At 45.4% G+C, this 143,543-nt stretch overlaps 2 protein-coding genes, 1 non-coding gene and 1 pseudogene across 17 annotated transcripts in view; 3 read left to right on the top strand and 1 right to left on the bottom strand.

Annotated features, from left to right (window-relative positions):
- Positions 1–32,370: 32,370 nt before the first annotated feature.
- Positions 32,371–32,723, top strand: LOC118591957 (annotated as a pseudogene).
- Positions 32,724–37,028: 4,305 nt separating this feature from the next.
- On the top strand, positions 37,029–112,746 carry Ogdh (oxoglutarate dehydrogenase). Of its 6 annotated transcripts, none has more exons than XM_036200454.1 (24): positions 37,029–37,110; positions 45,617–45,864; positions 65,252–65,443; positions 68,175–68,277; positions 76,088–76,132; positions 83,815–83,930; positions 88,757–88,911; positions 89,101–89,247; positions 89,750–89,840; positions 90,400–90,579; positions 98,041–98,169; positions 102,383–102,562; positions 103,384–103,536; positions 104,219–104,321; positions 104,596–104,724; positions 105,284–105,434; positions 105,711–105,838; positions 105,927–106,105; positions 106,450–106,521; positions 107,037–107,165; positions 108,039–108,111; positions 111,003–111,166; positions 111,379–111,533; positions 111,679–112,746. In XM_036200454.1, exons 2-24 carry the CDS (start codon positions 45,643–45,645, stop codon positions 111,797–111,799), a joined length of 3,117 nt encoding a protein of 1,038 aa, XP_036056347.1. In that variant the 5' UTR covers positions 37,029–37,110; positions 45,617–45,642; the 3' UTR covers positions 111,800–112,746. The 6 variants fall into 6 exon arrangements, with proteins under 6 accessions (XP_036056347.1, XP_036056342.1, XP_036056346.1 ...); XM_036200449.1 differs by lacking the exon at positions 68,175–68,277 and adding an exon at positions 67,963–68,053; XM_036200451.1 differs by lacking the exons at positions 37,029–37,110; positions 68,175–68,277 and adding exons at positions 37,125–37,186; positions 67,963–68,053.
- Positions 112,747–125,768: 13,022 nt separating this feature from the next.
- Positions 125,769–125,844, bottom strand: Trnaa-agc. Its single transcript has one exon. It is a non-coding gene; the product is annotated as a tRNA-Ala (tRNA).
- Positions 125,845–134,765: 8,921 nt separating this feature from the next.
- Zmiz2 (zinc finger MIZ-type containing 2) overlaps positions 134,766–143,543 on the top strand; it is a 17,909-nt gene continuing 9,131 nt past the window's right edge. For 2 of the 10 annotated variants that reach the window (XM_036200650.1, XM_036200642.1), the window contains exons 1-7: positions 134,847–135,188; positions 141,510–141,674; positions 141,994–142,107; positions 142,187–142,301; positions 142,647–142,852; positions 143,032–143,215; positions 143,416–143,543. The exon at positions 143,416–143,543 is cut by the window's right edge and continues 133 nt beyond it. In XM_036200650.1, the coding sequence (XP_036056543.1) occupies positions 142,058–142,107; positions 142,187–142,301; positions 142,647–142,852; positions 143,032–143,215; positions 143,416–143,543 (683 nt within the window). In that variant the 5' untranslated portion in view covers positions 134,847–135,188; positions 141,510–141,674; positions 141,994–142,057. The other 8 variants (XM_036200644.1, XM_036200651.1, XM_036200647.1 and 5 more) reach the window with 8 other exon arrangements.

Below are 143,543 nucleotides of genomic sequence, written 5' to 3'. Positions count from 1 at the left end.
TCTTGGTATCATCCTCCTAACTAACTTTGTTTTCTCTTACACCTTATATATCCCAGCAAAATCTTTCAAGCAGTATAAAAACTATAATGCGGTTACATTCTATTTTAAGTGAATGATTACAATAAATACAGCCAAAAAGCATGTTTCCCATTTCCCTTACATAACTGAACACCCCACATACCATAGGTGAAAAAAAAATCATCCCAAGAACCCACATACATTCACACCTGAGTAACTTGTTATGGATTAACAGAGTATACACAAGCAGGGTATTTCTGTCAGCCAGTTCTTTTACTGGCAGGCTGTGTGTTTTGGTTACAAGGAAAGGATCAATCACTTTATAACTTATCTCAAAAGGTAATCTTATAAGGAATCTTAGAAGAATCACTCACCTCAACAATCAGTCACCTGTACTTTAAATCCTTGGGGTGCATACCCATTTGTCAACAGTTTTTTTATACCAGGAAGTTGAGGGCAGAAATGGGTACAAGGAATTAATCATCATCTTTGAGCACCAACCAATCCTTGCAAGAAAGGCACGTCAGCTAGTGATAATTGGGCTGCTTTGTTCTTGTTCCCTGACCTCACCAAGTTCCTCACTCAGCTACGTGCCTTTCTAAACTTTAGATGGTTTCCTTGGGTTTTTCACCTCAAAGCTATTCACAAAAACATCTTCATCTTAATCTAACCTTAAGTTATTTTTTAAAGCTTTGTTTTTAGCTAGGATGCACACTGAAACCTGTGAACATATCTTTCAATATTAAGATTAAAAGAACTTGAACTAGCTGGGCTTCTGGGACTCAGTTGTTTTTCTTAATCATTAACCTAAACCACAGTCTATGTGGCTCCTCAAGAGAAACTAGCTGTGTGACATTTCCTTGTTCTTATTTTCTGTCCTCTGCAAGCCCTGCTTTATCAGGGGCGGGAGCAATACCATATCTTGCTTTGACCTATATTAGTTTTTCTACTGAGCTAACCTCTATTATAATCTCTTACTATGTTTATTTAAAGACCCTCAATCATCAAAATCCTATTTAAACTAACACTATTATTGTGTTAAACAGTACAGCTTAGGAGGAAATAATCTTCATAATAATCCACAGGTAAAAATGCCCAGTAAAACAGGATATTTCCATGAGGTAATCACACTACATTACGGGCAGTAGGGATCTCCCCTCACCCATTCACACCATGCCAGATACCAGAGAAAAATGGCAGCGGCAAATAAGAAAAGACACATCAGTAGCAAGAGACATTCTGGGGCCGAAGAAGCCCTCCATGCCTTGCCTATCATCAGTGCCTTGCATGCTGGTGGGCAGATCCCCTGAAGTCAGTTACCACCCGCTGCTCCTCAGCAGAGAGGTGGAACTGGAGGCACTCATCAGTAAGATACACCCTGATGTGAGATCTCAATACAGGCACCCAAGACCTGGTGATATCTGGGCCCCTGGGGCTGCAGCTGAGGGCCATGTCTGGGATTGTTCTGATGAAGCTGGGGTCTGTGTTGATGTCAGTAGCCTGTACTATCACTGAAGACTATGAGGGATGTCTAGGGTCTGAACTGCAACCAAAAACCATGTTGATGTCTAAAGGGCCCCCTGAGCTGGCTCCACTCCCACTACCTCACCAGCCACCACACAGTACCAGTGGTGAAGTGGACTTGGGAGAACCAGCCCTGCCCCTTGCCTGCTGACACACTTGGGAGAGTGGCCCCGCCCCTCGCCTGGGCAGAGTAGGAGAGCTGGCCCTGGAAGCATGAGTACAGAAGAGCCAGACCTGATGGCATGGCCCCATCCCTTGCCCAGGTGGTGCAGGAGGGCTGGCTCCAGAGGTGTGGACATGGGAGAGTGGGATAGCTGGCCCTACCTCTCACCTGGCCCTAGGGGGGACCAGCTATGGTGGCCTGGATGCAGGAAAGCTGGCAGACTGAACAACTCAACCATCACCCAGGCCCTGATCCAGGCCTTTGTGTTGTCCCACCATAACATCTTCCCCGTCTAGGACTAGCTGGAGGGTGTGAAGGGGCTGGCCCATTACTACAGGATCTGCCCAATCCCCTCCACCACACACACACCTTCAGGAAAAGAGCAGGATATCTAAGAGTCTGTGTGAGGGCCCAGTATTGATGCTGGAGCAGACGCCAGAGGCCTTGAACTGCCCTAAGGACTCATTACAATGAACATTCACAAGTAAAGCTGTTTGGACTGATGGAGCAAAGGGTATATTGCATGACACACCAAAACTTCCAGTGCCACTACAACAAACGCATATATGATAGAGATGTGGGAAGACAGAAGAATGGAATGCACAGAGTACTGCAGTTGACAGAGCAGCAAATTGTTGACCAGAGGGGTCAATGAGATTTGTTTGTTTGTTTGTTAACTTTTGAGGGGGAGGCTACAAGGGTGGAGAGCACATATTGAAGGACCAGGAAATGAGTGGGGTTGTGATACAGGATGTGAAATATTCAAAAATTCAATTTAAAAAGTTATGTTAGCTGGGTGGTGGTGGCCCATGCCTTTAATCCCAGCACTCGGGAGGCAGAGGCAGGTGGATCTCTGTGAGTTCGAGGCCAGCCTGGTCTCCAAATCAAGTTCCAGGAAAGGCACAAAGCTACACAGAGAAACCCTGTCTTGAAAAACCAAAAAAAAAAAAAACAAAACCCAAAAAACCAAAAAAACCAAACCAAACCAAACCAAACAAAACAAAAAACAAAACAAATAAATGAACAAAAGAAAAAGAGGGGAAAGAAGAGACTAGCAATTTGGATTTTGGCTTAAAATCTTTTGACTTTTAGATCTAAGTAACTCAATTTGTCTGCTGGACTGAACACAATAAAAAAACAATGTAGGGGGTTGGGGATTTAGCTCAGTGGTAGAATGCTTGCCTAGCAAGCGCAAGGCCCTGGGTTCGGTCCTAAGCTCTGGCAAAAAAAAAAAAAAAATGTAGCCAATATTAAAAGCAATCTGGTAGACTAAGTATGGTGGCATATATAGTAAATTCCAGTACTTGTGGGGCAGAAGCAGGCAGGCTTCTGTGATTTTGAGGCCAGCCTGATCTACATAAGCAGTTCCAGGACAACATAGACCTTGTCTACCTCCCCATGAAAGGCCATTGTAAGGGAAACAAGGCCCCCCCCACTAGCTCTGCTAATTGCAGATTCAGTGGGAAATACTGCACTCTGCCCCCACGCCCCATATCAGAAAAGTTAGCCCACCATGCTGTGCTAACAGGATGCTTGCCAAATAACCCCTGGGGTTGTGTTTGCAAGATAAATTGCTTAAGAAGAATGCTTGCCAAATAACCCCTTGCTAGATAAGCTTGGAATTCGTTTACCTACCCAGACTCTGAGAAAAGACCATGGAGACATCTGGCGTCTAGATGTCTACACTCTGGGTGACCCCACTCCCCTGCCCTGGTAGAACTGCCTCATAAAAGGCCTGTGAGCCTTAAACTCGGGGTCACCAGCTACTCCTTGCACTGTTGACCCACGAGCTCGTGCTAAAAATAAAGCTTCATTTGTGACCTGATATCGGAGTGAAGCTCTCTGTTTTGTACACCGACCCTAACATCTGGAGGTCCCACCGAGATTGATAAGGACGGTGGTGAGTCGGCAGGGAAGCAGCTGTTCAAGCGGCCCGTGAGGACCCTTGGACGGTGGGGGACAGATGTGTCCTGAACCCACAGGCTGCAGCTCTGGAGGACGCTCTGGAGTGTGGGGACCCTGAGACAGGGGCCCCGTCTGATTCCCTTTTGTCTAGGAGATTTTTCAGACGGCCTGGGCCAATAGACAATCTTTTGGCTTCGTTTTCCCTACCATTTTGCCGGCTTGTCTTGTTTGTATGTTATGTCTCTATCTTTGTGTCCTTCTGTGTCGGTTTCTACTTGTCTGGAATGGGACAGTCGGCCGCCAAGTCTGCCTCCACCCCTTTGTCCCTAACCCTCTCTCATTGGTCGGCAGTGACGGACCGCGCATTGAACCTGGCGTTTCGGATGAGGAAAGGAAAGTGACAGACTTTCTGTTCATCTGAATGGCCCATCTTCGGAGTCGGGTGGCCAGTAGATGGTACTTTTGATCTTAATATAATCAGAACAGTCAAACAAAAAATCTTCATTCCAGGTTCACATGGGCATCTGGACCAACAAGCCTACATCTGGGTCTGGGAAGATTTAATGATAAACCCGCCTAAGTGGGTCCGGTCATTTCAGGTTGGCCCATCTGCACCACCTACTGATTATACCTCTCTCCTTCTAACCAAAACCTCTGATTCGCCTAAATCTTCCCCTCCCCCATTGATCCCGACACCTGCACCCCTGTCAGAGTCTCAGGCTGATCTCATTTCTCTTGACCTAGACCCCCCACTGCCTTACAGATCGCCGCCGCCGCCGCCGCCACCGCCGCCGCCGCCAGCGGGGGCAGGATCCGGACCGGCCCCGGTCTCCCCTTCGGGGCCTGCACAGGGCACCCGCCAGAGAAGGGCACGCCCTCATGATGAGGCGCCCAACGTGGAATCCGAATACTCCGGAAGCAGTTCCGGCTCGGGAAAAGAACCCCTTTGTCTGGCAAGAGAAACACCAGACAGCATTCGAGACGCTAAAGAAGACACTCCTGTCGGCACCTGCCCTTGCCCTTCCTGATGTGAGTAAGCCCTTCACCCTATACCTCCACGAGAAAAAGGGGGTGGTGGTTGGTGTACTAGCGCAAGCTCTCGGACCCTGAAAAAGGCCCGTCGCCTTCTTATCCAAACGACTCCACCCAGTGGCTAGAGGGTGGCCCACTTGCCTCCGGGCAATGACAACAGTGGCTACTTTGATGAGAGATGCGGACAAATTGACTTTGGGACAGCATCTGACTGTTATAGCTCCCCATGCATTGGAGAGCATTGTCCGCCAGCCGCCTGACCGATGGCTTAGCAATGCTCGGGCCACATATTATCAGACGACTCTTCTGGACCGGGACTGCATCACCTTCGGGCCCCCAGCTGTCTTAAACCCGGCCACCCTCCTCCCAATTGCTGAACAAGGAGAGGAGGGGGTGCCAGTTCACGACTGTGGTGCCATTCTGGCAGAAGAAACTGGGGTCCGGACAGATTTAACGGACCAACCGCTGGCCAACCCTGACCTGATATGGTATACAGATGGCAGCAGTTTCCTAAATGAGGGCCAGCGGAGAGCAGGAGCGGCAGTAGTGGACAAAAATAAGGTCATCTGGTCTAGCAGCCTCCCAGAGGAAACCTCGGCTCAAAAAGCCGAATTGATTGCGCTCACCCAAGCACTTACCATGGCAGCCGGTAAACCGGCTACCATCTACACAGAGAGCCCGTATGCATTTGCAACCGCTCATGTGCATGGGGCCATATACAGGGAGAGGAGACTGTTAACTTCAGCCAAAAAAAATTAAAAATAAAAAAATTAAGGCCCTATTAGAGGCTGTAATGTTACCCCGAGAGCTGGCCATCGTACATTGCCCTGTGCACCAAAAAGGAGACTCCCTAGTGGCCGAGGGAAACAGGAAGGCCGATCAAGAGGCAAAGGAGGCTGCCCTCCGGGATCCAAGGAGCCTGGCCTTTCACGCCTCGACTCCGGAGGATTCAGCTCCTGAAGGGGCTCCACCCCCGGAACTTCTGAAAGACACTCTGGAAAGGATCCACAAATTAACCCACCTGGGCAGCAGAAAATCGATCCAGCTGACTACAAAAGATAAGACCCTCTCCCCATCTGAAAAGAAACAAATGGCAGAGAAGGTGGTAGCTGCTTGCCGGGCCGGCCAGCAGGTAAATACATATCCTGAAAAACTGGCCCCCGGAAAAAGGCTACGAGGAACCCACCCTGGCCAGCATTGAGAAGCAGACTTCACCGAGGTAAAGCCAGCTAAATATGGCCTAAAGTACCTGCTAATGTTTGTAGATACCTTTACAGGATGGGTAAAAGCCTACCCCACCAAAAAGGAGACTGCAGCAATAGTTGCTAAGAAAATCCTGAAAGAAATCTTCCCAAGATTTGGACTGCCTCAGGTAATTGGGTCAGATAATGGACCAGCGTTCATGGCCCAGGTAAGTTAGGGACTGACAAAAATACTGGGGATTGATTAAAAATTACATTATATCTATAGACCCCAGAGCTCAGGACAGGAGAACAATTAAGGAGACCTTAACCAAATTGACAATGGAGAATGGCTCTAGAGATTGGACGATGCTCCTACCGTATGCCCTCTTTAGAGCTAGAAATACCCCTTCCTTCATGGGTCTTACCCCCTTTGAACTGCTCCTTGGGTGTGCACCCCCAGTTAAGAACCTAACCCTCCAGCAAAGAGAAATCATGCCTTCCCCTCTGTCTGACAGGCTACAAGCCTTAGCATCTGTCCAGCATACACTGTGAAAGCAACTGTCCGCTGCGTACCAACCCGGTGGGGACAGCGCTGCCCATCAGTTCCACATGGGGGACTTCGTATACGTCCGCAGACACCAGCATCAGACTTTGGAACCCTGGTGAAAGAGACCATACCAAGTCCTGCTGACCACTCCAACGGTGGTCAAGGTGGACGGGATCGCCGCCTGGATCCATGCCTCCCACCTCAAGCCAGCCAAAGTGCCAGAAGACTCCTGGACTGCGGAACGGACTGATAATCCTCTTAAGCTTCGGATTCGTTGCCAGTGCGACCGCAAGTAGCCCACATCAACCAGTGTCCCAGATTTGGCAGGTTATATCAGGCCAAGGAAAAATTGTATAAAAATTACCTCTAATCAGCACCCACTATGGGGCTGATGGCCTGACTTGCACCTGGACCTCTGCCAACTACATTATTGTCAGCCCTCACAGGACCACTTATTATATTAATTCTTATCCTCATGATTGGACCATGTATCCTCAATCAAATCTCGGCTCTTATACGATCCCAGGTAAATGGGGTTAAGATGATGGTCCTAAGGCAATGGTACCAGCCGGTATCTGGCAGTGACCTTTAGGATTAAAGGCCGGCACAAGAGAAAGGGAGGAATGAAAGGCCATTGTAAGGGAAACAAGCCCCCCCCCCACTAGCTCTGCTAATTGCAGATTCAGTGGGAAATACTGCACTCTGGCCCCACGTCCCATATCAGAAAAGTTAGCCCACCATGCTGTGCTAGCAGGATGCTTGCCAAATAACCCCTGGGGTTGTGTTTGCAAGATAAATTGCTTAAGAAGAATGCTTGCCAAATAACCCCTTGCTAGATAAGCTTGGAATTCGTTTACCTACCCAGACTCTGAGAAAAGACCATGGAGACATCTGGCGTCTAGATGTCTACACTCTGGGTGACCCCACTCCCCTGCCCTGGTAGAACTGCCTCATAAAAGGCCTGTGAGCCTTAAACTCGGGGTCACCAGCTACTCCTCGCTCTTTTGACCCACGAGCTCGTGCTAAAAATAAAGCTTAATTTGTGACCCGATATCGGAGTGAAGCTCTCTGTTTTGTACGCCGACCCTAACACCCAGAATCTATGGTGAAGAGAGAGACCCAACCTCTTCTTGTGGGCTGCAAGAATATAATAGAGATTCAGCTGTATATTAAAGCTATACCTAGAAATTTCTAGGCATTTTTCTAGAGGAAGCCATTTATCATGGAATATTTAGTGTTATTTAGCTTTTAATATTTCAGCTGTCTTCTGCTATGAAATTCTTGTAGGCCCAAATAATACCAGGCCACTTTGGCAAACAGCTAAGCTTCTCAGATGCGGATCCACTAGGTACTAACACCCCTACGGGGCTTTGGAGACAAGAAGGTGGTAGATGCATAGCTTTGCTTCCTATGCAAATGAAGCTCAGTCCATCCCTTGCCTTCAGGCCTAGTGGCATTCTAGAGCAATTGACTCAGAACAAAGGAGGTTTTTACATATCCAGGTGGAGTGAAAGGTGGGGCAGGATTCCTGGCAAGACAGAACCTGGTGGCCAGAGAGAAAAGAAGACAGAGATTCTGTAGAGGGTAAGGCAGATCTCTTGTAGAGTTTTCTCAGAGCCAGGCTTAAGGAGCTAGGAAGGAGAGGTGGAAGACAAAGGACCAGAGGACAAAGACAAGGTGAAAAGCACAGGAGTTTATGCTGTGGGATGTTCTGTATGTTAAATGTGTTGCTATGATTAGTTAATAAATAAAACACTGATTGGCCAGTAGCCAGGCAGGAAGTATAGGTGGGACAAGGAGAGAGGGGAATTCTGGGAAGTGGAAGGCCGAGTCAGAGAGATACTGCCAGCCACCACCATGACAAGTAAGATGTAAGGTACTGGTAAGCCATGAGCTATGTGGCAAAGTATAGAGTAATAGAAATGGGTTAATTTAAGATAGAAGAACTAGATAGCAAGAAGCCTGCCACGGCCATACAGTTTATAAGTAATGTAAGTCTCTGTGTGTTTACTTGGTTGGGTTTGAGCAGCTGCAGGACTGGCAGGTGAGAGAGATTTGTCCTGACCCCAGGCCAGGCAGGGCCAGAAAAACTCTAACTACAGCTTAGTTAGGACAATGAGAGAACAGGAAAAGTAGGTATAGAGAGAGGATCTGAAAGTCAGGATGCAACCAAAGCTGTGTAGATAGAATTTTGTCATCCAGAAATAAAGTAAACAGACAAAGAGCATGGTGTACACAGATTCTTTTCCCTCAGATAACTCAGATAACTGGATGTAGCATATTCTCCAGGACTCTGGGAGGGATTTTCTTAGGGCTGGCCCAAGGGAAAATTCCATTAACCTCAAAAAGTTGTCTCCTGACCTCCTCATGTATCCTGTAGTACCCATGCCATGTACACATACTCCAGCAATAATGATAATAGCAATGATGATGATGATAATAACATTTAAATAAAATAAAGCAATCCGGTAGACCACCTGTGATCTCTGTCAAAATCCAGTGGAGAACAGTTCCAAGAGGATCTGACATTTTCTTCTGCCCTTCTTAAATGCCACATGTATGTGGTGCACAAACATACGTGCAGGTAAAACACCTATATAACAAAATAAAAATAAATCTCAAAAAAAATGTAAGCCCAGCAGAGGTGGCATATGCCTGTAATCCCAGCACTCAGGAGGCAGATGCAAGTGCATCTCTGTGAGTTCCAGGCCAGCCTCCAAAGCTACAGAGAAACCCTGTCTTGAAGAAAAAAAAAATTAAGTAAAGTCATACATGTTGGTGTATGCCTTCACTACCCTCACTTAAGTGGCAGAGACAGTTAAGTGTGGTGGCAAGTGACTGTAATCCTATTTCTGTAGAGGCAGAAACAGGAAGATCTCTAGGGCTCCAACCAGCCAGTCTAGACTAATTTGCAAACCTAGATCTCAGTTAGAGATCCCGTCTTAGAAAGCAAGGTGGAGACTGTCAAGAGTTCAGCAGGTTAATGCACTTTTTGCCAAGCCAGAGGATCTGGGTTCAGTCTCCAGTACCCATATGAGAGGAGGGAACCAACTTCTGAGTATTGTTCTGGAACTTATGAGCCATGGCACATCCATAGATTCACATGAGCTTTTGAGAGAGTATACACACACACACACACACACACACACACACACACACACACACTAAGTGGATAAAATGTAATTTAAAAATTAAAAGATGAACAAATCAGCCAGGCAGTGGTGGCACACGCCTTTAATCCCAGCACTTGGGAGGGAGAGCCAGGTTGATCTCTGTGAGTTCGAGGCCAGCCTGGTCTACTGAATGAGATCCAGGACAGGCACCAAAACTACACAGAGAAACCCTGTCTTGAACCCCCCCGCCCAAAAAAAAAAGATGCAAAAAGCTGGGCATTGCTGGCACACAACTTTAACCTTAGCACTCAAGAGGCAGAGGCAGTTGGGTCTTTGATTTCGAGGTCAGCCTGATGTACAGAGAGAGCTCCAAGACAGGGCTATACAGAGAAACCCTGTCTTGAAAGAGCAAAAACAGCTGGGCAGTGGTGGTGCATTCTAGTAATCCCAGCACTCAAGAGGCAGAGGCAGGTGGATCTCTGTGAGTTTGAGGCTAGCCTGGTCTACAGAGCTAGTCCAGGACAGGCTCCAAAGCTACAGAGAAACCCTGTCTCGAAAAAACAAAAACAAAAACAAACAAACAACAAAAAAAAAAAAAAAAGGAAAGAAAGAAAGAGCAAAAACAAAAACAAAATTAAAAGGTGAAACAAAGTGGATACTAGTCCTAAGGAAGAGCATTTGGTATTTGACTTCCACATATGTGTGCACACACATGTACATAGACATATACCCATACACACAAATAAGAAAATTTACCTTAGGCAATCTAATTATTACCTTTGGGGGGTTTGAGACAGGGTTTCTCTATGTAACATCCCTGGCTGTCCTGGAACTGGTTTTGTAGATTGGGCTGACCCCTAACTCACAGAGATCTGGCTGCCTCTGCCTCCCAAGTGCTGGGATTAAAGGTCTGAGCCACCACTGCCCAGATTTCTTTTCTTTTCTTTTCTTTTCTTTTCTTTTCTTTTCTTTTCTTTTCTTTTCTTTTCTTTCTTCTTCTTTTTTTTTTTAACAAGAAAATGGTTTTATTCTACTATTCAGTTCCAGTCAGCTCACAAATACACTGCCTCTGACCATACATGGAGTGTATGCAGATATACTGATGACGTCAGCTAAGAAAGCAGCTGACACTCACGACACAGGTGGGGAGGTGATGACCTCTGAGGTTTCCCTACATGAACTATTCGGTTAATGTCACTTACAAAATTGCAGATTACATATGTGTGGGCAGAAAGGCAGCTGAGTGCATCTCCTGACTCTAATGTGCAGTAAACAGCAAATAGCCAACATTTACATGATTCACACCAAAATGATGACACCCAAAAACATGTTCCTTTTAAAGGACAGATTTATCAATAAAATAGTACATTTCTTTAATATTCTGCCTGATGCTTCATATGCTGTGGGGAAGTTAAATGTGAGTCTAGTCATCAGTCTCAGGGAAGGGCCTTTCCCATTAGCTTTTATTAATAAAAGAGTCATAATTAGGTCATAAATAAACAGGCAAATTATTAACCCCATGACTGAGGTTTAAGAGGAACACTTGTTGGGCTGGAGAGATGACTCAGAGGTTAAGAGCACCAACTGCTCTTCCAGAGGTCCTGAGTTCAATTTCCAGCAGCCACATGGTGGCTCACCACCATCTGTAGTGAGATCTGGCACCCTCTTCTGGCCTGCAGTCATACATGCTGTATACATAATAAATAAATAAATCTAAAAAAAAAAAAAAAGAGGAACACTTGTTAAAACTCAGTTGGATGCACAGCCAAGTTCCACAGCACCCACACAACTGCTCTCTGCTCTCACCTGTGTCCTGCCCACCCGAAAAAGAGGCAGGCAGCTAGGGATGGTAGATGCAATGAACTCTACGCAGGAGCTTATCTTTCCATGAAGCGGGGAGAAGACTCAACAAAATGGCAGACTAGCACAGAGCCTAAGAAAGGCTTCTGAAACCAGGGTGACTGTGTGCTATAAAATGTCCCCGACAACGGACAGGGGCAAAGCCTGCTCTGGGCTTGCACTTGTGCCTGTGGTCTGTTTCCCTAAGGATCACGAATCTACAGAACTCCACGAGTGCACCTGCCTCAGTCCTGGCACAGGAAACCAGTGCTTATGTTCATGAACCCCCAGGAAACACCCTAGAAATAATGCTGACCACTTCTGAGTCAGAACACAGCTGATGACAGCTGACAACATTTTCTCACCCCAGTTTTGCCATAGGAGAGGCGCCGACGGCAATGGCAGAGGCTACCCAGGGCATCACTCGGGCTGCCCATCAGAGTGGCAAGCCTTCTTACTAGGTAAGACTCTTAAGTGTGGCTTTCCAGAAACCCCAATCCCATGTGCTAGACAATTTTCCCCCAAATATAAAATCCTATGTTTCTAATTTAAAAGGCTCAGCAGTGAGGGGACCATGTGTCCAGTCTGCTCATGCCGTCTCTCTGTGCCTGGGAAGGCCATGTCCACACACTGGCTACTCTGGCCCTGTGCCCTCTGACTTGCTCATGAACCAACTCTGCAATTTTCAAATCCCACTATTTCAAATCCACACCTCCAACACCACACCTTTCCAGACACTGCACCTGCCTCCAACACACAAAGTGCCCTCTCCTGAGACCCTGCATCCGCCCACCACACTTGACAGATCCAGGAGACCTGGGGACTCATAGGGATCTGTTTCCTAGGGTGTGACAACGGGCTGGCTTCTAGGAGGGGAATCCGGAGGAAACCACTCGCTGTACTGAACACAGTGGGCTAAAAACGGGTCTTCTGCTCCGGGATCTTGAGCTGCAGGCAGAGACGACGTTAACTCAGTAGATCAGCTGGACAGCCAATCTCTGTGTTCTGGTGAGAGACATTGTCCCCAATGTCCAGAGTCTAGATATTACCACCCTCCCCAACACGTTCATTGTGACAATGTGCTAAAGAGAATAGGGTTTGGGATCCTGGCTGTGAATGCTGAACTGATCTCCCGTCACAGGTTTGTGAGAAGACTGCAGCCTCCACGTTCCCCTGATGAGGGAGCACGGCGTCCAGTGGAGAAGGGCAAGGATCAACACACGTGCTCTGAGAAAATGGTGGCCTCTCTGCTCCCCAACTACCTCGGGCTGTCAGGGAATGCGAGGCCTCAGAAAAGAGCGATCGATCGCAGGCCAGGGGTCCAGTCCTTTCAGGAACCGAAGCCAAAAGAATGTGAGGGGAGGCTGTGCCACCGTTTGGTCGTGAGCGTCAATCTGGATGCTTTCGTGAAACACGCTCTCAAAGATTGCAATACAGGCAGAGGAGGTGTCTCTGGAGAAGGCACTTACGGCAGCACATGAGCAAACCCTGCTGCTTGGTTAGAGCACAAGTGGCTGACTGGAGCTGATGGGAGGCTGGCCAGGACTGCGGCTCTTCGTGCTCAGCCAAGGCCCGATGAAGCATCATCACCTTCGCCCGTCTGTGGCGCTTCAGGAACGAGCTTCCATCGGTCCCCAAACACACCCACCTTACCACACCAGGTCTTCAGGTGAGGATGGTGCAAAACGGGTGTGGTGCCAGAACAATTGGCTCAGAAGCTTCTAAACCGCGCACTGGACATTTCTCATCTGTCCCACGGTTTACACCAGCCGCTGCTGTAAGCAGCCTGGGCTCTTGCCGACTATGACCGCTTGCTTCCATGGCATGGGCGGGGCCGTCAGACAGACTGGTGGCCCCAGAGATGGCACCTCCACTACACCTCAAGCTCAGTGCGACTCCCTCACAGGCAGCCACAGAAGAAGTCACGGTCATTCCAGGCCGGAATCTGAGGAAGGCCTGGCCACTTCTGCCGTTGAGCCCTGGGGGGCACAGAAAGGCCCAGCCACCCTGCTAGTGAGGCTACAGGACACCCAGGAGAAGCAACCTGGAAGACACATTGAGACAGAAGCTCAGTGTCTCTGCCTTTCAACTTCCCAAGTGCAAGCCCACACAGGACAGTGGGGGTCATGCCAGCCCAGACAGGACCGAAGAAAGGGGGCGGGGAGGGTCAGTCAGGAACAAGTGAGAACCAAATGCCACTCATTCACTCATCCAGGGGTCTTACTAACACAAGATGATGATTCCAGTGCAAAGACAACATGGTCACTTTTCCCAGAACAGCTTCTCTGTCCACACCTGAAGCCAAGGGGTCGTCTTCAGAGGAAAGACTTCTCATGGCCAATTCCCATGGCCTTTCAGCCATGACCTTTTTTTTTTTTGAGCTGGGGATCGAGGCCTTGAGCTTGCTAGCAAGCGATCTACCACTGAGCTAAATCCCCAACCCTCAGCCATGACTTTTTATCCCGGCTCTCATCGCTGGCTGAATGATCATTTCCCTGCCAAAGTGAACTGTCCTTTACTGGGTCAGTCAGCGTTGAATGTGCCCCAACATATCATCATCTGCAGGGAGCACTGCCGTGGTGCTGACAGGTGGGACGCTAGGGAACGGTTGGGTCTTAAGGGTGGACTCATGTGGTCATCATCCATTTGCTGTAAAATCGAGGCCAGCCCTCACGCTCTCCCACTGGGTGTGGCACAGCCAGAGGCCCTCACCAGCGGGACCCTACAGCCTGGCCTCCCAGTCCCTGGAACGAAACCGTGAGTCTCTGTGATGATGAGCGACCCTAAGCAACCCCTGGCCGGTATAAGATGAGCACTGGTTTACAGACTGCTGGCTTCTTGGGGGAAGCTGTTCCTGAATTTCCCCAAATCCTTTCTTCTTACAAAGGGCCCATGATTCCCCAAAGAGAGAGGGGGGTAAAAATCAGATCAGTTAAGGTCATAAAAAGAAACAAAATCCTGCCCATAACTAGAATTTGAGTCCCATAATGTGTAAAACGAAGAGCACAATTTAGCTGTTCCACAATTCAAAACCAATTCTATGAAAACAGCACTGTGGACAACGCAGAGCGGTTTCCCCTTATCCGAGGAAGGGAGGTACCGATTAGACTCGAGACTCATGCTCTTCAAACGGTTCCAAACTTCGCTTCTTAAAAAGCAGTCAACCCGGGCAGGCGAGCTTCTGAACACAAGGGTCCTAGAAACTTTCTCGTCTATTCTTGACATTTTTAGGGAAGGGGTGAAAGCTCGCATCTGCGTGCGGCCACCAGTGGGGCTCATCTGAAGCTGCTCTGCTGCTGCATGAGGCCCACGTTCTCATAGACCCGAGCGCTGTCCTCCCTCATTTCTGCACAGGGTGATGTTGGGGTGCAAGGTGGCAGGGGGCTCTGATCACCGCTTGTCTGGTCCACCAGGGAATACTTAATATTGGTATATTCATGTACTTTCCTTTTGCTTTTCTGCTCCTCCTCAATCCTGCACTGCAGCGTCTCGATGTAATGCTGGACAGCCATGTAGATTGAGGAAAACAAATTAGAGATACATTTTACAATTGCAAATTGCTGACTTTGCTTCTGTAAACTTGCTTGCATTAGACACTGACCCATTCTCTCCCTGGAAATAAGTAAAAAGTTTCAGAGTCCAGCCGTCGGCCTTGGGACAAGGTCTGCAATTATAGATTAAAATAATAATAAGTCTCTGTTTAAAAATTCCCCAAATGGGACCCGAGATAAGGACCATCTGGCAAGTCCAGCAAACTAGGTCAAATGTCAGCCAATCACAAGCATGTAACTATGCGAACTCCCCTCCAGAGTAACAGCTCCCCCTAGATCTCCCCTGAGCCAACCAGTTTACGACTAATATTACAAAATTTCCCGCGTAACAAAATGATTGTTGAAATAAATGACTATTTTTAAATTGGGCCAAACCCGGGGCACCTGGTATCTTATGCTAATTTTGTAGTTTCTGCCTTTAAAAATGCTTGTAACCGCTGCTCTGGGCTCTCTGACTGACCAGGGCAGAGAGCCCACTTGCGCCAGTGCTGAATACATTCCTCATGCATGTTGCATCTGCTGGTTTGGAATCTTGGTTTCTGGGGGGACCCTCTCGCAGACGAAAGTATCCCAGGGGTCTGGGGTCTTTCAGTAGTAGTCCCCAGTGTTCTGAATCTTGATATGGGTGACGGCTCCATTTCTTCTTAATGGACAGAGAGAAGTCTCCAGGGTTACTCTTACCGGGCCTTGCCAAAAAACTGCCATCGACTCCTCTGGTCAGCAGGAGATTCTCTGCCTCCACACCAGTGATGTTGGGGTGAAACCATCTCCGCGATGTCTGTCGTGTTCCTCCTGCCTCTGGCTCCGCAGGGCGCTGTCACATGGTGGGGGGGGGATACGACACCCGAGCGAGGCTCCACTGGGGAGCCCACACGGGTGCAGGCAGAGCCCGCCAGCCACGCAAACAAACCCCGCCAGGCCTGGATCCCCAGATTTCTAATTATGTTTTACTACAAAGACTAGAGCAATTATGGTCAATGTTTATCGAGGTTCTTTGTCTAGGCTGGCCCTTTCCTTTCCTCATCCAGCCAATTCGAGACAAAGCCATGTGTAGTACTTAACTGTTCAAGGGAAACAATGGTGACCAAGACACAAATATCCTCCTGCCTATGCCTTTATCTCAATTCTTATCTGTTGGTATATAAGAAGAATAAGTAAATATATAGCAGATAACTGTCAAGAAACAGAATAAGGCACAGGGAAGGAAACAGAGTACATTAGATTCTGTAGTGACTCACAGAATATACACCCACGTATGAGTCCCTCAAATGTGTGTGTGTGTGTGTGTGTGTGTGTGTGCGTGCGCGCGCGCGCACTCGCTCATATACACTTGTGCACACAGAGGTCAGATGACAACTTTTGAGAATCAGTTCTTGCCTGCCATGTGGGATTCAGGAACAAAACTCAGGCCATCAGGCTTAGAGTCAAATGCCAAGATGATCCATCTCCCCTGCCCAAATACTTATTACTTTTTAAAAATTATTATTTTATTTATTTATTTGCCTACACAGTGAGATTCTGTCAAAAGAAATACAATGTTGGAGAGGGGCCCACAGGAGAGATGGCCCAGTTAACAGTACAGTCTGCTCTTCCATACCGCTCACAACCATATGTAACTCCAAGTCCAGGGGACCTGATGCCCTCTTCTGGCTTCCACATGCAATCAAAACACCCATATACATAAAATAAATTCACATCAATCCTTCCACCACAGACTCTAAGATGCTTGGATTACAGACTTGAACCATCACAATTAGCAAATGTCTAGATTTAAAAGGGTGAAGGAGGGGCTGGAGAGATGCATAGTGGTTAAGAGTACTTGCTATTCAGCAGGCAGTGGTCACACACAGTTTTAATCCTAGCCCTTGGGAGTCAGAAGTAGGTGGATCTCTGAGTTTGAGGCCAGCCTGGTCTACAGAGCTGGTTCCAGAACAGCCAGGGCTACACAGAGAAAACCTGTCTCAAAACAAAACAACAAAAAAGAAAGATTATATCTCAAAGCAGAAAGAGGGACTGAGCATTGGCTTCACTCTTAACTGAATCCCCCACTAAGCTCTATTTCGCTTCATTTTGTTTGAGACAGGATCTCACATAGTTCAGGCTAGTCTGGAACTCACTACATGTAAGAGGATGACCTTGAACTGAGATCTTCCTGACTTCACCTCACAAATGCTGGAATTACAGGCATGTCCTGCCACACCCAGCAAAACGTATTCTTAAAGTCCCACTTGCTAACATAGCTTTATATTAGGATGGATACATGGAGGACACATAGAGGATCAACCTTCCAACACACAAAAAAAAACACTGGAAGACAAACCACATTCATGCACAGCAACTTCCCCAGTTTATCAAACATTTATCAAAGAAACAACATCAATATTTCTCAAATTCTTCACATTGGGACGAGAAGACACTGAGGGGAACCCTGCAGGTGGTCATGGCAGGCAGGGAAGCAAACCGAGAAGAGGTGAGAATGAAAAGTCGGTTCAGATTGATTTGCCAACATGGATCAAACTTGGGGGAGTCTGATGCCAAGCAGTTTATTACCAACAAATTTAAACACAGTACAATATTGGGGAAAAATGTCCTGGTGTAATACAGTCCCTGGTGCACAGGAAAGCATAATTACATCAAAAGTCAACTCACGGTGTAGTTGGAGATCTTCTCTCCAGGTCCCACCAAGCCCTGTCAGTCTGACAGCCCATTTATAAAATAAACACACAGACGCTTATATTATTTAAACTGTTTGGCCATTAGCTGAGGCCTACCGTTGTCTAGCTCTTACTCTTATATTTAGCCCATTTTTATTAATCTATACTTTGCCATGGGGCTCATGGCTTACTGGTACCTTACATCTTTCTTGTCTTGGCGGCAGCTGGCGGTGTCTCTCCACCCAGCTTTCCACTTCCCACAATTCTCCTCCTCCTTGTCCTGGCTACTGGCCAATCAGCACTTTATTTTAACCAATCAGAGCAACACATTTGACATACAGAACACCCCACAGCACTTCCCCTTTACTTTTTTTCAAAAGCAAGGTTTTAACTTTTATATAGTTAAATTTCAGATAACAAAACAATTATCAAGCAAGAATTACAGATACAATATTAAAGAAGATATCCTATCTATCTTATATTTGTGAGTCTAATGTTTTATATCTAACTTATCTTTTATCATAACTGAGAAAATTATAACTATCTAGTCTTCAACCACATCAAAGACCTCAGAAGGATATAATATTACCTGAGAACCAGGAGAAGGATGCAAGCAACTTTTGGGAGTCTTGCAGGGTAGACAGAGACAGCTGGCAGCCTGGACGGTCATCTAATGTTTCTAATATTGAACATGGCCAGAGCTTTCACATCATCATTTTACTGGAACTAGCCATCCTGGTCGGCCTTGTGTACTACAAATTCTTTTGACACCACTGAACTTCCTGGAAGGAAGGGATTGTGAACCAGTGGGATGGTGAAATGAGATGAGGCTCCGCAATGGAACTGTGGCCACGGTGCTAGCTTTTGTCACCTCCTTATAACCATTTCCCTGTGTTATAAGCAGGTGCTGTAGACAGCAACCTTCTCACTTATGTCCTGAAGGAGTGAACACACTTTTTTTTTTTTTTTACTATTTATACAAAACCAATGTATTTAACTCCATACAAACTATAAATGGTGCCCAACGTGTTGGCAAGAGTTTCCACCTAAAACTGAAAAAAAAAAGATTCTAAAACAGAGCTTAATACAGCTTCCTAATTGTCTCTCTCAAGTTAGCGGCAGCCTGCTGGTTTGAGCTACTATGGGGGGTTCCTGGTATGCGCCTTTGACCAGCAGTATGGCGGGAATGGGGCGTCTACAAATGGCACTTTACTCTGCTGCATGGTGGATTTAGCCTTTGCTAGTTTAAAAAAAAAAAAAGGTTTCTGGGCTATGCGCTGCTTTGATAGAACTGCTTCTAATAGTTGATGATACACATGGCTCCAGACCCAGAGCTGGCAGTAAACTGTACCACCGCCACTTTTGGAAGCTGAGGGGGGCGGAGCCAGCAGCCACAGCAGTGTTTCAGTCTTACAAAGATGGATATTACACAGAGAATCTGGCTTATGTTGTCTTTGGGATTTTTAACTACAGAAAGTAAGAAGGAAAAAGAAGCCTGTGGGTGTCAAGAAGCTGAAGAAGCCTGCAGGAAAAAAGGCTGCAGCAACCAAGAAACCAGCAGCTGAGAAGTAGCCAGGCAGGAAGGATAGGGTAGGCAGGACAAGGAGGAGAAGAATTGTGGGAAGTGGAAGGCTGGGTAGGGAGATACTGCCAGCCACTGCCATGACAAGGAAGATAAGGTACTGATAAGCCACAAGCCATGTGGCAAAGTATAGATTAATAGAAATGGGTTAATTTAAGATAAAAGAAATAGATAACAAGAAGCCTGCCACAGCCATACAGTTTATAAGTAATATAGGAGTCTGAGTGACTATTTTATATGTGGGTAGTGGGACCACGGGGGCTTGGTGGCACCTGGAGAGAAGCTCTCCAGCTACATTAGGGTCCATGTCATTTCTTCCAAGACGTGGGTTCTAAAGATAGGCTACCTGTATGGCTTAGTGGCCTAGGGAATCCTAGACTGCACAGTTGCTACTTGCCTGAACTCAGCAAGGCCCAAACACTAGCACAAAGAAATTATATGAAGCAGCAGAAGACAAGAGAAGGTATGGGTTGAGGGCAAGTGTGGGAGCCCAGCTGGGCAACTAGCTCCCACATTTTATGACAAGGTATTCTTGAGGAGAGAGGAATAAGAGATATTAGATAGAAGGATAGAGGGATAGAAACACAAGACAGCCTCGGGAGGGTCTGGATCATTATCCACCAGCCCCTTCTGTCTCTTCTAAAGGGCTATTTATAGGAATGCCAAGGGGTAGAGCAAAAGACCTCCCCCTAGCTCAGCCAAGTGTAGCCCTTCTAGTCACCTTGTAACCTTGAACATGGTCAAGCAATCCTGCTGGGTGAAGCAAGCTCAGATCTCACTAGAAAACATTTGTGGGCCTCCACAACTTCCCCTTCTTGACATAATAAAGGTCCCCTCAGGCCCCTCAGATAGACTGTGCCTGTCCTAGGTTGTTCTTCTTGATTAGTTTTACATACATACATTCAGGAAATTATCAAGAAGAAAATTGCCTGTTTTAGGTTACCAGCTCTGGCAAGAGGGGGTACAGAGCTTAACTCAGCTCTGGTCCAGGTCCCTACTAAGAGGTTGCAAACATCCACAGTGATCTCCATAGCTGCCACACCTCCCAGTAAAGGAGTAGAGGATAATAAAGATGGGATTTTTTTTGGGGGGGGGGAAATGGGTCTAAGATGACTACAGCAGTCTTAGCTGCACTAAGCCCTTTTCAAAACTCTCTCCTAATAGATGTTCAATAAAATTTTCAAGAGATCATTTTGATTCCCAGGAGAAAACATTTCAAACACTTCAAAGTATCCACTCAAGTAAACAAAAACCCATGCTAATTATAAAGACACTTTTAGCTGTTTAAGTAGCTCATCTGTACAAACTAACTTGATTGTGTGAGGCCTACCCCTTTCTAAACAGAAACTTTTAGGAAGAAGACACAAAAGCTTCCCTAATTATGACACCTTCACTTAAGTATCTGAAGGTAAAAGAGTTATAAAAACAATTCTAGTATGAATATCACTATACACTTTTTACAAACTTACATTCAACAGTTACACTTTTTACATTCAATATTTACATTTTTACATTCAATATTTACACTTTTTACAAACTTATATTCAAAAGGAAACTCCATTTACACTTTTTACATATTGACAAGTAGCATGATTATCACTATACATAGTTACACTTTTTACAAACATTCAGAAGGAAACTCTATAGAACTATTTTACAAATTTTAACAAATATCTAGAAGAATCTTTAACAAAGCTAACTTTTATTTAAAAGCCAATTCTATAGGACTACTTTACAAACTTTAACAAACAACTAGAAGAGATTTCTTAAATGAATTACTATATTTTCTTTCAACAAGACAGGAAGTACACAAATCATTTCTAAAGTTTAGAGTTCATAGTCAGCTTTAATATCATTCTAAAAGTTTTCTTGACAGTTTGAAGTCAAAGCCTAATTCATCAGTGGCTCTAAGCTTGACTGAGGGTAAAATTCCCTCTTCTTAAATTTTTTTTTTTTTTTGAGATAGGGTTTCTGTGTGTAGCTTTGCGCCTTTCCAGGAACTTACTCTGTAGCTCAGGCTGGCCTCGAACTCACAGAGATCCACCTGCCTCTGCCTCCTGAGTGCTGGGATTATAGGCGTGCACCACCACTGCCCAGCTTCCTTAATTTTTATAGATAAAAATTAAGAGAGAGAAAAAATAAAGAAACCTAGATAGAAAGAGATATATGCTTCAGCCTCACTTTTTCAACTTTCATTCAGCCTCCTTACTTTCACTCCTGACAATAAAATACCTTTATTTTTAATTCATTATCGGGCATGCCCCCCTTACACCTGCAATGACTCCTCTCTCCTTTCACCAAGTACCTCATCTTTGTTCCTGGAGTCATTTGTGGGAGCCCAAGTGGGAGACCTGTATTGGTGAAATTAAGGCCACTCCACATAGTTAAAAGGGAGGTTTATTTTGTGGGGTAACTTACAAATGAAGGGGTAGGTTGCAGGGTCTGGCAAAGGTATAGCGCAGTCCAACAGTGTTCTCTGGAGAACTCTGCTCAGTCTACCTCCAGCGTCCAGGGTCCCGGAACCAAGAGAGAGGCCTCCTCTCGATCCTCGGTCTTCTGCTTCCTCCTCCACCCTGCCTTGTGGGTGTGACCATTACCAAAGCCTCAATGGGGGTTGGAACTTCCAGGCCAATGCTGGGATGGCTATCCACTACATATCCCCCTTTTGTCTAAATAAGAAAGTTCTAACCTAATACAAGACTATATACAAAGAGATGGTTGTCAAATATTGTCCAGGAGTAATGAGGGATAATGACTTAGATAAGTTGGAATTACAATAAGTGCAAACAATATCAAGCAAAAAACACATAGTAAAATCCAGGGAAGTCTAGGGCATGGGTAGGTGGCATGTTACAAAGATCATTCCAAAAGGTGTCATATCCTAAAGAACCTGAGTCTAATACTTAATATATTCTATCTAAGATATTATATATGTATATATACTAAGTTGTAACTATAACTGCTAATCTCCAACCTCATCAAAGACCTGAGAAGGAACATAATAATACCTGAGAAATGGGAGAAGGATGCAAGCAACTTTTGGGAGTTTTGCAAGAGTAGACAGAGACAGCTAGCAGCCTGGACAGTCACCTAATGTTTCTCAGCATCGTTGGTGCATTCAAATTCATTACAGGCCTAGAGTATCTGACAGACCATTTTCAGAAGCAGGAATTCTGAAAGACCATCTTGCCCTGTCTTGGCAAAGTATAGTGGTCGCTTTCCTTGTGTCCCGCTTGTCCAGAAAGGACAGCATTTGTACTGTCAGCAGTTGAGGCAAGGGCAGTTCTTTGCCCAGTAGGCCATTTTGTGCCAAGAAGACAAACTTCCAAATGGAAATGTCTTAGAAGCCCAGCATTCTCTCGGGATCAAATTGGTGCTGCCAGGAGCAATTGTGTCTCATGTCAACAGAATTCTAAGTTATTTAAATGCCATATTCTCTAGGTCCATGAAGTGTTTGAAGATTACCTGTCCATCTGACCTATGTATTTATAAATCTGGATAACCTAACTAACATAATTATAGAGATGACAAGCATAGGTGACAATAACTCTGTAAGTCTTATCTACCTAAACAACCTAAGGACTAAGGCTTCCTATAAATAAGGCAAACAGTCTATAAGCAAATGTACAGTAAAAGGACAATGACTTTAAATTGTGACAATACACAAAATATCTTTAACAGATGTAGGAATGTATAGTGCAATATGCAATATGATAATAAACCTAAATATATATCAGTATACAGAATATCTTAAACAGAAGTAGAACATACATACAGTATGACAGATATAAATTCAATTTGTATCAATATACAAATATTTCAAATAAGAGTAAAAATATGTGTACAATATAACAAACATAGTTCTGTATTTGTATCAATATACAAATTATCTTAAATAGGAATATAAAAGGTTTATATTTGTATCAACATATAAGAATTCATAACAGTGCAAAGGCTGCTATATTACTAAATTTGTTTACTAATGTATATGATAGTCTACCATAATATTTTATACCTATCCATTCCATTTCTTCTCCCCCCCCCTTTTTTTGAGACATATTTTCTTTCCTTAAGGAGAGTACTGAGTTTAACAGTTTCTTCCACTCCCAACCCTAGAACCATTATCCATAACCCTGAGGAATATGAAACCTTAGGGATAAGGGGCGTCGTTTTCTTAGAATTGCTTCCTGCTGTTTAGGGGGCGATGGTATCTCTGTTGGGTATTGTGAGAAAGCTCAGATAGTTAAATCTCAGTTAGACTAACTGTAGATTCTACAGCAACTCTCAGAGTAATGGGTAAGATTGTCTGAAATTCTGGCAAGAAGTATAGTATGATGATGATTACCATGGCATCATTCTGGATTGGGTAGAGTTGTTGTTGGGGCCCCATCTTCCTTCTGGAGACTTCAGAGATTGCTATTGCAAAAAAAACTTATTTTTTATCAGAATGGAAGGTTGGATTTAAAGATGTCATGACATGTAAGAAAGGATTCCAAGAAATCAAGAATAAGCATGGAGAGAATTAGAATCTTGAAGATAATGGTCCCTTATAATTGGTTTCCTTCTGTCTCACACCAGAGGGCTCTTCTGATATGGGACTGAAGAATCTCTCAACCTTTTCTCTTATCAACATGCTTGGGTTTAGAAAAGGAGTGAGCCAATTCCATCTCCAAAGCCAGCTTGGTTTATAATTAAATTGGAACCACAACTATTCTAGATTGATAGAGATATAGATGTTAGACAGTGATATCTTACTCTTTGTAGATTGGTACCAATAGATTCTTTCTTTCTGCTGTAAACATCCGGATATCCAAGGCCTTATGATTTCTGGAAGATGGGTATTTCCATTATCCTGGAAAGACAAAAACAGAACCCTACCCCAACCTTTGATTGTTAAATTTTTCTTACAACCTGAAGAGATGTCACATTGGTGGATGATCTTTTACTTCTCCTCATCAAGGGGTTTCTCCTGTTCAAATCGAATTTTTATTAATTTTGTTGGTATCCATAGCTTTTCTTCTCCTGTGGAAACAAAAGCAAAACCCCTTCCCCAATGTAGGACATATCCAGGTTTCCATTCTGAGGTCAACACATCTTTGAAATAAACCAGTTGGTTTAGCTCAGGAGTTTTGTCTGTCGTCCAATGTCTCTCCGCAGCTGTTGTTCCTTTCTCATCAGCATTGAGAAAATTCAAGGCTAATAAACCACTATGCAATCTATTTCTAGGAGTCATTGTTACCTGATGCTGTTTATTTAGCATATCCTTTAAAGTTCGATTGGATCTTTCTATGACTGCTTGGCCTGTGGGATTGTGTGGTATACCTGTAACATGCTTTTATTGTAATAAGCAAAGAACTGTCTCATTTTATTGGAGACATATGCTGGGGCATTATCTGTCTTAATTTGTACAGGTATTCCCATGATGGCCATAACTTCTAATAGGTGTATAATCACAGAATCAGCCTTTTCAGAACTCATAGGAGTTGCCCACTGAAATCCTGAATAGGTGTCAATGGTATGGTGTACATACTTTAATCTTCCAAATTCTGCAAAATGAAACACATCCATCTGCCAAATTTCATTTCTTTGTATACCTTTTGGATTGCTTCCTGCAGGTAATGGAGTTTGGTTATAGAAGGAACAAGTAGGACATTTTTTCACAATATCCTTAGCTTGTTGCCAAGTAATGGAGAAATCCTTCTTCAAACCTTTGGTATTTACATGGTGTTTCTTATGAAATTCTGAGGCTTCTAGCACATTACCTATTAGTAACTGATCAATCTCATCATTACCTTGTGCTAGAGGTCCTGGCAGACCTGTATGGGATCTGATATGTGTTATATATATAGGATGTTCCCTTTTTCTGATGATTTCCTGCAATTGTATGAATAATGAAGTTAATTCTGTATTATCAGGAATAAATTCAGCAGTTTCAATGTGTAAAACAACTCTCTCTGCATATTGAGAGTCAGTGACTATATTGAGGGGTTCTGTGAAGTTCATCAGTACCATAAGAATGGCATACAGTTATGCCTTTTGTACAGAGCTGTATGGACTTTGTACCACTTTACTTAGGTCTCCTGATTTGTATCCTGCTTTCCCTGATTTATTTGCATCAGTATGGAATGTGAGAATTCCAGAAATTGGCTTGTGTCATACAATGTGAGGAAGGATCCATTCAGTCTTCTTAATAAATTCTATTCTCTTGCTTTTGGGATAATGGTTGTTAATCTCTCCCAAAAAGTTACTGCAGGCTCTCTGCCCGTATTCATTATCTTTCCATAGTGATGAAATTTCCTCATTAGTTAAAGGTACTACAACTTCCTTGTAACCATGCATGTGGTTAAACAATCCTCTAGTGCAGCCCTGCTGGGTAAAGCAAGCTCAGGTCTCACTAGGAAACCTCTGTGGGCCTCCACAGGCAAGCAGATAAGTCCTCTGGAGTCGGGAACAGTTCCTAAAGTAGACAGAGTCTTATTTGTAGTTGCAGCTGGGAGTCTAGAAAAGAATTTCACCTCAGGATTCCCTATGACACACTTGGCTAAACACTGAAGGATGTCCTGCTTCTGTGGAAAACTGGAACCAAGCAGGCTGTTTCTGGTCAGGTCCCTCTTATCAGGGTGTTGCATTCTCCGCACATTCTACGGCTATTTTAGGGAACTAAATGGGAAGAGAGGAGGTGGACAGTTCAAGGTTACCTGGAGACCTGTCCTTATATTTTGACATATGAGAATTGTCTTTTTTTTTTTTTTTTTTTTGGTTTTTTGAGACAGGGTTTCTCTGTGTAGTTTTGTGCCTTTCCTGGAACTCACTTTGGAGACCAGGCTGGCCTCAAACTCACAGAGATCCGCCTGCCTCTGCCTCCCGAGTGCTGGGATTAAAGGCGTACACCACCACTGCCCGGCGAGAATTGTCTTAGTTAGGGTTATTATTGCTATGATGAAACACCATGACCAAAGCAACTTGGGAAGCAAAGAGTTTATTGGACTTACACTTCTACACTGTGGTCCATCATTGAAGGAAGGCAGGACAGGAGCTCAAACAGGGAGGGATCTGGAGACAGGAGCTGAAGCAGAGGCCATGGAAGGATGCTGCTTACTGGCCTGCTTCCCATGACTTGCTCAGCCTGCTTTGTTACAGAACCCAGGCCACCAGCCCAGGGATGGCCCCACTAGCTGGTCCTTCCCCCGTCAATCACTAATTAAGAAAATGTCTTACAGCTGGATCTTATGGAGGCATTTTCTCCATTAAGGTTGCTTCCTTTCACATAACTCTAGCTGTGTCTAGTTGACATAAAACTAGCCAACACAAGGATTAACATGATCTATCACCTTACTAGAAAGAAGAGGCACACATGTCTATCTCAAGTACTGAAGAAATGGCATTAGACACAACCCAATAACTTTTTGTGATTGGTATGGTTTGAATATGAAAAGTCTCCCAGGGGTTCATGTGGTATGTTTGGTCCCTAGCTCGTGGCTCTGTTTTCAGAAGCTGTATAAACATTTAGAGGTGTATCTAGCTGGAGGAAGTAGGTAATTAGGGGTGTGCCTTTGAAAGTTAAATTTCTCCTCACTCCTGCTCATGTCTACCATAAGATGACCAGCGTTGGCCCAGGGAGATATCTCAGGCCATAAAACATTTGCTGTGCAGGCATGAGAACCTGTGTTTGGACCCCCAGCACTTATATAAAAAGTCAAGCACAGCACTGTACATCTATAATCCCAACACTAGGAAGGCAGAGACAGAAGGATACTTGGGGCTCAGTGACCAGCCAGTCTAGTTGAACCAGTGAGCTCCAAGTTCAGTGAGAGACTTTATTTAAATAAAGAAAAGGTGAAACATATCTTTGGTGCATATCTTTTGTTCCAACATTCAGGAGGCAGAGTCAGGCAGATCTCTATGATTTTGAGGTCAGCCTGGTCTACATAATAAATTACAGGACAACAAGCTATATAGAGAGACTGTCTGAAAATTGATGTTGACTTTTAGTTCTCTCTCTCTCTCTCTCTCTCTCTCTCTCTCTCTCTCTCTCTCAAGTACACACACATCTCCGTGTCTGTCTCTCTCACACATACATACACATGCATATATGCACACATACACAGACAGACAGACAGACACGCACACACAAATACTAAGTGGATAAAATGTATGTTACAGTGAGACTTGTTCAGACTGCATTTTTATATACCTTAGGACCACCTGCCGAGGGTGGTACCATCCATGGTGGACTGGCCTCTTCCACATCAATAATTAGCCAAGAATATGTACCACAGACTTGTCTGAAGGCCAAATTCTCAACTGAGGTTCCTTCTTCCCAGGTAGTACTAGCTGGGGTTGACAAAACAATAACAACAACAACAAACAAACAAAACTAACTACCATACAGATAAACAATTAAAAAATAATCTCTAGAAAGTTAATTAAGATTAGAGGGATTTTCCCTCCTGCGGGAATAGAATCCAGGGCCTTTTGTATGCTAGGTATGTGCTCTTCCACTGAACTACAATGTGAGCCCAATAATTTTCTTTTTATTTTCTCTTCCTTTTCCTTCTTCTTCTGAGATAGTGTCTTACGTAGCACAGATTGGTCTGTGATCTGTAGCCTAGTCTGGCCTCAAATTCATGATCTTCCTGACTCAGTCTTCCAATACTAGAACTACAAGCCTACACATAACATCATGCCTTTCAGTAGTGACAGACAGACAGCTTAGCACTTGCACCAGTAGCCTGAGGCAATCCCTACTTAGGGACCTCTATCTTGACCCACCAGTGACCAGTGTCCAGGAATTGAAGTTGAAGTCTAGATTCAACAGAACCAGGGGACCCTAGGTGATACTGCTCAAGAACCTTTTACTGGGCTTCTGTGGTGGTTTAAATGAGCATGGTCCTCATAGGCTCATAGATTTGAATACTCGATCCCCAGTAGGTAAAGCCAAATTCTAGACTATATCACAGAAGAGGATTTCAGAACAAGGCAGAGTAAAGCCAAGTCAGCAAATATATTAAGTAGCGATAAGGGGTAGTGCACACTTGATTTAAATATGACCTTTAGAGATACAAATATGAAAATCAGTACACACCAACAACATGAGTTCTTTTGCTGTTGTTTGTTGGAGCCAGGGTCTGATTATGTAGCCTTGACTGGTCTGAACCTCACAGAACTCCACCTTCCTCTGCCTCCTTAGTGATTAAAGACATGTTCCACCCACCACACCTGGCAGGTCCAGACTTCTTGAGGGAAGGACTTAGGTGTCCTTCTAACAGCTATGTGTGTGACTGCGGCCGTCCAAGTTTCACTAATCAAAGAATGACATTTACATTGAGGTTTAAGGAGTAGGTAAAGTTTAAAGCTTAGGGGGAAATATATGGTCGGATCTCTATTTTTTTAGAATAATTTCTTTTGTACATGAAAATGTGAGGTGTTTTCAGGAGAAGCACTGATGACAGAGAGGAGCTAGTATGGCTAAAGTCAAGGCCACAAACATTGTGGCCCTAAGTAAGCATAGTTTGCCATTATTCTTTATTTAATGTTTTTAATTTGGGCGATTAATATAATTACCAATTTCTCCCTTCCCTTCCCCTCCCTCTCTCCAAACACTACCATCTGTCGTATACCTCCTCCTTGTTCTCTTTCAAACTAATGGCATCTTTTTTCATTTTTGTTGCAAATGCAGACACACACACACACACACACACACACACATACACACACACACACACACACATATTCCTAAATATAACCTGCTCATGATTTCCTAAGTACAGAGTTTCTGTTTTGTGTGATGGAAAAGCCCCACAAACGGACAGTAGTATCAGGACATAATATCATGAATGTAATAAATCAATACAATTAATGTAATTAATAAATAGCATATAGTTATTGAGTGAATACTGCAAATGTAATCAATGAATGCCACAAATGTAATTAATATCATGAGTATAATTAATGAATAACATGGATGTAATTAATATTTTGAATGTAATTCATACCACTGAATTATGAACTTAAAAATGGTTACAATTGCAAATATTATGTTCACTTAAAAAAAAAACAAGATGGAGAAGCTGGAGAGATGGTTCAGAGGTTAAGAGTACTGGCTGCTCTTCCAGAGGTCCTGAGTTCAATCCCCAGCAACCACATGGTGGTTCACAACCATCTGTAATGAGATCTGGTTCCGTCTTCTAGCCTGCAAGTCTACATGTAGACAGAACACTGTATACATAATAAATAAAACTCTTAAAAAATCTAAAAAAAAAAAAAGATGGGATGTAATCACCATATATTATATGTGTGTATGAAATTGAAGACAGCGATGTTCTAAAATAGAAAGTGGTGATGGTGTCATGGGCCTATGAGGATGCTGGACTAAAGTCTATCAAATTGTGCAAACAGGCAAATTGTATACTATGTGAATTACTTGTCAATAAAGATGTTATAAAACATAAAAAAGGCAGAAGAAAAAATACAACCTGCTCAGCCTATACAGTGTCATTTGTGTGTGGGGTTTCGGGGCTGACCGCTTGGTATTGGGTAACTAATAGGTGTGCTCTTCCCCGAGAGAAAACTGTTTCTACTCCTGTTCCCAGCATTCCTCAGTTGCCTCTGTGTGGAGTGGAGGTCTCATGGGCTTTTCTCCATCACTTCGCCTTGTCCATTGGTGGTGTCCTTGTTCAGCTCATATGTGGGCAGTCCTGTTGGTGAGACTTTATGGATGTGTCATTATTTATGTGTAGATATGTCTGCCTGCTTGTCCTTTTATGTACTACGTGATTGTGGTGCATGTGGAGATCAGCAGAGGCAGTGGCATCTGCTGGAGCAGGAGTTACAGATGGTTTCGAGCCTGTTATGACAGACGTGGATGCTGGGAATGGAACCTGATTTCTGTGAATGTGGTGCATGTGGAGACCAGCAGAGGGAGTGGCATCTGCTGGAGCTAGAGATGTTTGTGAGGCTGTTATGACAGATGTGGATGCTGGGAAAGAACCTGATTTCTCTGCGAGAGCATTTAGGTGCTCCTAACTTCTGAGCTTTCTCGCTAGCTCTTAGTTTTTGTTTTTAACATTCTTGTTTGAGGTATCTGGGATAGGGAAAAGGCACTTTTTCTGTAGGCAATTTTTGTTTTATCAGCTGTGTTGAAGTTTCTTGACTCTTGGCCGGAAGGAAACCCAAACTAGACTCTAGGTGAGGGGATGTGTCCCCTCTGTTTTTCCTGTCTTCTTATCCTGCTTCATGCCTGGCACCCAGGAGTTTTCTTAACATGTTAACAGACATCCATAAAAATCCCACCGAAAGCAGCAAATTCCAGGGGAAAGACCGAAAGCCTTTCTCCTATAATTAAGAAGAAGACAAGCATGCCCACTTCACCATCACTGCTCAGTAGTGTATGGATCCTCTAGTCAGATCAATTAGGCAAGATGCAAGAACACAAGAAATCCAAACTGGAAAAGAAAAAAGGAAAATTGTTTCTATCCACAGATGGTACGATCCTATATACAGAAAATTCAAAAACTGAAACAAACACCTGCTAAAACTAATAAACTCAGTTTCAAGGCACACATTTATACCCCCAAGTCAATACACTAGCAACGATCAATCCAAAAGGAAAATGAAGAATATTTCCACTTAGAAGTGTATTGAAAAGAGTAAAACATCTTGGGGGAAGGGCTTTTAAAAATCTGGGTCTGGTGGCACAGGTCTTTAATTCTAGCCTTTGGGAGGCAGAGTGAGGCAGAGGTCGGTGGATCTCTGTGAGTATAAGACCTGCCTATTTTACATAGTTCCAGGCCACCCAGGGATACAGAGTGAGACCCTGCCTCAAGAAAGGGGGCAGGGAATGGATGACACTCTAAAGTTTGCTGTGGTGGTGACTGAACCCTCTTAGTGCATGTTAGGCAAGGCAAGCATTCTATCTCAGAATCATACCACAGGTCTGCTAGGAATAAATTTAACAAAGGAGATAAAAGATTTGTAAAATAAAAACTATAAAACATTGCTGAAAAAAATTAAGAAAGTCCTAAATAAAGGGAGATGGAAAAATATCCTGACTTCATGGACTGGAAAATTCAACAGTGCTAGCCAGGCAGTGGTGGCACACGCCTTTAATCCCAGCACTTGGTGGGCAGAGGCAGCCGGATCTTAGTGAGTTCCAGGATAGCCTGGTCTACGAGTTCCAGGACAGCCAAGAATGTTATACAGAGAAACCCTGTCTTGAAAAAGAAAAACAGAACTGGAGAGATGGCTCAGAGGTTAAGAGCACCAACTGCTCTGCTCTTCCAAAGGACCTGAGTTCAATTCCCAGCAACCACATGGTGGCTCACAACCCTCTGTAATGGGATCTGGTGCCCTCTTCTAACCTACAGCCATACATGCTGTATACATAATAAATAAATAAATCTTTAAAATAAACAAACAAACAAATTCAACAAAGTTAAGACATCAATGCTATCCAGACTCCTCTATAGAGTCAACACAGTCCCCATTAAGCTCCAACAATCTTTTATGAGGAGTGGGAAATCCAATCCTCAAATCATGTGAATTGTTAGAGGCCTTGGATAGCATAAAGAGTGCCAAGCCTGCTCAGTGAGGGAAAGAATCATTTTCTCAACAAATGGCACAGAGATAGCTGAGTTCCATATGCAAAAGAATGAAGTTGAGGGCCTAGAGAGATGGCTCAGTGGTTAAGAGCACTGACTGTTCTTCCAGAGGTCCTGAGTTCAATTCCCAGCACCCACATGGTGGCTCATAACCATCTGTAATGAGATCTGGCGCCCTCTTCTGGCCTGCAGGGACACATGTAGACAGAACACTGTGTACATAATAAATAAATCTTAAAAAAAAAAAAAAAGAAAGAAAGAAAAGAAAAGAACAAAGAATGAAATTGAACCCTTGCTGCACACCTTACAGAAAAATTAACTTAAAATGGATACGAGCTGGTTGTGGTGGTCAGTGCCTTAGTCTTAGCTAGCTACTCACAAGGCTGAGGCAGGAGAATAACTTGAGGTCTGGAGTTTGAAGCCAGCCTAAGAAAGACTGAAATTTTGTCTCCACAAACAGACAGACAGACAATCTAAATATGAGCTAAAAATCATAAAACTCTTAGGAAAAAAACCACAAAAATAAATCCTCATGACTTTAGATTTGTCAATGAATTTTTAGATATTGCATGAACAACATTAAAAAATTTAGCTTTTTTTTTTTTCCTGCTGCCCTACACCGCAGAGCTTGTGAGACCTGTCAGCTCCAGCTGACAGACATGTGATACATGGCCTCTTGCCTGCTGGCTGCCCTTGGGGCAACTTCTCTCCCAGGGCCAAAGCCATCAGGAAGATCCTAGACAGCTCGAGCACCAAGGCAGATGATGGACCAGCAGCAAGGTCATTAGTGAACTGAGTGGAAAAAGTCCTGAAGAGGTCATCACCCAGAGTGTTGGCAAGCTCGCCAGTGTGCCTGCTGGTGGGGCTGCGGCTGTCTCTGCTGTCCCTGGCTCTACAGCTCCAGAGGCTGGGTCCCAGTGCCTACTCCCTCCCCCACCCCAGCGAGGAAGAAAGACTAAAGGAGGAGTCTGAGGAGTCAGATGGTGCCACAGGATTTGGCTCTTTTGATTAAATCCCTGTTTCCCTGCAAATAAAGCCTTTTTATGTAAAAAATAAGTAAATGCAAATTGAGAGTTGGCTCTTTTTTTGTGGGTAACCACAAACACGGAGGGAGGAGGTGCGAGGAGGGGAACACTTCCTGCGCATTGCCAGCTGCTCATAGTTCTTCACTGGGAATCTTTAGGCCTCCCGTGCTTTGTCTCTCCAGCAGGAATGGAGTCTTCGAAGCAATTACATCCTTGTAAGCAGGTGTTGCAGAATGCTCTCTGTAGGTGAAGAACCTGGGCAGATGAGACGGCTGAACTCCCTTCTGAAACAGCAGCTGTAACTTTGTCCCCGTCAGCAGCAGTTGCCAGGATAACCCGCTCCGATTCTGAAGGCAGAGGACACCCCCACTGGCTCCTGTCAAAAAGGTGTGCTCGCTCTCATCCAACTCCAACTGCCCAATGGGTTTCTCAGTGTCAGGAGAGCTATGCTTACCGAGAAGTCCGGAAACAACTTCCAGGTGTGAGGCTGTGCTCGTTAGGTTACTGTCAACCCGACACAAGCTTGAATCATTCTGGAAGACAGAACCTCAGTGGAGAAAATGCCTCCATCAGGTTGGCTTATGGGGCGTTTTCTTGATTAACGATCGAGAGGGCCTGAGCAAGTGGTCCCTGTGTTGTATAAGAAAGCGGGCTGAGCAAGCCACGGAGAACAAGCCAGTGGGGAGTGTTCATCCATGGTCTCTGCTTCGGTTTCTGCCTTCAAGCTCCTGCCTTGAGGTCTTGCTCAATAGCTATAAAATAAACTAAATCTTTTCCTCCCCAGTTTACTTTTGGTCATGGTGGAGTTTTTGGTTTGGGGATGTTTTTTGTTTGGTTGGTTGGTTGGTTGGCCTCAAACTCACAGAGATCTGCCTGTCTCTATCTCCCAAGTGTTGGGATTAAAGACATGCTCCACCACCAGCTGGCCCATCTCAATTTTTAAAAAAACTAGAAATAAGAGAATCAGGAGTTTAAGGACAGTCTGGGCTACACACAAGTACACACACATATGTGTTACACATATGTAGCAAAAGCCCTGTCTCCAAGGAATACACAAGTAAGTAAAAACAAACAAACAAAAAGACTCACTTTTGTTCTTTTTTTTTTAAAGTTTTGTTTGTTTGCTTGTTTTTAAAGATTTATTTATTTATTATGTATACAACATTCTGCCTCCTTGCATGCCTACCCGCCAGAAGAGGGCACCAGATCTCGTTATAGATGGCTGTGAGACATCATGTGGTTGCTGGGAATTGAACTCAGGACCTCTGGAGGAACAGCCAGGGCTCTCAATCTCTGAGCCATCTCTCCAGCCCCCACTTTTGTTCTTAAAGAACATTATCAAGAAAATTAAGACAATTTACAAAATGGGGTGGACAGTAATATTTGCAGATTACATATCTGGCAGGGTTTAAACATCCAAAGCATGTAAATAATTCCTACAACTCAACCACAAAAAAGACAATAACAAAAATATTTTAATTCAGACAAACCCTGGAATAGAACATACACAAATGAAAAAAAAAAAAAATGAAATAAAAAGGGCCAAGAAATACTTGAAAAGGTAAGAGGTACTTGATAATGCTAGCTTTCAGGGAAGTACATGTGTCTGTGTGCATATTGGTATGTGCCAGAATGTTCGTGTGACAACGTCGAAGGCAAAGATCGATGATGGTTGTCTTCCTCATTTCCCCCCACCTTACCTTTTGAAACAAGATCCCTCACTGAAACGAGCACTCACTGACTGGCCGGGCTGGCTAACCAGTGAGCTCTCTGGATCCTGTCTCAGCCTTTGTAATGCTAGTGTTACAGACTTGTGTGACCACACCCACTTCTTAGGTGCGTGCCGAGGATCTGAACTCCGGTCCTTATGTTTGTGCAGCTAGCGGTTTACCAACTTAGCCACCTCCACTAGTACTATCTTTCTATAGGTACCAGCCATCTGAAACACCCTGTGGCTACCCTGAGAAAATTAGACAACGATCCTAACTCATTGCCCTGACCTCAGAAGGTCCAGAGGCATCCAGGGCTGTGTGTACCAGATGCTTAGCTATAAGCCTTAATGAACTCTAAATGACCCTACAATTATGTCCATGGGGGGGGCACGGACACGACACGACACTGCTGTGATGGTGCTATGGAGGCAAAAGCTGTGAGTGGATCAATACAGATGCTCAGTGGCTGGTGCTAAGAGGCAATGGCTGGGGTTGGACCAAACACTGCCTTTCTATGGTATAAGCAGGATGCCAAAGCTCCCTTCCTGAGGCCACTGGGAGATGCTGTCCTGTGCTGCTTCTCCTGATATTGCAACAGAAGGCCCAGTTTTATTTTAGTTTTGTTTTTGTTGTTTCGAGACAGGGTTTCTATGCATAGTCCTGGAACTTGCTCTGCCAATCAGGCTGACCTCCAACTAGCGATTCATGTGTCTCTGCCTCCTGAGAGCTGGGATTAAAGGCGTTTGACACCACCTCTAGGCTAGGTCCAATCTTAAAAGTATTCTCTTGAGTGGTCCTTTCTTGCCTACTTCTGGTAGTGCGGGCTGAGACTATAATACAAAGAAAGCTTTCTTGTGTAGGCCTAGGAAAGCAGGCTTCCTTAGCCCTCAACACCGAACCAGATCACCAGAGTCATAGGCCTACTCTACACTGACTGGGAACATGTAAGCCCCCATCTCAGGTCTGGCAGATCAGGTCTCTAGCCCCTAGGCCCTACCCATTGGAGCCCCAGGGACCAGGCCTTTCCCTTTTCCTGCTCCCCCACCAAAACCAAAACCAAACCAAACCAACCAACCAAACAAACAAACAAACCCTTAAGAGTGGAGTTAAAGGCCATGAGCATGAAGATAGGATTACATATCTGTAACCCTAGCACTTGGTATATGGAGGCAAAAGGAACAGGAGTTCAAGGCCAGCTTATATCGTGAGTTTGAGGCCAGCCTGAACTACAAACAACAAAAGATAGGAGTATGGGGCTGGGGATTTAGCTCAGTGGTAGAGCGCTTGCCTAGCAAGCGCAAGGCCCTGGGTTCGGTCCTAAGCTCCGGCAAAAAAAAAAAAAAAAAAAAAAGACAGGAATATGAAATAAACCACTCCCCTCCTTGAGACTGTGATGTGAGACACTGATACAACAGACCAGGTAAAACTGAACTTGGAGCTCACTGGTTCAACTTCTTAAAATGGGCATTTCTATTATCCTGTAAAGACAAAAACAGATTCTTGCCCCAACCCTTATTTGGTGAGTTTTCCTTTCGACCTGTAGAATTGTCACACTGGTAAATGAACTATCACTTCTTATTAAGAAGTCTCTCCTGTTCAAATCTAATCTTTATTAATTTTTATGGTATCCATAGCTTTTCTCTCAGTCAATAGAGCATGAGACTCCTAATCTCAGGGTCACAGGTTCATGCCCCACATTGGGCGCCATGAAGTGGGACACTTACAATGGACCAGGTAAAATTTATTAGGGAAAGAAATCAAATAAGGTGCACTCATGAAAGAACAAAGTAGACGCCGCGGGTAATTCATCTGTCCTTGTTCTGCCATATGCCCAAGGGCAATAAGAACTAACCACAAGCCAAGCTCCCCTGCCCCTTGCTACTGCTTCCTGTCAGAAAGCAGGTAGGAACACCCAAGCAACAAGCTGCTTGCTATTCACAATAGGGATCACTAACTATTCTTCACAAAGACTGCTGCAAAACAAGTTCAAAAATTTAGATCTTGGGCTGGAGAGATGGCCCGGCAACGAAGAGCAAGCACTGCTCTTCCGGAGGTCCTGAGTTCAATTCCCAACAACCACATGGTGGCTCAACCATCTATAGTGGGATCTGATGCCCTCTTCTGGCATAAAGTTGTACATGCAGATAGAGCACGCACTCAAATAAATAAATAAATAAATCTTTAAAAACCCGAACTACTTTAAAAAAAAAAAAAAAGTATATCTTGTTACTCAAATTATTTTGTGCAGTGATAAACTTCAGCAACCCAACTATTATTTAACGCAGCTTGTTTGGGATACAAAGCCAGTGGGCCTCCAGGTCGCGACGCTCCTGCCAAACGCCGCAATTGCCAGAGTGCACCACACGCCCAGAATTTACTAGAGTCTTAAGGAGGCTTTGGAAGCGTCTCGAGTATAACTACTAATGACAGTGGAAGCGCAGTGAGCAACAGGCCGCCTTTGCCCAGCGGCAAGTTCCGCACGGGCGCCGAAGCCCCAGGGGCCCCGAAACGCAACTCTGTGACGTCACGACACGCCCACGGCCCAGGCCGCTCCCCTGGGGCCGGGCTACGCGCTGACGCCACACGCCGGGGCGGGGCCGAGAGTTTGGAGCCCGGAGTGGGGTGTCGGCGCCTCACTCGGGTGGAGCAGAACGGGAGACAGGTAACCTTGCGCGGCAGACGGGCTCAGTCCAGTGCTGGGAGGCTCGGCGCTTGACAGCCGGAGCTTGCGGCCGAGGGTGAGGCCTACACGCCCTTGCAGCCGGGGCACCTGAGTGACGGGCGTGAAGCCGGACCGAGCCGGGCTGACGGAGGGCGGCGATGGTGGGCGGGGGACGAGGCCTGACGGACAGGCGTCATAGCCAATGGAGCGGTAGGGTCCGCCTGGCGGGCGGAGATTGGCGGACACGGACGCGCGCCGGGGGTCGCGGGGCCGAGCGCTATTGGCTCTGGTGGTTGAGCCTCGGAGGCGGCGGGCTCGGGTGTCGGTGGCTCGGCGGCCGGGGAGAGCCCCAAGGTCGCGGCCCGTCACGTGGCCCGGCGGCTTCGTCCGGCCCGCGCGCGTTCTTTTGTCCTGCGTGCTTTGGCCCCAGCGGGCCGCCGTCCTTGTGTTCGCCGCGCCCGGTCACGGCGCTGACCTTGGTGCCTGCCTGCGGCAGCCCTCCCTCCCACTTGCCGGTATGAGGTAAAACAGGCAGCGGGCCAAGGTGACACTGGTTTCCCTAGAAACACCATCCACGCCCCGCTTTCCTCGCGAGAGTGTGTGACAGGCGTGAGTTCATCCGCCGAGTGCCCTCGCTGGAGTCGCCCACCGACCAGAGTGCCGGCCCCTGAAATGACAAGTGCGGAAAGAGCACCCACGTGGCGGACACAAGTGTTAAGACAGGACACCCGAGGGTAGGGCCTAGGAGTAGCCTCGGGGTGAAGGCGCAGGGCGAGGTGTGCAGAAAGGGAATGCTAGGTACTGAGCGGAAACGGGCCAGGTGGTGTGCGCATGCGCAGCCCCACTTCCTGACTCGCTCTGCAGGAGCTGAAAATGGCGGCGTTACCATTGGAGGGTGGAGTTTGAGACCCTTGACGTCAAAAGGTCACTCGGGGAACACCTCTAAGGGCCCAAGTGGGGTCAGTGGGGTCAACCAGTTTAGCCCCGATGGAGGCCTCAGAGTCCATGAACACCGTTTAGGTGTGATGATCGTTAGTCAGAGGTGTTACCCATATAGAGCGAAGCTAATTCTAATGTGCAGCGCAGCTTCTTGACCTCTAAGGAGAAGCAAGTCGCTGAAGACAAAAGTAATTTTGTTTTTCTTTCAGATTTTTCTGTGCATTTCATGACCCTTGCAGGCCTGACTTGTGTCTGTGCGTCCTGTGCTGTGACATTGACCGGAGGACACTGTTGGGGTTCCCTTGTTTGCCTGGTCTTGTAGTCCTGCCCTTGATGTGGCCCCGGGTAGATTACTTAGGCATTAGGATGAGTGATACTATAATTGTCTTTTTCTATTTTTGTCACTTTGCATCACATATTATGCAGGTTTTTTTTTTTTTTTAATTTAAAAAGTTACATGTATTTATAGGGGAACATACACATGTGACAGCGCTTGTGTAGGGGTCGTAGGACAACTTGGGAGAGTTGTTTTTCTCCCTTTCCCATGTGTGTCCTGGGGGTTGAACTTAGGTGGTCAGGTTTGGTGGCACCGATCCGTCTTGCAGGCCCCCCTTTTTCCCTGGAATGTACACATTTAGGTTTGCTTATCTTTTTTTTTTTTTTTTTTTTGAGACAGAGTTTCTCTGTAGCTTTGGAGCCTGTCCTGGACTAGCTCTGTAGACCAGGCTGGGCTCAAACTCACAGAGATCCACCTGCCTATGCTGGGATTACAGGCGTGTACCACCACCGCCCAGTGCTTTTCATTTTTTGTAGATTGACCTTTTGATTATTCTATGTCTCTCTCAGTCTCTGATAGTTGCCTTTTCTTTGCTCTCTGCTTTATTAGATAATAATAGGGCCATTCTTGGAAATATGTGGGTTCTTAACTTTTTGGTTTTTTGAGACACAGTTTCTCTGTAGCCCTGGCTGTCCTGAAACTCAATTTGTAGACCAGGCTAGCCTCGAACTCGCAGAGATCTGCCTGCCTCAGCTTCCCAAGTGCTAGGATTAAAGATGTGCACCACCACCGTCTGGCATGAAATATGTGTTTTTAGTCTTACATTCAGTGTTACTATCTTTGAAGTAATATTCTTGTCGACAGGCATATACTCCACCTGCCTATTGGGCTTCTCCTGCTGTGCTAGGATTTATAGTGATATGCTAAAATTTAAGTCTTCCATTTTGCTTCTTCTAGTTTGACTTCTCTGTGCTGACTTCCTTTGGGTTACTCTAGCATGCATACAGCCAAGGCTCGCCTTAAACCCATGGTTATCCTCTTGCCTCAGCCTGTTCTGCCCAGATTAGGACCCCCAAAAAGACCACCGGAGACCAAAGATGTCCAGATGTAATAGCAAGATTTACTTCTTATACAAGCTAGCAGGGAACCCTCGTCTGCAGTGCCTGTTTAATCGAGGCACAGAGGAGAGTTCCTTTTTCTTGGGGAGGTTAGCTTTTGAAGGCAAAAACCACAAAATTCTTCAGAGAGGAGGGGGTTAGTACAGTTCCATCCTTGATTGGTCCATTTTCCCGAGTCTGGACTTTTATTTTAGTTTGTCTGTTTGCTATGTCAGGAGTTTTACGGCCCATCTCCCAAGTCTGGTCATGTTATCTCGGGGGAGGGGGCATCTCATGGTTAGTCACCACCAGACGTCCTGACTTTGTACTTTTGAAACTTCTGACTTCACCCTGTCTGAGAATGGGGAACTGACTCAGTTCTGGTTATTTAAGATATCCCTTCCCTCAATTCTCCAGGCCTTAAGGGGAACTGTGGTTGGGGGTCTCTCAGGCCTTCTAAATGCTGGGATTTGCAGGCATGCCTCACCGTTCCTGGCACTGTGTGTGTGTGTAGGTCAGAGGGAAACTTTAGAGAGTCACTTCTCTGTCCCACTGTATGGATCCTGGAGATCCAATTTGGGTTGTCATACTTGGCAGCAAGTGCCTTTACCAAAGTGAGCTCTCTTGGCAGCTCTTGTTGGGTGATTTCATATTGACAGTTCTTTTCCTTTAGTTTTGAAAACTGTCAGTTTTTCCTGGTCTTCCAGCTTCTGATGAGAATCATTTTATTTTAAGTTTTTCTATTCCTTGAGAAAAGATCTCTCACTGAGCCTGGAGCTTGACTGACAGTTAGTAAACCCCAGTGGTCCTCCTCTCTGCTTCCCACAGCAATCTTCGCCTCTGCCTCCCATACCACTGGGTTTACAGATGCACATGTCTTTTTAAGTAAGTTCTAGGGATTTGAACTCACACCTTCATGCTTGTAGAGCACTCTCAACCACTTAAGCAATCTTCCCAGGCTTTTTTTTAAATTTTATTTTCTTGGTCATAATGCATTATTGTAACTGTTCAGGTTTTCATGAGTTTTTTTTGTGGGTTTTTTTGTTTGTTTGCTTGGTTGGTTGGTTGGTTGGTTGGTTTTTTTGAGACAGGGTTTCTCCATGTAGTTTTGGTGCCTGTCCTGGATCTTGCTCTGTAGACCAGGCTGGCCTCACAGAGATCTACCTGACTCTGCCTCTCGAGTGCTGGGATTAAAGGCATGCACTACCGCCGCCCAGCAAGGTTTTCATAAGTTTATGATGTATCTGTAATGTTTGGCTTTAGGGCCTGCTTATGAATCTGTGTAGCATGAATTTTAAAGGGTCTTATTTTTAATAAGAACAAACTCGGAACCAGGTATTGGGGTGAATGCTGAAAGATCAGAGAGACAGAATAGGCCACAGCTAACTTCACCTGGCCAACTTCTCAGCCGATCCTGTTTCCTCAAACTGGAAGCCTCTGTGTCCTCATCTGAATGGATCTCTGCTGAACTGCTGCTCAAAAGCCTAAAAGCTTAACAGGCTCTAGTTCCTGGTTTTCACGCCTTATATACCATTCTGCCATCACTTCCTGGGACTAAAGGTGTATGTCACCATGCCTGGCTCTTTCCAGTGTGGCTTTGAACTCACAGAGATCCAGATGGATCTCTGCCTTTGGAATGCTAGGATTAAAGATTCATGTGCTACCATTTTCTGGCCTCTATGTCTGTCTAGCAACTGTTCTGTTCTCTGACCCCAGATAAGTTTATTAAGGTGCACAATATATTGGAGAACACAATATCACCACAAATCTGTATAGTTAAGCCTTTTACCAAATTGGGGGATTTTTTTTGGTGGTTTTGTTTTTTGAGACAGGGTTTCTCTGTGCAGCCCTGGCTGTCCTAGAAGTTACTTTGTAGATCAGGCTGGCCTTGAACTCATACCTGCCTGCCAGGATTAAAGGTGTGCATTACTGCACCTGACCCTCTCTGGTAGTCTTAACAGCTGTGATATATTGGTGTTAGTGTAAGTTGAGAAGTTAGAATTGATCTCATCTATTTACTTATTTTCAAGGCAGGGTCTCACTGTATATCTCTGGCTGGCCCATATCTCATTCATTCTTGAGTCAGGAACTCATAGAGATCCTCTTGCCTCTGCTTCCTAGTGCTAGGATAAAAGGCACGCACCACCATACCTGACTCTTCCATGTCTACTCAAAGTAGAGCAGGCTCTTTTTGACTGTTAAATGGCAGAGAATGCTACCTCAAGTCTAAGAAGAACTTACTACTACTGTAGTTATGAGTCTCCCATCCAGTATGAGGAGTGGGCCCTCATTATTGGTAAAATCAGGCCCCCACTGATTGTTGTTGGAGTAAAGTGGAGATAAAGTCCCTGATTTGTATTTTGACATCACTGAGGGTGGAACTATGGTGTTTTCTCTGGTGTTTGACTGCAGTAGGAAAATTGTTTAAATTTTTCATCTTGCTGCACCTGTCACTCTCCTTTGGCTTAAGAGCTTGTGTTTTGTGCCTTCTCTGATCTCCACCTTTTGGGATTTCTCTCTCTAGACAAGATTTCTCTGTGTAACAGCTCTGACTATCCTGAAACTGGTTCTGTAGACCAGGCTGGCCTCAAACTCAGATCTGCCTGCCTCTGCCTCTTGAATGCTGGGATTAAAGGCATTTGTCACCACCACGAGACCACCTGTTGTTATTTCTTAGAGCTTCTCTATTAATTAATCTGGAACATGTGGCACAAGAACGGTGCTTGTCAGTGTTCTGTCTATGTCTCTTCAGGTTCCAAGATTCAAAGTTCAAGTCAGTTTGCTTTCTCTGTCCACCTTTTGGAGACTTATCTTAAATGTAATATTTATGTTTGGGGCTGAGTTTAGCAGGAAACAGAAATTCTGTATGTGTGTTAATAAAATGTTGACAGATTATATGCTTTCTAGGAAGATGTCGTAATTTTCACTCTTTAAGAACATATCATTGAGCCTGGCAGTGGTGGCACCTGCCTTTAATCCCAGCGTTTGGGAGGCAGAGGCAGGCGGATCTCTGTGAGTTCGAGGTCAGCCTGGTCTACAAACAGTTCCAGGACAGCCAGGACTGTTACATAGAGAAACCCTGACTCGAAAAACCAAAAAAGAAAAAGGAAAAAAAGAAAAGAAAAGAAAAGAACATATCATTGTTCTCTTTGAGATAGGGTCTAACTAAGTAACTCAGGCTGACCTGGAAATCTAGATGTACTTCCCTCAGCCTCCAGAGTGCTGGGGTTACAGGTGTGTGTCATAATGCAGTGCCTCTTTAAAATGCCTCACTTCTGCCCTCACCAGTCTGTCTGCTTAGACCTCTGCACTGTTGGACACCTTTGGTGCTGCAGAGCCACAGCTAGAGAAAGAGCATAGCAGTCTTTAGACTCAGGTATAGAACCTTGCTCAGTGGTCTGACGAAAGCCTGCATGCAGTTAGATGTGCTAAGTAGGCCGGTGTGCTAAATAATGGAGATACTCTACTAATGTTTCACAAGTTAGAGTAATTGCCATACCAAGGTGGCTGATGTTTACTTATCTTGGGACCTTGAATTTCTCAGACATCTCTGTTGGCTTCTTATAAGTTATAATTGTAAGTTGGCCTACTTGTAAGTTATATTCTTTAGTCATAGAAATACTTGAAGTTTACAAAGTGCTTTAATGTTTGCAGCATAATTACAAAAAGAAATGAGAGAGACAAGAGTAATTACGGTCTCTGCTCTTTGGTTCAAAGATACTGAACAGGTCAGGACTAGTATGTAATGCTTACATGGCAAGTGGGTGTCATTGATACCTGTGCCACTATCAGTAAAGTGCTTACTGTGCAGGCATGAGGACTTGGGTGTGGTAGTACATGCTGGTAATCCTAGGACTGGGGAGGCAGAAGTAGGTGGATCCCTGGGGCTCCCTGGCCAGCAAGCCTAGCTTATTTGACAAGTTCTAGGTGAGTGAGCTACCTTGTCTCCAAAAAGGTAGGTAGCTTTTGAGGAATGACACCAGGGATTGACCTTGGGCCTACCTATATGTATGCATATTTATAATTAATATATTACATTGACTATAAGTATATATACCAAACATATACTATATATCTATATGTGTCTTAATATTTAGAGGTTTCTGCTTCAGCTTCCAGAGTGCTAGGATACAGGTATGCATCTTTATGCAGCACCTCTTCTTAAAAATTATTTGTGTTTTATGTACATTGGTGTTTTGCCTGCATGTATGTCTTTAACTCCTGTTCCAGGGGTTACAGATAGTTGTGAGCCACCATATGGGTTCTGGGAATTGAACCGGGGTCCTCTGGAAGAGCAGTCAGTGCACTTAACTGCAGCATCTCTCCAGCCCCTCTGCAAAACCCTCTAAAAGTGCCTCTTCCATCCTTACCAGTCTGCCTGCTTATTGACACCTGCCTGAATATTAGATATCTGTGATTATCTAATTATCACATATATCCAATATTTAAGTATGTCGTTCCTAAGGTCATGAATTTAATACTTAAAAATATTTTTCCTTGTTTTTGTTCTTTTCATTTTTTTTTTTTTTTTTTTTTTTTAGGTTGATTTCTAGTCCAAGGCCTTGCCTATTCTAGACAAGCACTGTGTCTTTGAGCTTAGGCCACTGTTTCTTTTTGTATCTTGTTTTTTCAAAATACACATGTTTCTTCTCTCTCTTTAAAATTTTTCTGTGTGTGTTTATGCCATATATATGCCTGGTGCCCGTGGAGGCCAGAGAGGATGTCAGATTCCCTGGATCTAGAGTTACAGGTGGCTGTAAGCTGCCCTGTGGGTGTTGGGAATCAAACCTGAGTCTTCTGAAGGAGCTGTAAAAACTCTCTTAAATCCAGTTTTAGCTCTCACAGTTAAGACTTTGAATTTTGAATTTTGTATATAGTGTATAAAGGGTTTTGCCTCTTTTTTTTTTTTTTTTTTTTTGGCAGTAGAGTCTCATTATGTAGACCAAGATGGCCTGTAACTCAGTGAGATCTACCTACTTCTGCCTCCTGATACTGAGAATAAAGGCATTTACTACCACTCCTCACTGGTGTCTTTTTCTTTTTTTTAGATTTGTTTTGTTTTGTTTCTCTGTGTAGCTTTGTGTCTTTCCTGGATCTCGCTCCATAGACCAGGCTGGCCTCGAACTCACAGAGATCTGCCTGGCTCTGCCTCCCAAGTGCTGGGATTAAAGGTGTGCGCTGCCGCCGCCGCTGCTGCTGCTGCCGCCGCCGCTGCCGCCGCCGCCGCCGCCACCACCACCGCCACCACCACCCGGCATCTTTATTATATATATATAAATGTATGTATGTGTATGTTTTGTCTGCACATATATGTGTCCTATGTCCATGCCTAGTGCTGTGGAGGTCAGAAGAAGGCATAGATCCCCTGGAACTAGAGTTACAGACTGTTGTGTGCTGCCACATCAGTCCTGAGAATCAAACCTGGGTCCTCTACAAGAACCACAAGTGAATTGCTGAGCCATCTTTCCAGCTCTAATGTGTTTTTTGTAATGTATTAGGAAAAGCCCCTGGAATTGTGTCTTAATACCTACCAACAGTTTTCTTACCACATATGTAAGAGAGAAAACTGAAGGACAGGCTATGCTAAGCTAATTGGAATGTACATCTCAGTATGAATAACAAATGGGTATCCTGGTAGAGGCAGGATCTGTTATGCCATCTGCTGAAGAGCAACTCTATTTTAAAATTTATTTTTATTTTATGTTCATTGGCGTTTTGTTTGCATGTATGTCTATAAGAGTGTTGGGAGTCCCTGGAACTGGAGTTACAGACAGTTGTGAGCTGCCATGTTGGTGCTGGGAATTGAGCCCAGGTCCTGTGGAAGAGCAGCTAGTGCTCTTAACTGCTGAGCCATCTCTCTAGCCCAGAAGGTTAACCCTTAACCAATCCTTATTGTCATTTTTTTACAATTATTTCAGACAGTCTATAAATGTAAAGATCCGAAGGCAGATAGTAAAGTCTGCAACCCTGTGCCTACCTCCCTTCAGGCTAATCCAGGCATCATAGGGGATATGAGTGTGCCAGTTTGACAGTCATGCTCTGTCTTGCTTTCGAGCATGTAGACTAGGCACTGAACAAGTTGTTGGCTGTTGTGAATACCTTTCAAGCTAGAATCTTTTTCCTGAATAGCCGGGCAAGTTTTATCTCCTTAATGTTCTCTTAAAAACATCTCTATTTTTTGTCTTTTAAACAGGTACTTGTGGAAGGCTTCAGGACAAAATGTTTCATTTAAGGACTTGTGCTGCTAAGTTGAGGCCATTGACGGCCTCCCAGACTGTTAAGACATTTTCACAAAACAAACCAGCAGCAATTAGGACGTTTCAACAGATTCGGTGCTATTCTGCACCTGTAGCTGCTGAACCATTTCTTAGTGGGACTAGTTCGAACTATGTGGAGGAAATGTACTGTGCCTGGTTGGAGAATCCCAAAAGTGTACATAAGGTAAGGCTCACAGGGTAGTTCCTGTGCTGTATATGTTGGTCAGGTGCTCGCTGACTGCCAGGTAAGTGAGTGTATCCAGAAGTCAGTGGGCAGGCGGGCAACTGGACCCTGGCACCATCTACCATGTCAACTGCATCAAACTCAGTGTGGCCTCAATGGAAAACAGTCTTCTTGAGGGATTTCCAGCAATAAGCTCAATACCCTGAGCACACAAGGAAGCATGTGTAGCCTTCAAGGACATGAGGAAATACAAGTGTGGTCCTATGAACACGCGAGGAAGCACAAGACTGGCTCTCCAGGATCTCCCTAGCCGTTGCTTTAGAAGGAAGCCTCTGAAGAAGCCTGTGAGAAAGAATGGGACCTTGAAATGCTCTTCTATCCTGACTGCTCTGAGAGAATACATGCATTTGTGACATTTTCAATTCATCACGTGTAATTTCTATATAAACAGCCGTTTAGATCCTTGTTCTATTTTTCTCCTGGCTTTGGTTTCTGTGTATCATCTACATGGGCACTTTCTTCTTAGACTCTTTTCTTCGCTGTTGCCTGAACCCTTTCTGAAGGTGACTTGTTCAGATGATGTGGAGATGTGCTATGTTTTATTGGAGAGTTCCAAAACTATCACAATCTATCCAGCTCCCCTGGGCTAGCCCGGGCATCTTAGTAGTGTCAGAGTTGGTTTGCTCTGTTTGCGGCCAATGACTGTTACGGGTTTCTACAGTCATTTCTTAGTTTTGGATAAGGAAGCCAGCCTGATGCAGTGGTTGCAGTGTGGTGTGATGGTGAGAGTTTGTATTCCACAGCTTCTCATCTTACATCTGAATCAGCAGGCTCACATCTCATCGCACACGTCTTTGGGAGAATGGAAGTGGCACAGCCATAATGTTTATCATCTTTATGGAGACCATGCTCAGCCAAGATGTTACCTTTACTGTGAATTGGGCTTGTTTGCACTATTGAATCACAGAGTTGTAGCCAAAGTTTCCTTATGTTCTGGCCTACCAGTGGTCAGAACAAATCTCTCCCACTCATGTCTCCCAAATAAACACACAGAGGCTTATATTAATTATAACTGCATGGTCATTAGCTTAGGCTAACTTTTGACTAGCTCTTACACTTAAATTAACCCATAATTCTTATTTATGTTTAGCCACGTGGCTTGGTACCTTTTCTCAGTTCTGCCTTGTCATCTTGCTTCCTCTGTGTATGGCTAGCAACTCCTGACTCAGCCTTCCTCTTCCCAGAATTCTCCTTGTCTGTTTATCCCGCCTATACTTTCTGCCTGGCTACTGGCTAATTAGCATTTTATCAACCAATGGGAGCAACACATTGACAGCATGCAGAGCACCATCACCCATCACAGAGTCACCTCACAAGAAGGCATCCTGTGCCCATTGACCTGTGACTAAGTTGTTTTTGTTTTAACTTCAGGGGCTTATTGTGCAGGAGAGGGAGGGCCGGCCACACTTTTGCCTGCTCACCCCCAAAACTTTTTTCCACCCCGGAAACCCTGGATGAATATCGTGAACTAGCCAAATATCAAACAGCCCCACCCCATGCTACCCATATACCTGCTCATATGTACACACCTCATCCTCACTCACTCACTTTTATTTTCCATATGTTGGTAGTAATGGTTCCCCTGGTGGGCCTGAATCAGCAGACTCACTTAACCTGGGCCCTCCCCAAACCTGCTGCTTCTGATTCTGACCACCTGTGTTCTGGACGCCTTGCAGATGACTCATATACATGTGGCATTTGAGCGTGCTAACAGCCTTCTTTAAGGAGAAAAGTAATGTTGAAGGTACTGGCAGCTTTTCTGGTGGCAAACCTGATAGGGACCATAGTCAAGGATGCTTCATTTACTGTACGAATTATGGCAGCAAAAACAAAAACAACAACAACAACAACCAAAAAAAACAACTTTTTTTTTCCTTTTTCTTTTTTAGAACAGGGTTTCTCTGTGTAACAGCCCTAGCTGTCCTAGAACTAGCTCTTGTAGACCAGGCTGGCTTTGAACTCACAGAGCTCTGCCTGTCTCTGCCTCCTGAGTACTGGGATTCAAGGAGTGTGCCACCACACCCATCTTCACCCCCAAACTTTTAAAATGTTGCTGCTCTTAGATTCCTGGCAACCTCCTTCATTATCTCCTTGTGGACTTTGAAGAGGATATAACCAGGGAGTCTCAAAGCTTTCTTTCTACAACACAGCATCATTTACAGAGTTTACCTCTACACTGCTAGTAAAATCATACTGGGATTTATTGCTAAGCAAACTTAATTTTTCCTTTTTTTTTTTTTTTAAGATTTATTTGTTTATTATGTATACAGTGTTCTGCCTACATAAATGTCCCTGCAGGCCAGAAGAGGGCACCAGGTCTCATCACAGGTGATTGAGAGCCACTATGTGATTGCTAGGAATTGAACTCAGGACCTCTGGAAGAACAGTCAATGCTCTTAACCGCTGAGCCATCTCTCCAGCCCCAATTTTTCCCTTTTTAAATGTCTTTTCTACATATCTTCACTGTCTTGACTTGTTTTCAATATAATGTCTTGATTGTTGTTTAGATTTTCTGTACCTTTCTTGGGCACCTTGAGTTACTCTGGGCTTAGGTTCACTATCCAAAGTTGCTCCAGCTTATCTGGGTTCCAAACACCTAATATCTGAATCAGAGATTCTTTTCTCTTCCTGAATCTGTGCCAAGATTTTCACACCCTTCTCCATTGTTTTCTTCTTCTGAGACTAGGAGATCTAACTGTGCCCTCCAGATCTCAGGCATGTTCTTTCCCACTGAATTTACACCTAGGTACTGATTTCTTACCTCTAGCATCTAAGTTCTGCCTGTAATTAAAATTTATCTTTATGTGTTGGTGGCACTGAGAATTGTTCCTATGATGGCTGAGTCACCAGAGTGTTATTTGACAATAAGGCTACTTGCTCAGGACTTCCCCGTTGCTATGGCAACCTGGGAGTCCTGTTACTCCAGGTGAGATGTGGTTTCTTGTCAGAAATCTTCAGTGTGTGTCTAGTATATAAGCACAATGCCTAGAAATAAGTACATTCTGAAAATTGCCCGTGTGTTGGATTATGTAGTACACTGGAGATTTCTGGTAATAGTAGTGTGAACTGTGTCTGGAGTAACACAGCCCAAAGGTCTCAGAGTTAGGAGTTCATCTAATACTAGAACTTAAGTTGTGATTTGATCTAGACGGCAACACCTTGAACATGAACAGTGAAAGATACCTGCACTCGAGGCTGTGTGGTCTGTGGGTGACCACGGTATTGCCAGCAGACAGCACTGGCTTAGCTGTTTGTGTACAGTCTGTCCATCCATCCCTTTCTTCCTGCTCTCCCTCCTGTTCCTTCCTTCTCTCCTTTTCCCTTTCTTCTTCCTTCCTCTTTCCTTTTCCTATCCTCTCCCTTTCTTTCATTTCCACTCCTCTTTCCTTATATCTCCTTTTTTCTGCTCTTTTTCCTGTCTCCTTTCCTTTTCTTCTGGAGATACAGATCTAGCATCTTAGCAAAAAGCCTACATGGGTGATTTTGGTTTTGTGTTTAAAGCCAAGGTCTGGCCGTGCAGTTCAGGCTGACCTGGACTGTTAGGTTGTTCAGGTGTCTTTGAACTCTAGATCCTCTTCTTACACTTTTCTAGTCCTGAGCATGTCAGGTATACACTGCCATTGCGTGGCTACTGAAGGGAGGAGAGGTTTGTGGGGGCATGATGGCTTTATGGTCCCTAGGCAGATGAATAAATAGCTAGTTATCCTTGAAAAACCTCACATGGTTATGGTTATTAGAGAAAGCAACATGTGATGATTAGGGTGAGAGAGTGTTGAAGAAAGTTGGCCATGATACCTATCCCTTAGGGTGGGGAAGAATACTCAGCCACCATCTGCTTGAGCCGGAAAGGTCCCCATAAAGATTGCTGGTGGTGAGATTAGAGTCTTAGGGTCAGTAGGAGCTTATCTTGGAGAAGCTGTTGGGAGGAGGACTGGTATACACAAGGTATTTTGTTCTTTAAGTGAAGACGTGTGTAGATGGAAGGTCCTTGAGGACGAGTTTATGCCTGTACATGTTTCCAGGGGTCTGTGGGTGACTCTTACAGAGTCAGGCATTGCTCTGCTCCTACCTGTAGAGGAGGAGCAGGAAGGCTGATTGAAGGGCTGGGGCCTCTAGAGATCCTGCGTGTAGTCTGACAGCACTTTGATCTCTCCTGCCTTCTTCACAGCTGGATAGTCCTCTTCAAATTGTATTATGCACATATGGTACATATACATTTTTTTGAGGGAGATGACCCATAGTTTAAGTCAGATTTCCAAAGGTACCTGTGACCCACAAATGTTAGGATCTGTAACCTTAGAAATACTTCATTTTATTAAAAATGCTTTGAGGACTGGGGAGATAACCCAGTGAGTGAAGTGCTTAGTGGACAAACATGAGGACCTAAGTTCAGCACCCCTCCCCCGCATCCACATAAAAGTCAGACATGGCAGCATGCACCTATAATCCCAGTGCTGGGATGGGTCGGAGGATCCTGGGGGCTTGCCTGGTCAGCCAATTTAACCACACTGACAAATTCCAAGTCTAGTGTATTAAGACTATCTTAAAAAAATAAGATAGAAAGTATAGAGGAACATATCCTATGTCAACTTCTAACCTCTGCGTACACTGTGCATGAAAACAACATGCGTGCACACACACACATACACAAACACAAGAACACTTGGAGTGTAGCTCAGTTGGTAAAGTACTTGCCTAGCACCTTGTAGTCTGGGCATGGTGGCAAATAATAACAGTGTGTGTATACTTGGGAGGTAGTGTCAAGAAGGTCAAAAATTCAAGGTCTTTCTTGGCCACTAGAGAGTTGGAGGACATTGTAGGTTGGGATACATGAAACAACTGTCTTTTTGTTTTGTTTTTTGGTTTTGTTTTTGTTTTTCCCTAGACAGGGTCTCATTATGTAGATCTGGGGGTCCTGGAACTTAATATGTAGACCAGGCTGGCCTTGAACTCACAGAGATCCTCCTGCCTCTGGGATTAAAAAGGCATGCACCACCATTGCCCAGCTACATTTCTGGGTTTTTTTTTTTTGTTTTGTTTTGTTTTTATTTAAGATTTGTTTATTACATATACAGTGTTCTGCCTGCATGTACACCTGCAGGCCAGATCTCATAACATGTGGTTGTGAACCACCGAATGGTTGCTGGGATTTGAACTCAGGACCTCTGGAAGAACAGCTAGTGCTCCTAACATTTGAGCCATCTCTCCAGCCCCACATTTCTGTTTTAAAAACAATCAAAACTAGCCAAGCATGATGGTACACGTGTGTGATTTCAATAGTCTTTGTTAATGTTTAAAAGGAGCAGATAGTTGAGAACTGCTAAGCCCCTGTCAATCTTTAAACTGGTCTTGTTTTATTCGGTAGAGACAGTACCCAAGCTCCAGGTATAGTATGGTGTCTAGTTCTTTCTGGTGCAGCTAGCAGGTTCTGGCCTGGCTTGAGATAAATCTAGTTTTGGGATAGAAGGAGCTGGTCCTTCTTCCCCTTAGTGCTCCAGCACCTATCTTAAAGATGCTGATCATTGGTCCTGCTTCCGTTTTCTGCCTGCCTGGCCAATGAGCTTTCCTACAGCTCAGGACTGCAGTACTCTACCCCTTTTCCTATCTTGTTTGACATCTCTCCACTTCCCTAAGTCTTCCTTCTTTCTGATTTTGTTAATTGATCGCCCTCCCCTCCATCCTCCTCTCTCTCTCTGTTTTTTCTTTCTCTCAAGACAGGATTTCTCTGTACCAGCCCTGGCTGTCCTGGAACGTGCTTTGTAGACCAGTCTGGCCTCAGGCTTACATAGATCCACCTGCTTCTGCCTCCCAAGTGCTGGGATTAAAGGCGTGCACCACCACCGCCCAGCTGCCACCACCCATCTTGATGCCCATTTTTTATTTGCTGTTGTCTTGTGTTTTTTGCTTGCCCATTCCTAAAGTATAGTAAGAACTGTGGTTCCAGTTGACTGCTGCAGGAGTGAGGGACTCTGCATTCAGAAACTAGGTGGAGGGCTATCACTTTCATTTGGCCTTGTTGTCCTTTCTGAGCTGCACTTCCTTCCATGCTCATAAAACAAAATGTTCTTATTTTCTGTGAGTGAACCAGTCAGTAGAGGAAAGATACAAGTCATATGCATAGTCCGAATTTATCTTTTCACTCCGTGTAGTGACAACTGCTTTAACTGCATTTAGAAAAATAGGACCATTTCTGTCCATTTGCCCATGTCTGGGCTGCCTTGAGGTTCTCGGGGCCGGGACCTATGGGTTAGTTTTGTAGTCGCTGTGTTTATTGTGCATGGTGTGGGGGCTTCCTGCTACACTCTTCTGAGAGGGAGAGCAGCTATGCTGAACAGTCTGCAGGGCACTGCTTTGGTGCTGTTTTAGAGGGTAATTGATATTTTTAGACAGGGTTTCATTATATATTCCCCAGTTGACCTGGAACTGGCTATGTAGAGCAAGCTGGTCTCAGACACATAGAGAGCAGCCTAATTCTGTATATGTGTGGGTCAGAGGTCAGTGTTGGGGTCTTTCTCTGTTGCTGCCCGCCTTATGTTTTGAACATAGTTTGAAACAAGGTCTCAAACTAAATTCAGAGCTTACTGATTATATAGACTGGCTGACTAGTGAACTCTGGGTGTGCCTGTCTCAAGCCCACTCCCTCCCAGTTCAGAGATTCTAGGCATGCGCTACTACACCCAGCTTTTAAATGGGTACTGGGGATCTGAACTCAAGACTTCATGTTTGCATGGCAAGCATTTTGCCTGCTAAGCCATCTCTCCAACCCCTAAAGATTTTTTATTTTCTTTATTTATGATTTATTTTTATTTACAAGGTGCTGGGAATTGACTAAGTATGCACTCTGCCACTGAGGTCCTTGCTCTTCCCCTTCATTTTGCAGTGTTAAAGATTTAGCCTTGTACCTTATGTAGGTAGGCAAGCACTGTACCACTGAGCTCTTTCCCTAGCCCCCAGTATCAGTTTATTTTTTTACCTATATTCCTCTTGTGTGTCTGCACATGTACACATGTACATGTGGGGATACATGTGGAAGTTGGAAGTGGGCCCAGGTGTTGTCCTCGGGAGCCATCTACTTTGTGTTTCTTACTGTCCTGAGGCTCAGTAAGCAGGCTGGGCTGGGGCCAGTGAGCCCCAGGTATTCTCCTGTCTCTACTTCTCCAATGTTGGTACTGTAGGTGGGTGCCACTATGCCTGCTTTTGTTTGTTTGTTTTTAAATTAATTAATCTATTTTTTAAGATTTATTTATTTATTATGTATGCAGAAGAGGGTGCCAGATCTCATTACAGATGGTTGTGAGCCACCATGTAGTTGCTGGGAATTGAACTCAGGACCTCTGGAAGAACAGCCAGTGCTCTTAACCTCTGAGCCATCTCTCCAGCCCTGGTTCAGTTTTTGTGTGGGATAAAGGAATCAATTTCAAGTCCTCATGTTTGCATGATAACCATTTTACTGACTGAGCTGTCTTCTCAGCCCCTATTTTAATCTTTCTTGTTGATTTGGAATGATTATGAAAATAATACATATTTAAAAATAATACATATTTCAACAATCAAGACTGTAAAGTTGCCTTTCAGTGATCTACTACTTCTATCAGGAATGGTTTCAGCAATTGCAACTTGAGCACAATATTGTACTTCTAATGGGTTGCTTTTGTGGTTCAGCTAGGGACATGCATTAACTCCTTGAAAGGAGCGGGAGTTAGAAAGCAGCCTCTTTCCTATCTCCTGTGTCAGTTTGCAGATCATGACAGCTTTGTTGGTGCGAGAACTGTGTACTGAATGGTATCTGTTTACTAGCAGTTTGTGTGAGTTGGCTCTGGTAACTGGAGAGAGACCCTTGAACTTCTGAAAAGAGATTCAGGTTCCTCTGAGCTGTGAGAGATGGAGGGCAGGGTTGGAGGAGGGGGCACCGAGAAGGGACTTAGCAAGGGTGTATAACCTCAGCAAGTGACAGGTGTTGGGAGGAAAGGTCAAGATAATGTTTAGGTTCTTAAGCAATCTAAAAGAGTTCCAAGGTTAAGTGCTTGCTTATTTTATACTTTGTTAGGTGCCATGAGTATGTGAACCCTCTTCAGTAGGAGAGTGAGGATGGGCCTTGAGAATTACCTCAGGCCAAGTGGGAAGGGAGAGACGACCCTGAGGATCACTATCTTTTATGAAACATTGTTTTGTTTGTTTGTTGTTGTTGTTGTTGTTGTTTTGAGACAGGGTTTCTCTGTGTACACTAGCTGTCCTGGAACTAGCTCTGTAGACCAAGCTGGCCTCTAACTCACAGAGATCTGCCTGCCTTTGCCTCCCTACTGATGAGATTAAAGGCATGCACCACCACCACCCAGCTTCATGAAACATTTTTGTTGATTGTCTCCCTGTACTATATTTTAAAGCAAAACACACAAAAAAATCAGAATTGAAGGGAGAAACCAAAATAAATCTTAAGGGGAATATAAGCACCAAGGATGAAAAGAATTGAATTGCTTAAGGGCAGTCTATCCACGAGCAGCCAGAATGTTCTCTTTTTCCATGTGAGAAAACCAAAGAGCTGAGTTTGTAAGTCCAAGAAGTAGCTCATTTTCTCTACATGGCATGGGTACTGGAGAGGTTTTCTAAGGAACCAATGCCAGTGTTTAGAAAATAGAAGTTATAGCTGGGCGGTGGTGGCTCACGCCTTTAATCCCAGCACTCAGGAGGCAGAGCCAGGCGAATCTTTGTGAGTTGAGGCCAGCCTGGGCTACCAAGTGAGTTCCAGGAAAGGCTCAAAGCTACGCAGAGAAACCCTCTCTCGAAAAACCAAAAAAAAAAAAAAAAGAAGAAGAAGTTATCATATTGTAGAGACAGCATGTTCAGTCTTGAGGCTTCCTATATTCTGGATTCCTCCCTCCATTCAAGGCTATCTTGCAGGTCTTAAGCCCTTGGGACTCTCACTTAACTCTTGTGTTTATATTGTGAGGTGAGGAGGTAGTGACTTGAAACCTTAGCATTCTAGAAGAAATCTTGGAGCAGCTGCTTTACCCAGCTAGCCTAGGGCTCCCTCTCAAAAAGGCCCAGTCACTACTGTGGAGGACAAAATTGGTTGATACTTATCCAGGTGGGCCTCAGCCAGAGCAACACAGGTGACCCCAGATAACCAGTCTTCGACTGGTCTCTCATGAGTATGTCATGTGCAGATCTGGGCAGAGGTAAGTGCTCTCCTTTCCTACACAATATCCTGAGTTTGCTTAAGAGTCACGGGGTATGTTGGCTGGAATACTTTCCTGTGGGAAAAGCTTACTTCCCAAGAGCATTGGTATAACAAACCATTCCCAAACTCCATCTTGAAGTGGTAACAGTGTGATCTTTCTTTTGACTCAATCAGCTGGATGCCCCTTGTTTCCCATAGTGACCCATGCAGCCAAGACTACTCTAAGCAGGGTCTATGAAAGCCTTAGTCATAGCTGGCAGTAGTTGCTGGCCTGCTTCTAAGACGCTGCAGTCTTAGTTTTAGGGAAGTTCCAGTGATAAGGAGTGAGTGGCTGCAGAGTTCTTGCCTTCAAGGGTTGAAGAGAGACAGACTCTACCCTGATGGAGAGGCAGGGCATATGTATGGATGGAAGACCATGTAGGACTGACAGGCTAGCCTTCAGCCTGTGTGACTGATCTGATAGTGTGGCTACCTGTGCAGCATGCCTTATACTTACAGTACATTCCCCAGGTCAGAGCTAAGGATGCTATTCTTTGTTAGTCTTAGGAATTTATCACAATTTAATTCACATACCTAGGCAGAAAGTTTCAACAGTGTTGTTGTAATAGAGCGTGCATTTATTTAGTGGTTTTTTTTTTTTTTTTTAAGATTTATTTATTTATTATGTATACAGAAGAGGGCACCAGATCTCATTACAGATGGTTGTGAGCCACCATGTGGTTGCTGGGAATTGAACTCAGGACCTCTGGAAGAGCAGTCAGTGCTCTTAACCTCTGAGCCATCTCTCCAGCACTTATTTAGTGTTTTTACCGACATCTAATAGTGATTACCCTAGTTTTTTGTTAGTTTCTTTTGATTTTTTACCTGCTAGGTAATGATATGTTAACTATCATTTACAAGCTGTCAGCCTCAAGAGTAGTGGGATTACAAGCATGCTCCCATGAGGTCTCTAGTTTTAACTGGCTTATAATAAGTTTGTGATATCAGGAAGCATGGATCACAGTGTACCTGAGGTTTTGTCTCATAGATGGAGTGGTGCTGGGCAGTGGTCCTGTCTTCCTGGAAGAGACTTCCTACCTCGGGATTGTCTGAGTGAATAAAAGTGTATGAAATTCAGCTCTCCCTCTTAGAATCTTTTTTGGTTTTTCAAGACAGGGTTTCTCTGTCTAACAGCCCTGACTATTTGGAACTCACTGTGTAGACAAGGCTGGCCTCAAACTCACAGAGATCCACCTGCCTCTGTCTCCCTGAGTTCTGGAATTACCCTCTTGAATTATTTTGAACATTTGTACTTAGTCTTTGCTCTGGCTGCTCTCACAGGTCTGAGACCTATTCACACAAGGTAGTCACACATTCATATTTGAAATTATTCCCAGGGTATTTTCTGGAAGGACTCAGAGCCTGTGAATCAGAACAGATTCATAGGTTTGTAGTAGAGGGGTAGATAGCATGCAGCCAGCCTTATCTGTGCATGCTTTGGCTAGGACATCAGGGCTTACTCCTCAAAGTTGTACTTACCATCCTGTGGGTAGGTGATCATAGAATACTGGGTGGGTGGGCATTTGGTCACTCAGGGAGCATCTGCCTTTTCATTGGCTCAGAAAAGAAGTCTTTTCACTCATTTCCCTGTAGCTCATGTTGATAACAATAAGTATAATTAGTATTTGAACTTAATAATTAAGAGAATATTTGATAGTGCTGAGCTTCATCAAAAATTTATCAGTGGTGGATAAGCCTTTGAGCCTGCCCCACCCATGCCACTGGATTATTGTCACATGTCCTTGGTTAGTCTTTAGCTGGCACCAGTACAGGACTAGTGCTTTCGGTTTTCTATAAATAAAGTGGAAACTCAGATTACATTTTATTTCAACCACAGTATTAAAATTATTTGCATTTGAAATCTGTTCTGTTTCAAGTCATCTTGGCAGAAAAGTTATAACCTTAAACCCACTTATGGGAAGTTGGTAGGAAGACATGAGCTCCTTTTCTGTAAGCTCCCTCCTCCTGGTAGCATTGGGTGGCAAAGGTTATCCAGTGTCCAGTTAGGTACTAGCTCCCCACAGGATAGTTAAGCAGTATGCTCCCAAGTATTGTGTCCCAGGACCTGGTTTCAGCACAGCTTCCTAGTATGGTTCTTCCCATACCATCTTACCTTCCTGGTGTAGCTGTATCATGGTCTTCAGCACGTGATCTTTCTCCTTTCGGTTTCCGTGAGTCCCACCTGCTCTTCAAGACTCAGGACCCGAAAATGCCCTGTGAATAAATGTCCTCTCTTTTCAACCTTTGTGTATATTGTACATTTTGGGAATTCACATGTTTGCTTTTTTTAAATCTTCCTGTAGAGTAGAAGCTCACTTTAATTTGTCTTCCCAAACCTTTTTTATTTTATTTTATTTTTTCTATTATCAGCTTGATATACATACAAATTCTTATCCTAATAGTGAAATGTTTCACTGAAGCTTGCCCAGTGATTGTGTAAAACCAAAACTTATGATAAGCCACAGGGTCCCCGTCCCCACCCCACCCCCACCCACCCCCCCCACCCACCCACCCCCGCTAGCCTCCCTGAGCTGTGTGTTGCAGTCTGATGGTCCTTTGCTTTATATCTAGTATCCACTTATGAGTAGGTACATACCATGTTTGTCCTTCTGGGTTTGGGTTACCTCACTCAGGATGATATTTCTAGTTCCATTCATTCAGCATGATTCATATATTGAGCCTTTAATGGATGTTTGTTGAATTGGACCAGAAATGGATTTTTAACATGTTCTTACATTTATTTATTTAGAGAGTGAGGGTAGGTGCCTGGTATGCATGTGGAAGTCAGAGGACAGCTCTTGGGAGTTGGTTCTTTCCCTCCACCATGGACTCCAGGGATTGAACTCGGGTTGTCAGGCTTGGCAGCAAGTGCCCTTAACCACAGAGCCACATCACTGGCCCCCAAAACAGTAGTTGTTTTTGTTTGTTTGCTTGAGACAGTGTTTTTATGTGTAGCCCTGGCTGTCCTGGAACTCAACCTTGAACTCATAGAGGTCCGCCTGCCTCTGCCTCCCAAGTGCTGGGATTAAAGGCGTGTGCCACCTTTTTTAAGTTTTTTAAAAAACATGTTTTTTAAGGTTTTTTAAAAAACATGTTTTTGCTAGGCATAGTGGTGCACGCCTTTAATCCCAGTATTTGGGAAACAGAGAGGTGGATCTCTATGAGTTGAAGGCCAGCCTGCAATACAGAATGAGACCTTGTCTCCAAAAAACAAAAACAGTGCCCCCTCAATCCTCCCCCCATACACTGTACAACTCTTTTTAAAGAGAAAAAAAAAATGGGTATTTTGAGTTAGTGGGATGGCTCAGTTAGTAAAGCAGCAACCTGAATTGAATCCCTAACACCCATGTAAAATAGGGCCACAGTGGGCAGTACACACCTGTAGTCCCATCACTAGGGAGGTGGAGACCGTAGGATCCCTGGGGCTTGTAGCAAGCCAGTCTAGCTGCACCAGTGAGCTCAAAGTACAGTGAGAGACCCTGTCTGCAAAAGCTGTGGTAAAGAGCAGTTGTGGAAGATGATACCCCTGCACCTACATCCTTGTGCACACACATAACCCACAAATTCTTCATATACATAAACATGTATGCACACATGTACAATATACCAAAAAAAGAAAAACTATGTATTTTCTGAGAGTCCCAAAATCACTTAGTAGGTGCAGAGAGTAGGTGCCTTGGGATAGGCACCTCTTGTACCTGTAGCCCCTCTTGTCCAGACCTAATTTTCCTCACAGCTTCCTGCTCCTTGAGTGTCATTTGTAACCATGCCCACCTACTGTGATAGTTTAACCTTTTTCTTTTAGAATGTTGTGAACTTTGTACATTCTAGTACTAATCTAGGCAAGGAGACAAATATTTTCCTTGTTGATGAAACATGCCAAGTAAGAAGTTGGAGAGGCAGATGACCTTAGAAATGGGTGTGGTGGACCTGGGGACATGAGCAAAGGTCAGCATGACTCAGAAGTCACCACCACCACCCTTCATCCTCCTGGAGTCAGAGTCCAACTCTGTCTCTGTCTTGTGGACAAGAAACCATTCCTGTTGCAGGAAACTCTGCTGTGAAATCATTTCCCAGTGATTCAGCTGTCAGTTTCTCTGAGAAGAGCCTCTGGTTATATGCATTACCTTCATTTTTCTCTCTGGAAACTCAAGAGGTTTTTGTTTTTGTTGTTTTTTGTTTTTGTTTTGGACTGGCTTTAGTACAAGAAGAGTTTCTATCTTGTCTTTAGCCAATTGAAAACCACCTAGAGTTTTAAACACAAAAGAAGGTTACAGGGAGCTGGGTGTTGTGCCTCTGTGCCTAATTTTTAAATGTGTGCTCAGGATTTGAACTCAGTTCCTCATGCTTGTACAGCAAGCACTGAGCCATGACTGTAGTCTCCCTACTTTATTTTTTGAGGCAGAGTCTGTCATTGAATCTAGAGTCTGCCAATTTGGCTGGCTGGCAAGCCCCAGGTATGATCTTTACCTCCCCAGCACAAGGATTATAGGTGCACACCATCATACCTGGCTTAGGCACTCATGCTTATTTGTCAAGCATTTTACCAGTTAAGCTGTATCCCCAGCTCTAGCATTGAACTCGCCTTCCTGCTTCTTAGCCTTCTCAGTTGCCTCAAAACCAAGCCCTGCTGCTGTACCTGTCCCTTCTCCAACATGGGTGTCTTTCTGTGTAGCCTCAATTCAGTTCTCCTGCTGTACTCTCCTGAGTGCACCATTGTGCTTGGTTTCAAAAGTTTTGATTTTTACTATAGTGTTTGGATTCTGATCCATAAGTGGCTGTTGCTTACTGGGATTTTACAATGTCATTTTTTGTATTTTGTCTTTTGAGACAGGGTTTCTCCATGTAACAGCCCTAGCTGTCCTGGATCTAGTTCTGTAGACCAGTCTGGCCTCAAACTCACAGCAGTCTGCCTGCCTCTGCCTCCTGAGTGCTGGGATTAAAGGTGTACACCACCAGCCGGGTACAATGCCATTTTTATAGATAGCTCAGGTAAATTCTCAGTTTTAGGTCTTGATCTTAGGTACTGTTTCTGGGTTCTTAGTGAATTCCACAAGACAGAAGTAGGGATGTATAGGTGGACTTTTCTTTGCCGCCTGCCAGTCCCCAAATAACTGACACAGAGACTTAATATTAATTATAAATGATTGGTCAATAGCTTAGGCTTATTACTAACTAGTTCTTCCAACTTAAATAGCCCATTTCTATTCCTCTATTTGCTGCCTTGAGGCTTGTGGCTTTTACCTCTTCTGCAGGTCCTGCTTCCTTTCCTGCTGGCTGGCTGGTGACTCCTGAGACTCCACCCTTCTTCTCAACATTCTCTCTGTCCTGAAAATCCTGCCTAGCTGTCAGCTAATCAGATTTTTTTTTTTTTTTAACTATGAGAGCAACACATTTTCACAATGTATAGGATTATTCCACAGTAAGCATGGTGTATTTTAAGGATTTAAGAATGTTTGAGAAGCTGGGCTGTGGTGGCATGTGCCTTTAATCCCAGCACTTAGGAGGTTGAGGCAGACACATGTCTGCGTTCCAGGCCAACCTAAGCTACAAAGTAAATTCCTGGTCAGTTGGCCACAGTGAGACCCTATCTAAAAACAAAGTTTGGGGACTGGGGTTCTAGCTCTAGTTGTTAGACTGCTTTTCTAAGCACAAAGTCCTCCAGCACTGCATAAACCAAGTTAAGGTGGCACACAATTGGAATCCCAGCATTCTAGAGTAGAGAGGCAAGGAATGATGGTGGCACAACCCTTTAATCCCAGTACTTGGGAGGCAGAGGCAGGCAGATCTCTGTGAGTTCCAGGCTAGCCTGATCTACAAAGCAAGTTCCAGGACAGCTAGGACTGTTTCACAGAGAAACCGTGTCTTGAAAAGAATCAAAAAAGAAAAAAGAAGGTCAAGGTCATCCTCAGATACATAGCAGGTTTAAGAGCAGCCTGAGACACATGAGACCTTGTTAGAAAATAAAGGAAGAAATCATGCTTCGAATTTAGTTCAATGGTAGAGAGCCTACTTGGTCTATGAGAGGCCCTGGGTTTGGTTCCCCAACCCTGAGGGATGCTATGAAAGTAAAAAGAAGGTGGTTTGGGTTGTGCTGTTCTTCATGGGCTGCTTACTGTCAAGATTATGCTACTCTTCATGTAGCCCTAAGACCATAAGTGTCAGAGTTGGACTAAGTGAGCCAGCTACTGGAGCCAGTTTGGAGTGATACAGTCTTCTTGAGGGTATAGTGGGAGGAGCTTGTCAGCATGCAGTGCTGGGATGAGATAGGGTGGGATTGTCTCCTGCCCAGTTTGCTGCTACATTGGAGAAACGTCTAATGAAGGCCTGGGTATCGGCCAGGGAGAGCTAGCTAATGATTTCTTGGACTGAGTATTTGAAGATGGACCACTAAACCATGTGGTCTACGGTCATTTCTTCTGGACTGTTACTCAATGTGCTGTTATTGATCACATCTGCTTCTAAAACAAGCACTTACAAAGTATGCAGTCTTCATTAATGTCTGCCTCCAGAAGGAGGATGGCAAACCAAAGTATGCTGGCATTGCTCTTTCCTGATTCCAGATGTAGGGAGCTCTGTTGGGTCTGCTGGAAAAGCTCCATGAAGTCCGAAACACCTGGGGATATCCATCGAGTTTTGTAGATAGCCATTTTCTAGATCTCTTGTATAGAAACTGGCAGTGTGTGAATGGTATGCTAACAGCCTTCTCTTCCATTTTTTTCTTACTCAGATAGAAATACTGCTCTCTCCCACATTAGAGAAAGAGCCAGAGTGGGTTTTGGTGGGAGCCAAATTGGTAGAGGAAGATTAAAGTTATGGTTTTGAGAAATTTACATCTTGGATTTGTGTTGCAAACACTTGGATAATATCTTTTGAAAAGTAAAGTTGTAACTTCTTTTTTGTTTGTTTGTTTTGTTTTTAGAGGCGTGTTTTTCTGTATAGCCTTGGCTGCTCTGGAACTCACTCTGTAGACCTGGCTGGCCTCTAACTCTGAGATCTTAAGGGCATGCACTACCACCCCTTAGTTTTGTAACCTCTTTTTTCATGTCTCAGACAATCAGCTTATGTTTCTATAGTAGGTTTCGTGGTAGATACCTGAAAAGAACATCTGATCTCTCTTCCCCAGTGAATGCCCAGTTAATTAACCACAAAGGTAATAATTGGTTTTGTTTTGTTTTGTTTTTTTAAGATTTATTTATTTATTATGTATACAGAAGAGGGCGCCAGATCTCATTACAGATGGTTGTGAGCCACCATGTGGTTGCTGGGAATTGAACTCAGGACCTCTGGAAGAGCAGAGCAGTTGGTGCTCTTAACCTCTGAGCCATCTCTCCAGCCCCAATAATTGTTAAAACATTTAAAAATTATCATTGGAGTATAGTGTATATAACACAAATGACACCATTAAAGCAGGCAGTGTTTTTACCGTACTCACAAAGCTATGCAATCATACTCCCAGTGTTTTTTGTACGCTTGTTTGATTTTAGGATACCTAAAACTTGGAACCTTGGCTTACCTAAAACTCACTATGTAGACGAGGCTGGCTTCTAACTCACAGAGATTCATCTTGACTCTGCTTCCTAGGTGGGAGAGTTAAAGGTGTACACCACCATGCCCAGCCCAAATGGTTTGTTTTTAAACAATTTTCTTTTTTTAAGATTTATTTTTTTTATGTGCATCGGTGTTTTACCTGCATGTACACCTGTAAGGTTGTCAGATCCTCTGGAACTAGAGTTACAGACAGTTGTGAGCTGCCATGTGAGTGCTGGGAATTGAACCCTGGTCCTCTGGAAGAGCAGCCAGGGCTCTTAACTCTCCAGCCTCCTTCTAATTTTTTTTAAATAATGAATACAAAGGAGTTCGTTCTTGCTGTAGACTGTTATAAGCATTTCAGGAAAGTCTTCATAGGTATTTTAGAATGAGAGGCCATCAGGCCTTTGTGTAGTTGCAGGGAACTTCCTGGCTTATGTACCAAGAGCATATAGGTATATTCATAAATCAGATATGTTGGTGCCTGGACACTATCATGAAAGAGCTAAGTCTACAAAAGCCAGATGACCAAATAGAGTGGGGGTGGAGAAGAGGGTCACTGGCAGATCACTTGCTTAGCATGGTTAGGGCCTGGGGTTTCATTCCTAGCATAATAAAACAATTATTTTTTTAAGACAAAGAACTTTAATGATCAATATTATGATTTATTGAGTCATCTTTACCTGCTACCCCCAGGCACAGACAGAATTGTTGATAGCCACTAACCTCCCCATACCACACCCACCCACCCTACCCACAAAACACACACACACACACACACACACACACACACACACACACACACACACCTGGGTCTTTGCAGAGTTCCTAGGAAAGTAAGCACAAAAGTCTAGTAAGTTTTCACCTGCATACCTTTTGAAGACAATCTAATCAGAGTTTACTGATGGGAAAGTTTAGAAACTATTGCAGAGAAGACTTTGAAAGTTGTATTTTGGTAGCATGAGCCTGTGATCCCAGCACTGGGAATATCAAAGCAAGGGGGTCTCTGCTCCGCCACCCAGCTCCCAGACAATGACACAGAGACTTATTAATTAGGAAAGCTTGGCCTTAGCTTAGGCCTCCAACTAGCTCTTATAACCTAATCTGCTTCTATTAATCTCCCTTCTCCACATGGCTTTTTTACTTCTCCATTTCTGTATGTCCAACTTGTTTCCTATCTCCTGCACACCTACATTCTTCCTCCTAGTTTTTTCTCTCTCTGCCCGGAAGTCCTGCCTATACCTTTTGCCTAACTATTGGCCATTCCACTTTTTATCACTCCAGTCACAGCAATACATCTTCACACAGTGAAATGTCCCACAATAGGATCATGAATTCAAAGCCAGTTTCAGCTAAATAGTGACTCCCTTAGTTAGATCCTAACCTCATGCTCACCACCACCATCATCCACAAAAACCCTATCTTTTAACAGTTGGATTTTTTTTTTCTTCTCAGTGGAAATAAGTCTTCATCTCTGATCTCTAAACTATTTTTAAGGAGCTAGAGAGTTGGCTTAGCAGTTAAGAGCACTAAGAGGACTTAGTTTGGTTCCCAACTATCTGGGCAGCTTAGAACTACCTGGAACTCCATTTCCAGGTCATCCAGTGCCCTCTTCTGGCTTCCACAGGCACATAAACAGTGAACATACAGATACACGAGCAGGCACGTTGTGGTAGTTTGAGTGTAATTGGTCCCTATAATCTCAGGAATTGCCACTGTTAGGAGGTATGGCTTTGTTGGAGTGGGGGTGGCCTTGTTGAAGGAAGTGTGTGTGTGTGTGTGTGTGTGTGTGTGTGTGTGTGTGTAGCCTTTGATGAGTCCTATACTCAGAATACTGCCCAGTGTCTCAGTGTCTCAGTCAATGTTCTGTTGCCTTTAAGATGTAGGACTCTTAGCTCCAGCACCACATATACCTGCATGCCACCATGCTCCCCACCATGATGATAATGGACTGAACCTCTGACCTGTAAGCAAGTTACCCCAATTAAATGGTTCCTTTATAAGAGTTGTCTGGGGTTGGGGATTTAGCTCAGTGGTAGAGCATTTGCCTAGCAAGCGCAAGGCCCTGGGTTCAATCCTCAGCTCAAAAAAAAAAAAAAGAGTTGCCATGGGCATGGTGTCTCTTCACAGCAATGAAAACCCTAACTAAGACACATAAAAATAAGTAAAAATTTAAAAACATATATCTTTAAATATTTTAAAATTTACATCTTGTGTGAGGTGAGGTAAGTAATTATAGTATATAATTTACAATACAAAATGCAGATTAAATTATTGAAATCAGCCGGGTGGCAGTGGCACACGCCTTTAATCCCAGCACATGGGAGGCAGAGGCTGTTGGATCTCTGTGAGTTTGAGGCCAGCCTGGTCTACAGATGGAGATCCAGGACAGGCACCAAAATTGCACAGAGAAACTCTGTCTTGAAAAACCAAAAAAATAAATGAATACAATAAAATTATTGAAATCTGAAGTAAATAAAAATAGAAATACAAGGAGATGACAGTGTTGCCTTCTTGTAGAGGATAGTTGTATATGGCATTTAAGGGAGAGTCACATAACTGTGTTCTTTTTGTCTTTAGTCATGGGATATTTTTTTCCGAAACACCAATGCTGGAGCCCCTCCTGGCACTGCCTACCAGAGTCCTCTTTCCCTGAGCCGAAGCTCTCTGGCTACCGTGGCCCATGCACAGTCCCTGGTGGAGGCCCAGCCGAATGTCGACAAGCTCGTGGAGGACCACTTGGCAGTACAATCTCTCATCAGGGCCTATCAGGTCAGTATCACACAAGATACAGTGTTCCCTAGGCCTTTCTGCATGTGCATTGTTTTACTTCTCTTCCAAATGCCAACTGCTTCCTTCCTGCTTTGGTCTTACAGAGGTAAACATCAAATATACAAGAGAAAAGAAGCAAAACTACCCTAGTTGAGCAAATCTTTCACTTTAATGGCCTGTCTCATATAGCTCATGATTTCTGTTCACAGATAGGCCAGTCAGTATGTGGGCATGGAAGGGTTGCAAAGTTAGTGAGAAGGGCAGTGCTATGGGATGATGGATGTCCCATCTCAGTTAACAGCTGAATACTGTGAAAAAGTAAACCCATGCCGGGCGGCGGTGGTGCACACCTTTAATCCCAGCACTCAGGAGGCAAAGCCAGGTGGATCTCTGAGTGAGTTCGAGGCCAACCTGGTCTACAGAGCGCGATTCAGGACAGGCATCAAAACTACACAGGGAAACCTGGTTGGGGGAAGAAAGCCAGAGAGTAGGGAAGAGGCCCCAAGTCTGCAAAATGTGGGTGAGGCAAGGATGTTATATCTGAATTCTGCCAGCCTCATCAGATATGTTCAGCAGGACTGGACTCTTTTTTTTTTTCCTGGCTTTTCTCCATGTAAGCCCAGTAACCAAAGATCTTCCTCCCTGGCTACTTCTGTTGGGGAGCCAGAGTTTAAACCTTCAAGTTTAAGTAGATCCAAGGAGGGAAGGTACAGAAAAACAAACCAGGTAGCTTCCTTCTAGGACTTCCAGTGAGAGTCCAGGCCCCACGTGCCCCTCTAGCACGGATGGATGCAGCAGTAGGATCTGGGAGCCTGCCCTAAGCTCTTGTTTCTGCCTCCTCGTGCTTGAGTTTCCTGGGGTGGTTGTACAGGAAGGTCCTGGGTCCTCAGTCTTTTTCCCGCCGTACTCTTCAAGGAAAACTCTCCTTGGGACACGTGTGCTACCATGGGAAGGAAATGGACAGAATGCTAGAAATGTTGTAGCCCTGACCATACAGCATTTATATATTGGCTCCAATCTAGTTTCTAGTGACTTCTCACCACCTGCTGTTCTTCTCAAATTGCTAGCAAAAACTGTGACAGAAACATTCCTAACTAAAAAACAAAAAAGTAAAAACACTTAAACTTGAAGGAGTTTTCTGAGTGTGGTGGCACACATGTTTAATTCTAGCACTTAGGGTCTCTGTGATTTCTTTTTTTTTTTTTTTTTTGCCACCCTGGTCTGCATAGCAAGTTCCAGGCCAATCGGGGGCTACATAGTAATAGACCCTGTCTCAAAAATAAATATATTTTTTAAAAAATGTTTAAATTGGATTTCCCCATGCTCTCCTCTCCTTTGTTTTGATGGTGCTGGAGATTGGATGCAGCACATGGGTACATAGGTGGTTCATAGTGCTCTACCACTGAGCTCTACCCCAGCCTCCTGTTTTTAATTTTTGTATTATTTTGTGTTAATGGTTAATTTGCCTGTATGTATGTGTACCACACGTGTACCTGGTGCCCACGGAGGCCAGAAGAGGGCATGGATCCTCTGGAACTAGAGTTGCAGATGTTTGTTAGGCCCCCTGCCCCCGAGTAGATGCTGGGAATGGAACCTGGGGCCTCTGGAAGACCAGTGCTCTTTAAGTGCTGAGCCACCTCTCTAGCCCCCTCTTCTGTTTTTTTTTTTTTAAATAGTTTGATCAAGTGCCTTAAACCAATGTAGTAGTGGAAGATTGTGTTCTATGTATGACCTAGTCTGCAGCATTAGGGCCAGAGCCCTTAGTCCTCCACACACTTGGATATATAAGAAAAGCAAACCTTGCCTTAATAAGATAACACCTTGTTTATACCCTTCCAGTCACAGCCAACACCTAAGCCTTCATTTTCTTCTGCAAGGAAATAATTGTCTTTACACTAGAGTAACAATTCTCCCAGCATACCTCATTTCCATTGATCTAGAAAAACTGTGAGGATCTCCAAGATACAGTTCACTTTTAAATAGCCAAGTTTATTATAACTTGAGAAATACATTCCTTTTTTTATTCTCGTAAAAGGGTATTTATGTGCAATAATGTTTTGGGTTGTTTGGGTTTTTTTGGTTGTTTTTGTGTATGTGCTTTACTGGAAGTTGAACCTATGGCCTTGAGTTTTGCTAAGCAAGTGCTCTACCATGAGCTATATATATATATATATATATATATATATATATATATATATATATATATATATATATATATATATATATCCTTAGCTCTCTTACGCTGAGCCAGGAACTCACTAAGTTGTCCAGACAGGTCTTGAATTTTTAACTCTGTGCTTCAGGCTTATAAGTAGCTTAGATTATAGGTCTGTGCTACCAGGCCCAGCTCATAGTAATGCATTTTAAAATAAACTGTTTTATACTGTTTTTTAAGAACTAATTCTGTTTTATGGGTTCGTTGAGCTATGTTCCTTTCTGAGAAAGATTTGTATGAAGTATAACTCTTTTACCCCTTCCTGCAGCTTACTGGATCTGACTTGCTTGTGTTATTATTCCAGGTCAGGGGTCACCACATTGCAAAACTTGATCCTCTCGGAATTAGTTGTGTAAATTTTGATGATGCTCCGGTAACTGTTTCTTCAAACGTGGGTGAGAATTAATATGTAAATGCTAATTTTAATGTAATTTTACTTTTTTTTGCCCCTTCCCTCTTTTTTTTCTCCTGTCCTTTTGTGTGTGTCCTTCCCTCTCATTGTTGGCCCACTCATAGATACGAGGGCACCATGTAGCACAGCTGGACCCCCTGGGGATTTTGGATGCTGATCTGGACTCCTCCGTGCCCGCTGACATTATCTCATCCACAGACAAACTTGGTGAGGGTCTGCGAGCAGTCAGCCGCGCTGCTTGAGCTCCGCTCGCTGTGCGCAGCCTGTGCTAGCCGGACGCCCAGACAGCAGGGAAAGGCTCTTAAGTTTCCTTCGTTCTGATCACTTGAAATTGAGCAGTCATGTAGCCTTCGTGTATTTTAAGGGTATTATTTTTACCTGAATTTTCAGCCAGATTGTTCAAGTCTCAATCTGGAAAATAAAATTTCAAAGGAAGGGTCTGTGACACTGCTTCAGAGAATAGCTCTTCTGGCTCCAGCTTTCCATATCCCACACAATACTGCCTTTCGTCAGGCCACTGATGAGCCTTGCAAGGCTGCTGTCGTCATGGCTGTCTGTTCTGGAATATGGTGGGGCCTGCTTGGGCTGGAGGATGTTCATATCCCTAAGGAATGAATTCCAGAGCAAGGTGTGCAGTTTGGGTTTCCTGATTTATAAATGCTGGTGATCACACCGAGGAAACTTTGGAAGGCATTCCCTACAGCGTCAGGAGGTCAGGGCCTTTGGGAGGTGCATGTGTGGAGAACAATTGGGCTTTTGTCACTGTTGCCAGAAGATAAGCGAGCCTGTACCTGGTCGTCCTTGTGAGGCGAATGGGCATTGCGGTGCTCACTGCAGCTGCTGTCAGAGTTAATCTGCTATGTCACCATGCTGCTAACCTGCACTAAAGGAATGATGGTGTGACTAATTACCAAATGACCAGACTGTCACAATAGGCACCTTGCATGCTAATGGAATCAATGATCACCTCCTTGCTAATACTCTTGGGGAGAAGATGAATTAGTGTCCTTGAAGGCACTTTGAGGAATAGTCTCTGGGGCTCTGCACATACCCTGTGGCCTTACAGGTATTGCTGAGTTGTAACCAAGGATTTGGATGTTAATCAGCTTACAGTTAGACATCGGACATTATTGACGTTGAATTGGTGTTGGCAGTTCATAAATTGTTCTTTAGTTCTCAGGAACATGCTAAGATATTACAGGAATTCCTCCATTTATGTGTCCTTCAGCAGATTTAGGAAATGTGTAGAAACAAAGGTTTAAGGTATAAGTGGGTACTCCCCACTCAGTGGGTAGGCATATCACTCGGAGTAAGAGCACTTGCTGTGCAAGCATGAAGACCTGAGTTCAAATCCCAAGTACCTATGTAGAAGCCCTGACCACATGAGCCTGTAACTCTAGCATTGTAGAGAGTGCAGACAGGAAGATCACTGGGACTTGGTTGTTGTTAGCCTAGCTTCAGGTTGAGTGAAAGACCCTATCTCAAGGAAATAAGGCAGAAATACCCAATGCCCTCCTCTGGTCTCTTTGAGTGTGTGTGCACGTGTACATGCACACACAAAAAACAAAACAGACTGAGAAGTGTAGATAGACTTTTCCCCACCAGCAAGTAAACAATCAATACCAACTGAGTTTCTTCTTATTTAATTCCGTTCTGATAGATGGTTCCATGAAAAGAATTTGTTTGTGATGAACTCCAGAATGGAAAGTCTGGAAAAGATCAGGGTTTTCTGATCCATGTTGGGTAAGAGGAATTCTAGCTTCTATGGCCTGCATTAGGGAAAAAATTATGAGGCTGGCTAGATGATTCAGCAGGTAAGGGTGCTTGGTGCCAAGCCTGACAGCCTGAGTTTGGTTCCTGGAACCCACGTGGTGGAAAAAGAGTGGACTCCTGCAGGTAGTCCTCTGACCTCTTCACTCTCACTGTGGCATGTACATACATACATACAGACAGACAGACAGACAGACAGACAGACACACAAATAAATATAAAAGACAACATAACTTTTGTCTACCTGGAGATGGACTCAGATCCAGGATGGGGGGGGGGGAGACTCCTTTCCCAAGACTGCCTGCATCAGACTGTGTTCAGATGGCTTTTTTTAAGGCAGGGTCTCACTATGTAGCCCAGGCTGGCCTCAGTCTCAGAGAGATCCATCTGTCTCTGCCTTCCAAGTGCTAAGATTAAAGGTTTGTGCCCCTATAACAGGATGTTCAAATAGCTTACAGAAGAACCCAGCACAACACTTGCATGTATTTACCCCCTTATTATAAAAGCTATTTTAAGAATGTAATAATCAGTCAGATGAAGAGAAGCTGAGGGCTAGTCTGGAAGTGCCTCACATGCTCTGTTCTTTGGAGTTGGAGTGCATACCATCTTGGCGTGTAGACAAGTTTTTGAACAGCTACCATGTGTTTTGCAGTACATAGCCTGCAGAACACTGTCCTCATGGGCTTCTGTGGAGACTGTATTGCACAGGTGTGATCGTAGCAAGGACAGTCATGCTAAAATGCAGTTGAGTACCAAGGGTATGACATAATACTTACCTATTTCTCAGCATTCCTTCCTCCTAGGCATTGGGCAGGAGCCTTCTGAAATGAGGCCTTAACTATTATCAAAGAGTAGGTCAAGGAATTTATGGTCAGTTGTGATAGGAAGACTAGGTTTTGGACCCACTTGAATAAGAGGACCCAAAGTCTTCTTACTGTGGCCTTACTTGGGGAGAACATTACGGGGCAAGAACCATTAACAAAAGCGTGGATATGAAATAACACAGGAGGAAAGTGTAGAGAAACTCCCTGAATCTGACCAAATAGGACCAGATTCTGATTGTAGACTTGGGTGTGAGTTCAGCCTTGCTCTTAGAATCAGTGGTGAGTCCTTTGACATAAGCTGCAGTGTCTTTGCACAGTTCCTGAGTGGTCATAGTGCTTCCTTCCATCCATGTCATCCTTTAGTGTGAAAACTCTTGCTCACTATCTCCCAGTCCTTCCTCTATATAGCAGTCCCAAGCCTCCCCTTTCCTGTTTGTATCACATCAGTTCTGTGAATGCTCCAAAGCCTTCTGGACCTGTAGGGTCTCCTCCATGTGCCTAGGTCAGGGTAAAACCCTGACTGTGGACTTCTTACTCCCTTTGTGAGCAGAGACCTCCCAGGAACCTCTTCTTCTCTCAGGACCGTCTCCTACATCAGTCAAGCTAGAGAGCACAAAATGCTAGTTTTCTGTTTGTGATAAGACATTTGTATTAGAGAGAAGCAGATGAGAAAAAAAAAAAACTGGCCTTTTTCTATACCACTTGAATCTGCATTAACATGTACCTCTCTCAGTCTGCACATTAGAATAATTGGGAACCCTCAAGCTATCTTCTGTTCCCCTCAGAATGTGTAAGTCAAGGTAAGCTATAGGGATCCCAGCCTAGCAGTCTTTGAAGGGTAAAATTCCTTAAGGAATTCCAACAAAGCCAGCCCCTTGAGTCCATATTGCACTGGTCTGCTCTGCCCTCCTTGTTCCTTCCTGGGCCTTGCCTCATATTTACTTTGCATATGTCCTCAGTGTTTCTGTGCTTCTGTGAGCATCACAGTTGAAGACTTCATAAATCATAAAGCTCGAGTGCATAGAAGTGGCTCAGAGCTCGCTGAAATCCTCTGACAATTTGTGACCAGGCACATGTGGGTGCTCTAAGTCAGGGATGAGAGAAAAACACAGTTTAATGCTGTGGGGTTTTTTTGTTTGTTTTTTGTTTTTAAGATACCATCTCATGCCACACAGGCTGGCTTAGAACTTGCTCTGTAACCAAGGTTGGCTTTGAACTCTTGATTTTCCTGTTTCTACCTCCAGGTTCTGAGATTACAAATATGTGCCACTTGATCTCTTTGTAGCCCTGGCTGGTCTGGAACTTAAGATTTTCCTGCCTGGGTTTTCCAAGTATTGATTAATAAAGCCCTTCGCCTCCATGGTTAGCTCCCCTCTTAACCCTCACCCCATCAAACTCAGGACTTCTAGGAAGCTAGGCAAAGCCTTTACCATTTAGCTACATCCCATCCCTGATGCTGTGAATTTTAAATAGTGTGACATAAAGATACCTGTAGGGAAAGAAGGTATCAGCTTGTTAGATGTTTGAAACTGGAGGAAAAGTAGTTTGAACAACCACCCTGATGTACACAGGCCTGACATGAGTTAGATAGTACTCAAGGCCCAGCATCTTCTTATTGGACAACCTTTATATCCCTGACTGGATGACCTTCAGCTGGAGGCCTGACGTTTCTGTGTCTCAGTCACCTCATCTTTAAGGCAGACATGATGGTATTACCTAAGATTGTTTTCAGAATTAAACTGTGCATAAGGAACATAACCTACATTGCAAGCTGTCTGTAAGCCAGTGTAGCTTTGAACTTAACTGCAGTGATCCTTCTGTTTCTGGAGTTCTGCCTTACATTTGTGCGCCACTGCACCTGGTATCTCTCTCCTTCCTGTCTCTGCTTCCACTTCTTTTTCCCCCTCCCTCACCTAGGCTGGGCTCAGAGGACCCTATTGCCTCAGCCTCTTGAGTAACTAGGACTACAGGCTTTTCATTAAAAATTTAAAGATCAGTTTTAGAGCAGTTGCTCAGTTAGTTATGGGTTATATTCCATGCTTGTCCTTATGATGTCTGGACTAGACATACCTTTTTCCATAATGTACTTAGTTGGGGTCATGTTCCAAGTAAGCCTTGGAGGGCCATTTTAACTTGTGCTAGGTTGTACTGTAGACCATACTTCCTTGTAGACACATTTCCTATCACCCATAGCCATGGTTTGCTCTATGTATTTTCTGATACTGTGGTAGTGAGAGTAAGACATCTCGCTGTCTTTCGGCAGGAGGACGCTTAAGGAGGTTTTTCCTAAATGACCTTAAAGGAGGCTTAGTAGGTACTGAGATAGAAACTAGTGTGTATTGCAAAATGCCAGAGTTGTTATAAGTGGACAGGTCTAGACAGCAAGCCTCCATCGTTGTCATCTTTTAATCAGAACCAGATCGACTTGTAGAGCTAACTGCATTGTGACACCCTGTTGTCTCAGTGTTGACATTCTGTGCTAGTCATTCTTCCTTGCCCGTTTGGACAAGGAGACGGGAGAGTTGACATCTTGCTCCCATTAACTCTTGTCCTCAATTTTTTTCTTTCAAGTATAATACACAAACTAAATTCCTGCCTAAAATCATCTGTGACTTCTATTACACAGTAACTTCTAACAGTGACAAAATAATTATTTTTCCTAATGTGAGATTTAAGTATAACTAAAGAATTCAGATTATCATTCTGTAAATATAAGGAAAATATGAAAATTCTCAAATATACCCCTTTAGTGTTTGTAAATCCCTAATAATATTAGGATGTGAACTGATAATTATTTTAAAAGTCAATTTATAAGTCCAAAATTAGGTCAGAATTTCAACCACTTAAATGAATTTGCCTCTGCCTTTGTGGCATTGGACACAGTATGTCAGCATTCCTGTACATCTTTCTGACTTTCTTGGTGCATTGTGAAGAATGAGCTGAAAGCTGAGTATGATTTTTTTTTTTTTTTTTTTTTTTTTTCCGAGACAGGGTTTCTCTGTGCATCTTTGGAGCCTTTCCTGGAACTCACTCTGTAGCCCAGGCTGGCCTCGAACTCACAGAGATCCGCCTGGCTCTGCCTCCCGAGTGCTGGGATTAAAGGCATACTGCCGGCTTTGTTTAGATTGTGTTTTGTTTTTGAGCTCCAGTTATTCTTGTGTGCCCAAGTTGGTCTCAAAACCATGTGCTCAAGTGAGCCTCCTACTTTATCCTTTCAGATGGCTAGGGCTACGTGTGTATGCACGCCATCTGACTCTAGAATTGCTTTTTAGTCACAATTTGAGAGTAAGAGCAGTTTGTTTCGCAGACATTGTCTTCTCTGAGTGCCTCAGAGAGCTGGAGAGTAGTAACAGGCTTCTTAGGTGACTACAGGCAGGTCTCCATGAAGCTGTATTCAAAGTGCATTGAGGCCCCGAACAGGAAGCCACTAGATGTTTAACAGGGATTCTTTTATCCCATGTGTATCCTGTGCTTTTAGGAGTGCCACAGCCGGGGGCTGGAGAGATGGCTCAGTGGTTAAGATCACTAGTTGCTCTTCCAGAGGACCTGAGTTCAATTCCCAGTACCCATAAGGCAGCTCACATCCCAGTCCTCTGTAGTCCCAGAGGATCCAGTGCTGTCTTCTGGCTTTTGAGGACACTGCACACACACAGTGCACATACATACAGGCAAAACACCCATACATATAAAATAAATACAAATTTGAGGGACTAGAGAGATGGCTCAGCAGTTAAGATCACTGACTGCTTTTCCTGAGGCCCGGGTTCAGTTCCTAGCATCCACATAGCAGTTCACAACTGTCTGTAGCTCCGATTCCAGGGGACCTGACACCCAATGGCAAAACACCAATGCCATTAAAAATATAAATAAATAGAAAAGAAATGCCACAGCTGAGTCCCTAGCAGCTTTTGTCTACTCATAGTGACATTCCTACACTCTAAAGTAATGGCTGAAAGACTTCGCAGTACTCAGATACACTGGGAGACAGCTGTGCTTGCTATAAACGACAGCATGGAGGTTCTCTTTCGCTCCTTTTGGTTGTATCTACACACCCAATGCTCAGATGGCAAAACTATCCCATGCTGTGTTCACATTTGTTTTCTTGGGGGTGGCATGTTGATTTTTAGAGATAGGGTTCCTCTGTGTAATAGCCCTGGCTGTCCTAGAACTCACTCTAGACCAGGCTGGCCTTGAACTCAGAGATCTGCTTGCCTCTGCCTCCCGAGTGCTGGGACTAGAGATTTGTGCCACCACCGTCAGTGTGTTCACATTTAAAAAAACAAAACAAACAAACAAAAACAAAAAAACAAGAATGAGTAATTTCAGTTCCCTTTGAGGTCCTTCCCTGTTTCTGAGTTCTGCAGGATCACTAATGGTTGCTTTACCTGGTCTGTCTTGATTCTAGAGATCCAAGGAGAAAAATTAAAATCTTCACCCTAGCCTTAAGCAGAACATTGCTGCTTTTGTGCAGAGCTTAGATGTTTTGTCTCAAGGAGCCACGGGATACTCAGGTCTTAGATGGATGCCCCTAGGATAAGGAGGTAGAGCTTTGCCTTGTGTTTGCACATGGTAGGAGTCTTAATGGGACTGCCTGTTCCCTGTGAACTCTCCACTTGAAGGGAAGCACCTCTGCCTGTTACCTGCACATCCTGACCAGTCAAATGACTGTGGCTCTGGGGAAGAAGAGTTCTGTGTATCTGGTTACATGTTTTGAGCTTCACTGGTGGCCAGGGAAATTGGAGTAGAAATGCCTGAAAACTCACAGGTAGAGAGGGCAGTGTAAGGTGTGCTTCGCTGGGTGTGGTTAAGATTCTTGGGGGTTATAGCTTTTGAGTTCTTCTGTTCCAGTTCTGCTATCTTCCACAAGAAGACTAAAGATCCTCCTATACTTTAGAATCCAGTTCTGAAAGATGGCTACTTTACATATTAGGTCTTTTCACCTTTTCCTCTGTCTTCCATCACTTAGCAGTCTAAAAATATGTGTAACTTCCCAGGTGAGCACTGTGCCAGTGGCTTCTTGAGGCTAGGTTAGAGCAATGGGATCAAATGATGCTGCCTGGTGGCTTCTCAGTGTCAGGGGAGTGGCCTTCCTGCCTTTTGATCCGCCTTACCCAGCTCTTCTATGAACAGGTCCCACATTTACCAGAACAGGTCTCAGCGATTGAACCCTTGACCACAAAACCCAGCCTTGTCTCCTTTTGTGTGTGTGTGTGTGTGCGCGTGTGTGTGCACGTGTGTGCGCGCGCGCTCATGTTGTGTGTGTGCTCGTGTGTCCATGTCCATCCATCTGTCTGTCCATCCCTCCGTCTGTGTTACCTGTTTCTGGGGTGATGGTATAGGATTTTGGTGTTGAGCTTTTAAACTAACTCTCACCCGTCTTTTTCCTTCTGCGCTCACCCATGCTACCCTCCTCTGCCTCTCAGACCTTGCAGTTTTCAAGGACCGACTTGGAATGCTAACGGTAGGAGGTACGGAAACAATGAGCCTTCACCGTCTGCAGTTGAGGACTGCAGCTGAATAGGATGAGCAACTTTTCCTAGCATGTCACTGGGGAAAGTTGACGTAACATGTATCAGTGTTTTAAAGTTTGTTAATGGTTTTAAAATACATCTCTCCATCACTTAATTGTTAACCAACAAGTAGAGCTGTGGACCTGGTGTGGGCTGTTTCTGTTCATTCTGTTCTGCAGAGCATTTCATCCTACACTTGCTTTCTCATCGCTTTGCTGTGAACTCCATCTTCAGCGCTGTCCCCTTCAGCTCCTGCTGGAGTCAGCAGGCCTGAGGCCACATTAGCTCTGCATGGTGGCTCGTCCTATCCTCTGTGTTCTGTTTGTGGTTTGTGCTAGACTCTGGATTCCTTCAGATTCTGCTTCCTGGCCATTTTGAACAAAGTTTCTAAACCATTCTCTGTTTAAAAGCCAACCGAAGTATTAGTCAAAGCTTTCCAGGAGCTCTTTGAGACTTGTTTCTGGGTAGAACGCCCTTGAGGAATCCAGAGTTGAGGTGCTGGGGCCATCTGCTGCTGTCTTCTCTCCCTATCCCTCACTTTCCTGGCCAACTTCTTTCCCTGCAGGCATCTCTTAGACATTTTTCTTTTCCTCTGTCTTATTCATAGTCTCTGTGAGATATTAAACTTTGCATTTTTGAAGCAAATGTAGACTGGTGCAGTTGTAAGAATTCATGACTTTCACAACCATTTAGCCAGTATATCCAGTGGTACAGTTGTGACTATAGCACATATCACACCAGGGTCGAGACTCAGAATCCTTCCTGTCTCACCCTGCTAAACCCTGGCAGCTACTCTTGTCTTCTCTATTTCTGTAATTGTGTCATTTATGAATGCTATAAAATTGGAACACATATGTAACGTTTGAGATTGGGATTTTTCCCTTCAGCTTAGTTATGTAGAGATCTTCCCAGATTGTTAGTATTTTTCAGCTGAATAGTATCCCATGGCATGGAGACGCAGTTGTTTTAAAGGATTCACAAACGCTTTAATTTTGTGATGGACAGTTTATCAGTGTTTTCATCATACTGTGCTTTCATTGTCAGTTTAAACTCTCCCTAACCTCAGACCCCAGAGGTTCTCCCTGTATGTTTTGATAGACACAGTAGACCATTATATCTATAATCCCACCATTTTGGAGGCAGGGCAGGAGTATGACTGTTGGAGTTTGAGGCCACCTGGCCAAAAAGGTTTTATAATTTTGAATAAGTCTAGAACCCATTTTGAATTTATTTATGTATAATGTCAAAATCAACATCTAAATTGAGGTTTATTTAAATACTTATTTTGCCCGTAGTCTCTAATTGTTTCTCACTGTTAGCTGGAAAGTCTGTCCTTCAGTGAGATCTTTTCAGAGAAACAGTTCTTGGTTTCCCTGGTTTTCACTGTTGTTTTGTACATTGATTTCTACTCCTGGAGTTCTTGTTGGGTTTTGTTTTGTCTTCGAGAGCTGGGGCCAGAATAGGAACTTAGATGACTGATTAAAGACCTTCCTTATTTTCTGATGTTTGCGTTTTCCTACTGTAAGCTTCTCTCTTGGGGCTCCTTTAGACTTCCCACAAGTTTTGATAAATGCATTGCCTCCCCCACCATACTTTGTGTTTGTTTTTAATACCTTTGGTTTATTTAGAGTATCCAAGTGATACTGGTTTCTAATTTGATTCTGTTATGCTCTTGATCCTTCCACATATTCTGTTAGCTTTTAATGGCCTCATTAGTCACCTTTCTTGACATGTGGACCGTGGTGGTCATTTGAAGAGTATAGCCATTGTTAGGTAGAGTGCTCGAAACTTATCAGTTAGATCTTGTTTGATGATTCTCCTAGATCTATAACAGTTCGCTCATTTTTAATACCCTTGAGAGAAGGGCATTGAAATCTTCAATTGCCTATATAAATTTGTCCACTTCTCCTTTGCATCTCTTGTTAATTCTTGGTTCTCACAGATAGCCCAGGTTGGCTTTGAACTCATGATATAACCTAGGCCAGTCTCAAAATTTGCAGCAATCCTCCTGGCTTATTCTCGGTGTTGGGAATACAAGCTTTTTATATGATATAAAAAAATTTTATATGATAGAAATATCAAATCTGGCCAGGCAGTGGTGGTGCATGCCTTTAATCCCAGCACTCGGGAGGCAGAGCCAGGCAGATCTTTGTGAGTTCAAGGCCAGTCTGGTCTACAGAGTGAGTTCCAGGAAAGGCTGCAAAACTATACAGAGAGACCCTGTCTCGGAAAAAAAAAAAAAAAGGAAGGAAAAAAAAGAAATATCGAATCTGCTGCTTATACATTTAGGGTTGCTGTCTTCTCAGTCTATTGACTCTTTTGTTATAATTTAGTATCTTTCTGTGCCCATCTTTCTGTGCCCCTAGTAATGTTTTACTCTGAAGTCTAGTTTATACTGACACTAATAGTCCTTGCTTTGATTGGCTTGACGTTTATATAATGTTTTTTCTGTATTTATACTTCTTATAAATAATCATGCGCTGGGCGGTGGTGGCGCACGCCTTTAATCCCAGCACTTGGGAGGCAGAGGCAGGTGGATCTCTGTGAGTTCGAGGTCAGCCTGGGCTACAGAGCAAGATCTAGGACAGGCAACAAAACTACTCAGAGAAACCCTGTCTCGAAAAACTGAAAAAAAAAAAAAAAAAAAATCATGCTCAGTGTGGTTATGCATAACTTTAATCCCAGCACTCAGGAGGCAAAGGCAAGTGGATCTCTATGAGTTCAAGGCCAGCCTGGTCTACAAAGCTATTCCAGGACAGCAAGACTACTACACAGAGAAACCCTGTCTCAAAAAACCAAAAGAAAAAAAAAGAAAGAAACCAACAAAATCAGGTGCTTAGGTCCTAGTTTTTCTGTAGAGTTTGTTTTTTACAAATCTACTCTGCCAATTCTTTTTATTTAATGGTATTTATAGTGACCCTCCCAAGACCATCTTCAGGATCCTGGCATGAAGTGTAGGTTTAAGAGGGCAAGAGATAGCCACAACTCCGCCGTCCTGGTCAAGGTCCAGTCTCCGGCCATTATCATTTCAGTTCTAGTTGTCAAACAGGTTGTCAGCACTATGTGGAACCTCTTTCCAGGAGGCGGCTTTGGCTGGGAAATTCCATTTAGTATGAGCCGCAGGGAGGGCTACAGTCATCACTGTAGAATGTCTTTATTCTTGCTAGAGCAGTTTTAAAAAATGGCTTTTACTGTCTGTTCATCTATGGACCTTTAGAAAAACGTATTGTAGGGTATGGGAGGGGACATGAGCAAGCCATGGTGCAGACGTGGAGGTCAGAAGACAACTTGTGGAATTAGTTCTCTCTTTCCACCTTTACATGAGTTCCAGAAATTAAACCCAGGCTGTCAGCCTGTGTGGCAATCACCTTCACCCACTGAGCCATCTTCCCAGCCCCTGGATTTTATTGCTGTTACTTTAAACATCCCATCTTTATCATGTATCTGTTTATATAGCTCTTTTAGTTGTTCAGGGTGTTACATTATGTAGACATAGCTTATCAGACTGCTTATGTCATTTTTTCACCAGTTCAATTGGAGTAGAAAACTGTCTCCTTTGACATCTCTGCCTTATTCTTTGGAGTCAAAGAGCTTCTTGAATCTGGGAGTTTAAGTCTTCTGTTGTATTTAGGAAGTTTCCAGCCATTTTCTAAGTAAGTGCCTTTCAGGTACACTCTTTCAGGAATTTGCACATGAATGTGAAATCTTTAATTATATCACATATACTCAGTGCTTTTTAATGTTCACTTTCATCCAAAGGGTAAGCTTCTGTTCTTCCATCTCCAGATCCACTAGATTTCTCTCTTCCTTCCATTGTGCCTTTGAGCCTGTCTAGTGAATTTTTGTTTTTTTTTTTCTTTTTAAAAAATATGTTTACTAACTTATTTTCTGTGTGTGTGTGTACATGTGTGGAGACACACGTGCTGTGGTACATGTATGGAGGTCAGAGGACAGTTTGTAGGAGTAGGTTCTCCTTCCACCATGTGGTCTCGGGGGACTGAGCTCAGATAGATCATAGGCTTTGGTGGCAGACTCCACCTGCTGAGCCATCGCACTGGCCCCTCCATCTGGTGTTTCATATGTTTTTAGTTTTTGCTAACAATTTCAATTTGTAATTCAACTTTTTTGTCATTATAATATTTGTAATTACTCATTAAAATGGGTTTGTGATGGCTTTATTTGACTCAACACCTATGTCTCTGATAGCTGTTAATTATTGTTTCTCATTCATCCTGAAATATTCTTGTTTCTTTTGAGATAGGATCTCGCTACATAGACCAGGCTTACACCAAACTCACAGATATCTTCCTGTTTGCCTCCCAGTGAGGAATTAAAGGCATGTGCAACCACATCTGGCAAATATTCATATTTCATTGCTTTTATTTCCTGTTGTGCTAGAGATTTTTATGCCTACTTTTAAAAAATTCTGTTTCTATTTTTATATACTGGAAAGATGGTGATAGTGTTTGTTATTTGTATGTTTTCATATAGCCCAGGCTAACTTTAAATTCATTGTATACCTGAGGCTGACCTTAATTTCTTGATGCACCTACTCACCTCCCAAGTGCTGGAGTGCACTGCCATGCCAACCACCATGCTCTGTTAAGTGTGTGTGGGTGCTATGGTGATCTGAAGACAACTTGAAGGATTCAGTTCTCTCCACTACATGGGACCTGGGGATCAATTCAGTTCATCAGGATTGGTGGCAAACTCTTTCACCCGCTGATTCATCTTACCAGCTCTGCTGTGTGTTTTGAAATGTTTTTAATGGAAACAAAGACATTTTGGTATTATGCATTTGGGGATCTTCTATAAGTCTGTCATAACAGACCTCCTCTGGACACTGCTTCAGTCAGGGTCATTACCTTCTTCCTATGGCAGTTTTAGACTCAAAGCGGGTTTTCCCTGAAACCTCACTTTGGGTGCTGAGGCATGTAACAAGCTAGTGAGAGGCAGTGGGAGGTGCAGCACAGCAGGTATTGTCTGAAGTCTCTGGTCTTATGAAGCTTCCCTCCTGAGTGTCACGTGGACCGCATTTGTGGGCTTTGTTGTTTGCACTGCTTGAGATTTCTCTGCTGCTGCTGCTGATTCTCTCCTCCCAGTCTGGGATGTGGGAGCGGAAGAGAACCCAGACGCTTTCCTGGCTTTGTCCGCTGGCTTTGTCTACCTTCTTTTGGCCTTTCAACAGGGTTATCTTCCCTTTTTCCTACATAGAAAATCTAGAGTTTTTAGTTGGAATTAGTAAAGAAACAGAGAAGAGTGATCTTCCACCTGCCCAGAGCTTATGTCTGTGGGTTTCATTTCTCAAACGCCTGAAGATCTAGAAGTGAACCCAGCACTTGTGAGGCTGATGAGTGCACCCCAAGAACTGTGAGTTAGAACTGAGTGTTGCACCTAAAGAACCTTCACACAATGCTTGCCTCCCTACCACTTCTTCCTGCTGCTAGTGTGGCAGTACAGTTCTCATCTTCAGTGCATCCTTGACTTACTAACATTCCAGTCTGAATAGCTGTTCTCTGACTGAACAGTGTACTCTTTTGACCCTGTGGTCCTCTGATCTTCCCCTTTACCTGAGACTTCTGGTATTTTATTTTATTTGGTGGTAGTTGCTGTTTTGTTTTGAGATACGGTCTTTCTGTAACCAAGACTGATCTTGAATTCTTGATCCTCCTGCCTTCACTTCCAAGTGCTGGGATTACAATAATCACAGCTAGCCTGGAAAAGTTTCTCAAAAATCATTTTGTTAAACCAAGCACAGTGGTGCATACCTGTAATCAGAGCATTTAGGAGGCTGGTACTGGAGAATTGCTGCTGGATCAAGGCTAGTTTGGTCTGTATAACATGAGCCTGTTTAAAAAACACAACTATAGAAAGTATTTCCTGTTTTCTTCAATAAACACCATGGAACTCTTGCTTACAAGCTGGGTTACAAAAGGCAAGAGCTATGTCCTTCCTATAAGGCCATAACTGCTGCTCTTTTATGATAAAACAATAGGAAAAAACAAGTGAATAGGCTTGAACCACTTCTACGTTTACTATCATCTTCCTCTAGGTTTGGGGGCTTTTTGGGGGGTTTTGTTTTGGTTTTAATAAAACTAAAAGGTCTTAGAAAAAAATATAAATTATTTTTTAAGACTTAAGGATGTAATTCCCCAGCCGGGAATGGTGGTGCATGTCTTTAACCCCAGCATTCAGGAAGCAGAGGTAGGTGGATCTCTGAATTCAAGGACAGCCTGGACTTTGTAGAGACCCTGTCTCAAAAAGGGGGGGGGGGGATCTAGTTCCCCAACCTAGTTTGAATGAGAATCATGAGGAGATTTCCCGGGCCACCTGGGTCTGCACTGATGTTAAAGCTTGAAAAGGTGTTTTTCCAAATCTTCCTGAGAACCAGGCAGGCTAGTGCACACTTGTAATTCTACTACTCAGAAGACAGGCAGAAAGAGGCCTTTGTTCAAGGCCATCCTGGTCTACATAGCAAGTTCCAGAGCAGTTCAGAACTAAAGAGGGACTATGTCAGGGAAGAGAACAAAACGTCTCCCTGGAAATTTGTGCCCATGCCTGTGTTTGCGAGTTCCGTGCCTTAGTGTAGCCCCTGACCCCGGGTTGCACAGCAGCCCTATGTGTACTTAATGCAGGCAGGAAACAGTAGTTTACCTCAGCCAGCCGGATGTCAGAGCTCTGCTGATTGTCCACTGGTTCACTTCATTTCTGGAGCCTGAGAAAGTGCTGGCACCAGGTCTTCAAGTACTGGTGACTCTTACACTGTGCTCTTTACCCTTGAATTGGTAATTATTTCAGGTTAGTGCCAAACTGGAAAACAAAGCAATGGTATCATTGGGAGTTTGCTCCTTTGATGATTTCAAGTTGAAACAAGCAGGATGCTGAAGAGCCTCCTTTGTCCTTACCTGTTTGAAGCATGCTTTCAGAAGATGAGTCTTCCCTGTAGTGAGTACTTCAGGGAACGTGGATAGGAAAAGTGAGGGTTAGACCTCTAATTGACTAGCACCGCAGAATACACCTAGAATATCTAGCAATTTGGGTGTTCCAGGAAAAGAGGCTTGCCTTAATCCAAGGATGAGGGCTAGTTAACCCTTCCTTTGCTACTTTAAGTGTACCGTGAAGGACAGTTCTCCCACAAGCTGCTTGGTTCCTGGGGACTATTTCTCCCTCACTTTGTAGACCCCAGCTCTCTGTCACTCACTTTGTAATATATACTCATATTCCTGTTAAATAACTCATATATGGTCTGCTGTTCTCTTACCAGTTCCTCATTTCCTACTTTAATTCGCTCAACTTTTTATTTACTTTTTGATTGATTTCTTATGGCTCTTTCCACCTACAAAAATTGGCTTTTATCTTGGAACCTTCAAATATATCTAACTCTAAATTATAAATAATTACCAAACACTGGACTAATGTGTGCATAATAGCTTTATTATGGTTTATATAGTAATAATTTTAGTGCCTAGTTATTATTAAAATTTCTAGTTTTGATGGTAAATATTGCTTGCTTTTATATGCATATATATCAGGGGTATGTGATATCTTTTTCTTTTTTTGCTCTTTGGGGTATCCCTTCTCTTCCCTTCCTGTAAACTGTGGTCCCTGCATGGCTGTGCCTTGTCCCTCATCGTCTGTAGGGTTCTATGGCCTAGATGAGTCTGACCTTGACAAGGTCTTCCACTTGCCCACCACCACTTTCATCGGGGGACAGGAGTCTGCACTTCCTCTTCGGGAGATTATCCGTCGGCTGGAGGTAAGAACAGTTTTCAGAAAAAATCTAACAGACTTGAGACCAGGCTATTTGTTTGGGTTTGGTCCTATGTTTTTAAAAATGGAAAAATACGGGCGGTGGTGGCGCGCACCTTTAATCCCAGCACTCGGGAGGCGGAGTCAGGTGGATCTCTGTGAGTTCAAGGCCAGCCTGGGCTATAGAGTGAGTTCCAGGAAAGGAGCAAAGCTACACAGAGAAACCTTGTCTCAGGGAGAAAAAAAAAAGGAAAGATAACCTTTTTGTTTTATAGCTAGAAACCTATTTTTTTGATTAGTCATAAAGAGGGGAAAATTTGGTTTAAAAAAAAAAAAAAGCTGGGTGGTGGTGGTGGTGGTGGAGGAGGAGGTGGAGGTGGTACAGCAGTGGCAGCAGCAGAGGTAGAGGCAGATGGATCTCTTTGAGTTCGGAGCCAGCCTGGTCTATAAAGCAAGTTCCAGGACAGCCAGAGCTGTTACCTGAAGAAACCCTGTGTCAAAAAAAAAAAAAAAAAAAATTTCTGTTTGGAGATCCTCTAGATTTTATTTCAGGTGCAGGTTGTCTCTCTGGAAGATTCCCTTTACCTGTGTACAGGCCTGGAGCTGCAGAGTGCACTATATGGTGGCAGCTCCTGTTCAACTCCTCCCTCAATTTCATTTCTCCCATCCCTCTCTCTGATTTTTCCCTTCCTTTCTATACTTTAATGGTATTTAGGGGACTCCTCTGTGTATGCTGTAAACAGCAGCTGAGAACCTTGCTTTGGTGTCAGGCTGCCTGTGTGTCCACCATCTCTCCTGGGCAAGTCCTTGCCTCTCTGTTTTGTGTGTAAGGTAACTGTGGTGCCTGTTGCAGAAGGAAGTATTTGCTGAGAGGCCCTGACCCACTATTAGCTGTTGCTTTTACATAGTGCTGCCCAAGGTATTCAGAACCCATCAGTAACATCAGGTCTTCTTCACAAACATGTTCCAAGTCCACACTTAGCACACGAATGGTAGCAAATACTTGAGTGTCCGATGGGACACTGCCTGTGTTTATTGGAAGCGTCTCAGCTAGGAGCTGCCCTGCTTCCTCATAGGCCCCTGGGAGAGCGAGGGGTGGAGCTGCTTGTCACAGTAGTATCCGGAAGGAATGGTCAGCTTGAAGAAATGCTCAGGATTAACCCAATGTGAGTGCACTCTGGATCCCACCTCCACTTTGTCACCACACTGATTATGTTGTCTGAGCCTGCCTTTTTCAGCATGGCAGCCACCTGTTAACTAGTGAGCACTTGAAGCCAGGTGGTGGTGGCACACGCCTTTAATCCTAGCACCCAGGAAGCAGAGGCAGGTGAATCTGAGTTTGAGACCAGCCTGGTCTACAGAGCTATTGAACAGTTAAAATGAGCAAAATGCCTGAATAACTTTAACTTTGAAACGATATGTTTAGTATATTGGATCAAATAAAATTCAACTCATCTATTTCTGCTAGGAAAATTTAACTTAACTAAAGTTTCCTAAACATGTATTTGTTAAGCTCTGTGTAATTATACCACAACATAACACACAACACATCACATATAAATGAAGCAAAACCACTAGTATAATAGTGAGGGGTTTATGTGCATATCTATATTCTAAGTTGGGATTGCTCTGAGGACAACAGTTATGGCTTAGACTTTCTGGGGTCTCATGTATTTCTGTGTTTTGTTTTGTTCCCCCACTCCCACCCCCAAGATAGGGTTTCTCTGTATAATAGTCCTGGCTGTCTTGGAACTAGCTCTGTAGCCCAGGCTGGCCTTGAACTCACAGAGATCCACCTGCCTCTGCCTCCCGAGTGCTGGGATTAAAGGTGTGCGCCACCACCTCCTGCTTAGCTTCTGGTTTGTTTGTATGGTGGTGGTGGTGGTGGTCTCATGAGTTTCTACTGGCCCTTGGTGAAGTTTATCATCTAAACCAAACAGGTAATACCCCATATAAGCCACTCCTCCTCCAAGAGGCCTGTGTCCCAGTAACTTAGCTTTTCTGTGTATCCCAACCTCTATCTCACTGATCTGGTGCTGTCAGCACAGCACTCAGATGAAAGCCATTTATACCAAGAACCTGCTTCACTTCTAGGAGTCTTGGGGAGAACTCTGAGTATGCGCACCACCCCATACAAGCCAAATGATCTGTTCCCATCTTTCCCAGGCCCTTCAACACCTTCTTCCCACCTCTGTGGGAATGGGAGAGTGGCTCATGTCTCTCCTGGTTTATTTCCCATATGGTTCTCAGTCCTGAGAAGCTCTGAGGCTGGTGTGAAGAGGTAGACAGCCCAGAGCATACTCCAGGGCTGCCTCCCTGTCCTCTAGTTGATGCCAGCCATAGTCATGTGACACGGTGGCCATCTGGTAGCTTTTGAAAGAAATTAGCGGAGATACCACTTTTCAACCCCCTTAAACTAGTTTCATTAGAGCAGGAAGCTAAGAGACCTTGAAACTCACATAATTCCCCAGAACAAATTCAGTTTACCTGAGAACTGAGCCAAGGGCAAAGGGAAGAAACAAAAACAAAACCATTGTCTGCTGTCCAGATCTCAAGTGCATCTCTGAATTAATTGCTAAGGTAATGCTGACAAATTAGGGAGAAATTTGGTTGCTAGAGGCTTTAACTGAGTAGTTTCTTCTCTGTTTTTAGTTCAGTGATGGAAATTCTGCCTGTTGGGCTTCAAGGCATAAAGGAAGGGCCTGGACAGTGGACTCCTATGCAGGCCTCAGTGCAGCAGTGAGCAAGGGCTCTAGCACCACCCGCTCAGCAGACCACCCAGGAGAATTCATAGACAAGGAACCAGCTGTTGTGCTAGGAAGATGGCCTCTGTGACGCTTGGTGCTAATAGCTTCTCTGGGGCTGAATTAGGCAGAAGCACACCTTGTTCTGCTGGTCACCAGATTCCTCACAGATCTGCAAAAATGAGATTTTTTTTTTTTTTTTTTTGAGTGGACTGGTGAAAGCAGTGAAGTTTTGGATAGGTTAATCTAATTTAGAAGTTCCAAGAGTTATCATTTTAGATGATAAATCCCAGCACTCAGGAGGCCCTGGTCTACATAGCAAGTGCCAAAACTACATAGTAAGACCAAGACCCTGTATCAAGAAAAGAAAAGAAAAGAAAAAACATGGTGTGAGTTAATCAAAACACCTTCAATTTCAAAGGTCTTCCCAGCAATATGATTTTTCTTTTGGCTAGAAAGGCTGTAGTATATTGTGGGCAACTTTACTTTATAAGTTACATCAAAGCCTGCTTTGACCCCACTGTACAAAGAACAGGTACCTGACTACAAATCCAACAAGCTTGTCACTGCTAATGCCAGCTGGGCTCATTGTCTAAACCAGAAGGAGGCACAGAAAGAAGTCACTAGGGCTCATGCCTCTGACTTTTTGAAGACAGCTGGGCGTGTGGGTCTCTAAAGTTGGCAGCACCAGACACCCTGTTGCCTTTGCTATCCAGTGCTGCTCCCTGGTTTACTTTACACCTGCGTACTGGGCCTCCAGGACAGTGGTATAAATGGTAAAGGCTCAGGAAGGGACCGTGAGTCTGTGTAAGAATACTGGAGCTGGGGACTGGAGAGATGGCTCAGCGGTTAAGAGCACTGGCTGCACTTTCAGAGGACCCCGGTTTGATTCCTGGCACCCACATGGCAGGTCACAGCTATCTGGAACTTCAGTTCCAGGGGTTCTGACACAGACATGAATGCAGGCAAAAATACCAGTACATGTGAAATTAAAGTTAAATAAATTATTTAAAATAATAATAATAATACTGGAGTTGAGCATCCTGATGTGAATTTATAAGAACCCCTCCAGTTATAGGCTGTTTCTCTGCCCTCAATTTTCTTTCCCCAAGAGCCAGCGATCTTGCTGGTCTCTACCTTTGCAGCGCTGAAACACATTCCTTTCCCAGACTTGGTTCAAGGCTTGTCAGGTCTATTCAAGACTTACTCTTTTACCCAGTTTTAGTGACACACACCTTTAATTCAAGCATTTGGGAGGCAGAGGCAAGTGGATCTTGGACTTCAAAGCCAAGTTGATCTACATCGTGGTTCCAAGACATCCAGGGCTGTACAGAGACCTTTGTCTCAAAAAAACAAAGCCCTGTCCTTTTTCCTATGCTGCCGTGGTCTTCAGCCCTTCAGTTTCCAAGGGAATCAGTCGTTAGAAGGTTGAAGCTAAAAGTCTTAAGTCTGTAAGCAGCATGAGCTCATTAGCTTCTCTTCTGTGGATGGTGAGCACACTGGAAGGACAGCCTGCTTTTCTTAGAAAGGGGTCCAGTCCAAAAGCTAGCATGGTCTCTGCTACTTCCCATGAAGATAATGAACTGGTTGTTCATTAGCCTGCTTGGCCCCTTGCCCCTCAGGTTCTCAGTGTACCCTAACCAGATCCTAAGAAAGTGTTACATGGCTATGTTAGAAGGCCCTCAGAAGCTAAGTATGGCATTTATCCTTTTTTTTTTTTTTTTTTAAGAGCTGAGGATCGAACCCAGGGCCTTGTGCTTGCTAGGCAAGCACTCTACCACTGAGCTAAATCCCCAACCCTAAGTGTGGCATTTATAAGCTGGTAATCCTAACATTAGAGGGCCAAGGCAGGAAGATGGCAAGACTGATACCCGCTTGATTTCTGCACTTTAGGTATGTGGGAGAAGGAAGTTGGCTCCCCCCTGGCCTGGATGATGGGGCAGTTGGTGTCTTCTTCCAATGAGGCCTGGTTAAACATATAGCCTTGCCTGTGTGAAGGTGGTGGACAGGTGGATGGCTTATTGCTGGCATGCTGGAATGCAGTTCATGTTCACCAATGACTTTTTTGTTCCTGTACATATGTGGACAGATGGCCTACTGCCAGCACATTGGTGTGGAGTTCATGTTCATTAATGATTTGGAGCAATGCCAGTGGATCCGGCAGAAGTTTGAGACCCCTGGAATCATGCAGTTCACCAATGAAGAGAAGCGGACCCTGCTGGCCAGGCTTGTACGGTCCACCAGGTAAAGAGGTGTGATTTGGACCATAGATCCTCTCTAGTGGAGTGTGGGTAGCCTGTCCTCCAGGGTGGTAAGCAAGCAGAAGAATAGAGTTAGCCTCTGTTGTATCCCCTTGTCATTTGAGAATGCCTGACATTGAGGCTGGCCCTGTGGACATTGCTCTTCAAGCAAGGTACTTGGTTCTCTATCCAGGTTTGAGGATTTCCTACAGCGGAAGTGGTCTTCTGAGAAGCGTTTTGGTCTGGAAGGCTGTGAGGTGCTGATCCCTGCCCTCAAGACAATCATTGACAAGTCAAGTGAAAATGGAGTAGACTATGTCATCATGGGAATGCCACACAGGTACTTTAGGCCCGTGGGGCCTTGGAGGCACAGTAGTGGGGCCCTGCTGCTCCCTCATCTAGAGATCTGGTGGTGCCTGAGTATATGAAAATATACTGCTTTCCAAGGTTCTTGCACTCCCATGTTAGGATGACTACAGAGTTAGTGTCAAAGCCAAATATGGTTAGACTTGTATTTCATTCTATTGTGAGTTTCATTAAAATTAAGTCCAGGTGAACATAGTAGTGCTTACCTATAATCACAGTACTTGAGAGGCTAGTCCAGGCCTCTCCCAACCTTAGAGAGGTGCAGGGGGCTTGGGGCTGGTAGCATTTGTGCTTCCTGCCTTTCTCTTGTCCGTGGGTCATGGCTTAGCATACCTGATGGCCAGATAGTTGGTGTCCACATCAGCTTTGGATCATAACTCTTCTTGGGCTACCAACCAAGGAAATGCTGTGTCTTGTGTAAGGGCGGGGTAGGGCAGCTTGGCCCTGGGGATTACTCACTCCTCCCTGCTTCCCAGAGGACGACTGAATGTGCTTGCCAATGTCATCAGGAAGGAGCTGGAGCAGATCTTCTGTCAGTTCGACTCAAAGCTGGAAGCAGCTGATGAGGTGAGGGTTGTTGTTCTTGCTGTTTTGGGGTTTGTTTTTGTTGTTGTTGTTGTTTTTCAAGACAGGGTTTCTGTATGTTGTTTTGGAGCCTGTCCTGGATGATGTTCTGCAGACCAGGCTGGCCTTGAACTCAAAGAGATCTACCTGGCTCTGCCTCCCAAGAGCTGGGGTTAAAGGTGTGCGCCACTGCCGCCGGCTGAGGTGAGGTTCTGTGTGGAGATATATCCACTATGGGTGTCTCAGTCTACTTGAGACCCCCTGGAGCACTGGTTTCTCAGAATGTCTTAACCAAAGCTTCACTCTTCCGGATCATTTACCGTTTGCCTTCCTTACGGGAATTTGCCAACCTCTTCTACCTAGCAGCCTTATATTCCTCCTGCTGGAGGCAATAATATATTCTTTCTGCCCAGGTGACCCTGTACTTGTGCCTGGGAGGGTTAATGATGGGGAAAGCTTCCCTACCCTCCTGCAGTTAGCCCTAAACTCAAAATCCCATCTCTAAGGCTGCTGTCGGGAATAAATCTCTCCAACCAGCATCATTTGCCATTTTTATCATCAGGGTTCTGGGGACATGAAGTACCACCTGGGCATGTATCACCGAAGGATCAACCGTGTGACTGACAGAAACATCACTCTGTCCCTGGTGGCAAACCCTTCCCACCTAGAGGCTGCTGACCCTGTGGTGATGGGCAAGACCAAAGCTGAGCAGTTTTACTGTGGAGATACTGAAGGGAAAAAGGTGAGGCCCTGAGAGCCTGTGAGTACAGTGCCCTCTGCCTCCTATTCTGCACAGTGCCTTATGGATGTAAATCACACTTCTTCCAAGTTGTAATCACCAGAACTGGGTAAGGTGTTATCTTGTGTCTTCACAATATTGATGGAGGAGCAAGTTTTTAGTTATGAACAGAAACGGAATGCAAGGAAAAGGTGTGGGACTCAAATGTCAGGAGAGAGTGTCACTGATCAGGCCAAAAGTGCATGACAGACGGCTCCCACCTGCCATGGCATTTCCTCTGTGTATTGAGAATGCTGAATATTGGTTGACTGGCTTGCTCCAAAGTAAAAACCCTTATCTGTCTGTAATCTTATCCTTATTTAACCTCAGGATATGAATCTGAGTTGTAGCAGATTTTATATTTATATAGTAAATTATTTAGTTCTTACTAAAAATGATGTTAAAAACTAAGAAACCAGGAAAAAATCATGTGTTCAATGTACATGGTATAATGTACATTAAGTGATACATAAAAAAGACAGTGTCAGCCTGCTCTCAAGGATCTTTGCTCTGTTTGAAGAAAAAGAAGTAAACAAAAGAAAGGGGGGAATGTCAGAAGTCAGTGAACAGTGAGTGAGGGGCTGCAGCATGGACAGTGAGTGGGGGGCTGCAGCATGCACAGTGAGTGAGGGGCTGCAGCATGCACAGTGAGTGAGGGGCTGCAGCATGCACAGTGAGTGAGGGGCTGCAGCATGCACAGTGAGTGAGGGGCTGCAGCATGCACAGTGAGTGAGGGGCTGCAGCATGCACAGTGAGTGAGGGGCTGCAGCATGCACAGTGAGTGAGGGGCTGCAGCATGCACAGTGAGTGAGGGGCTGCAGCATGGACAGTGAGTGGGGGGCTGCAGCATGCACAGTGAGTGAGGGGCTGCAGCATGGACAGTGAGTGGGGGGCTGCAGCATGGACAGTGAGTGAGGGGCTGCAGCATGCACAGTGAGTGAGGGGCTGCAGCATGGACCACAAAGCACTGTAGAATAAGCACCCATAGACATGGGGTCGGAGTTAGACGAGACAGTCAGACATGTCAGGGCTGACAGAGGACCTGAGCTCAGTTCCCAACACTCACCTCAGACCTTTCAAGGACTGCCTGTAACTCTAGCTTCAGGGAATCTGACGCCCTCTGGCCTCGGCACACCCTGCAGTCATGTCCGCGCACACGCTTATAATTAAAAACCAAAAAAAGTTGAAGTATTTAATTGAAGAAACAGTATGATTTTAGGGAGGTAAATAGACAAAGTCTGACTATAGCCCAAGCTGGCCTCATCTAAGAGATCTGTCTCAGCCATTCCTAAGTGCTACGATTATACATTGCACTACCATACCTGGTTTTGCTTTTTAAAATACTATAAATCAGGGCTGGAGAGATGACTCAGTAGTTAAGAGCACTTGTTGCTCTTGGAGATGTGGTATACAGAATACATGCAGGCAAAACACCTACACATAATTTTAAAAAACACAAATTATAATCTCAGTATTATGCTTGGCAATGTAGAGGAAGGTGACAAAGCTGGCTAGAAAAGCTTTGAGAGGTGACAGCAGTTTCTCATTGATGATACTGTTGCAGGCACATGGAGGATACTTACTGGGTTCCAGGTTAGGGCTTGGGTGGTGCCATAGAAAACCTTTAAGTAGATAGAGAACATCTACAGTGAGGCTTCCATGTTGGGAGACAAGTAGCCCCGTGTCCACTTAGAACATTAGGGTTATGTGAGGGAGCTGGCCTAGATATTTGGTACTGGGTAGTAAAATGAAATTGTAAGTAGGTTTAGGTGGCTTTTGCATTTGAAAATGTGGACAAGGGCTGGAGAGATGTCTCAGCGGTTAAGAGCACTGACTGCTCTTCCAGAGGACCTGAGTTCAATTCCCAGCAACCACATGGTGACTCACAACCATCTGTAATGAGATCTGGCGCCCTCTCCTGGCATGCAGTGTACATGCAGGCAGACACTATTCGCAATAGATAAATAAATTGTTTGTTTGTTTTTTTAAATCCACTCAGGCAGACCTTGTTTAGAATATTAGAAGTGTCCTGAGAGGTGATAAAATAGTGAGAAAGATAGCAGAGAAGGGTTCAACATTTTTGGTCTTGTTTAGGATCTAAATGAAGGGAATTGGCTAGCTCCTGGTTGGTTGGAAAATCACACATTTTTTTTTAAACTTATTTATTTTTGTTTTATGTGCACCTGAATGAGGGTGTTGAATCCTGGAATTACAGACAGTTGTGAGCTGCCATGTGGGTGCTGGGAATTGAACCTGGATCCTCTGGAAGAGCAATCTTAACCGATAAGCCATCTCTCCAGCACCACTGCTTGTATTTTAAGGAGTGGTCTTTTTTTTTTTTTTTTTTTTCCACAAGATGGGGCAGGTTTATGGAATCCTTACTTTTGGCAGGCTACCATCTTTGGAAACATTTCTCACTGTTTTAAAGCCTAAAGAACAATTCATAGAAGGCATGAATGATAACAAATAATTGTACAAAAAAAACTAAGCTTGTCCCAAGGATGGGCAATTATGACCCCAAAGTAAATGATGTACATTTATTTCCTGTTTTAAAAATGTATGCTGAAGATGAAAACTGCTTTCCTAGCCAGGGGCTATCACAGAAGCAGGAGTGACTGAGGGAAAGGCAATGGCCTGATAGTGAAATGCTTCATTGAGGCTTGCCCAGTAATTGAGTAAAACCAAAACTTATTATAAGCCACAGTCATCCTAGGGTCCCCCCTCCTTTATAGCCTCCCTGGTTCTATGGGTTGCAGTCTGATTGTTCTTTGCTTTATATCTAGAATCCACTTATGAGAGAGTACATACCATGTTTGTCCTTCTGGGTTTGGGTTACCTCACTCAGGATGATATTTTCTAGTCCATCCATTTGCCTGCAAATTTCGTGCTGTCATTGTTTTTCTCTGCTGAGTAGTACTCCATTGTGTATATGAACCACATTTTCTCCATCCATTCTTCAATTGACAGGCATCTAGGTTGTTTCCAGGTTCTGGCTATTACAAATAGTGCTGCTGTGAACATAGTTAAGGATGTATCTTTGTGGTATGATTGATCATTCCTTGGGTATATGCCCAAGAGTGGTTTGGCTGGATCTTGAGATAGATCGATTCCCAATTTTCTGAGAAACCGCCATACTGATTTCCACAGTGGTTGTACAAGTTTGCACTCCTCCCAACAGTGGAGGAGTGTTCCCTTTGCTCCGCGTCCTCTCCAACATTGATAGTCATTAGTGGGGGTTTTTTTTGTTGTTTTTGTTTGTTTGTTTGGTTTGGTTTGGTTTGGTTTTGGTTTTTGGTTTTGTTGTTGTTGTTGTTGTTGTTGTTATTTGCAGAGCTGAGGACTGAACCCAGGGCCTTGCGCTTGCTAGGCAAGCGCTCTACCACTGAGCTAAATCCCCAACCCTTTGAGCATTCTTTAAATGTCTTTCAGCCATTTGTGATTCTTCTTTTGAGAATTCTCTGTTTAGCTCTTTAGCCCATTTTTTAATTGGATTGTTCAGTATTTTGATGTCTAGTTTCTTGAGTTCTTTATATACTTTGGAGATCAGTCCTCTGTCAGATGTGGGGTTGGTAAAGGTCTTTTCCCATTCTTTAGGCTGTCTTTTTGTCTTGTTGACCGTTTTTTTTTTGCCCTGCAAAAGCTTCTCAGTTTCAAGAGGTCCCATTTATTAATTGTTGTGCTCAGTGTCTGTGCTGCTGGTGTTATATTTAGGAAGTGATCTCTGGTGCCAATGTGTTCAAGTGTACTTCCTACTTTCTCTTCTATTAAGTTTAGTGTAACTGGGTTTATGTTGAGGTCTTTGATCCACTTGGACTTGAATTTTGTGCATGGTGACAGATATGGATCTATTTGCAATCTTTTACATATTGACATCCATTTATGCCAGCACCATTTGTTGAAGATGTTTTCTTTCTTCCATTGTATAGTTTTGGCTTCTTTGTCAAAAATCATATGTTCATAGGTGTGTGGATTAATGTCAGGGTCTTCAATTTGATTCCATTGATCCGTATGTCCGCTTTTATACCAGTATTTTTTTATTACTATAGCTCTATATTAGAGCTTGAGGTCAGGGATGGTGATGCCTCCAGAGGTTGCTTTATTATACAGGATTCTTTTAGCTATCCTGGTTTTTTGTTTTTCCATATGAAGTTGAGTATTTTTCTTTCCAAGTCTGTGAAAAATTGTGTTGGGATTTTGATGGGGATTTGCATTGAATCTATAGATTGCTTTTGGTAAGATTGCCATTTTCACTATATTAATCCTACCTATCCATGAACATGGGAGATTCTTCCATTTTCTGATATCTTCTTCAATTTCTTTCTTTAGAGATTTAAAGTTCTTATCATAAAGGTCCTTCACTTGTTTAGTTAGTGTTATCCCAAGATATTTTATATTATTTGTAGCAATTGTAAAGGGTGATGTTTCTCTGACTTATTTCTCAGCCCTTTTATCATTTGTGTATAGGAGGGCTACTGATTTTTTTTTAGTTAATCTTGTATCCTGCCACTTTACTGAAGGAGTTTATCAGCTGTAGGAGTTCCCTGGTAGAATTTTTGGGATCACTTACGTATACTATCATATCATCTGCAAATAATGAAAGTTTGACTTCTTTCTTTCCAATGTATCCCTTTGATATCTATCTCTCTCTCTCTCTCTCTCTCTCTCTCTCTCTCTCTCTCTCTCTTTGTCTTATTGCTCTAGCTAGAACTTCTAGTACTATATTGAATAAATATGGGGAGAGTGGACAGCCTTGTCTTGTTCCTGATTTTAGTGGAATCACTTTGAGTTTCTCTTTGTTTAATTTGATGATGGCTATTGGCTTGCTGTAAATTTATTATATTTAGGAATGTAAGGAGTGGTCTTATCCACATGTACTTCGTTGTTTCCTACCCCGCTGCAGATAACTGCCCGCCTGACTTCTGAGTTGCTTCTCCACCTTGCTCTAAGCCCTTGCATGACCTCAGCCCAGCTAAGAGAAAGCTGTCAGTCTTAGTCAGCCTCTTGCTGTTCTTGCTACTTTTCTGATATTCCTTAGAAATTTGATTTCTGATAAATCTAGAACTCAGTAAGATGGCAGGTTATATAACCTTAGTGCTCAGTAAAAACTGCATACTTTGTATAAATTGAACTGAGGTCATCCATAACCTTGTATATTGAGAAACTCACCTAATTTGACTTGGTACTAGTATGTATAGCCTTTGAGAGTTTGTATTCCAGAAACATTTCCTCTGTGAAAGTTTAAATTATCGCCATGGCGGTGTTTTAGTTACTTCTCTATGGCTGTGATAAGACACTATAACCAAAAGCAACTTGGGGGGTGGGGGGATGGCATTGTTATTTCAGCTTATAGTTCCATATCACAGTCCATCATCAGAGGAGGTCAGGACAGGGACTGGAGGCAAGAACTGAAGCACATGCCATAGAGGAGTGCTACTTACTGACTTGTTCCTCATAGTTTGCTCAGCCTGCTTCCCTACAGCATCCAGGACCATCAGCCAAGGGTAGTGCTACCCACAGTGAATTGGGCCCTCCACCATCAGTCATCAATCAAGAAAATGCCCCCCGGCTTGCCAACAGACCGAAAATGGGGGCATTTTCTCAGTTGAGGCTCCCTCTTCCCAAAGGACTCTAATTTGTGTCACTTGACAGAAAACTAGCCAGTACAAGTGGCTCAACCAGTGCCCAGGGAAAAGTTGCTCCTGCCAGAGGTGTTACATCTCCAGACCCAAGGGAAGCCCACATGTGCCTGGGACAATTTCAATAGCTGATCACCATTTCCCAGTATAGTACCATAAGGAGTTAGCGTGAGGCCCTGTGTTTAGTTTGTAGCACTGTATAAAACTGAGTATGGTGATACCTTCCTGTAATACCAGCTCTCAGGAGGTAGAAGTCGAAGGACAGAGAGTTCACAGGTCATCCTTGTCTATGTAGCAATATTTAGGGCAGCCTTGCCTCATGAAATCCTGTCTTTTAAACACTGAGGTACCAAAAGGAGACGGAATTCTGCCTCTAAATAGTTTGACTCAAATTGAATCCTCAGTCCCTCCCTAGATCATAGCTCACCCTGCCTCACAGTGCTTAAACATGCCAGCTTACTTCCTTAAAATCAGCTAGGCAATCCTGTACCAACCTCAGCCTCACTGGCTCTGAGTTTTTGGTTTGTTTGTTTTTTTTTTGTTTTGAGAACCCTGACTGATACAAGGGATTGGGAGAGACATAGGCTATATAGTCAAGGACTGGGTCCTACTGGGGACACTGAGCTAATAGGTAAACTCTGTGGGTAGCTGGAGGAGATGTTGATAGATGTGGTGTATAAAGATAGAGAAATAACCTGTGTGTGTGCACCCATGTATTCACTAGATCTGTGCTTAGAGACTGGTGTTGGTAAACAAACAGCTGTGAGTTCTAAGTTCCCATTCTTTACTGGAGGAATCAGGACTGATAATAGACAACACAACATAAGGCTGCAGTGCTGTGAGACCAGAAAATGAGGTGCCCCGAAAGGCCTAGCACATTGAAATAGCATGATCATCAGAATAACTGATGGTATCATCAGTCTGTAGAATAGAATAGGAATCATGAGCATATGAGCATAAATTGGGGCAAAGGAAGAAGATGCCAATTTATAGATGTAGGAGTAGCAGTAACAAATCAGAGGTCATCATTATCCATTGCCCACACAAGGAATGAGCTGAGGTGGGTCCAGAGGTTGCTGAGGCTGAGATCTTTAAGAAGGAAGAAGATGAAGTTCTTCCCATCCAATATCACTGTGTATTCATTGCCAGGAAATGAACTGAAGGGAAATTGGCACACAGTGACCAGACCAAGTGACCAGGGCTAACCTATCTGGTACGTAGGAGCAGCCAGAAACATTACAACTGAGGAAACCCATTTCCTGGAGTGGCTGGGGCTGGAGTTACTTTCTTGGATGGGAGGGTTTGTAAGGTGTAGAAGGATATCCTGCAGGGTGCAGAAGGCATCACACATCAGGTATGTGGCTTTCTCTGTATTCAGGGTAGGTGCTAGCAGGAGGTGGCACATATGGATGTGGTAGCAAGTCAGGCTAGAAGGGAAGACCTTCTAGAAGGGCTCTGTATTCTTTCTAGAAGCCTTCTGTAGTCCTGTTACTTTTGTGAGTTGTGAATGACCTTAAAACATTACCCTTGAAAAAAATTAGGAGCTGTACAAGGTGACTCAGTGCATAAAGGAGTTTGTTTGATCACCAGGATCTACATAAATGTGGAAAAAGAGAACCCAACTCCACAAGGTTGTCTTCTAACCTCCCACATGCACTGTGGCATGTGTACCTGTTTTCCATTTCATACACTCAAACACAAATAATAAAAACAAGTTGCAGCTCATTTCATCCGCTTGTTTTGTGGATTTAATTGTCAAGATGTGTTACATTTGGAGTCTCTTTTGCAGGTGATGTCTATCCTGCTGCATGGAGATGCTGCCTTTGCTGGCCAGGGCATCGTGTATGAGACCTTCCATCTCAGTGACTTGCCATCCTACACAACTCATGGCACTGTGCATGTGGTTGTCAACAACCAGGTAACCTCAGATGTCTGTCTATTGCATCCTTCATGTCCTCCTGGTCATATAAAATCTTCACTGTTTCATGATTATAAAAGTGGTGTGTTTTTTTGGTTAAAAATTTGGATAACACGTGGCATTAGAGAGCTGGCTCAACGATTAGGAGCATGGCCGTTTTTCCAGATGTCCTAAGTTCAATTCCCAGCACCTACATACCAAGTCACAATTGCCTATAACTGTAGCCTAGGGATCTGATGCTGTCTTCTAATATGCATACAAAACACACATACACATTAAATAAATAAATAAATTTCTTTATATAACACAGAAAACTACTTTTTACAGTGGAAAGATTTTAATTGCATTATTTAAGGGGAGGACATTATTGTTTTAGAGTAGTTCTGTCTAGAGCCATAGTTATAAGTAATTGGTTTTCTCTTTAAGAAACTAGAGTCCTATATACACATATTATTATCCGCTCTTATTTACTACATTATTTCTTTCCTTTTTTTTTTCCAAGACAGGGTTTCTCTGTGTAGCTTTGCACCTTTCCTGGAACTCGCTTTGTAGACCAGACTGGCCTCGAACTCACAGAGATCCACCTGGTTCTGCCTCTGAGTGCTGGGATTAAAGGCGTGCGCCACCACTGCCCGGGCTACATTATTTCTTAATGTAATCTTTAATTATGCAATCTTTAAAACAGCTTTAGCAGAAGTAGTCATTACAGATTGTTTCATAAAATGGACTTCTAATCTTAGGTTTTCTTGTTTCGAGTATTACTTCAATTAATAATATTCTCTAGTTCTCACAGTTCAGTTCTGCCCAGCGTTGACACATGTCATCTATTACCTATTATGTCCTTCCTTTGGATCATCTCACCCAATATATATAATTCTCCCTGACAAATACTCAACTACTGATTAAGTATAAACACCAAATTGGGCATCAAACAGCAAGGACTACTGTGCTCTACTAACACAGAACTTACATTTGGGGGGGGGTCAAAATGCCAAGAAGAAAAGGGAGGCCAGAGGTTGATAGCAATTCTCTGCTTGATGACTAAGGGGTGACTTAAAGGTCAAGTAGACAAATGGGGGGGGGGCAGACTGGAAGTCTTTATGTCTAAGGAAGTTTATCTATCTCAGATGTTTAATAGGAGCCTGAGCTGCCATCAACCAATAGCTCAGCCTACAAGTCACTTGCCTGTGGACCCAAGTCCAGCCCCCAGCTACCGTATAAAAAGATGCACATGGGAGCTGGAGAGATGGCTCAACAGTTGAGAGCACTGGCTGCTCGTCCAGAGGACCCGGGTTCAATTCCCAGCATCCACCTGGCAGCTCACAACTGCCTGTAACTCCAGTTCCAGGAGATCCAAGGCTGCCTTTGCAGGCACACACACACACACATGATGCACATACATAATGCAGGCAAAACACTAATACACATAAAAATAAATTAATTTTTCAATGTACATGATTGCATACACTTACAATCTCAGAAGTAGGGTGGCAATAAGGATCTAATTCTGAACTCAAGGTCATTGGAGACCCTATCTCAAACCAAGTGGATGGCATTCCTGAGTATAACACCTGAGTATTGTCCTCTGCTCACCACATGCATGCATTTACAAAGAAAGCTGCAGACCAGGCGCATTGTGAGATTGTGGGAGGGGCTAATGAGTGACCAAGTGCTATCACACCCATGGCAAAGCTGCCATTGTCTGAGTGCATATGATCAGCAGCATATCTGATTAGGCATCTCATATGCATTAACTCAATCCATGAGGTTGTTACCTGTGCAGTAGGAGTGATATTAGCATTTTTCTTTCTTTCTTTTGAGGTAGTCTCACATGTTTCCCTGGCTGGCTGAGAACACGTAGACCAGATCTATGTAGACCAGTCTGGCATAGAACTCACAGAGATAACCCTGTCTCTGCTTCCCAGTGCCTGGTTAAAGGCGTGCACCATTACATCCAGCTGTGGTATTACCATTTTTCAAAAAAGAACATTGAGAAGCATGGATTGAGTAGCTTGCATGAGGTAAATGATAGTACTAGTATGTAATCTGCCTGCCCTTAGAGAATGGTGTTAAGAAGCCAAGAAATAGCCGGGCAGTGGTTGCTCACACCTGTAATCCCAGCCCTTGGGAGGCAGAGGCAGGTGGATCTCTGTGAATTCGAGCCCAGCCTGGTCTACAGAGTTAGTCCAGGACAGGCTCCAAAGCTACAGAGAAACTCTGTCTCGAAAAACAAAAACAAAAACAAACAAACAAAAGCCAAGAAATATCTTTTAAAATAAACAAAAAGCTCCACTAATGAACTTTTTCCCCTTTTTCATATTCTGGTAAAATACATAACAAGCTTATGTTATGTAACCATTTCTAAGGAACCATTCACTTGTATTAAACATATCCATAATGGGCAAACACCATCATTCATCTCTGTCAACAGAAGCTCCAGACTAAACAACCACTTCCTGCGGCTGGAGAGGGGCTCAGTGGTTAAGAGTGCTTGCTTCCTTTCCAGAGGACCTGCATCCACATTGGGCAGTTCATAATTGCCTAGCTTCAACCCTTTCTTCTGGCTTCTGTGAGCACCCATGTAACACACACACACACACACACACACACACACAGAGTAAAATAAGTGTCAAACAAAAACAATTGCTCTGGGTAACCACCACTTTACTTTCTGTCTCTTAATTTGTGGTTACTCTGGATACCTTCTTTAAGTGGCACCCTATAGTATTTGTCTTCTTAAGATAGTACCCCTTCACTAACCTTAATGCCTTCAAGGTCCATCTATGTTGTGACATGTCAGAATCTTCTTTTTAAGTCTGAATAACATTCCACTAGGAATACACCAAATTTTGTTGAGTTATCCATGGATAGAAACTTGAGTGGCCTCTCCAGGGTAAGCTGTTGCAAACGATGCTGCTGCGAGTGTGGGCGTGCAGATACTCTTTAAGACCTTCCTCTCAGTTGTCCTGGCTACGTGCATACCCGTGAGTGGAGCTGCTGGCTTATAGACGAGCGCTATTGAAACTTTGTTTTGTTTGTATAGTTGCTTGTGCTTCAGCTCTTACTCTGTAACCCCAGATAACCGAGCACTCTCAAGGTAGACCAGGCTAGCTTCATTTATAAAAATCCTTTCTGCCTCCACAGTGCGGAACAATTTCAGAGTTTTGTGTTTTCTCTGCATATAATATCCATGGATTTCAGCTGTACCCAGCTGCACCACACCTTTAATCCCAGCACTTGACAGGCAGAAACAGGTAGACCTGAGAGTTTGAAGCTAGCTAGGTCTACATAATGAGTTGCAGGCCAACCCGAGTTACATAGTCAGACCCTGCTTCAAAAAACAATTAAGAAAAAAAAAAAATAGGCCGGGTGGTGGTGGTGCACGCTTTTAATCCCAGCACTCAGAGGCAGAACCAGGTGGATCTCTTTGAGTTCGAGGCCAGCCTGGGCTACCAAATGAGTTCCAGGAAAGGCGCAAAGCTACACAGAGAAACCCTGTCTTTTAAAAAAAAAAAAAAAAAAAAATAGTAATAGTAGTAGTCGTCAGGGGACTAGGGAAATACTTCAGTTGACAACATAGCTGCTCTACTAGTTAAGAGGGACCTTCGTGAGTTTAATATCAGGGTGGCAGAGACAGACAGATACTAGGAGGAATCTAGCTGGCCAGCCTTGCCAGTTGGTGAGTTACGGGTTCAATGAGACAAGAAGACAGCTTACATTGATGTTTAGCCTGCACACAGTGTACTTGCATATACCCACGTGCGAACAAGCCATACAGTATGCCACACTCACACAAAGAAATCGGGGTGAGAAGGGAGGTGACTTAAAAGCAATCTGGCCTCTCTAAAGTGCATAGCTTGGCTAACATCATCTTTTCTTTTCTGCTTCAGTACTGGACTCTGAGCTGGAGGCCAGCCTGGTCTACAGAGCAAGTTTCAGGACAGCCAGGGCGACACAGCTACACAGAGAAACCCTGTCTTGAAAAAAAGAAACCAGTTAATACTACAGCCTATTCCCTATGTTAAACACACATGAATTTTGTTATCAGAATAGGAATACAAACAAAGCGTAAGCAAACAAGCCACTCGGGGCACACATTCTTTGTAGCCCAGCAGAAAGTATAGGCTATGCCCAACACTGCCTACCACTCTCTGTACCCTGTACTTCCAGTTCCAGATACCCTGATTCCTGATCATGTGTTCCATATTTACAGATTGGCTTCACCACAGACCCTCGGATGGCCCGCTCCTCCCCCTACCCCACTGACGTGGCCCGAGTGGTAAATGCCCCCATTTTTCATGTCAACTCAGATGACCCTGAGGCTGTCATGTATGTATGCAAGGTGGCAGCTGAGTGGAGAAGCACCTTCCACAAGGATGTTGTTGTTGATCTGGTAAGTGATGCCAGGGTAAGCATGTCCAAGCAGGGTGTCTTGCCTATCCCCTTACTCTCGCTAAGTCACCTTGGAGCTTTGTAATGTCATACTTCAGGGAGGATCCTCTGGTTCCAGAGTATTGAGACATAGGCTCTCTTCTGAATACTCCTCAGTGGGAGCTATATGATCCATCTGGTCCTATCTAAGACTGCTTTACAAATAATTTGTGCCAGGCAGTGGTAGCGCACACTTTTAATCCCAGCACTTGGGAGGCAGAGGTAGGTAGATCTCTGAGTCCGAGGCCAGCCTGAGTTCCAGGACAGCCAGGGCTACACAGAGAAACCCTGTCTCAAAAAAAAAAAAGAAAACAAAACAAAATGAAAAAAAAATTTGTATTCCCAAGTCACTCTCGTTATGTCTCATCTGATAGAACAAGTTCACCATGTAAAATAAAGAAAATCGAGGGGCTGGAGAGATGGCTCAGAGGTTAGAGCACTGACTGCTCTTCCAGAAGTCCTGAGTTAAATTCCCAGCAACCACATGGTGTCTCACAACCATCTGTAATGAGATTTGGCACCCTCTTCTGTATGCATAATAAATAAATAAATCTTTAAAAAAATAAATTTAGAAAATTAAAGAAAATCGAAATCTTAACTGTAGAGGAAATAAATTGAGGCAAAGCAATATCAGCCATGTTTGCATCACACATTTGAAAGGACAGATACACACACACACACACACACACACACACACACACACACACACATACACACACCTAGGTATTCTTTTCCACAGACCAACCACAACCTCTCATAGTCCTCTCTTGCTACTCTGACTAGGTATGTTATCGACGCAATGGCCACAATGAGATGGACGAGCCTATGTTTACACAACCACTCATGTACAAGCAGATCCGCAAGCAGAAGCCTGTACTTCAGAAGTATGCAGAGCTGCTGGTATCCCAGGGTGTCGTCAACCAGCCCGAATATGAGGTATGTCCTGGCAGGCCTTTGTGCTAGGGCAAACTAGAGATCATCATCCTAGGCCAGTCTTCCTCTGGGACCCAAGTGGAAGCCTTGGAAAGTCTTGACTGTAGCATTTTAGCATTTCAGCTTCTTTGAGGGTCTGGGGCACCAAGGTGCTTTTTAAAGAGCAGATCTATTGGAAGTGGAGAAAAATGTTCTAGAGATGAGGTAGGGGCTACCCCAATAGTTCTTTCTGTTGACACAGGCTGTTTAGGTAGAGAGATGGATGAGCCAGGGTCCATTCATCTTAGTCAATATCCTATAAGGCCTGTACCAAGCATTCTGTCACAGTGGACAGTAGGAGCAGCAGTTCTAGACACATGGGATGGGGCGAGGGCCCAGAATGGACAGCTGCTGAAGGTACAGCTCTAAAGCCTAGTCTTTAACAAACACATAAAACTGAGCCAGTTCTCAGGAACATGTTCGGTTCAGGGGCTCAGACTAAACAGAATCTCTAGCCACGTGATACAGGGATTGAAGAGCAGAAATGACAGGCCTCTTTCAGGTGTCAGAGTCTGTAATTCTGAGTACACACGGTGGGTAGTGGGTGTGCAGAAGTACAGAGGGACGGGAAAGCCAGGGTGTAACAGGCCGACACAACACAAGTGTGCTGCACTCAGTTAGCTGTGTGTGTCCACCCCTCTTCCAGGAGGAGATCTCCAAGTATGATAAGATCTGTGAAGAAGCCTTCACCAGATCCAAAGATGAGAAGATCCTGCACATCAAGCACTGGCTGGACTCCCCATGGCCTGGTAAGCAAGTGGCTGTCACCCCAGCTAGACCCCTTGTACATCGGGTGGAGTCCTGAGGCCTCTTCCCAGACAGAGCTCCGCTCTCCTCTTCTGTCCTGCAACACAAGGTGAATGTTCCGTTTCAGCAAGGCCTCTGTGGTCCCCAAGGAGACCATCCAAAGCCATATGGTACTGTGGTGAAGTTCCTAGAAAAGCAGAACTGTTACTCTGGTCTGCTCTGCAGATGTCCCTTCCAAAGTAGATGGCATGCCTCAGCATGTCTTTGTTCTCCTAGGCTTTTTCACCCTGGATGGACAGCCCAGGAGCATGTCCTGCCCCTCCACTGGCCTGGAGGAGGATGTCTTGGCCCATATTGGGAATGTCGCCAGCTCTGTACCTGTGGAGAACTTTACCATCCATGGAGGTAACCAACCCTGCACTTGTGTGTGGAAACAGTGGTCTAGATCAGTACCTCTTGAAGATAGTGTCCCCAGCCATGTACTGTACAAACTCCCCTAGAGCCCACTGGGTGTATTGGTAGACTCAGCCCCCACAACACTCAAGTTCCTTCACTTGGAAAGAAGCAGAGAAGCAACTAAGAGGTCACCATTTTGCTGTCCTCACACTGGGTGATAGAGGCTCTGCCTGTGTCATTGGAACACAGAAAGTAAGGTGTCCACATGAGCTGTACCTCCAGTACTGTGAGTGCTCTCTCTGGCTCCTTTTTATTTATTTCTTCTTTTCTTTCTTTTTTGTTTGTTTGGTTGGTTGGGTTTTTTGTTTTGTTTGGTTTTGGTTTTGGTTTTGGTTTTGGTTTTTCAAAGACAGGGTTTCTCTGTGTAGTTTTGGTGCCTGTCCTGGATCTCACTCTGTAGACCAGGCTGGCCTCGAACTCACAGAGATCCACCTGCCTCTGTCTCCCGAGTGCTGGAATTAAAGGTGTGCGCCACCACCGCCCAGCATCTCACTCTCTTTCTCTGCAGGGCTGAGCCGGATCTTGAAGACTCGGAAGGAGCTAGTGACAAACCGGACTGTGGACTGGGCCCTGGCAGAATATATGGCATTCGGATCACTGCTGAAGGAGGGCATCCATGTTCGGCTAAGTGGCCAGGATGTGGAGCGGGGCACCTTCAGGTAACAGAAGTAGTTACTGTCAGTCTGAAACAGAGGTGAAGGGCTTTGATGTCTGTACTCTAAACTCATTTCCAGAAGTCACTGCATCCTCAGTGTCAGGGCTGCCCACCCTTTCCTGTTTTGTGTGCCTGCTCTGTTTATATGCTGGGAGGGCTCTACTCTGAAGCCTATCTGCTAGAAAGAGAGGTTATCACAGTGGGTACTAGAGCGTCAGGGTTCAAGTGGTTGGTTCCAATATCTGTACTCCTGCTTATTAATCTTGTCATCCTTCCTCAGCCATCGCCACCATGTGCTCCATGATCAGAATGTAGACAAAAAAACCTGCATCCCCATGAACCACCTTTGGCCCAATCAGGCCCCCTACACCGTATGCAACAGCTCACTGTCTGAATATGGTGTCCTGGGTAAGGCCAACCCCAGCCCCACCTTACTCTTCTGGATCCCCTGCCTGGTGTCCTGAACATGTCTTTCTTCCTTTTCTGTCCATTATAGGCTTTGAGTTGGGCTTTGCCATGGCTAGCCCTAATGCTCTGGTTCTCTGGGAGGCCCAGTTTGGTGATTTCAACAACATGGCACAGTGCATCATTGACCAGTTCATCTGCCCAGGACAGGCCAAGTGGGTGCGGCAGAATGGCATTGTGCTCCTGCTGCCTCATGGCATGGAAGGCATGGTGAGAGCTTCCCCCTTGCCCCCCAAACTCAAGACCTGGGAAGGGCCTGTCCAGGACCCCATCCCAAAGACAAGAGGGTTCTATTGGTGCTTCCATTTGATAGGAAGACTAGATAGCCCTTTGAAAGGCAAGAGTGGCCCATCAGCATGTGGTCTGAATGGCCATCCCTAAACAGGCAGCAGATGGTGCTGATGCTACTCAGTCTTTCAAGCACTCAATTTCCTCATCCCTGCTGTCCTGTGCTTTGCTAGCAGGAATGGGAAGACATCAGGAGAAAGAAACAGCAAGTCCAGTAGATGTCAGCATGTGAGAACTTGCAAACTAACTTGTCTGTCTGGTTCCAGGGTCCAGAGCATTCCTCTGCCCGCCCAGAGCGGTTTCTGCAGATGTGCAATGATGACCCAGATGTCCTGCCTGTGAGTAGAGCAGACCCTGACACTCTGACACTCTTTCCTACTGCCTGGGGCATGTAGGAAAGAATTCCATTTGGATGTCCAGAAGGGTCAGATCTCAGCTGACTCTCCCTCTGGCTTAGGAATCAGAGTGGGTAGACCAATGTGGCCCCATGCCTTCTGATCTCCCTGGAATAGGCTACTTCATTTGTTTCCTGCTGTTACTGAAAGCCTAGAAACCTCAGCCTGACCTCTTAGTGATATTGTCATTGCTATGGTTCAAATAGGACTAATTGTAAAGAACTCAGAACTCCTAGGAAGAGTAGACTAAACTGTAGCTAGCACCTATGTCTCCTGTATTCCACACATCCACTGCCAAGGGTTAAATGGGTTCGGACTTGGGAACCTGCGGAGCCTGCTCCTTACAGTCTTTAGTGGGTCCTTGAGTCTCCAGTGAGACCTCCTGAGACCCTCTGCTCTAAGTTACCCTTCTCCCACGCAGAATGCTCTCAACTATTAACATTTCCTTCCTACTGCAGGACCTGCAGGAAAACAACTTTGACATCAATCAGCTATACGACTGCAACTGGATTGTTGTCAACTGTTCCACCCCTGGCAACTTCTTCCATGTGCTTCGACGACAGATCCTGCTGCCCTTCCGAAAGCCGGTCAGTGCTGGGTTCTCCAGAACCACCAGGGTTCTGGCCTCCCTGTGTTAACACAAGGAAGGACTCCCCTAGTGTCTTTTTCTCTAGGTTGGGTGGATGATACCTAAAAGGGAATAAGGAGGAGATATAGTCTCAGGAAGCCAGGTCCTGTTGTTAAGAATGCCAGGGAACTGCACGTTCTCACTCCCAGGCTGAGAGTCGTGACATGCTCTTAGACCACATGTAAGAGAGTCCGACAAAGTACAATCCTCAGCCCATCAAGTAGAGTCATGGTATATTGAGAGATAAGACAGGTTGTCATGTAGGTATGCTGAGCACTGGGAAAATGTTAAGCCCCAGCAGGGACCAAGGAGTTCCAGGAGCCCCATAGAGCAGTTTTGAGCTGGAGGTTGAAGTGTGAGTAGGAGTTGTGTGGGGAAGGCAAGCGGACAAAATGACCAGAAAGAGGGTGTCTGGGATAAGGATACAGAGAAGGCCCTGCTGCCCTGGGTACTGCAAAGGATAGATACAAAGCTAAGGCTTCCAGCTTTGTGCCCCAAGTAGCCTGCAGGCCCACAAGACAGAACAGACCTTCCGCTTTAGACGGGCTAAAGGTGTCTTATCCTTAAGACTACCTGGGAGCTGCTCAGCTCACCAAGGAGAGGTACCAGGTCAGGAAGATAGCCCTGGAGACTAAATACCTACCCAGGGGAGGTAAATAGCAGAGAAATTAATACCTTTTTCTTCCTGTATTTTGTGAGTCTCCCGTTGAGATCTGGAAGACAAGCTGTCCTGGCTGTGTATCAAAGATCAAGGTTTAGATGACCCTTACCTTGTACCTTTATTCTAGAATCTTTAAAATATAGTCTACTGTGAGCATATTTTGCCTTTCAGTTAATCGTCTTCACTCCCAAATCCCTGCTGCGCCACCCTGAGGCACGAACTAGCTTTGATGAGATGCTTCCAGGTAGGTGTGGAGGGACATAGGTGTTAGCTCTGGGGGCTCTTTGCTATCTGTAGGGCTACCGGACTTGTATTTACCCATCTCCTGAGGCTCTTTCTGGACTTTTAGTCATGAGATACAGACCTCTGACTGTGAGTGCCCCTGGGACTGCATTAAAATAGCAGAGCATGGTGGCACACGTCTTTCATCTCAGCACTCAGGAGGCAGAGGCAGGAGCATCTCTGAGTTCAGGGCCAGCATGTTCCACAGAGTTACATGGTCAGGCCCTGTCTAAAACAAAACAAAACAACAAAAAGAGATACCACTGTGCATCTAGGATCACAAATAGATGCATGTGACGACTCACCACAGCTCAGGGACAAGTCTCAGAGTAAATTCTTCACAGTTAGGAGAAGATGGGAGTGTGGGAGGGGGGAGATTTGCATGCCAGCGGCACTGCTGAGACAGGAGGCTGTGGCTGGAGATCTCCACCTGGAAAGTGAGAAGCAGGTGCTAAACAGCCTGTAGCCACCCAGATGTTCCTGGGCCTCATGAGGCCAAGAAGACTGCTTCCTCTCAACCACCAAGCCCCTGTAGTCTTCTATACAGCAAACCTCTTGTTTGCTGTTTTCTACTTATTTTTATTTATTTGTTTTGCCTGCATGTATGTCTGTGTGAGGGTGTCAAATCCTGTAGTTACAGACAGTTGTTAGCTGCCATGTGGGTGCTGGGAATTGAACCCGGGTCCTCCAGAAGACCAGTCGGTGTTCTTAACCGCTGAGCCACCTCTCCAGCCCTTGTTTGCTCTTTGTGTGTGGTAGCATTTACATAACATGGAATCTGCTGTCTTCCCCATTTTTAAGTGTTCTGTGCATAGAGGAACATTCTTGCTGTTGTACAGCCATCACACTATCTATTTGTAGAGCTACATTAGGTAAAACTGAAACCCTATACCCACTAAGTACTCCCCACACTTTCCTGCTCTTTCTCTGACAACCACATTCTATTTTTTAACTAGAATCAAACAGTAAAGCTGAGCAGCCTTCTCCAAAATGCTTAGGACCAGAGATGTTTTGGATCTGGTATTTTTCCTGGTTTTGAAATATTTGTATAAACCCAAATCTAAATGTAGAGTGCACTTAATGTGTATTTTGTACACATGTAATGAAAATCACTGTTCCCGTTGTACCTGTGCTGTAGTTGTAACCCATCACATGGCAGATGAATAGTCTACTTGAGATGTCATGTTGGTATTCAGAGAGTTTTCAGATGTTGAATGTAAAGAATAGGAGTGCTCAGTCTGTATTGGTCTTTTTATAACTGACTTATTTCAGTTAGTATAATGTCCTTATGGTTCATCCATGGTATAGTGTAGCCATCATTTCCTGTCTTGTTAAGGTGGAGGAGTGTTCCGTTCTACACACTTGATCTTACCCAAAAGACTGAGAAGCAATCTATGTTATGGATCTGCTGCAATTGTTTTATCCACCTGTGCTTGGTGGGTACTTGGGGTGCTTCTCTGTTTTAGCTCTTGTAAGTAACACTGTTTTGAACATGGGTATACAAATAGTCCTTCCAGATCCTGACTTCATTCCTTTGCATGTGGATTTCCAGCTTTACAGCACCATTTGTGAAGACTATTCTTCACTGTGGTATGGCCTTGACACCTGTGTTGAAAATTAATCTGGCCATGTGTGTACTCTATTCTGTGTCCTGTTCCACTGGTCTGTGTGTCTGTCTTTATACCAGTGCCACCTATTTTTTTGTTTTTCGAGGCAGAGTTTTTCTGTGTAGATTTGGAGCCTGTCCTGGACTAGCTCTGTAGACCAGGCGGGCCTCGAACTCACAGAGATCCGCCTGCCTCCCTCCCGAGTGCTGGGGTTACAGGCCCCGTCAGTGCCACACTGTTGTTTACTGTAGCTTTTGTCGTTCGTTTTGAAAGTTTTCCTCTGAGCTGTGTTTTGTCTTAAAACTTTATTTGGTGGTTCATTGTCCCTTGAGTTTTTGTTTTGTTTTCTTTGTTTTGTTTTTCGAGACAGGGTTTCTCTGTGTAGCTTTGGTGCCTTTCCTGGAACTTGCGCTGTAGACCAGGCTGGCCTCGAACTCACAGAGATCCGCCTGCCTCTGCCTCCCTAGTGCTGGGAATAAAGGCGTGCGCCACCAACGCCTGGAAGGTTCTTCCACTTTTGTGAGGGCCCCAGGGACTGAACTCAGGTCAGGTTTGCATGATAAGTCACCCTCACTTTCCACTCCCCATTTGATGTCAGTGTATCTTCTTTCCTGCCCACTTGTGTTTAGGACTTCCAGTAGCGTGTTGAGTAGAATTAGCAAGAGTGGACCTGCTAGCTTTGTTCTTGACCTCAGAGAAACAGTTTCCAGTCCTTGGCCATCGAATATGATTTATGTCTCCCAAGTACTGGGAATAAGGTGTGTGGCACCAGCACCCAGCCTGAATATGATTTTTCCATGGACTTTTCATCTGTATACTCTGTCATTTCCCAGTTGAATGTTTAATCGTGGAAACAGTCTCTTGGATGTTTTAACTTTATTTTATTTGTAAATTTGTAAGGTATAAGTAGCCATCAGATGGTTGTTTTTTTGAGACAGAGTCTCTCTTACATAGCACTGGCTCTCCTGGAACTCACTATGTAGAACAGGCTGGCCTTAAACTTAGAGAGATCCACTTGCCTCTGTCTCCTGAGTGCTAGAGTTAAAGATGTACATCCCCAAACCCATTTCTACAACATTCTTAGTCTGAGCAAATGCACAAGTATCAGAAGCTTATGAGAGAGAAGTATCTCTAACCCTCAGAAGCCACAGACGCTGCCACTGTGTGACAGCCCTCAGCTCATGCACAGCAGCTGTGGAATAGGCTTGGAGAAAGAACCAGCCTAGCTGTAGAAATTTTCTTGCAGGAACCCACTTCCATCGTGTGATCCCAGAAGATGGCCCTGCAGCTCAGGACCCAAACAATGTCAAAAGACTACTCTTCTGCACTGGCAAGGTGTACTATGACCTCACCCGAGAGCGCAAAGCCAGGGGCATGACAGAGCAGGTGGCTATTACAAGGATTGAGCAGGTGAGAGCATGTGGTATAGCAACCGGGTGTCAGTGTCCCACCTGTGGGGTATTTGGATTATGGTGCTTTGGCAGAAAATCGTTCACTGAGGTTTCCAACCTTCCCCACCTGCAATAGCCACAAGACTTTCCCTTCTGGAATTCAGCCTCCCTTTGCTTAGCCCTAGCCACCCTCTGAATTCAGTCCTTGATTTCAACCCTGCTGTCTCCTAGCTATCACCATTCCCCTTCGACCTCCTACTGAAGGAGGCACAGAAGTATCCCAATGCTGAGCTGGCCTGGTGCCAGGAAGAGCACAAGAACCAAGGCTACTATGACTATGTCAAGCCAAGACTTCGGACCACCATTGACCGTGCCAAGCCTGTCTGGTAAGGCCCAAGTCCCCTGATTGTGAAGCCTGTAGAACCTTCCCTCAGGTTGGTGGGCAGTTAACCTGGGAGCAAGCTAGAGAAGACCAGGCAGGGCTCGCCTCTGACTGTCGTCCTCATTGCTCCCTCTCTCTCTGTCTCTCAGGTATGCTGGCCGAGACCCAGCAGCTGCTCCAGCCACTGGCAACAAGAAAACCCACCTGACGGAGCTGCAGCGCTTCCTGGACACAGCCTTTGACCTGGACGCCTTCAAGAAATTCTCTTAGATGCTCCTGGAGTTGATCAGGCCATGGCCCCCATGTCCATGATGCTCTCTGCTTCTCAACTAAAGCACAGTGCCTCAGCACTGCCCACACTTCTGCCTTGCTGTACCACATCCCTTCCCGTTCTCATAGGAATCAGGCTGTTCTACTCCAGTGTTCAGCTGCCCCTAGGCCAGATACTGCCTGGCCTGTGCTGACCTCTCTCAGGCTGCACACCTTCCATGGGGGCGATAAGAAGCAGGATGACAAAAGGTCCCCTCAAGGGAAGGCAGCTCTGGCCCTACCCATCCTCACTATGTATGTAATCCTCTGGGGTTGGAACAGAAATCCTGTGGTTTCCCAGGGTACTAGTAGTCAGTCCTTGGCACCCAGCAAGCCACAGATTCAAGACCAGGGGTAGCTTCGTCTTGCTAGGGCCAAACTGAGAAGTCATGGAGGAACTATAGCTAGCAGGTTCTGCTGTTGGGTGAGTGGAGAATGGAACAGAGCAGTTAAAAAGGCCTTAGCAACAAAGTTAGGTCCAGTTCTGCTACCCTTCTTGGGTTTTGGACTGTGTGTGGTAATTTGCCCTGGCTACCATGCCTGAAGTGATTGGCTCTGAATAGAGTCCTGAAGCTCCCTTGGTTTCCAACCCCAGACACTGGCTGCCTCTTGGTCCTGCTGACTCTTCCCTCCTCCCTAATCCCCTAGCCACTTAATTTTCTTTCTGTTCCCTTGAACACATGGAAGCAGTTGATAAATCCTTTCCTTCACTGTGCCAAGGCAGGTCAAAACAGGAGATGAGTGATTAAGGGCACGGTGACCCAAGGAGCCAGCTGCCCTTCCTCCCTCATTTGACCTTGAAAGGGACAGATCTGATTTATTTATTTTCGTTTAAAAAAGAAATGATAAAAATGACAACCAACTTTGCATTGCATCGGCTTGACCCATAAACTAAGTTATCATGGCCAGCCTGTCTGTTGTCATCTGTGTGTTCCACCTCCTCACTAGCCGGTCCTTCCTACCTGCTTGGGAGCAGTCTTCCCATTGGGGAGGGAGTGCCTGCTGCCACTTGGCTACTGGATGTGTGCCCCACAGCCTTCTACATCCATTCATGGGCGACAGCAGTCATTGTAAGTGGGTGGTTAGCTGCTCTGCCTAGACAGTACCTTGTACTCTGGACTGAGCTTTTATATCTGAGTCAGCATTCCTGGTGAGCTCATCTTAATGACTGTCTTTCAGCCTGCAAATTTAAAGCCTTGACAGCTCATCCAACCTGGATATGAGACCTTGTGCCAACAAAGGTCCTAGGGCTTGGGGCCTTAGCCCCAGACCCTGCTCTCTAGGCAGCACCAGCCCAAGCCTGGGCCTTTGGTACCATCAGCATGTCCTTTCTCCTGCCACCGCCATGTAGCTTGGGTTGAGGCACTTCTAATAAGTACATCAGTGCCCAGGAGAATGTCCTGGGATGGGAACAGTGGCCCATACTCTCAGAGGTGGGAAGGACAGAGCACTAATTGCATCTGTCTGTGGTCAGCACCGGTCTGCTTTTTTAGACTCAAATTGGCTTTTATTGTTCACACACTTCATAGGAAAGGGGATTTAGTAAACAAGGCCGAGCTGTATGAAAAACAGCTGGGTTGGTCTACACTTCTCTGTTTACACACAGGAGCAGCACTGTCCTCCCAGCCCTGGGCACACTTAGAGCAGCGTGCTGGACAGCTGGACTTGTTCTTGCAGGAGGTGCACTTGCCGTCTTTGCGGCTGCAGGAGCTGCTGGGGGAGCGGGAGCAGTTGGGATCCATTCTGAGATCTGCTGAAGCTGGAGAAGCAGAGCAAGTGATGAGGTAGTCAGGCTGCGGGGAGTTGTGGTCGGCGCATGCTTGTACTTGCCCAGTTTCCCCAGAGGTGGGTGGCTTAGAGCTGTATGGAAGCTGCCTTAGGCCTGCCCCATGCCAGGGGGAGTGTGCCATGATTCTCTGCCCACCTCCTCCTGCCGTCTAGCTGGTGATGAGACCTGGGCCATCTCCCCTCAGCCTAAACACCACCGTTTAGAAAGGATAGCCCATAGGACTGAAAGGATGGCAAGGGGCCAAGATGTCTGAGTGAGCAGAGCCCAGGAGAGAGGTCTGGGGTGCTTTCTGCAGCAGTTCAATGTGGTACCCACACTCAGATGCTAATGATGGCATGCCTGGCTCGGATGAAGCTGTTGAAAGTAGGCAGGGGTCCTAGCAAGTCATCTGTGGAGGCCGGTGGCTCTGGGTATCCTGCAAGGATCATCTCAGCGCTTGAGAGGCAAAAGCAGGTGGGTCGCTGGGAGTTCGAGGCCAGCCTGGTCTACATAATGAGTTCCAAGTCAGCCAAAGCTACATAGTGAGACCCTCTCTCAAAAAGGAAAGGCCGTAGCATTGAAGAGAGTTCTGCTAAGTTCTAGAGTTAGCAATGCCCAAAGCTGGAAAGCCAATGGCAGTTTCCTGACCCATCTTGTCTGTCTGAAGGCCCTACAGATGGAAGGGAGTAGAAGCTACTGTACTGGAGATGTTTGGGGTTGAAGGAGGAGACAGGTGTCGGGCCATCATACCACAAATTAGATTCAAGAGCAGGCCACAGGAAGTGGCAGAGGCAGATGGAAATGGCAGAGAGGCCATGGACCGTGAATCTGAGTAAGGATGTTCTTTGGACCCAGTGAGTCATTGGGAAAGGGGTCCTGTCCCATGGACATGGGAAAGGGGAAGACGAGGGAAAACTGGTCCTTACACCCCCACACCAGACACAGACCAGTTAGTCCCCTGTGCCCCTAACCCCTCCACACACACACATATATATCTTGCTGGTCTCACTAGGACTGTATGGACCACAGTGTTACTCCAGAGTAGTCTTTAAATTCAACTTAGACCCTGTGTTCCCTGTAGCAAGTCAGTGGCTTAATTGAGGCAGCTAGATTTACTCTGAGTTTGAGGCCAGGGAGTTCTAGGACAACCAGGGCTACATAACAGAGAGACCCTGTCTCAAAACTGCTGTTCCCCCCCCCCCCAAACCCAGTGGCTTGTATCCCCAGCAATGGATCCTGTAGGGAATCCTCCTTATCTCCCCATGGGGCTCTAGCACCCTACAGATGTGTAAAGAATGGCCTATTTCCCCTTTTTGGCCTATCCACCCTTACCTAGATCCCTCACCTGCACCTTCGGCACACAGGCTACAATGAGCCAAAATAGCTGCTTTGGGGGCTCAAGGTACCAGAAACGTGTTGATTTCTTTTTTTACTTTTTGTCTTTTTGTTTGTTTGTTTGTTTTTCGAGACAGGGTTTCTCTGTGTAGTTTTGCAACTTCCCTGGAACTCGCTTTGGAGACCAGGCTGGCCTCGAACTCACAGAGATCCACCTGCCTCTGCCTCCCAAGTGCTGGGATTAAAGCCATGCCCACCACCTTCCAGCTATGTTGATTTCATAATGAACCCTCTCCTTAACCCCTCACTTGAGGGTGCTGGTCACCTCTGCTTTCTCACAGAGACTTCTAAGAACCTTATGGCAGAACTCACTCTTATATTTTTTTTCTTTTCAGTTTTATTTATATGCACCTTCCAGAGTGTCTGCTCTTACCTCCCATCTCCATATTGAAGTGTGAACCTGATTAGTCTTATCAATAATTTAGATATTGTGGGGTAATAACCTGAAAGATCAGAGGAGCAGTCACTAGTAACTGCAGCCATCCTCCAACCAAAAGGGCTGAGATTCTGTCTCTGCCCCACCTTACTACTTCCTCTCTCTGCTTCCCAAGTGCTGGGATTAAAGGTGTGTGCCACTGCTGCTTGACCTCTATGCTTAACTAGTGGCTAACTCCACCCTCTGATCTCCAGGCAAGCTTTATTTGTCAGAACATAAACAAAATATCACACACCATACTACCCTTTTGCATCCTCACAAATCCATCTCATACCCATTTTGTTTTGTGACCCACCATGATTAACCAGAGCCATCTCTGTGATCATAGGTTTGGAGTGAACCATTGGAGCCTGGTAGGTTCAGCAGAGAGTACACAAAATAGACAGCGAGTCCTTCTCCCAGAGTTTCTCAATAGCCAACAGTTAAGGGTGAAGGGTAGGGTCCTTGGAGGCCTAGGGTAGGGCTGGTCTTGTGTGGGCCAGGTAACTATGGTTGATTACAATGGTTATGTCAACTATAAGGAAAGGAATTTTGTAGTCCTTCACCCTGTCTTCCAGCAGTTACATACTTCCCACCCTTTCCTGGAATGTTCCTGCACCTTCCAGATAATGGTATAAATGACTTAGTTTAGGGCTGGGCCCACATCTGTTGTTTATTTTCTGCATCTTGGGCAGCTATACATCTGCCTTCATTGTTCATTCACCATTGTTCAGTGTAAGAAGAGGCTTCTCCGATTAAAGCTGGGCACCTCTTTTGACTATAGGTATAAACAGGTTTTTAGAAAGCAACTTCCAGCCCGGCGGTGGTGGGGCACGCCTTTAATCCCAACACTTAAGAGGCAGAGCCAGGAGGATCTCTGATGGAGGCCAGCCTGGGCTGCAAAGTGAGTTCCAGGACAGTCAAAGCTACACAGAGAAACCCTGTCGAGAGAGAGAGAGAGAGGGGGGGGGGGGGGAGAGAGGAGAGAGAGATAAAGAAGAGGGGAGAGGAGGGGAGGGGAGGGGAGAGGGGAGAGAGAAGAGAGAAAAATTAGGCCGGGCAGTGGTGGCCTTTAATCCCAGCACTTGGAAGGCAGAGGCAGGTCAATCTCTGTGAGTTAAAGGCCAGCCTAGCTAGGACAGCCAGGACTGTTACACAGAGAAACCCTGTCTTGAAAAACCACACACACGGGGCGAGATGGAGAGATGGCTCAGAGGTTAAGAGCACTGACTGCTCTTCCTGAGTTCAATTCCCAGCAACTACATGGTGGCTCACAACCATCTGTAGTGAGATCTGGCGCCCTCTTCTGGCATGCAGGTATACATAGTAATAAATTTTAAAATGTTAAAAAAAAAAAAAGAAAGGAAAAACCACAAACACACACACACACACACACACACACACACACACAGCCTGCCACTATAGCAGTTCAGTTACCAGGCCTTGGTGCCCTCCCCTCTGCACCCAACTATGGTGGGCATATCTTGCTTTCCAAACGGTTTCTTTACACTCCTTTTGTCCTGATGAATCCCTCCTCCATCCACACCTCCCCAGCACCCCTGCGGGAACTAGCACCTGTGGTGCTCTCCCTCGGCGTTTTACCTGTGTTCCTCTGTCCCTTCTCCTTAGGGAACCCCCTGCCTGGTTTCCTGGCTTGCATAGGTGCACCATGTTAGACTGTGTTAGTACGCCACACTAAAGAATCACATGGCAGAGAACATGCAGTTTGTCCTTTGGGACCTGGGTTACCTCAGAATCATTTCCAAGTCATTTCTATATGAAAGGACAACTGGGATACAGACTGGTTATTCCCACCCAGACATTCAGGCAGCATTTTAAAAGCGAGGTGGCCGGCCACTTCAGGGGTAACAACTGGGAGTATTCATCACCAAGAGTCAAGCTACCACCATGATCGTAATGCTTTCCATGAAGAGTTTACATGATACTATATAATTTTTGACATAGCTGTGTAAACCCATATGCACATGTGTGTGGGGAACCTATAAAAGCAGGTTCCGCCTACTCCTTCTCTCTCTTCCTGCAGGGTCATTCAATAGGCCTGTGCACATCTTTCCCATTCCCTTCCCTTAACAAACTCTTACGGCGGGCTCTGTTGTACCTTGTGGCTTCTCTCGTGGTAAACAGCACTGCTTAATAAATAACATTGTGCTGTGACTTGGATAGGTGGATCTCTGAGTTTGAAGCCAATCTGGTCTCACAGGGAGTTCCAGGACAGTCAGGGCCATGTAGAAAGACCCTGTCTCAAATAAATAAAATTTACAAAATGAAGAAAGAAAAAGAAAATGATTTGAATTCCTTGTTGTTAACACAAGTTTTGTAGTATTTGGTTAAATAAAAAGATATATTTGACTTTTTGTTTTTGTCTTATTTTACTTTATTTTTTATTCTTTTGGCTTTTCAAGACAGGGTTTCTATGTGTAGTTTTGGTGCCTGTCCTGGATCTCACTCGGTAGCCCAGGCTGGCCTCAAACTCACAGAGATCTGCCTGGCTCTGCCTCCCGAGTGCTGGGATTAAAGGCATGCACTGCCGCCCGTCCTTTGTTTTATTTATTTATTCATTCATTCATTTGTTTGTTTGTTTGAAAGATTTATTTATGTATACAGTGTTCTGTCTGCATTATGCCTTCAGGCCAGAAGAGGGCACCAAGTCTCATTACAGATGGGTGTGAGCCACCATGTGGTTGCTAGGAATTGAACTCAGGACCTCTGGAAGAACAGCCAGTGCTCTTAACCTCTGAGCCATCTCTCCAGCCCCGTTTGTTTTATTTTTAAGACAGTTTCTCCATGTAGTCATGGCTGTCCTGGAACTCACTTTGTAGATCAGGCTGGCCTCGAACTCACAGAGATCAGCCTGCCTCTGCCTCCACGAAGTACCGGGATTATAGGTGTGTGCCACCATGCCTGGCTAAGATTTTTCTTTCTTAACTTTGAGACATAGTTTCCCAGACTGGTCTTAAATGTGTCTCACTGTCCTGAGTAGCTAGGATTCCAAAAGTGTTGGTCCCTGTTCTCATCACTAAAGCAACTTAAAGAAGGCAGGGCTTTATTTGGGCTCAGTGTCTGAGGATATCTTGGCAGGAAGCCATAGTGGAAGGAATGTGAACAGCTAGTCACATTGTCCCAGCAGCCAGGAAATGATGAAGGGCTCTATCAGGTCTGAGCATGTCGAGCATGGCTCTGGCAGGCCTTGCCCTTCCCCCATCCCCTCTGCAGTCCTAAAGCTAGCCCCAAGGTCTGGTCCCTCATTTGGCACCTCCTCCTCCTGAGGCTGACCATCAAGGTCCAGTATCAGTATTGAAGTCCAGCCGTCAGAAGCCCCTTTTGGTTACCCTAATTAACAAACCCAATCAAAATTAACCAGCTCATCCTAACAGGGGAGGGGAGGCAGGGAGAGGGGGATCCCTTTTTCCCTTGATAAACTGCCATTTGCCTACGAACCTCATCTGTTTGCTCTCTATTCAGAGGTAGTCAGTCCTTTGTCCCTCTGGAGCAAATATTCATCTCCTTGTTCCTTTTCCCTTCTCCCTAGTCCTCTGTCTTCTGTCTTTGTCTCTTGCTCTCTGCCCTTTGCCCCCCTGGGGCAAATAAATATTTGTGCTGAGAACTCGGTCTTGGTGTATCCTGGACCCACTCTGGTCCTTTCACAGAAATGAATGCTGGTGCTCAGCTTATGTGTTCTTCTTCTTTTTTTTTTTTTCTGTTTGGTTGGTTGGTTGGTTTGGTTTGGTTTTTTGTTTTGTTTTTCAAAACAAAGTCTTTCTACATAGTCCTGGTTGCTCTGAAACTCACTCTATAGACCAGGCTGGCCTCAAACCCAGAGATCCATCTGCCTCTGCCTCTGCCTCTGCCTCTGCCTCTGCCTCTGCCTCTGCCTCTGCCTCCCCAGTGCTGGGATTAAAGGTTTATGCTATCACCATCTAGGTACCTTTCCTTCTTTAAATATTATTTTATTTTGTTTATTTGTTATTATTATTTATTTTGGTGAGGGATTGTTTTGGTGTGTGTGGGGGTGTGTGTGTGTGTAAGCCTGAGGTTGATGTGGTGAATCATTCTCAATAGCTCTTCTACCTTGTAATTCTTTCTACCTCACTCTCTAAGGCAGGATCTCTCAGTTAAAACCGGAGCTCACCGAAATGGCTGGTCTTCCTAGCCACCTTGCTCAGGGGATCACTTGGCTCCACCTTCTGAGGCTAGAGTTACAGATGGGACTCCAAGCCCACTAGTCATTTACATGGTGTAAGTGAGGGCACGGTGTAACTACCAAACAAGACCATTCCGTGGGCAGAATGAGAAGTGTATGGGGCATCAAACTGCTCAGGCTACCTCCGGACAGGGTTCAAGGGGCCACAGAGAGAAGAAAAATGACAAACAACCAAGAGGATTTCATATGACAGTCAGTAGGCTGGGGGCCTTTCAGCTGGTACAGGCTGTTGGGGAACTAGATGCCTTTGCCCCAAGTAGTTGGCCTTTGGGGGTGGATTAAGAGATGTTCCTGGGGCTGGAGAGATGGCTCAGAGGTTAAGAGCACTGGCTGCTCTTCCAGAGGTCCTGAGTTCAATTCCCAGCAACCACATGGTGGCTCACAGCCATCTGTAACGAGATCTGGTGCCCACTTCTGTATACATCATAAATAAATAAATCTTTAAAAAAAAAGAGAGAGAGAGAGAGAGAGAGAGAGAGAGATTCCTAGTAAATAGAAACTGCTTTTAGGCTTCTGTTTACCCAGTAATCCTTCTATTTACCTGGCCAAAGTAGGACCTTGTTACCAGCACTGCCATGTTGGGCTTTTTGGACATAACACATGGGTTCTGGGATCCAAACTCCTGGTAAGCTCTTTAACACTGAGCCACATCCCCAGCCCACCCAGCCTGGTCTCCAAAGCGAGTTCCAGGAAAGGCGCAAAGCTACACAGAGAAACCCTGTCTTGGAAACACCCCCCCCAAAAAAAAAAAAGAAAAAGAAAAGAAAAGAAAGAAAGAAAGAAATTTTTTTAAATTTTTCTATTATCAGCTATTATCGGCTTGATACAGTATAAATTCTTTTTTAAAAAAATATTTATTTAAGCCGGGCAGTGGTGGCGCATGCCTGTAATCCCAGCACTCGAGGGAGAGGCAGGTGGATCTCTGTGAGTTCGAGGCCAGCCTGGTCTACAAAGCAAGTTCCAGGACAGCCTCCAAAGCTACAGAGAAACCCTGTCTTGAAAAACCAAAAATAATAATAATAATAATAATTATAATTATTATTATTATTATTATTATTATTATTATTATTATTATTATTTATTTTATGTGCATTGGTATAACAGTGTCAGATCTCCAGGAACTGGAGTTAGACAGTTGTGAGCTGTCATGTAGGTGCTGAGAATTGAACCGGGTCTTCTGGAAGAGCAGTCAATGCTCTTAACCACGGAGCCATCTTTCCAGCCCACAGTATAAATTCTTATCCTAATAGTGAAATGTTTCATTGAGGCTTCCCAGTAATTGAGTAAAACCAAAACTTATTATAAGCCACGGTCATCCTAGGGTCCCCCTGCTATGTAGCCTCCCTGGTTCTGTGGGTTGCAGTCTGAATGTCCTTTGTTTTATATCTAGAAGCCACTTGTGAGTGAGTACATACCATGTTTGTCCTTCTGGGTTTGTCTGTATAGCAAAAGGTGGGTGAAGTCTGCTGCCGTGATAGCAAAAGGGTCACAAAGTCATCAACAATATTCACTCCCAGCCTTCTGGGTGGAAAACAGGTTAATTTCTCCTTTGAGGAGAGTCCTGTATGTGTATAATAACATTCCTGGTTCCCCTACTGATCTGTGGGCACAAGAACCTCTGTGCCTCCAACAGAAACTAAAATTTTCTTACAATGCAATCCATTACTGTAGGAATTCACCCAACTGAGCAGAAGACATGTCCACACAAAAACCTGGCTATAATGCTTGTGGCAGCTTTGTTCATACTTGCAAAAATTTGCAGGGAAAGATGACCTTCAGTGGGTGAGTGGATAAACTATACAGTAGAATAGTCAACAGTGGTTAAGTGAAATAAAAGAAATAAGCTATTGAACCGTAAACCGAGATAGAGAAATCTTAAATGTATATTGATAAGTGAAAAAGACAATCCGGAAAGGACCCAGGATGCATGACTCCAACTCTTGGATCTTCTAAAAATGACAAAAAGTCTGAAGACGGTATAAATAATGATTACCAGAGGTCAGACAGGAAGGGATGAACATGGGCCACAAGTATTTAAATAGAATAAAACTACACAATAATAATATACTGGTGGATGAAAAAATTACACACTTTACAAAATATGTAGAACTGACACAAATGAACTCTAATGTGAACTGTGACCTCGAATTAATATTGTCCCAATACTGTTGTCCAGCAAGTGACAACATCCTATCTCTAATATGGAGGAAGGAGTGTGTGTGCAGAGGAGGTGGTTAGTGGAAACTGGTACTAGGTTTTTTTACGTATTACTCCTTGTGTTTGTGCACATGCATGTGTGCATGCCATAGCACATGTGTGGAGGTCAAAGGACAAATTGTAGGAGTCAGTTCTCTCCTTCCTTCATCTTGGTCCCATGGATAGAACTCGGGTCACAGGCTTAGCAGAAAGCACCTTACCCATGGAGTCATCCGGCCTGTCCACTTGTGCTGACTTGTTTTTCTTGTTTTAGTAGATTATTTTTGGTTTGTTTCTTTGTTATTTTGAACAGGATCTTTCTACATAGTTCTGGCTGTCCTGGAACTGACTATATAGATCACGCTGGCTTCACATTCACAGAGATCCACCTGTCTCTGTCTTCCTAGTGCTGGGATTAAAGCGTACACCACCACACCTGGCCATTTTATTATTTTTAATTATGTGTGTGCATACTTGTCTGTGTGGATTTGTGCATACAGATGCACATGCCTACAGAAACCAGAAGCTTCTGATCTGGAGCTGGAGTTACAGGCAGTTGTGAGCTATCTGATATTTGCACTAGGAACTGAACCTGGGTCCTCTGTAAGAAAAGTATGAGCTCACTGCTGAGCCATCTCCAGCCTCTCAGTGCTATTTTTTAAGACAGTCTCCTAGGGTCCAGGGTAGCCCCAAACTTTCTATGTAGCTGAAGATGACCTTGAATTCCTGACCTTCCTGCCTCCATTACTCATGTGCTAGAATTGTAAATATGGGCCACAACATTTGTCTAGACCTTCCAGTTGTATACTGAGGCTATTTTAAAATCTGATTCAAGATAGTTCCTAGCTGGGCTGAGGATATAGCTCGGTGACAGAGCAGTTGTTTAACATATGTGAGAGTCTAGGTTCAGTCCCCAGGACTGTGAACACAACAAATGAAAAAGAGTGTTCATAATTGCTTTGAAGTATTTTAAATGATTTATTGATGTGTGTGTGTGTGTGTGTGTGCGCGCGCGCGCGCACGCTGGCATCTGCAGAGATAGGAAGAGGGTGTCAGATCTCTTACAGCCAAAGTGACAGGCAGTTGCAAGCCACCCAATATGGTTGCTGGTGGGAACTCAACTCAGCTCCCCTGGAGAGGCAGCAAGCATTCTTAACTGATGAGAGCCATCTCACCAGCCCCACTGTTCAAGCCTGTCTTAGAGTGGCTGTCCTAAAATCTTTTCAGATAGCTCTAAAATCTCTCTCATCCGTGTTGGTATCTATTCATTGTCTTCACAAATTCTGTCTGAGATCTTCCTGAGTCTTGGTATGATAAATGATCTTTAGTCAAAAACTAAACATTTAGAGGCAGAGGCAAGTGAATCTCTGAGTTCCAGACCAGCCTGGTCTACAGAGAATTCAGGACTGCATAATGAATTCCAGGACAACCAGGGCTATGTAGTGAGACCCTGTCTCAAACAAGAAAGACAGGAAGGAAGAAGGGAAAAAAGGAAAGTAAATATCTTGTGTTTCATGGGCCTCCGAGGTTGGAGCACCGGGCACTCTTGCAGAGGACTAAGGTTCCATTCCCAGCACCCACATGGCAGCTTACAACCATCTAACTCCAGCTCAGCTCCAAGGGGTCCAATGCCCCCTTCTGACCTCTTTGGCCACAGCATGTACGTGGTGCACAGACATACATGCAGACACTTATACACATAAATAAGTCTAAAACACAAAGAGGAACGTGTTCATCTTTGTATTTTAAACTGACTCTGGTCGGCAGGGTGTGGAGGATGTGTTCCTGAGCACTGCCAGGCTAATTCCTGACGGGCCTTCGGAGATACCTGGGGCTCTTTGTGCTGCTGGGTCGAGCAGGAGTGGTTGCTGCTGGGGGCCCATCACCTCCCTCACTGGGCCTGAACCTCCAGGTCTCCATGGACATTGTGTGTGTGTGTGTGTGTGTGTGTGTGTGTGTGTGTGTGTGTGTGTACCTCAAGGCCAGTCACTGTCCTCACTTTGCAAGCCCCTGCCACATGGTGGCTGGCAGGGTCGAGTCCAGGCTCCACAGCCCTTTCTGGGTTATTTGACTGGGATGGTGCAGTCTTGTTTAACTGGTAATATTTATATCTTTTCTACACTGCCATTTCTGGATCCTCTGACTGAGAACAGGCTCTTGTGGTCTATCTACACTGTTATATTCTAGATTGCCAACTTTTCTAACACCTATCTTGGGCTAGCTGAGGAAGAAATGTGGGGTTATCCTTGGATTCTGGGGTTTCTACTCAGTATTCCTTCATCCCTCCATTTTTCAGTCTTCTTATATTTTTTCCAACATAATATTTTTTTAAAGATTTATTTATTTATCATGTACACAGAAGAGGGCACCAGATCTCATTACAGATGGTTGTGAGCCACCATGTGGGTGCTGGGAATTGAACTCAGGACCTCTGGAAGAGCAGTCAGTGCTCTCAACCTCTGAGCCATCTCTCCAGCCCCCAACATAATATTTTTATTGGTTACTTGGGAATTTCATACAATGAACCCAATCGCTTCCCATTCCTCTCAGATCCACCCTCCCAGCCTTGCACCCTCCCCCCAAAAAGAAAAAAATACACCAAGCTCAATTTGTGTTGCCCATATACTCACTGGAGTATGGTCAAACTCCGAGTGGCCAGCCTCTTAAAGAAAACCCCATCCCACCCCTGCTGGAAGCCATCGACTTCGAAGAGCTACACTTCAGTATCTTTATCACAAGTTTTAAGGACTCGCTTCAAAGCCGTCTAGACTTTCTTTTTGGGGGGGATGGGGGTGATTGTCACAGAAGCCTTCAGTGTCTCTCATTCTCAATTATGAGTCTGCAGTCATCGATATCACTGCAAAAGAAGTTTCCTTGCCCATAACAGCCAACGGCAGCATGGATCATGGACTTCCACACGGACTCCAGTAGCCGCACAGAACACAGACCTCAGCATGGTCCCACGGCAGCATGGATGATGGACACGACCTCCAGCAGCTGAATAACCAGGGATATACATGGCGTCTGGCGGCAGTGCGGACCACGGAGGTCAGCACCGGCCCCTGGCTGCAGCAAGGACCGTGGACACCAACACGGCCTCCACTTCATCTAAGCTTAATTCAGAACCGTTCTTCATCTAGGATATCTTGTTGTTGCTCAGAGCCCGGGTGCTGTGCAGCTGGGAAGAGCCCTTGTGAGCTCCAGGTTGCTACACACCACCCTGTCCTCCCCATTCAGCAAAGACACCACTTTGTCCACGAAGTCTCGCTCCCATACCTGTCAACGCAGCATCTGTTGCTCTGGCCCCCTCTATCACGCATGCGCTGTATGTTCCATCATCTTTCCCACCTCTCCATCACACATCCATCCACCGAAGTGGCATTGCCAACTGCTGTGTGTCACACAGTGTATTTTTTTTTTTTTTCCCAAACAACTTGACATGCAAATACCGCAATGAGCACCATAAACACTGGGCTCAGACTCATCTGGGATATCCTGTTGTGGCCCAGAGTCAGCGTGATCTTGCAGCTGGGCCACGCGACCCGGGGAAGGATCTACATGAGGTCCGGAGGTCCGGGCCACTGCACACCTCCCTGCCCGCAGTGCCAGCTGTCCCTCAGACTCACCTGGAAGCCTGCAGGCAGAACTACAGCCCGTAGCTCTCCTTCCCCAGCAGGGTGAGCAGCTAGAGCCGCCCGCGGCCGCTCCAAGGTGCAGGACCGCTGGCCCAAGCCTCCGCCAGTGAAGAACAAATCCTATTTGGTAACAACATGCTCTTTTGTCCCCTGTGGCTTCCATACCCGTCACCGCCACCGTTTCTCTCCACCTTGTGCGCGGTTTTGCTCCACCGTCTTTTTTCCTCCATTTCATGAGACCACTTTTTAGAAGCATCTTCCCCATAAGCCTACTTTTTTTTTTTCTTTTTTTTTTTTTTTGGTGGAGCTGAGGATCGAACCCAGGGCCTTGTGCTTGCTAGGCAAACGCTCTACCACTGAGCTAAATCCCCAACCCTTTTTTTGTTTGTTTGTTTTTGTTTTTTTGAGACAAGGTTTCTCTGTGTAGCTTTGTGCCTTTCCTGGAACTCACAGAGATCCTCCTGGCTCTGTCTCCCGAGTGCTGAGATTAAAGGCATGTGCCACCACCAGGGCAAAGAGCTTTTTTAAAAAAATTGTTCTCTAATTTACACCTTTAACAAGTTAATTTCCATATCCCAAAACCTCTTATCTAAGCTTCTCAAAGAGACAATGCCAAATGCAAACTCTCAGCGAAGGAATATCAATGTTTTCTGATTATTCCCCTAGCAAGTTTTGCATAGGCTTTGCACCTTTAGAAAACTTTCAGACAAAAAAGTAAAAACAGGCTGGAGAGATGGCTCAGCAGTTAAGAGCACTGACTGCTCTTCCAGAGGACCCGGGTTCAATTCCCAGCAACCACATGGTGACTCACAACCATCTATAGTGGGATCTGACCCCTTCTTCTGACATAAACTCGATAGAGCACTCATATACATAAGTAAATAAAATAAGGGGCGAAGCTAGTTGTGGTGGCATGTACCTTTAATCCCAGCACTCAGGAGGCAGAGGCAGAGGCAGGTGGATCTCTGTGAGTTTGAGGCCAGTCTGGTCTACGGAGGGAGTTCCAGGACAGCCAGGGCTACACAGAGAGTCCCTGTCTGGGGGTGGGGTGAGGGGAGGGATGAAGCTATGACATGTACGTCACACAGATGAGCATTGAAGGTTATGCTCCATGAGAGAAGCCAGGTACAAATGTCATATGTTGTATGATTGTGTATGTGGCCTATGCAACAGGCACACAGAGATGGAAAACAGAAGGCTCTTTGCAGCTAGACAATGGCTGGTGTCTGTGGGGTTTCTTTATAGGTTGATGAAATGTTCAAAAATTGTAGAACCCTTTCTTTGTTTGTTTGTTTTGTTTTGTTTTGTTTGTTTTTTGAGAAAGGGTTTCTCTGTGTAGCCCTGGCTAGCCTGGAACTTGCTCTGTAGACCAGGCTGACCTCAAACTCAGAGATTCAACTGCCTTTGCCTTTGCATGGCAGCGTGCAGGCAGACATGGTGCTGGCTATATCTTGGCTTCCAGGGTACAAGAAGTAGACTGACTCACTCGGCAGTATCCGGAGCACAGGAAACCTCGAAGCCCACCCCCAATAATGTCGCACTTCCTCCAAGGCCACACCCACTCCAGCAAAGCCACGCCTCCTAATGGTGCCGCTCCCTATGAGATTATGGGGGCCAATTACATTCCAATACCACTCCAGCCTTCTTTGGCTACAGGTGACAGTCACAGGTTCTGGGATGTGGACATTTTTTTGGTTGGGGGGGGGGGCGGAGGACACCATTCAAGCACACTACACAGAGCAACTTCAGGAAAATGAGCAAGGGACCTGAACCCAAGGACAGCTTGGTGACCAACTGTGGAGGACACTTCAGAAGTCCACATCTCTGTGGACTCAGGAGCAAAGAGGCCTGTAATGTGAGCAGAGGAGAATGGAGCTCATCTCTGGGAAGACTGCATGAACTATTGGAACCATCCGCCACCCCGGGACACGGGCTTCCCTTAAGGCAATGGCGGGATGGGAAGACCAAATGTTTGTCCAAACGCGTGCATGCTCTTGTCTGGTATGGAGAGGGCAGGTGTGACAAGCTTGTGAGCAGATCCAGGGCAGTACAAACTGTAAGGGTCACAACACGGGTGTGACCTTGTCAGTGCTCTGGATGTATTACAAGTGTTCTTTAGGAGCTCGCCGTGTGGACTCTGCCTCGTCACCCTTCTCTTCCGCCTCTGTACGCTCTACCTCGACTAGGAAGGATAGGAGCCATGGGTGTGGGAGTGCCAGTGGGGATGAGGGCCCAGGGTGTGGTCAGTTCCAAGTAGTCTTTCACCTTTTCACTTTGTGTTGTTGCTGTTATTTTTATTCTTTTATTTTTTGAGTCAGGGTTTCTCTGTGTAGTTTTAGTGCTTGTCCTGGACTAGCTCTATAGACTAGGCTGGACTCGAACTCACAGAGATCCACTTGCCTCTGCCTCCCGAGTGCTGGGATTACCACTGCTGCCTGGCAAATTTATACTTTTTTTTTTTTTAATTATTCATCTATTATGTATACAGTGTTCTGTCTGCATGTACACCTGAAGGCCAGAAGAGGGCGCCAGATCTCATTACAGATGGTTGTAAGCCATCATGTGGTTGCTGGGAATTGAACTCAGAACCTCTGGAAGAGCAGCCAGTGCTCTTAACCTCTGAGCCATCTCTCCAGCCCTGTAGCTGTTATTTTATTGTTTCTTGAGACAGGGGCTTGTCTGTTGCTCAGGCTAACCTCACATTCATGGCAATCCTCCAGCTTCAACGTTCCACTTTCAGATGTATTCATCACACCTGCCTCTCTCTCTCTCTCTCTCTCTCTCTTTCTCTCTCTTTCTTTCTCCTATTATACAGGCCAGGCCACAGAGTCCTCCTGCCTCAGCCTCCAGAGTGCTGTAACCACAGGCATGCACTGCTCCGTCCAGCCAGCCTTTCTTGGAGTCATCAGCGGGACTGGGGGTTTTACTAACTTGTTTTTGCCTGCGGATGCTGCCGTCTTGCCTGACGGGTTTGCAGAAGTGTGGAAGCATTGTACCAACTGTGTGACTCTGTCAGCTTGAGGCAGTGGAGAAAAACAGGGAAACTCTGAGATTTCCTTAGGAAGAGAAGGCACCCTTCCCCCGGCCTCTCATACCAACAGCTCCAGCACAATTAACAACTGCTTCTGCCTAGGCGTTTTTTTTTTTTTTTTTTCAACCTGACATAAACTTACAGTTTCTACGAATCTCATCAGAAACTCCATTTACATGAAATGGATGTTAACTAAACTTCTTGCACAACCCTAGTGGCTTCTGGTCTCACTTTATAAGACTATAATTCCATCCAAAGTGTCCCATCCTGAGCTGGGATTAAAGGCGTGTGCCACCAAAGTCAGATCTAAAAGAGGTTTCTTATCAGTTTTCTGAGATGCAACTTGAGAGTCATCTAAAGGGTCAACCTTGCTGGGTATGGTGGTGCACACCTTTAATCCTAGCTCTCAGGAGGCAGAGACGTGGACCTCTGAGTTCAAGGCCAGCCTGGTCTACAAAAGGAATTCCAGGACAGCCAGAGCTATTACACAGAGAAATCCTGTCTCAAAAAACAAAACAAAAGAAGGGGGATGCGTTCAAATGGCTAATGCTAAGATAATTAATTGCCCCTCCACATATAGGGGAATATATTATTTCCCTGCTCTCCCTGCACATACCACCCCCCCCCCCACCCCCACCCCGTGTCCTCCTTTCTCTGAGAATCTCTATTACTCTCTAACCCTCATGCTTACATCTCTGTTAAAATCTCCAACTTGGCTACGCCAGCTGTCTTGAAATTCTTTTCAGCATCAAAGCCACAAATTCCTAGTTGTCCTGGGTTAAGGTCCCTAAAAGTCTAAGCTGGTGAGGGTATCGGTGTCTCTCAGCACTGACAAACTGGTAAGCTGAGGCCACAGACAAGCTAAAAGAGAAGAGAGAGATGCTTTGAGGTTCCCTGAGGGGGATGGTGGGCGCTCGTTCTGAAACACAGGAAGTGAGTTCAGTGCTGCCGATGGAGAGTCACATTGTGAACACCAAGGGAATAAACAGGAAAATGCACTCAAAATGATGGGGTCAGGGATGGAGGTGTCCCATGCCTTTATCTGAGACCAGCCTGGTCTACAAAGTGAGTTCCAAGACAGCCAGGGCTGTTACACAGAGAAACTCTATTTCAAAAACCAAAATAAGCTGGGCGGTGGTGGCGCATGCCTGTAATCCCAGCACTCAGGAGGCAGGTGGATCTTTGTGAGTTCGAGGCCAGCCTGGTCTACAGAGCTAGTCCAGGACAGGCTCCAAAGCTACAGAGAAACCCTGTCTCAAAAAAACAAAACAAACAAAAAACAACAACAACAACAAAAACCAATCACCAAAATAAAGAAATATAATTAATAATAATAATAATAATAATAATAATGGTCTTCTTATGTAGCTCAGGCTGTTTTCAAAACTCACTATGGTCCTCCTCCCTCAGTCTTCTGGAGTGATAAGATTACAGGTGTGAGTCACCAAGTCCAGCTTCCGGCTGGCAGTGTTCTGGGCTTAGCTCCCTTCTTCCTCAGGCAGACGCTTAGCAGGTAGTAACATCGTTGCCTTGCTCCAGTCCTCACAGAAATCAGGACTTCACACTTGCCACCCACAGACTCTATCACCAGAGGCACCATATACAGCAGTGTGCCTTATACTGTGGTGATATATTGTGTCCCCCAATATATTGTGCACCCTAATAAACTTATCTGGGTCAGAGAACAGAACAGTCACTAGATAGACATAGAGGCCAGAAAATGGTGGCACACATGCCTTTAATCCTATCACTTGGGAGACAGAGATCCATTGGATCTCTGTGAGTTCAAGGCCAAACTGGAAACAACCTTTAATCCCAGGAAGTGATGACAGGAAGCAGAAAAAGCACATATGGCATTAGAACCAGGAACTAGAGGCTTTTTAAAGCTTTTAGCAGCTATTCGAGAGCTATTCGGATGAGGACTCAGAGGCTTCCAGTTTGAAGAAACAGGATTGGCTGAGAAGTTGGTGAGGTGAGGTTAGCTGTGGCTTATTCTGCTTCTCTGACCTTTCAGCGTTCACCCCAATACCTGGCTCCAGTTTTTATTAATAGGACCTCTTAAGATTTGTGTTACAATATACATCTTTAATCAGTGACACATCGCACATACCATGGCACATGGGAGGAGGGCAGAGAACAACCTGTGGAAATTGATTATTTTCATTCACCACAAGTCCTGGAACCGTCAGACTAGGCAGCGAGCACCTTTACCCACTGTATCTGGCACTTTATGAGTGAATTGCCTGCACACATGTCTGTGAACCACTTCTGTGCAGTGCCCACAGAGGCCAGAAGAGGCATGGAATCCCCTTGGAACTGGGCTAGGAGGTTGGGAGCCACCGTTGTGGGTACTGAGAATTGAACTGGGTCCTGTAGAAAAGCAGCCAGCATTCTGAACTGCTGAACCACCTCTCCAGGCCCTGCATCTCCGGCCCCACTCCCCAAGACAGGGTTTCTCTTGTAGTCCTGGCTGTTCTAGAAGACCAGGCTGGCTTCTAAATCACAGAGATCTACCTGCCTCTGCCTCCCAAATTCTGGGCTTAAAGGTGTGAGCCATCATGCCTGGCTGGCTCAAATTTCTTAAATTTCTTTTTTCTTTTCTTTTTTAATTTTTGTTTTGTTTTGTTTTTCGAGATAGGGTTTCTTTGTGTAGCCTTGGCTGTCCTGTAACTCTACCTGTAGACCGGGCTGGCCTCAATCTTCAAACTCACCGAGATCTGCCTGCCTCTGCCTTCCAAGTGCTGCTAGGATTAAAGGCATGCACCACTACTGCTCAGTTTATTTTCCTGGAGCTGAGGACCGAACCCAGGGCCTTGAACTTGCTGGGCAAGCACTCTACAACTGAGCTAAATCCCCAACCCCTATTTTTATTTTTTAAGTGGTTTAATTTATTTATTGAACAAATACAAGTGCCAACCTTGTACAAAGCACTGTTCTAAGCCAGGTGGTGGTGGTGCATGCCTTTAATCCCAGCAGTTGGGAGGCAGAGCCAGGCAGATCTCTGTGAGTTCGAGGCCAGCCTGGTCTACAGAGTGAGTTCCAGGAAAGGCACAAAGCTACAGAGAAACCCTGTCTTGAAAAACAAAACAAAACAAAACAAACAAAAAACATTGTTCTAACATATTTGAGAATCCTATTGCCAGTTTCTTTTTCTTTCTTTTTTCTTTTTTTTTTTTTAGCTGAGGACCGAACCCAAGGCCTTGTGCTTGCTAGGCAAGTGCTCTACCACTGAGCTAAATCCTCAACTCCACCAGTTTCTTTTAATACTCTTTTTTTTTTTTTTTCCAGTCATGGACTCAGTATGCAGCCTTGGTTGTCTTGAAACTTACCCTGTAGACCCCGCTGGCCTCAAACTCAAGAGATCCACCTGCCTCTGCCTCCTGAGTGCTGGAATCAAAGGCATGTGCCTCCATGCCCAATTCTTCTAATAACTGCCAGCTCGTAAAGTTAGGAATGGTATATTTCCTGGTTTTAGAAAGGGAGTTGTTATTTAATCCCCCTAATTAAAAAAACAAAAAACAAAAAGCTTCCCTAACTATATACTGTAACCAATGCAAACATCATCTAGAGGTTGGGGTGCAGCTTACTTGGTAGGTGGTTTGCCTAAACTGCATGAAGTCTTGGGTTGGGTGTCCCCAACACCACACAGAAACCAGGTGTGGCACCTCTGTAATAAAGGTTGAGTCAAGGTACCCCTGTGCGTGAGTGAGACACACAATGCAGATGTGGCAGCAGGCTGTGGCACCATGCAGATGCAGCAGCAGGCTGTGGCACCATGCAGATGCAGCAGCAGGCTGTGGCGCATGGGAAGTCACTCACACAATGTGGACATGTATCCACATGGAAAGTTTATTATAATGGAGGGGGAGAAGAGAGGGAAAGAGGGAGAGAGGAAGAAAGGTAAAGGGAGGGAAGAGGGAAAGCGGAGGTGTTCACACTTCATAGCGAGAAAGGGAGGAGGGGGAAGAGGAAGAGGAAGGGAGGGGTTTTTCCTTAAAGGAGGCTTTACATCAGGACACAGGGTGGGTCCCCAAGGGGCGGGCCAGAATGCCAACAACCTCCAAACACTCACAGGGTAGAGGCAGGAGGATCAGAAGTTTGAGGTCATTTTCAGCTACATAGCAAGTTCTAACCCAGCCTAGGTTATGTGGGACCCTGCCTTAAAAAAACAACAAAAAACGGCCAAGGTGGTGGTGGCCCATACCTTTAATCCCAGCACTTGGGAGGTAGAGGCAGCCAGATCTTGTGAGTTTGAGGCCAGCCTGGTCTACAGAGAGAGTTCCAGGACAGCCAGGACTGTTACACAGAGAAACCTTATCTCAAAAAATCAAAAACAAACTCAGTATCTGTAAAGGATCCAGCACCACATGGACCACTCTCTGGTGCCAAGACCAGAGTTGCTAAAGCAGAGACAGGGTGACCCCTGTCAGCACTAGGGGCACCTGACTCCTTAGATGGATCTTCTGATGGTCCATGAATCTGCATCTTTCTCCACACAACTTCTGAAGCAGATGGGTCAAGACCCTGATGCCACCTTTGCATTCACTGGGGTGTCTTGATCACCAGCTCTGCTCCCCAGATAACCCTTCCCATCTCCTCATCCCATCACCCCACTTGACATTGCTTTTACCTCCTGGCACTCTCCCTGATGGAGCGCCTTACTCCTGTTGAAACACTGCCTTCCATTTCTCCCTCTAATATGCTTGTTCCGAGGGCTGTGGGGACTGATTGCCCCTAGAGCTAATCTGGCAGTCACAGAGCCAAGACCCAGAGCTGTCATATTGCGGGACTGTCACATTATTAGTCCAATGCACTAATGACTTCTCTCAAGAAACAAGGAAGAAATTTCAGCAACGTTAAAATCCTGTTGCAGGGTATCCCTGGATCCATTAATGGACAGACAAAACATGCTCTCTCCATTCAGTGGAATACCCTTCTCCCATAACAAGGAGAGAAACTCTAGCTTGGGTGTAGAGGTGCGTGCCTGTAATCTCAGCATCTGAGAGGCTGAGGCAAAAGGATCGTTGCAAGTGCAAGGCTAGCCTGGGTTTACCATGTGAGAACCTGTTTCAAGCTCTCCCTAACCAAAGAAGTTCAGACACACAGATGAACCTTGAGTTCACAAAGTTTAGTGAAGCAAGCCTGACACGAGAAAGCCAATGCTACCTGATTCCGCTTCTATGAGGTACTTAAGTCAAACTCAGGGGATACAAGTGGAATGCAGTGTCAGGGGAGTGAGTACAGGAGTGAGGGGTGGCTATTTAATGGGTAGAGTGTCTGATGGAGAAGATGAAATCACTCCAAAGATAATGATGTTTGCATGGCAATGTATGTGTTGAATACTACTGGACACTTGAACACATCAAAATGTATGGTGCATATTGCAATAACAACAATGGGTTACTGGAGAGATGGCTCAGCCATTAAAGGCTAGGCTCACAACCAAAAATATAACAGAATTGTGGGTTATCAGGAAAATGTATTCTGAAACAGTGTCTAACCTGGTACCTGGGGCCTGCGTGCATACATGTGGAAGGTGATCCCTATGAATTTGTTCAACAACAACAAAATTATAAGCCTATTTAAAAGATTATGAGATATTTGTTGTTGTTAAGTCTATTGCCTGGTTCTCTAGTATGAACTTGGTAGGTGACAACCTTCATGTTGCCATGTCAAAAGGTTGGACGTACCTACTAGGCTTACAGAATGACAAAAGTATCTACAGATCTATTTTGTCTTGCTAGAAAATATTTTTCAAATCATTTATGCGCATGAATGCTTTTGCTAGCTTGTTATACCTTTGCACCATGTACATGCTTGGTGAGCACACCATGGAGCGCACAGAATCCTCCGGAATTCAAATTATGGATGATTGTGAGCCACCATGTTGAAGCTAGGAATCAAACCTGGGGCCTCTGGAAGAGCAGCCAACGCTTTTAGCCACTGGGCCATCTCTCCAGCCCCTAGAAAATCCTAATAGTGATTTCAACAGAGGTGAACGAGGCGACACCCAGGAAGAAACCATTCGTCTGTGTGTGTAGAAGGCTGTTTGGGCAGGTATAAGTGGTTTTCATTTTCAACGACGGGCTTCTCGGTCCCTGTCTCCTAAGACGCTCCGGGCCGCCATGAAGGTCTCAGGTTCCGGAGGGACCTAGCCAGTACTCAGTCACAACCAACTAGACTGCCAGGCTGTGTCCAGGCCCAGGCCCAGGCCCAGACTGGCCCTCCGTGGCCCCGCCCCGTCGGTGGCCCCGCCCCCGCCCGGCCCCGCCCCGGTGGACAGCAGCAGGAAGCGCACGGGGCTCCTCCGACGCCGCGGTCGCAAAGGTGCGGAGGGGGTGCGGGGTGCAGGCCGGGAGCACAGAGCTTCCTACGCGACAGCTAGTCGCCGCCCGGACCCAGCCCGGGCCCAGCCCGGTCATGCAGGCCCGCACTCGCCCCTGCCGGAGCCTGCGGAGCGCCGCTCGGGGCTCCGCTGCTCTGGCCTGGGGGGCGGGGCCGGCGGCGCGGCGTCATGCATATGCATGAGCAGCGCGGCGGCGGCTCCATTGTGCCCTCCGAGCGGCGGCGGCGCGATGGCGCGGGCGGCGGCGGCCCGGGGGCGGCGGGCGGCGCCGAGGGCGGGCTGAGCGCATGGAGCGGCGCGGGCCGGGGGCCGCGGCGACGGGCCGGGCCGGGCCAGGCGGAGGTGAGCGGCTGGGTGGCGCGGGGCGCCGCAGGCAAGTGCGGGCGGTGGGGCGCGCAGGTGCGGCAGGTGCGGTGGCAGGTGCGGCCGGTCCCAGGCGCCGGACGAGGTTTTGGCTCGGCCCGGCTCTGCCGCCCACCTGCGGGTACCTGCCCCCTGCGCGGTGCTGTCGGGCTTTCTCACCCATCCGCTGAGCCTTTGTTGGGGCTGGCCCGGGGGTGCAAGTGGCCTTCGGGGGCCTCCTGAGCAGCGGAGGCTGATGGGCCCTCATCCCAGCCTGTCGTTCCAGCTTTGGAACCGGGCAGGCTCACCTTCACGGTGCGCCCCTCGGTTCGTTCCCACTTATGTGCTCACCATCTGGGTGATGGGGGCGGGGGGGGCGCGGTTGGAAGCCGTTAGTGGCCCAAGGAGGAGCTGCGCTGCTCCTAGGCTGAGGACGCCGACCTGTCAGTCCCTGGCCAGGTTTTTGACAGGAACACCTTTTTCCAAACAGAAGCTCAGGCACCTGGTGCCCTGCTCTCCGTAGATTTTTTTGTTCTCCTTGCTACCCTGAACACCATTCCCAGGTGCCCAGTGCCCGCCCCCAAAAGTATCCCGTTCCCTCAAGGTATCCTTTTCCCAGCACCCAGCGCCTTTCTTACTCCGTCACCTGCCCTGCTTGCCACCCCCTTCCCCATCCTCCCCAGGGTTCCTTTTAGTAGTTAGAGACAGTCTTTGGTGATGTCTTTAACTCATTTGTGTTATTGCAGAAAATTTCACAGGGACACAAATAGCGCATGTGACCTGATCTAAGACCATGGTGGATGTGGGTAGCGTGAACACAGACTCACCACCAAGTCCTGGCAGTACCAAGGGCATCCCTTGACACTTGAGAGTGGTAACAAGGGAGGGAAGCTTAACCTTACTCACCAGGACTGACCTCAAGGCTCTTGATGTGCTCCCAGGGGGCGTTACAGGCTGGAGGGATAATGAGGATAAGCAAGCAGGTAAAGACTTCTGAGAGACAGGCCCAACATGTTTAGAAAGCATCCTGATTACTAGGATTGATTTTTAAGGGCTGATGACATAAGGTGGCCATATAGCCTGGAGTGGCCTCCAGATTCCTAGTTTAAACATTGGAAACTGAGGTCAGGTTTTGGTTGCCCCTTCAGCCATTGGGTATTGGCAGATACTCATTCCTGAAGTCTGCACATTGAGGGTAGGAAGTATTGTTGGCTCACATGCAGAGCAGGCAGGACCTGCAGCCTTCTGGGCACTTAACCAGCCTTCCTTTGATACTAGGTACTGCTTCTGCCACACTTACCCTCCTCCCCACAACAACCCCATGTCATGTGATTTTATTGTATTGCCTTGAACTCCTAGGCTTAAATGATCTTCCTGTCCCAACCTCTTGAGTGGCTAAGACAACAAGTTTACACCACCTCACCCTTTCCTGGAACTGTCATTGCTCTGGAGTCTTTTGATCCCAGCTTCTTGTTTGTTTGTTTGTTTGTTTGTTTGGTTGGTTGGTTGGTTGGTTGTTTTGTTGTTGTTTTTGAGATAGGGTTTCCCTGTGTAGCCCTGGCTGGCGTGAAACTCACTCTGTAGACCAGTCTGACCTTGAACTCTGAGATCTGCCTGTCTCTGCCTCCTGAGCACTGGAATTAAAGGTGTGCACCACCACTGCCTGGCTGATCCCAGTTTCTTGAGTTGGTATTTGAGTTGAATTTGAGTTAATTTTTTGAGTTGGACCCTAACCCTGGAACTTTGGAGGCAGTGAGTCCTGATTTGTGAGCTGTTGAGAAGGGCTGGCCTGGTTGGTGCAGGAATGTTGGCTGAGAGTGGGCCCCATTACTAGGTCTTGTTCTTAGCTGCTCAGACAGGCGAAGGTCAAAGGAGCCAGGAGACTTGGGGTGTAGCTGTTCTGGGACACCTGGAAAGCAAGTTCTCTGGAGCTCTGTGCCTGAAGGAAGACATGCCCTGACCCCTAGAAAGCCTTTGCTCCTACATTATTGACTTGAAGCAGTCTGCTTTGTTTGGAGACCTGGCTTCCAGCTCCAGGTGGCACACCTTCCCAGCCCTCCTTGGAGGTGGGGGGAGGGTCTGCATTCATAGAATCTTTCCCTGTTGTCAGGAGCAAGATACCAGATCTGGAGTCTCTGGCATGTTGAGGTATGAATTCAGGAGTTTGGCAGGAAGTCCTTGTAGAGAGGCATGCTTAGGGGGAACTGGAAATGTCTGTGGTCTCTGTCCACAGCAGAGAAGCCTTGTGGGTGGAATTCCCCGGGCCCATGTGATGTACAAGGCTCCTGTGGGTGCCTTCCCACCCCACACCTGCCCTTCTCTCTTCTCCCCAACTCTGTGCACTTCCTAGATCAGAGTCTCTCAAACTGTGGTCAAGTGTGTTAAAAATCTAGGGCTCAGGACCCAACCTGCTCTAATGACCCTGGGTGGGGCCAGCAGCCTGTCACACCAGCTGACTAGGATGCTCTGATGGTGAGTGTTACTGCTTAGGTGCCTTGAAATGAGGCAAGGGCTCACCTGCCTGCCTGCCTCCCGGCCAGCCTGGGTCCTTCCCTGTGCTTGGGACAACAGAGTGGCTCTGGCCAACCCAACCAGCTTTGGATTACCATAGCTTTTTTGAGGGAAGGCATGGCTGTTAACTGGTGATGTGGTTTTAAAATTATGTAATTAAAGTTTTATTTATTTATTTATTTTGAGACAGGTAATCTAGGCAGGCCTTGAATTCATGACCCTTCTCTGTTGGTCTCCCAGTTGCTGTGATTTCCTGTAGGCACCACCACACTAGGCTAGTCTAGAACTCATCTAGACAAGGCTGGCCTTGAACTCCTGATCGTCTTGCCTCTCTACGTTCCCAGTGCTAGGCTTCTAGGCATGGGCTGCCATACCCTTGTTTGGCTAAAGGTTTTGTTGTGAAATAATTGTTGCTATATCCAGTTGTAAGAAATATCACAGAGCCAGGGTGGTGGTGGTGGTGCACGACTTTAATCCCAGCTCTCAGGAGGCAGAGATAGGCGGATCTTTGTGAGTTCGAGGCCAGCCTGGTCTACAGATCGAGATCCAGGACAGGCACCAAAACCACACAGAGAAACCCTGTCTCGAAAAACCAAAAAAAGGGCTGAAGAGATGGCTCAGAGGTTAAGAGCATCGTCTGCTCTTCCCGAGGTCTTGAGTTCAATTCCCAGCAACCATATGATGGCTCACAATCATCTGTAATGAGATCTGGTGCCCTCTTCTGTGTACATAATAATAATAAATAAATCTTAAAAAAAGAAAAAAAAGAAAAGAAAGAAAGAAAGAAAAGAAATATCACAGAGGTCCAGCAGTGGGGGCTCGCATCTTTAATGAGGCAGAGACAGGCGGATCTCTCTGTGAAGCCAGCCTGGTCTACAGGCTGAGTTCCAGGACAACAGGCTCCAAAGCTACAGAGAAACCATATCTGGGGGGGAAAAAATTTAAAAATCACAGAGAGATTCTTTGTATCTCTACCCAGTTTCCCACAAATGGTAACATTTTACAAAACTGTAGTACAACGTCACTCTGGAACAGCACATTGCTACAGTTGGGAGGAGCCTTCCTGTTGTGGGTTTATATCCACACCCATCTTCCTTCTACTGAAGTTATAGACATGGAAGATCATCCTCCCCACCCTTCATTTCACCTCTGGTCACCGTTTACAGTTTCCCTAACTTTGGCAGATGAAGGAATCATATAACATAGCACCAGTGATTGGCTTTTTGCACTTAGCACAGTTTCTGGGAGAGTCATCTCAAATAGGTTGTAGTGTGTTAGCAGTAGTATGTTCCTTCTGGCATCTGGGCTGTGGGTGTCCTACACTGATGTGACTGTCCTTCATTGAAGGACACCTAGGCTGTTTCCAGTCTTTGGCTGTAACAAATAAACATTCACATACAAGTTTTTCTGTGAACTTAAGTTGACATTTCTCTGAGTTCCTTGCCCCAGAGTAGAGTTGCTGGGTTGTACAGTGGTAGCTGCAAGCTTGAATTGATAAGAAATGGCCAACTTTTCCAGAGTAGCTGTGCCATTTAGTTCACATTCCCATGGGCAATGTATGTGAGGTCTAGATTCTCCTTGCCAGCATTTTGTGATGTCACTTTTGATCTTAGCTGTTCTTCTGGATGTACAATCATGCCTCCTGTGTTTTCCTGACAAGATGCTGAGCACTTTTTCTTGGATTAATTACCATCTATGTTCTCTTTGGAGAAGTCTGTGCATGTATTTTGCTGATTTGTCTATTTAGATTTTGTTTTACTAATAATTTAAAATTTGTTATATATCCTATATGCCACCTCATTTGGAACAGGTGGCTTGCTTTTAGCAAATCTTTCACAGAAAAGATTTTAATTTTGATAAAGCCAGGTTTATTTTATGGATCATGCCTCTTGGTGTCAAATCTAAGAACTTTTTCCTAACCTGGATCCTGTAGAGTTTCTTTTACCTTTCTCTTAACATTTTAGTTTTCTGTTTTAGATTTAAACCCAGGACCTAGTTCATTCTGATATGTGGTGTGAATTGCTTGTTGTTTTTGCAGTAGTTGTTTGAATTTATGCAAATGCTCTGCCATGGAGCTACAGCTTGAGTTAACACACACACACACACACACACACACACACACACACACACACACCATTTTGTTTTGTTTTTCGAGACAGGGTTTCCTCTGTAGCTTTGGAGCCTGTCCTGGACTAACTCTGTAGACCAGGCTGGCCTCGAACTCACAGAGATCCACCTGCCTCTGCCTCCCGAGTGCTGGGATTACAGGCGCGCGCCACCACCGCCCAGGTCACATCATTTTTTTGTGTTGGAAGTTTTTTGCTTACTGATAGAACTCCAGTTGTTCCTGCACCACTGGTTGGAGAGGCCCTTCCTCCACTGCATTGCTCCGGTGCCTCTGGGAGCGTTTGTATGGCATCTCTCCTCTCTCCCATCAAGTCATGCTTTCCTAATTCCTCTAACCTAGATCCTAATTCCTGACATGCACCTGATTGTTCCAGGCCCCACATGGCAGGTCTTGGGAGGACTTCTTGTCTGTTGACAAGTTCCTCCTCTTCCCACCAGGTCAGCCTCCCAAGATCAGGCAGCAGCAGCAGCCGGGATGCCAGCCTCTGCCGCCTAGCTGGCACATTCTGGCCTCTCTGCTGCCTAGGCAGGACTTGGTTTGGGAAAGGCCAGAATCAAATCTGGTTGCCTGGGGAGGGGGGGACGGACGGACGGGGACACGGGACGGGACACGACTCCTGTGGGTGGGGCTTCTTTGCCGCCATTAGCTTTCTTCCCTTCTAGCCTGGTGCTGGGTGTGGAAAGGACCACCAGAAGCCCAAGGCTGCCCAGGCAGGCCAAGTCACAGTCCCCTTTCCTCACTTTCTCTTGCCTGTTCTGGGGTTTTGTGTGTGTAGCTTGGCCCTGCAGAGCCTCCAGGTCTGTGGTGAGCTCAGAGTGAGGACCCTGGTAAGCACACAGATTTGTCAGGGCTGAGTGGGTGCATCCCTTGCTCCCCTAGACAAGAGGCTTGTGAATGCATCAGGCAAGAGGGAAATCACCAGATTTCAGCATGTTTCAAAAGGCACATGTGGCCATCACACAGCCCTTACCAAGGCAGAAGCCTGGACTTCCCCAAGGGTTCCCTGAGAAGTGCCCCTCTTGTAAAAGCAGAGGTAGGCATGCGGGTGGTTCAGGGTATATGAGGCTCTGGGAAGGGCAACAGTCATCCTGGGGGATGTCTGAGTCTGTTGGAGGAAGGAGCTTGCTTATGGCGGTGTGGGGGACATAACTTTGGAAGCCTCCTGGCACTGTGGTCACTCTGACTCAGTAGCTACATGGGAGCACAGACCTAGCACCATGAGCAGTAGACTCCCAGCATCAGCCACGGACTTCCGGCATCAGCCATAGGTCTTAGCTGCCGTAGCTTCCCCGTCCACCAGCCACTGCTGCTGTTTTCTGATGATGAAGCCCAGGTGGTCCCATCTTGTAGATAAGGTTTAGCATGCTCTCACTCTGGCTGGACAACTTAGTTACATCGGGGGCCTTTATGTCTGTGCATACCCACACACACCTGTCGTACTGTGTATGTCTCTGCCTGTTGGGAATTCACAAATGCCACAAATGTGTCTTTGCGGGAGCAGGACTGCGTGGCCCAGACCTCATGCCCATCTCTCTCTCTCTCTCTCTCTCTCTCTCTCTCTCTCACACACACACACACACACACACACACACACACACACACACACACACCTGCTCCCTCAAGTCATCTGGGTCAGTTTGAAGGTCCTATGGCCTGAAGCTCCTCTACCAACCTCTTGATAGGAAAAAGCTGCCAGCCAGGAGTGGGGCTGGTGCCTGTGTCCTGCCTCAGCGGTGTCTGTCCAGCCTCCCCCAGGCCAAGCTGGTGGATGGATTACCCTTCCACATCTGCTTCCTGACCTTCCCAGCCCCTGCCTCCAAGGACACTTTGGCTCTGCTCCTTCTCAGGTCTCTGGGCTGCCCAGGGTGGGTGAGACTTGGAGTAGGTGCTACCCTGATTGACCCTCTGCCCTCCACTCTGGGGGCCTGCTGAGGGGTTCCTGCTTTATAGGGATATGGTATGGGAAAGGGTGTGTGGAAAGTATTTGAGATCAGAATGCCCTTTTCCAGGGTTGGTCCAATGGCCCAAGATGGCAGGGCCCTTGTTAGAGTTGCTTCTCATTGTATTCTGGGCTGCCATCGGCCAACTCCACTGCCCTGCCTCCATCCATGCTGCTGCAAGGGGCTCCTGCTGCATCTAAGCTCTTGTCCTCTCCCTCCTGTCCAGCAGCCGGAGCAGCAACTCCCAGATAAATTTCGGCACATTGGGCCTGTAGGCTGCTCCATCACCAATGAACCCCATGAACCCCATGAAACCTGCCCTGCCCCCTGCGCCACACGGGTGAGTGTGGGCTTCTGTGGCCTGCCTCTAGCAAGCCCTGGGCCTTCTGACCCTGCCTTACCAGCTGCTCTCTCTGTAGTGATGGTTCATTTGCATATGAGTCTGTGCCTTGGCAACAAAGTGCCACTCAGCCAGCCGGGTCACTGTCCGTGGTCACTACTGTGTGGGGAGTTGGCAACGCAACACAGAGCCAGGTGAGTGTGCACCTGGGCCCTCCTTCCCCAGCCCTCAGGATTGAGAGCCTTGGTGGTACCTCTACCATCATAAGGTTCCAAGAACAAGGGGCCAAGGGGACTGGCTAGAGCCCAGGATGGGGCTTCCTGAGGGTCTCAGGTCACTAGGTACCTTTCTTCCGCATTGTCATGGGATGTCTTTCCCTGGCTCCATAGAGCACTCTAGTCAGAACTGTGAATAGCCACTCTTCCCACCACAGATCCTCCCCCGCTTGCTAGGCTTCCCTCGGCATCTAGCACTTCAGAGCTATGTCTTGAAGACGGTGGTTTGGCTGGTTCTCTTTAGTGACTCCCACTTCCTTGTAGGTTTTGGGGAACCCCATGGGCCCTGCAGGAAGCCCCCCTGGTGGCTCCATGATGCCTGGTGTGGCAGGTGGCAGCTCTGCCTTGACCTCCCCGCAGTGCCTGGGACAGCAGGCGTTTGCCGAAGGTGGTGCTGGCAAGGGCTACGTACAGCAAGGCGTGTATGGCGGCCGCGGGGGATACCCTGGGGGATCCAGTTTCACCACTGGGTAAGCAGGGCCCCTCACCTAGCCAGTGCCCTGAAGCTATCCGCCTGGCAGGTGCTGCAAGGGTTGGATGTTGCCTGTTGTTTCCCCACTGTCTGCGTTAGCCATGGGACTTTGCCTGAGTGCTGTGTGTCTCAGAGCAAGCCTCTGCAGAGAATGAGACAATCCTATGTCACCTGCAGGTATGCAGGTGGCCCTGGAGGCCTGGGCCTTCCCTCACATGCTGCACGACCCTCGACAGACTTCACACAAGCAGCAGCTGCAGCTGCCATGGCTGCTGCCGCGGCCACGGCCACAGCCACGGCCACAGCCACTGTAGCCGCCCTGCAAGAGAAACAGAGCCAAGAGCTAAGCCAATATGGAGCGGTGAGGCCCCCTCACGCCCCTTCCGTGCGGTGGCAGGTATGGGTGGGCTTGGTGGACTTGGCAAGGCAGTGGGTTCTGGGGACAAGTATGAACTGTGCTGAGACCTCATGTGGCCAGTGAAAGAGAGGAGCACAAGACGGGAGAGGGTGTGGGACCCGCTGAGAATGGGATCTAGACCATCCCTCCTTCCCTCTTCTCAGATGGGGACTGGACAGTCTTTTAACAGCCAGTTTCTGCAGCATGGAGGTCCCCGAGGACCCAGTGTACCCCCCAGCATGAACCCTTCTGGCATGGGAGGAATGATGGGCCCTTCTGGCCTCTCCTCCAT

The sequence above is a fragment of the Onychomys torridus genome, chromosome 10, assembly GCF_903995425.1.
Source record: "Onychomys torridus chromosome 10, mOncTor1.1, whole genome shotgun sequence".
NCBI lineage: Eukaryota > Metazoa > Chordata > Mammalia > Rodentia > Cricetidae > Onychomys > Onychomys torridus.
Note: the sequence above shows the minus strand (reverse complement) of the source record. Positions and strands in the feature narration are given on the sequence as shown.

Coding starts and splice junctions, on each gene's coding strand:
- Ogdh (XM_036200454.1), top strand. CDS start 45,643: ATGTTTCATTTAAGGACTTGTGCTGCTAAGTTGAGGCCATTGACGGCC. Junction 104,322..104,595: donor GCTGGACTCCCCATGGCCTG/GTAAGCAAGTGG, acceptor TTGTTCTCCTAG/GCTTTTTCACCCTGGATGGA. Junction 105,839..105,926: donor GTCTGAATATGGTGTCCTGG/GTAAGGCCAACC, acceptor TGTCCATTATAG/GCTTTGAGTTGGGCTTTGCC.